Raw genomic sequence first — 144,179 nt, forward strand, 5'->3', positions numbered from 1 at the left:
ATAGAAGTCGCCAGGTTGAAAGGAGTGCCGTAAAGCTCGCGAAAGGTTTTTTTTCTAATTGGCTGATGTCAACGTCATGTTAGTCATTTTAGTCGTTGGTCAAATTTCGCGAAAGCTCGTCCTGACGTGACCCGTAATGTGATGTCCTCAGGTCTTTGTTTAGAACTGATATCTGATTTTAATGAGATTGCCATCGTAATGTTCTTCTCCTCAGAAACCACGTGATCAATGTAGCTGAAACTTCACTTTTTCTCCCAGCAATGATGACACCTGAATGTGTTCAAGAGGTTTGAATCCGATTTATTTTCGATATGGGGATATAACAGAAGGTCTACAATACCATTCGTTTATCATAATAATGCGGTTTTTTTATCACTTCTGATTCAATATCTGATTCAATATCTGGGACTCAACCCAAACAAGTACTAGAATCTGTACTTTACTAAGAAAGTCTTATCCCAAATATACCATTTGTTACATTTGACCACTTTCTAAATGGCATTGTGTATTCATAGCTTTCGGCCATGGGAGCCGTGACAATATACACTTGTCAGGGGGTACTCAAAGTACGTGATCTACCAGTTGTCGGGCTTTCATTTTGGAAGCCTCGGTGGCTGAGTGTGTTAGATTGTTGACTGGCGATTAGGTGCCTCACCCTGGCAGGTGTGGGTACGAATCCCGGACGGGACTCAACCCAACGAAGTACTAGAATATGTACTTTACTAAGAAAATGTTATCCCAAATATAACATTTGTTACATTAATATTTGACCACTTTCTAAATGGCATTGTGTATTCATATCTGTACACCAATATTTCGTACTCAACTTACTTTGAAGAGCGAATAATTTTGTTCAAACTTATTGTTGTTGGTTATTCCATAGAATATAATGTAAAGTGTCGCTAGGGCAACAGATATGCGATACGTGTGAGCGACAGTAACCAACTTACCCTGGCTGCAGCACGAGTGACAAATCAGCAGGAGAAGCAGCAGTATTACCGGATCCTTGAACAATCAACATTTGGAACAACTGAAAGTCTGCTTCCAAAACTAAAGTTGTGAGATTTGTTTTCTATCAATTCTCAGCTGCAGTATCATATGAAAATACGAACAAAAAATATATATAACACATCAACTGAGGGGCAAAAGAAAGTTTGTTTTTTATATAATTGATTTTTTTCAAATTTGATTATGTCTATTTAACCAACAGTTTGTAAAAGGTAATCTGTGGCTGAGTAATTTTGTGTAAAAATAAAGACTGGGATACGAACTGAATTTGCAACCACTTGACCACTACCATGTTTGAAGTGTTGTACATCTGAGCGAAAAATCTGAACATATTTATTTGATACTCATCATCATTGTTTTGTATAAGTTTTCAAAGTTATATATTAAGTTATATTTGATAATACAACCAAGTATTCGGTCAGCTCTGATAAAGCGTAAGTAACTTCCTTTTTTTATAACATCGCTCACTTAAGATATTATCAATTATAAATCAACCATAAAAAGAAAACAGCTGAGGGCCACAGTTACCAAAGAGCCAAAAGATAATAACCTAGAAATTAATCTCCATTTCACAATGGAAGAAATACTCCACATCCTACAAAATAGGAAAAAGGGCACAGCCCAAGGCTTAGACCTTACTTCATACCAGATAATTAAACAACTAACACCCTAACTACTCAAAACTCTACTAAAACTCTGTAACCTCATATATCTAAACGGAGAGGTCCCATCACCTTGGAAACAAGCCCTGGTCATACCAATCCCCAAACCCAATAAACCAGCTGACCAGGCTAATTCATACAGACCAATCTCCCTAACTTATAACTTGTGCAAAGTAATGGAATCAATGGCAAAAAGCAGGTTACAACGCTACTTAGAACAAAACAACATAATAAATCCAGACCAAAGCGCTTTCACTCCTGGACGCTCAACCTTAGATAACCTCGGCTGACTAGAGCAGGATATTAAAACAGGCTAACTTAACAAACAATATACTAAAAGCATCTTTCTAGACTTCTCCAAAGCATTCGACATGGTTTGGCATAACGGGCTAATACAAAAACTAATAGGTCTTAAAGGTCAAATAATTAACTACATCCAAAGTTTCCTAACAAACCGCAAAATCATCGTGAGCATAGACCAAACGCTATCGGACCAATGCCCCCTAGAAAATGTCACTCCCCAGGGCAGCCCAACACTCTTCAATATTATGATTAACGATCTATTCGAGGGACTATCCCCCAAAGTAAACACATCAAAATTCGCGGATGATGGAGCCCTCTGGATCCGCACAAAAAAACATTAAAATGGCCTAAAAAAACTACAAAAATCTCTAAATAAAATACAAAAATGGGCTGACAAATGGGGCTTCTCCCTAAACTCAGAAAAAAACCACAGGAATAGTATTTAAACACAAAAATATGCAAACCGCCTCCCTAAATCTCCAACTAAACAACAAACCAATAAAATTCCAAAAACAAACCAAATTATTAGGATTAAGTTTCGATGAACATATCACCTGGAATGCTCACATTACAAACCTAGTAACCAGATGCAGCAAAGACCTAAACACGTCGCACAACCAACCAAAAACACACAATCTTACCGACTCCCAAACAACAAATCCATATTCACGGCCGAACTAATGGGCATGGCCTCAACACAATTAGCAATATAAAAGCACCAAAAATCCTCATCCTAACCGACTCCCTGAGTGGACTTCAAACCCTCAAAAATAAAAAAACAACACTAAAAAACACCCCAAATTATTAAATCAAATACTCAATAGCTCAAACAACATAACTAAGGCAGGTGAACAAATAGAGTTCATTTGGATCCCCGCCCACGTAGGTATCTTTGGAAATGAAAATTATCGCTTAAACTCCCAGAAATAAGCTTAAACTTACCCAGCTCAAAATCAGAAATCAAAAGTGTCACTAAACAAAAAATCAACAAAAAATGGCAAATTATATACCAAAACTCAAATAGACAAATCAGGAAAGTACTAAAAAAAAAACCCTAAATAAACCAAATATACTACACCCATCCCAAAAAAATCTACAGAATAATTACTAAACTACAAACAGACCACACCGAACTAGATAATCACCGTAAAATAGCTAATTTACACACAACAGAAAATTGCCCACATTGCAAACAACAAGAAACACCAGGACACACTACTAAACACACTGAACAACACTACAGACCTAAATCTTAAAACCAGACTTACACTAGAATCAATCCTAAACCCACAAAATAAATTAGAAAAATTCAAAGCCTTAGGCAAATACTAATTAAAACAGGACTAATTAGTTGCATTTAAACCCCAAATAAAATATTAAAACCAAAACTACCTTATCTAACAACCACCCAACACACAAAGCTCCCTTAGTTCGTCCCCCACCGACTCTTGGCATTCTTTCCAAATCTCAAAATTTCAAACTTACTATATAAGCAACCCCTTAAGCTCCCCTCCTAGGTTGCACAAACTCATTTTTCCCCTTTTTTGGAAACACTTAAATTGCCTGGCCGTGTGCTTGCAGTCGGGAAGCGCATGTTAAATCTCCAATATAAGTAAGGAAGTCCTCATTCAGTCTTGCTTAACAACGATATAAGGATCTGTACTTAAACGTCGCTTTTACAGAATTAAAGAAAATGTTATCCATAAACTGAGTCTACTTTGAGATATAGATATAGAGCATATTTCCCCCACAACTGTTGAGTAGTATATTATGAACTAGTTACTGCGGACCTTATGTATCATAACAGAGAGACAAACATGGGAATCAGACAACAGGAGGATGAAGATTCCAACAAGTAGGTATAAATTCCAACAAGTAAGTATAAATTCCAACAAGTAGGTATATTTTCCAACAAGTATGTGTGCATTTCAACAAAAAGGTATATATTCCAACAAGTAGGTGTATATTTCAACAAGTAGGTATATATTTCAACAAGTAGGTGTACAATTCAACAAGCAGGTATATATTCCAACAAGTAGGTGTATATTTCAACAAGTAGGTATGTATTTCAACAAGTAGGTATATATTTCAACAAGTAGGTGTTTATTTCAACAAGTAGGTATATATTCGAACAAGTAAGTGTATATTCCATCATATTGTGTGTATTTCAACATGTAGGTATATATTCCAAAAATCAGGTGTATATTTTAACAAGTAGGTATATATTCCAACAAGTAGGTGTATCTTTCAACAAGTAGGTATATATCCCAACAAGTAGGTATATATTTCAACAGGTAGGTATATATTCCAACAAGTAGGTGTATATTCCTACAGGTGCGTATATATTCCACCTAGTAGGTATATATTCCAACAAGTAGGTATATATTTCAACAAGTAGGTGTTTATTTCAACAAACAGGTATATAATCCAACAAGTAGGTGTGTATTTCAACAAGTAGGTGTGTATTTCAACAAGTAGGTATATATTTCAAAAAGCATGTGTTTATTTCAACAAGTAGGCATATATTCCAACAAGTAGGTGTATATTTCAACAAGTAGGTATATAATTCAACAAGTAGGTTTATATTCCAAAAAGCAGGTGTATATTTCAACAAGAAGGTGTTTATTTCAACGAGTATGTATATATCCCAACAAGTAGGTATATATTTCAACAAGTAGGTATACATTCCAACAAGTAGGTATATATTCCAACAAGTTCGTATATATTCCAACAAGTAGGTAAATATTCCAACAAGTAGATATATATTCCAACAAGCAGGTATATATTCCAACAAGTAGGTATATATTTCAACAAGTAGGTTTATATTTCAACAAGCAGGTATATATTCCAACAAGTAGGTGTGTATTTCAACAAGTAGGTATGTATTTCAACGAGTAGGTATATATTTAAACAAGTATGTGTTTATTTCAACAAGTAGGTATATATTCCAACAAGTAGGTGTATATTTCAACAAGTAGGTATATAGTTCAACAAGTAGGTGTATATTTCAACAAGTAGGTATATATTCTAACAAGTCGGTCTATATTTAATAAGAAGGTGTTTATTTCAACGAGTATGTATATATCCCAACAAGTAAGTATATATTTCAACAAGTAGGTATATATTCAAACAAGTATGTATATATTCCAACAAGTAGATATATATTCCAACAAGCAGGTATATTTTCCAACACGTAGGTATATATTTCAGCAAGTAGGTGTATATTTCAACAAGCAGGTATATATTCCAACAAGTAGGTGTTTATTTCAACAAGTACGTATATATTCCAACAAGTATGTGTATATTTCAACAAGTAGGTATATAGTTCAACAAGTATGTGTATATTTCAACAAGTAGGTATATATTCTAACAAGTCGGTCTATATTTCAACAAGTAGGTGTTTATTTCAACAAGAAGGTCTTTATTTCAACAAGTATGTATATATCCCAACAAGTAGGTGTATATTTCAACAAGTAGGTATATATTCCAACAAGTAGATATATATTCCAACAAGTACGTATATATTCCAACAAGTAGGTATATATTCCAACAAGTATGTATATATTCCAACAAGTACGTATATATTCCAACAAGTAGGTATATATTCCAACAAGTAGGTATATATTCCAACAAGTACGTATATATTCCAACAAGTACGTATATATTCCAACAAGTACGTATATATTCCAACAAGCAGGTATATATTCCAACAAGTAGGTATATACTTCAACAAGTACGTATATATTCCAACAAGTAGGTATATATTCCAACAAGCAGGTATATATTCCAACAAGTAGGTATATACTTCAACAACCATGCATATATTCCTACAAGTAGGTATATGTTTCAACAAGTAGGTATATATTCCAACAAGCAGGTATATATTCCAACAAGTACGTATATATTCAAAACAAGTAGGTATACATTTCAAACAAGTAGGTATATATTTCAACAACCATGTATTTATCATCCAAAACTGGCTCCCACAGGAAATATCGCTTGGATGAGATCAAGCGATATCTACACTGTAGATATCGCAGCAATGAAATTACATCACAATGCTTTGCAGACTATAGTGACGTCACTGTTACCATGACGTCACTATCAAATGACATCACTACTGGCTCTGCTACTGAAGCTGTTAGCAGTACATTTTTCAATAAAGACACTGCTAATTACTGCCTACAAATTGAAAAAGTTGGAAGAATGATGTTGGATGATAAATAAAATCTCACCCTCGTGTCTTTTGATATCAAATATATCAACACTCGTTGATAAAAGTGTTGATATATTTGATATCAAAAGACACTTGGGTGAGAGTCTCTATATATTCCTACAAGCAGGTATATATTTCAACAAGTAGGTAAATAACCAACAAGCAGGTATGTATTCCAACAAGCAGGTGGAAATAAAACAAACTGGAGTATATGTGGTTTGGCAAAGAGTTATTTTCCTCTGTGAGTCATTAACCGTAATATAATGTTACATTTGGGTCTCGGCAACTGTCGGCTTCAATCTAAGTGGAAGAACAGCCTACCGGATGCGCGTCGAAGATCTTTAAACATCAATTCCGAATTTGAGAGTGATAATACACTGTTCAATAATTTCAATCAGTAATTCAGAGTAAAGGAAGTCCGCGTCAGACAGTTACTGATCGATGAAGATAAACTACCCGGGAAAAGGAGGCAACACTAAAAATTGGATTTGCCCCAAAATTACAAACGTTTTCAATACGTTACTTGGAAGAAAAAAGTTGTCGAAACACTGAAGACTTAAGTCCCGAAACACAACTATGTTACCTGTATCAAACACTCCCAATCGAATATATCCATATCTTGTTTGTTTCATTGAAGTCACAAAAACGTGGGTGTATCCTTTCTACTGCCCGGCAGTTTAGTTTATATAGTAGGGATACGGATTTATTATAGTCCGGTTTAGACAGATTCAAATGAACTAATTTGAGCATATAGACACCTGGGTCAAATAAAATCTGCAATGTTAATAAGAAACTCTTAACGAGTTGAGTGGGGAAAGGAGATTCGACATTGAAGCCAAATTATTAACTTGAAGCAGGTGGGTAACGGTAAACATTGTGGCTCCTACATATCCCAAAACATATATTTAATAAAATATTCACCTCCATTCCACTATTAACCTTTCTCAGCTGTAGTAGCCTATACTCATCCCCTTTCCAATTCTAGGCTCAGGGTGTCCTTAAATACTCGCACATAGTGTAGGTTCCCCTGCAGAATGTATTTTAGTGAGCCTTACATAGAACTTTATAACATACAGAAAACAACTTACCTTCTCCATTGTCAAGATTTGTACCAAGTGTGGTGCTGCTGCGAGTGACGGACTGGTTTTATAAGGTTGATGTGTAACATGTGTAGCCTCTAGAATAGCTTGGCTGGCCAATAGTCCGCCCAGCCCTTATAGAAATAAAATGTACCTAGATAAAGCAAGTCTAGATTTTTCAAAAGTCTGAATCTCCCATCTCACTGGGGCTCCTTTCCAATTTAAATGCAGTTGTTTGTTTCAGTAACTAAGTGTTAGACAACCTGGGTATCACGCAAATATTGATCTGACTGTGGCCTTTTAAAGAGTGTAAATATAAAATTCCCGAGTTCTGTCAGAAGCTGTTTGTAAGATTGATGGCACATGTATTATATTGTCAATAGTCAGGAACATGCTACTCAATTGACTTTGTGGATGTGTTAATACCCAACACATTTGCAAACTGTAACTGTTTGTACCTGGTTTAATCAGCAAAATGAATATGATTATGGAAATTTTGATTTATAAGATAGCTATGGTTTACATAAAGCTGAAGCGATTATGTCATCAACTTATATTTGTGCATCAAAGGCAATTAGGATTAACATTCAATTCACCATACAAGTAAGCGTTGTTTACGCCACAGTCAGACAAAGACCAACGCTGTCCAGATTGATGACATTTTAGGCCCCACGTGAATATTCCCGCCGACGAAAAGTCCCCGTTCCTGGGAATCTCGTTGATACGTTTATCCCCGGCATTTGGCAACCCTACGAAACGCCACTGATAGCCTCTGGTCAGCTCCGCGCGCTATCGCAGAATGTTTCTCCAACTTGGCAGGGGATGTTCGCAGTGGCACGCCACGGCATTGTCTTCGCCGTACATCCAAGATGGCGGACAAGTGAAATTGTGTGTTATGTGTCAATTTTAGGTCGCTATCTCTATTAATTACCCACTAAAGTCCTTAGTTAGTAGGTTGAGTAGAAAATCTGCTAACTTTACAACACATATGTGATTAAATATTGATATTTTTATCTAATAACGAACTATAAGTCTCTGAATGTTAACGTTTGTGAAACCTAATTAGGGACTTTTTTCATAACAACCCAAGTTAGGCCTCTTAAACCTCATACATATTTTATTTTCTAAACAGTTGAGAAATCTAAAACTTTTAATACCAATATCCACGCGCATGCATTGTTTTCTTTATGAAGAAAATGTAGTTAAATAATGTGTTATTGATACTCCAAAGATAATTTAGCATAAAATATAAGGTAATCAACAGTATACTAGTAATTCCAATTTTTCTAGAGTATTTTTCTACACAAATAAACAGCTGTAAATTGAGGATGAGTATAATACACGCCACAATGGGTTTTCATCTTTTTTTTCAAAACGCAAAGAAATTCCCATGCTCACATAACACCTGAAATACCATGCCAACAAATCTATACTAAAGTACGCAAAATAATCCTCAGCTGATGTAACACTATCTGGTTATGAAATGTCTCCATTGTATATCTAATCTATTTTATTAATTTCATTGAAAATTGCATTTAATACTGTTTACATTAATGTAGGCGATATATATATTTGAACTGATCGGCGTGGCTATGATCGCCATGAAACGAACCTTACTTGACAGTGAATGAATACGTATTTCATAAATGTCATACTTGGACTTGTAAAAACAGAAAGTGTTCCTCATCTAACCATGAGCAAGGAGAAGACGTCGGACAGAAAACGTCAAACGTCTGATGAGGTCACGTGGCAAGTGGTTCCATTCGTCCTGTAGAGCTTGTATCAACTCTTGTCTGTTTGCCGCAGGGTCTGGTCAGACTCTAGCTCGCCTCTCAATGACGTTCCAGAGGTGTTCTGTGGGTGATAAGTTAGGAGAACATGCCAGTCATGGTAAGAAGTTGACGTTGGCAAGGAAGTCCACAACGATACGAGCTGTGTGGGGCCTGGCATGTCATGTTTGTACAGAACAACCGGGGTTGGGGGTGGAGGAGGATGCAATTTCTAAAGTGTTGTGCATTGAGGTTTTCATTGATGAAGATGAGTGGCGTTGTCTGGTTTCGAAAAATTCCGTCCCACACCTTAATGTCCACTTCCTCGGTAAGGAACGAATACTTGAACGCAGCAAGCAGATGTTCATTTACCTCTGTGACGGTAAACCACTGTCTGTGCATCAAGTCTGAACAAACAGAACCCGATATCTTCAGTAAAGACCACACGTTGCAAATCCCGACTCTGCCATCGTCACACTGTATAAGCCCATCGTAATCGTCTGCGTCGAAGTTCAGCGGTTCAACATCTGTCTTCTGAACGGTCGGTAGGCCCTGATCCCTGCTGCCCGAGGTCTTCAGGTCACTGTGTGTGCTCACCCGCTGACCCAAAAAATTCACTGCTGATGACGTTACTGTGAGGAGGTGGTTGCGTGGGTGCAACGTTTGCAGATAGCGAACTTCCTGTGGCGTAGTGAACTGTAGTCACCCTGTCCGATGTCCTTCCTGTCTGTCTGAAACGCTGCAACAGGTTTCCAAAGACAACACGGGAAAAGCCCAAGGTCCTTGCAACCTGGGCCTGCATGCCCCCAATCAGTTGATCGCTTACGTTGTTCTGATGTTAGTTTCGGTATTTCAAATGTGTTCTTTTTTCACAATGTTGATGTTTGACATTGCTACTGTGTAGATTTTATAACCATATGGCACGTGCATTTCTACTAGCAAAGACATCACGTGATTTTACATGTTTCGCATTTCTGAAAACACGTGAGCATTGCCGGTACAAATTACACGTACAACAACGATGCTTTTGGGCTATGTGTTTGTGCCTATTTGGGTTTGAACCAATACAATATAAAATTACATTATCTTCAAATATGCATTTGCAGGTCAGTTTAGTTCAACGCACCATATGAATAAAATTGGACATGTAATATGGTGTCCCCAAAGTTATAATTGAGGATAAATGACGTCACTGGTTACCATAACGTCACAATCAAATGACATCACTGGTGGCTCTGCTACTGCAAATAATTTCAAGAGTATAAAGTTTAGAAGGTTCAGTGCAGTATTAAGATTGATATTTTAAAACGTATGACCGTACAGGTGCCATGTATTGTGATTGAAATATAAGCAACAAAACCCTTTCCAATTATAAAAAAAATCTCTGCCAGTACTGGAGTCGATTATCTGCCTTCATCATGAACATTTGTTTGATTGGATACAAAGTGTTCATTACTTGGATTGAATGTTCTAGCTCTATACCTGGAGTGTATAAATAAGTATGAAAGGTTTCATTGTGTCGACACCAAATATATATAAAACATCAATGTCAGGGATTAACGAGTTTCGATTATCCGATATATACGTATTTTGATATGTGTTTGTTACAAATCAAACTAATCTTAAAGTGGCAATGAGGAGTGACACAAAGCCGATTCCAGCCATCCCAACATCTACAAGTATGTAGACATCAGGACTGAACAGACCAATGTTGAGACCTTCAACAGAGAACAGAACACCGCAACCTCGACAAGTATTCTCAGTGTGAAGGTGAAACATTTGACCAGCAGAAAAAACTCCAATTGAGTATACCGATGCTGTTTTCCCTTTTTTGTGGGTAAAGACGGTTTTACATGTAAATCATTAAATATATCAACCATACATTACAAACCATTTCATATAATTCATTTACAGTATGTTTCAGAATATGTGTCGTATTTGTTTGAAGATGCATGTTGACATTAACCATTAAAAATGTTATCTAAATCAATAACCATATTCATATAATTGATTTTAATTGAATAAGTGTCGTAATATGTATCTTGCAATGTATCTTATCCTGCATTTTACCTGAACCCTTGTAATGAGCATTTGTATAGATAAATATATGTGTACCTGTTACCTGTAGAAAGGTACTACAGTTCCCCCTCTTGTCTCCCTATTTACCATGACACTGCACTGAACAAGAGGTGAGGGCACAGTGAGGTGTACCCGCCAGTGTAGCTGGCTCGAATTATTCCCTTATAGATTCCCCCTAGAGTGATTTCAGCAGAGGTTCAGTTCATTCCGTTCTACTCGGCCCATAACTCTCACTCCAGGCTTAGTAAGACTCAGATGTGACAATCAACCGTTACAATTCCGAAAAGATGTTTTATACTAAAAATTGCCAGATCTCTCAAATAACTTAAGCTCACTTAGATTCAACCTTAATCTTTTGTTTAATCATAATAAGCATACGAGGATTATGTCAATATTCGACACATGAAAATAATAAGAACAGTTGATACAAGTGGGTACAGCCGTACATAACATACATGTTAGAGAGAGAGGGGGATATTTTTTTATTTCCTCCTGTGGTCATTCAGAAGATCACAAGGAAAGTGTATTCAGTTCCACGTGGCTAACACAATATACTAAATAGGCATAACATATTTACAATGTCACACAACTTATCAAATTCAAATACTGATACGGAGACAAGTATACACTAAAAGATATCTATCAAAAGATGCTTTAGTTGAACAGATAAGAGGCGTATTCCCTGATGTGTTGATCCCGATTGTGAGTAAATTCTGTTTTTGTTCAAAATAAATATGATAGCATATCTGTTTCGTCTTGCGTTTCGAAATCAACATATTGTAACGTCAACTGAAGCAATAAGAAAAGAGAATAACGCATTTCTTTCTGATATAAGTGTTTAATAATGGTAAATAATGTGGTTGTCATAGTCGATCATACGCCAAATTCGGTGCTGGCATTCTTTCGAAAGCTTTCAGCATGATGAGACTTTCACACAAAGTTGTTAGGCAGGTCTGTATTCCGTGTATAGAAAAAACGAATTGCGAAAGTACATGATGTTAATTTGGTTTGACTTATCTTGGAACGGGACATGCCAGAGTTGTCTTTATACATTTGTAAGCCTTAATTGTTGTTTTCTTATGCATATAGTTTCATTAAAAATAGTTCTCCGTCTATATTTTGGAGGGAGAGTACTGTATTGAACTTATGTACAAAGGAAGCTTTCCAAATTGTATTTGTCAAGTGTTGGTTTCGTGTCTTTACAAATTGTATTTGTCAAGTGTCGGTTTAATGTCTTTACAGATTGTCTTTGTCAAGTGTCGGTTTAGTGTCTTTACATATTGTATTTGTCAAGTGTTGATTAGTGTATTTACAGATTGTATTTGTCAAGTGTTGATTTAGTGTCTTTACAGATTGTCTTTGTCAAGTGTTGGTTTAGTGTCTTTACAGATTGCATTTGTCAAGTGTTGGTTCAGTGTCTTTACAGATTGTATTTGTCAAGTGTTGGTTCAGTGTCTTTACAGATTGTATTTGTCAAGTGTTGGTTTAGTGTCTTTACAGATTGTCTTTGTCAAGTGTTTGTTTAGTGTCTTTACAGATTGTATTTGTCAAGTGTTGTTTTAGTGTCTTTACAGATTGTATTTGTCAAGTGTTGGTTTAGTGTCTTTACAGATTGTCTTGGTTGTGATAGAGCTGGCAATGGACTCACATGGACGCAGGTGTTGCAAAGTTATTACATTTCAGGTTTCAGAAACGACCAAGAAGTAAAGGTTTGCATTTATCAGTATATGCAGTAATTGTCCAAAGTACAAGGTTCGCAAAAGTGGATTCTGAAGGAGATCTTTTATCAAGATTCTGTACACTGCGTGCACAATATCTTTGTGTGCCTTCAAACAGATCGTTATGTTGACCCTTGATGTCAAAGGTCATTCACATCCATTAAAGCTGGTTTTGTGTATTATTCTGAGCCATACTATCACGCTTGAAATTGGATGAAAATCATAACTATTTATTTTATATTTATATAAAGATATTAGGTTTCAGTATTTTGCCTTGCTTTATGACTGCCCTTTTCAAATCTTGTTTTACAAGAGAGATTATACGTTAAGGGTAATCCACCATATACCATAGAACCAAGACTCAGTTGTAGTAATGTGTGTATTACCAACTTTACAGTGCAAGTTATGCCCATTGCCTTTCGCTTTGTTGAACACAACTATTGCATTGATACTAGGCGCCACCTCGGGGCATATGTATTTACAATATCAAGGGATGTTTGTAAGCCCCTCGGTGGTACGCCGACAAGTGTAGTATCGTCGGCAAGAAAGTCTTTTGGAATATCCTTACCGTATGCACGAATGTCATTTTGTGCGTGTCTAAAGAAGATCTTCAACACCTTACATTACATATTTTTTTTAAATGTTTTACCCGATGAACACGTTCATTATTCATATATCACATTTAATTCCACACAGTATTGCACATAACACTTATCTATGCAACACGTATATGTATTTAAAACCCATTGCTCACAAGGCATGTATAATGGTAACTTTTGTTTGCTAAGCATTTGTGTTTGTCAAAACACTTGTTATTTTAAAGGGACATATAAATATTTAGTCGTCTGTTCAGGTTACTAATTGTAACTATTGTTTCCTGAATTAAAATTATTTAAACAACATTAGCTTACCTCCAGCTGAAATGTGTGGTCCAGGCAATGTCAAATTGTCATGTCAAAGTAACCCAGACATTAGAGTCATACAACTATTATTTCGTGCTATGTGACACCAGATGTTGTAATCAACTAATACCCATGTCGTAAAGAACCATTGTTGTAGAAAAATGAAACGCCAATGCTAGAGAATAACTGTCCCGATTTTCCAACAAAACAGATTCCATTTGGCGTAATAGGTAATCAAATTATATAAATGGATTGCTGAAATTCAATGATGATGCCAGGTGTTCGCACAAAGGGTAAGTCTTTGCTTCAGATGAAGTTATGACACACCCATAAGCTCTTAGAATTCTTGATTGCAAGTTGGGAACTTGTCAATATATAATTTGTAAATTGTATGGACATGTAGAACGCATTTACAGAAAGTATTGAACCGTTTCTTCACATAAAGTCATTTTAATTGGCGACTTTAATGCCCGGACATATAATCTATGCGAGTACGAAATTCTTGATGAATACATAATTGAAGTATTTCATTTGGGTATTGATGAAATGAGATCAGAACTCAACCCTGAATCTGTGTTCCATGAGCTTGGGTTACCATGCGTGAGAGCAGGACAAAACACAGGACAAAACAAGAATAAAAAACCTTTGGCTTCAAACTTATTAGAATCTGTAAAAAATTAAATCTGTTTATTGGTAATGGCAGGCTAGGAAATGATAAAATGATAGGTAAAACTGCTTGCAAAGATAAAGGTGTCTGACTCTAATATAATTGACTCCTAAACTATCTATTCAGACGTGCACCGCCCACTCACCCGTGCACCGCCCACTCACCCGTGCACTGACCACTCACCCGTGAACTGCCCACTCACCCGTGCACTGCCCACTCACCCATGCACTGCCCACTCACCTTTACATTTCGTGCAGTCAAAACTTCGAGTCTGGACCAGACAATCCAGTGATTGACATCATGAACATCGATCAACGGAATTGAGATACGATGCGAGAATCAACCAAGTAAGCGAGTCTGACCACCCGATCCCGTTAGTCGCATCCTACGACAAGCATGTTATGTTAGTTATTCCTTCAAAATCAGGACGGACGCAGGAGTGTTTGAGACAAGTTTATTCGTGAGGGCTACATCATGACAACTGTGGTTGTCTCCCTTTGTGCATACCACTACAAAGCAGAGTCGCCTTTTACGGCAAGCATTGGTTGCTGAAGACCTGTTCTGCCCCGGATCTTTATGGTTCAATACATGAAAAGGCCTAACGTGCATCTATATAAATGCCACTTACAAACTTAAACATGACAACCTTGATAAATCGGATATTTACGTAAGAATATAAATGTTGAACAAACAAATAAACTGATGAAGTCTGTGATCGAAGCATGGTAAAACAGATTCTAAGGGATTTATTTGATTGAATATCAAGAATTGACATCACAGTGTGGTTGCACATTTTAGTATTACTCTAAGTCTAATTTAGCGATCCCCAATGTGGATTACAAACAAACATAAGATTCCTTTAATCAATATGTTCCCTCTTTCTTCCAATCTGCTGATCTACTAGATGTACATCTAGAACTAGAACGAACCGGCCATTTCTCTACTCAGTCCATACATCATTGCGCCGAGATAAGCTGTTTGCACATATGTACATTAACGATCAATGAAAAACGTTGATCACTATGAAGTTATAACATGTATCTAATAGTAATTTTGTTGGTTTAGAAATATACGCTTCCGACATTGCTAGTTTTACTTTTCTTTGGGAAAGAGAAGTAGTGGCAGAAGTGACTGGCATCTGGTGGTGGTAAACAGGTGTGGAGTCACTGTCTCGGATGGCTTGATTTGCTAAGACCTAAATATTTAGACGGCAAAAAACCCTCGTCCTGCTTGTCTGTCTCACAGTCCCTGGACCATACTATCTTCACTTCCGCCCAGCCCTGACTGTAATGGTATTGCCCTATATGAAGCAAGCCCAAATTTCCATTTCCCATGTTTGGGATAGAAATGTCCATCGCACTAGGGCTCGCTTTCAAAATGAATGCATTTGCTTGTTTCCATCGAAATATCATTTTCAGAGACTAAGCGTTAATCAACCTTGAAGCACAACGATCTAAAAAATCCCATGCAAGTCTATAATTGTTTTGCAAGTCCAGATTTCTCCTGACCGGTGCCACCAGACGCAATGAGGTGCACAGGCAGACTCTCTACATGTCCCTTCCGATCATGTGTCGAAAGCCAGTCAACTTCTTTTATGAAATAATTTCAATTCATAGAGTCTACGTTAATTTAGAGTCTTGCTGAACAGATCTACAGATCATCATTTTCTCCTGTGTTTTTTTCAACACGGGTGGATAGGTTGTATCTGCATGCATATCCTTTGATATCCTTTTGCAAAAATACATGTAATGATTAATCAAAATAGGAAACTACACATACAAAAGAGGTTCAGCTTTATTCACTGTAACAAATAACTAACTTCATGTGGTTCATTATTCAGCCATTTTCATTTTTCATGTCCATATTTTTACATTAGTTTGTTTACGTATAAAGGATCTCCCCGCAATCTATATTCGGGCTCTTGCTTCTTTTTCTACTTGGCGTCATGGAGTATATCATTGTGGTTATATCACATCAGAGAGCCCAGCCCCTGTGTGGAACCAATATGGCTGGATATAGCTAAACGTGGTAGTAACCACATTACTCAAACACGTATTAATTTTTCGCTAGCTCTATTGGCATCCTAATGACTACAACCCGACAGTTAGTCTACCAAAACCCCTTACAGCTTTGGGAGAGAAGGCTTTTATTGGAGGGATCGACTTTGATTGATTCATTGCTCAGAATTCCTCTAAGCGGTTACAGGAAAAAAAGAAAACTGAAGAAACTTATGAACAATAAATGAACATTTACTAGTGGTGTATTTGATAATACATGTTTACATGTATATACGTAATGATAAAATGACAATACAAGTCTATAATAGAACTTGGAGTACTAAGTACCATGTAACTGTGGCAAAATTAATCTTGCAGAATATTTTGCACATATATGTACTTCAAACTAATTACTTTGGTTGCAGTTTGTGGACCCTGTCGGGTAATTATATTATAACTGTCACTGGAATGTAAGGTTGTTGCTGGATATAGTTTGAATATTGTTGAACCGTCCATATCACCCCACTCGCTGTCTCACTATTGCAAATTCACTTCTTAATATATCTTCTGAAGCAAAACATAAGAAATTTAGCAATCCAATATAAATGTATTGTCAAACATATGCCATGGACCACCTTGAAGGGTTATGTTTGGTTACGGGAGCGTGTAGGAATCATTCTATTACCAAACGGCAGAACGTGAGTATAATAACAAAAATAACAATAAGGGACTAGTCATACATTGTGTGGGGGGAGGGGAATGGGAGGAAAGATTTAGGGTGGATCGGAAATGAAAAATGACTTCTATTCATTTTTAAGTTTATAGATTTTCAAATAATTTTGATATAAATCGAAATCTCTTTGATTCAAGTCCAAAGAACAAATGTTACATGTATTTGATATGGTTGGGTGCATGAAAAAAGTTACATTTAATGGGGTATCAGTTTGTAAGGTTAAAAGGGAATTGCATCCGATAATTAATTACTTGGGAGTGACAAAATGTACATATCCTTTGCTCACGTGGGTTTTTCCCCACCGTCCTGTTTGTTTTGTTAGTTTATGATTACTAATTTCTGTAGGTGATATAGAAACGGACAATGTCCGCCCATCACTTTTTAGGTACTTACCCTATACACCATAAGGACGATCGTTTTTGGAGCATACCTCATATAAACTGTTTACCAAAGGCACATGTCTAGAATCAGGTAAGTCTTTGATTGGCATTTAGAAGAACATAAGTCTTGCAAATCCCTTACCTCTATTACACCATAGCCATAAATTCCCATTTTGGCAATAATCAAATCTTTAGAATTTTCAACAGTCGTCCTCGTCACTGCCAATTATCCCATGGTTTTGTGATAAACCCTATCCCTCGTCAAACTGCACCTGTGCATGCGCAAGGCGTGAAAACATCACTTCTTTCCCCTGTGTGTTGGATCAACAAGCAAAAAGTTTTGCTCATCAATCCAAACACATACTGGATAAAAAATCACAGCCAGTATAAGATCTAAAAGTTGACAAAGGTCAACCTACGGTCGTCATTGGATAATAGCAGACAACCTACGACAGTCAAGCTTGCTGGGAACGTTGGTATAAGAAGCAAGATCGTTGACGTGAGTAGGTAGATTTAGGTTACGTATTGCGTGGTATGGATGCCTCCCCACTGCCTTCATCGGAGTCTGCTAAGGGTGTGGAATTCATCAAGCGATCGGGGATCCGCACCCTAGATGTAGTACTTGTAAGAAGAGCACATGCACTAAAGATGCACGTTCGGTAGAGACGTATCAAGGGAAGACCTTGACAAGCTCTGTGAGCCCTAAATTATTCTAAGCCTAAATCCAGGCGGAAGACGAGATCATCAGACAAAAGTCTACATCGATCTTTCCCAAAACCAAAACTAAACTTAAATCAAATGTAGAAAAGTGTTCTCTCTCTGGTAAACTGACTTCCTCAGAGAATCACATGGACACTAAAGTGGTTTAAAGAGTTATAAAGAAAACCTTTTTTTCCTTGGGAAAAATCACTTTGCTCAACCCACCCGCCCAAAACTAAGGAGCAGGCATCCAACTCTGGTTTTGGGACCACAGCCTTATGCCCGTGTGTAAAGGGTAGTTTAGTCACTTATGGTTTTAACAAAACATTGGAGCCCAAATCTATTCCTAGAATATGAGTGAATGAACTAAATTGCTGACAACAACCATGTCCGAAATGTTTGGCAAACGTTTCCAAGCTATATCACAGGATATAAACAAGCTAAAACAACATGCTTCTCTGAAGGATACGACAAGATCTGGATCACATGATTTAGATACCAAACAAAGGTCCAATTTACATACAGATCACAGATCAGAAAGTTCACGGGACAAAAGACGCGTTGTATCTGGGGAGAGTGGTCACTACAGCCCTACCTGCCCCGTGCTACTCGGGAAAAGAAACATGTATCACGAGAACACAAAATAAACACCAGATGGGCATATCAACCTTACACGCCTTTTAGTGAGGAAAATCGTGCTAACGTTTCCAATTACAAAAAGTGTGCACTTTCAGCCACAATCACACGTGAGAATCGCGCCTATCGCTGGGACAGTTATATATCTCTTAGCTATTACAGTTATGCAGCAAAATCCTCGTGCAGCTCGAGCCAGGAGTCCAGCAGAGAGATAACCATATACCACATGATACAGTCTCACCCCAGTGGCAAGAGCCCGGGGTACGACTGAGAGGATTTTACGGGCGCTTCTCAGGAGGATGCTAATAATACTCTCACTTTCAAACCAAACGACTAATCTTTTAGAGATATTATCTATGAAATCCATCATTTGATCCCATCTGTCAAGCCACCAAGCAATGAAACAGATGATCCTGTGTTTATTGAACGGACTGGTTTTGAAAATCCTGTAGAAAAGAGGGAAGGTTTTCATATAGTTCCGTATGCATAATTCACGGAAAATGTGGTCACAAAAATGAATGAAGAGTTAAAGGTCTCTACCAGTAGACACCCTAATACCAGGATGAATTTTGAGATGAGCCAATTCAAAGAGTTTGACAATGTTAATAAGCAGATGATAAACATTAGCACGTATATGAACTGGTTTGCAGCAGGCATCAGACATGTACTTCCCCCTAATAATTGTGACGAAGTTACTGACCAACCTTGTGACACAAAAGTTGAGATGAATTTAGAACAAGTTGGTTTCATTCATAGTGCGCTTGATAACATATTGAAGTTGCACGAACATCTTCAAACTGCACAGTTATGAATGTCCACACAATTCCTGCTTAATCATCTTATTCAACAGGTGAGATACAATATCTCGAATTCACAAAGACGAAGTTTGATGTCTCATTCGATATTGGCACCCCAATTCTTCAATGGCAGACTAAACTCTGTGATTGATGAGATTTCACGCACCACCAATCAGAGATTCCAAAGAGATTAATGAAAAGCAGTCGGCCGATTCCCAGAGTCACAAGGATCCATGTAAGCGCAGACATGTTATGTCGGGACGTGAGTCTTTTCGTGCCTCCCTTGGAAGAGTTCATCCCGTTCCAGACCCTAAGAATTGGAGTCCCAAAGAAGCAGAGGTCGTGGTCAGTCCTATAAGCACCAGTTGTGACTCTCTACATCCAAGAATCTCTCAGCCAAATACTGTTGATCTTGCTATGTTAATGGGCCTCCATTACCAGTTACCAAAGTTCATCTTAACACCTACCGCAGGACCAGTCGGCCGTCGTCTGTCACTATATGCAGAAAATTGGAAGTCCATTACGGACGACCCTAGGCTGATCACAGTGGTAAAAAGAGGGTACAAACTATTTCCAACAGTGCACAGGCTTGTAGTCTCCCCCCCCCCCCCCCCCCCCCCCCCCTACCCCTCTCCCATAGGATGTCGTTTTCTTCTAGTAGGAGCCAAGTTCGCTATAGGCGCCATCAGCACCTTACAAAAGTCAGACACTACAAGAGGTTTTTAATCTTCAGTTTTTCAGGTCCCCAAAAAGAACTCTACAATGATGCGCATGATAATACTCAACAGAGACTACCTAGTACGTCCCCCAAAGTTTCAAATGGAATCATTAAAAAGTTACGCAATTCCCTAAAACTAGGAGATTGGTTTGTCAGTCTGGACCTACAGAATGCCTACCTGCATGTGCCTATTCACCTGAGTTGTTGACCCTTTGTACGCTTTGCAGTAAACGGTCTAAGGTTCGAATTCAACATGCTTCCATTTCATGTATATCAATAGCAACACTGCTCTTTACACGGAACATCACCCCTATTATTGGCTTCTCTCATCTAAATCTTGTAAGGCTCCACGGCTATAGAGACGACTTCAAGTTAGACGAGGTAAGTTAGCCTTCACACTAATTCAGCTAGGTTGGACGAATCATTGGCTGACATCTGGGATCATAGATCACAAGGCGATAGTGTTATTACATTGTTAGTTGCTCGGTGTAACATGTATAACTACCGGAGGTTTCGTTGTGGAAGACTTCAGAACCGGAATTGAATTTACTTTCAACCGGCCTACAGTCGGCCCGGGAGCAACAAATTTTATATTTAAGAGGTAAACTCCCAGTGGCGTTTCCGGGACTAGGAATCATTCATGGCAAGTGAAACCAGAACAAAGAAGTACCACTCATCAATTGTGTTCCATCTAAACACGCTTAGGTCAAAACACACAAAAATAGTGCATACCATCAGGGTACGCCAATAATCTCGGCTGATGGCTACACAAAATTCAAGTCAAATCGAAAATCATAATAGATGGTATGTGTACCCAATTCACACACGAGTTCCATGGACAGATTAACCAGAATTGCTGTTTCAGAAGTCGACCTCCCATACACATAAAACAACAAAACCAAGTGAGGTGGTCTCAGTTTTAGACAAACTTGGGTTAGACAAGGTACTCTGGGGCCCCGACACCACCACTAGTACCAGTATGTGCTGACCTGGCGCATAGTGCTTCTTGTATACATGTGGAGAAGTACCCCATTTAAAGCCTGTGTACAGTGTTAGTAACGGGTTCGGATTATAATACAGACAGAGATATAAAAAATATATATATATATATAAATGTTCATTATTATCGTTATTGCAACTTTTTGTTGACAAATATGTTTACTGTGTTGGCATCGTGGGAATGAACCTTATTGGCTGGACACACTGTATATATTGTTAACATAAGTTGTTATAGCCTGCATATTTTAGTATATTTCAATTGAAGTGTAATAAATCGTATTTATTTATTATATTTGAAAGATAATCATTTATCAGTCACTAGATTGTATGAAATTCAAAATATCAAAGTATATGTATGTCTTATTCTCAGACCTTTTCTAAGTCTGGACGTTTTCCAATGATTTTAACTAAAGGTAATGCAAATGGTGTACCCTGCTATCTTATACGCAAGGGAAATATTCAATAATTGAGTTTGACATTATGCCAGTTCAACTTTATGTTTCAAATTGCCAAATATTTTCTTTAATGAAGCAAGTTGATTGTCAGTTTCATCCTCACTGCTCTCAGTATTCTCAATAAGAGCATTAAATAAATTCTCAACTCCAGTAAATGCAACTTGACTACCTGCTCCTTCCTTTGTTACTGTACTTTCACGATGGACATCATCTTCATCTAAGATGACATTAGGAAGTCTTTCCCTCCTGGACATTGAAACTGTTCTATCTTCAGAACTCATCTTGATAGTATTTCTTGTACTTTATGTGGGTGGTAAATTCTTCATTACATATTCTGTACACAGTTGAACCTGTACACGCTAAAATAAATAAAAAAACTCTCATAAGTAAAAAATGTAAACAAACAAAACCATCAAAAATAAATAAAATTAACAAACAATTAATTTACCTTTAAATTGAATGTAACAGTGAAAATGCACCCTAAAACTACGCTTAAATTAATTCAAAAATATGATACCTTGTACCTTTAAATAAACAAACACGCTTTTGTTTATATTTTATAAATACTGAAATGTTATGATGAAATAATCAATTTTGAAATAAATAAATTACAACATAACAAAATAAAATAAATAGAGTGGACTTCCCACTCCCATTAGTAATAAATCCTTTGTTATTCCTTTTAAAATCTTCAATGATTTCCTTTGAATCTTTTAGCTTTCTTCTGTCTTGGGAGAACTTGCGGTATTGAATGACAGGAAGTAACTTCTAAATCAGAAAGATACCCTGGGCATTTTGACAGGCAGTTTTAACAAGGAAAAAACAATAGTACCGAAAATGTAGTGAAAAGAACAAAGTTAAAGATATAAATCTTAACTGAATGAACACACACACACTCAGAGAGAGAGAGAGAGAGAGAGAGAGAGAGAGACACACACACACACACACATTCAGAGAGAGAGAGACACACACACACACAAACACACACACACACACACACACACACACACACACACACACACACACACACACCTTTCAAACTTACATAAAGGATAGAGTCTATTTATAACAGGAATATTTTGCCAGCGTCCTGTTTCTATTGGGAGTCTATTTTTTGTAATTCTTTTTTTTGTTAACCACCTTCGTAGATGAAAGGATAAATTCAACAGACATTGTTTTGCTTTCAAGTTTACTTGACATTTTAGTATTTTCCTTTTAAAGAAATTTGAATGGAGTTTACCCATCAATTGATCAATTAATACAAGGTTTACATTGTTTTTAAGTCAGTTTGCATTTGGAAAACGTTGATTTGGCCAGATATAGAAGAAGCCAGGGCCACTCTAAAATATGTTTTGAAGGGAAACATTGTCAGTTATCGAGAGAGCACAGTCATGATGTGTCCAGCAGGTGCAGCACATACAGGGGGTGTGGCAATCACACTTGCGGGATGTGTCATACATTAAGTTGTTCCAGGACTTCTTTGTCCTTAAATAATGTAGAAACAATGGTGGTGTGTGATAAAATTGGTATATCTTGATTTTGATAATATGAGGGAATGGTATTTGAAACTATTTTTTTAAAGCCATGCCCCTTTTGGCAAAATGTCATATGTATATATATAGCTTCTGTTAATGTTATCTTCATTTGATTCAGCATATTGTTTGTTTAAGTGCCATTTATCCATATTAAGCATTATTGTCCGACAACGATACACTTTGGTTTGTTATAAGACAGCGTATTTTATTTTCGAACAATGATTGTGACTGTGTTGCATTGTTTCTGTTGTGATTCGGTGGACGCTCATTGCACTGTGTTTAGGCAGAGATTGGTCGTCAGGAATATGGTGCTATTTAATATAGGCAGTCATCAGGAAGTTACTATATTTAGATTATGTTTAGATAACACGCAACAGGTTTCAGAATCATATGTTTTTTTTCCATTTTGAATAATAATTTTGGAGCCTCTAATTTTCAAGACGCTTAGTTGAACTTAATTGTGTTTGTCTTTCTAGAAGAAATACAAATTGAAGATAGCGCTTCTTTAGAGGTTCCAAAACATCAAATCCTAGTTAAAGAATAACTGAGTTACAAATCAATTATTGTATCTTTGGAATATTATTGCATCAGAATTTCCTCTCGAGCCCTACACAGCAAACATTAGAGTTAGCTTGGCGACAATATTCAATGAAAGTATGTATCACAGAGCCTGGACAAAATTACAAAGAATGTATCTCAACCTCAAGAACCAAGGAACAGATTGCTCACTTGTGACAATATTTCTAATAATACTGTTTGTGAATCTGAAGTTCTTATATCGCGCTGGCAACTGAATACCATCATGAACCATAGCGTTGTAATATTGTACTTGTTTCTGTGTAGGATGTTTGTATTTTAATATAAGAAATGCACAGTCAAGTAAATGTCGTGTCTCTTAATTGGCTTGTGGTAGGGAAACAGATACGTTTTCCTTTACTTTATAGCTTCTTAAATGCTGTTGTCAAGTCAAGGTGATATGGCCAAAACTATTTTGGAAATGAAATATAAAGATGACCTTGTACACGAATGTATTTTGTAGTGACAGTTCTTTATTCGTGCTGGCAAAGATTGTTCATTTTTGTGATAATTTCTAATAATACTGTTGAGGAATCTGATGTTCTTCATTTGCTCTGTCACTGATTGCTCACTTGTGACGACAGTTTCCAATATTACCGTTTAGGAATGCGAAATATCTGTTCAAGAAAGAAAATGCATCACTTGATGTTTCCTTCCACGTTTAGCCGACACTCGTGATATAACTGAAATAAGTAAACTCAACTGACTCACACTCATCCTTATCTTCTGTACAAATTTTGAGCACCCGCATAAGGCAACCCGTGAAAATCAGGGTTAAAAATGGTATCAGACAGCCATCATATAGCTGATTATGGTTTGAGACGATTTGATTCATTGTGGGGACTTTATTTAATGATCATGATTTCGAATCCCAACCATGATAAGGGTTTCAACAAAGAGGTAAACAGGGGTGCATCCCTACGTGTTTTCCTTCCACATGTAGCGGACGCCTTGTGATGTAACGGAAATAAGTAAACCCCACCTGTCTCACACTCATCCTTGTCTTATGTAAAAATACTGAGCACCCGCATGAGGCACGCTGTCGTGGGACCCGTGAAGATCAGGGTTAAAACTGGTCTCAGACTGCCATCATATGGCTGGAATATTGCAATTGGAATATTGTTAAAAAAACAAACATACAAACCAACACGTTTGTGGAGTAACGTATACAGTAAATACACGGTTCTTACCATCAGTAGATGTCCAGTGTTACAACATTTACCAAATGCACACACTCGTAGAGTAACTTACAGGTAACGCATTCTTATTATTAAACATAGACGTCTGAATGACCAGGTTACAACATTTACATATTACATATATGTGAAATTCGGGGATAGAACATATAGACAATAAGTGGGCATCTATGGTGAAATAGAAAAGAAATTTGAACAGATGAAGAAAATACGATGACAAATGTTTGGGGTTTACAACTTATTATTGATCCTTACAGGGGAGTAGCACTTAGTTTACTAACAACAATAAACTAAATGTACATAGATTTAAAAACAGAAGTGGAAATTATGTTGTTTGATGTAACCTTTGGCGACATTAAGATAACACTGGCGCTGTCAGCCTGCAGTTTGTAATTCAATTAAATAGAGCTTTTTTTAAATTAGTCTATTGCCATTTGTTGAGACTGGAATTTAGATCTTAATTCATCTGTAGACTTAGAAACACTAACTATTTAAGCTCAAATCAAGAAACATAGTTACATATTACATAGAAAGGCATGATTTAATTGGTATTTGGAAACCCGAGATAGCAGAATATTCCCATAGTGGAAGAAACACTTATGGCAGCGTCCAAGATTGGATGTTTTCTTCATTCCAAAAAATGCAAATTTCGACAGGCTAATCAATTAGTATGATATTAAGTTAATACAAATAAGCCCGTTGTCCGTTTACGGTCATAGTCGGTTTCACACGTATAGCTTCAAGTAAGCTCAACATTGCAAATGTACAAATGTCATTACTTTAGGGCATACTTAATCACAAATTCCTGACCAAAATTAAAATTTGAAAAACGAAAATAGTGTAAAAGAGACGATATCTTAATGGGCAATGTTGGGGTTTTCCTCTCCAGTTAGGGTTGATGGTGGTGTAGGTGATGGGAACGTTTAATGTTAGTGGTGTAGGTGATGGGAATGTTGGGACCGTGGTGTAGGTAATTGGAATGTTGGGTTGGTGGTGTAGGTAATTGGAATGTTGGGTTGACGGTGGTGATGTAGGTGATGGGAATGTTGGATTGATGGTGGTGATGTAGGTGATGGGAATGTTGGATTGATGGTGGTGTAGGTGATGGGAATGTTGGGTTGATGTTGGTGATGTAGGTGATGGGAATGTTGGGTTGATGGTGGTGTAGGTGATGGGGACGTTGGGATGGTGGTGTAGGTGATGGGACTGTTGGGTTGATGGTGATGTAGGTGATGGAAATGTTGGGTTGATGGTGATGTAGGTGATGGGAATGTTGGATTGATGGTGGTGATGTAGGTGATGGAAATGTTTGGTTGATAGTGGTGTAGGTGATGGGGACGTTGGGTTGATGGTGATGTAGGTGATGGAAATGTTCGGTTGATGGTGATGTAGGTGATGGGAATGTTGGGTTGATGATTGTGTAGGTGATGGGGACGTTTGGATGGTTGTGTAGGTGATGGAAATGTTGGGTTGATGGTGGTGTAGGTGATGGGAATGTTGGGTTGATGGTGATGTAGGTGATGGGAATGTTGGGTTGATGGTGGTGTAGGTGATGAGAATGTTGGGTTGATGGTGATGTAGGTGATGGGATTGTTGGGTTGATGGTGATGTAGGTGATGGGAACGTTTTATGTTAGTGGTGTAGGTGATGGGAATGTTGAGAAGGTGGTGTAGGTAATTGGAATGTTGGGTTGGTGGTGTAGGTAATTGGAATGTTGGACTGACGGTGGTGATGTAGGTGATGGGAATGTTGGATTGATGGTGGTGATGTAGGTGATGGGAATGTTGGGTTGATGGTGGTGTAGGTAATGGGAATGTTGGGTTGATGGTGGTGATGTAGGTGATGGGAATGTTGGGTTGATGGTGGTGTAGGTGATGGGGACGTTGGGATGGTGGTGTAGGTGATGGGACTGTTGGGTTGATGGTGATGTAGGTGATGGAAATGTTGGGTTGATGGTGATGTAGGTGATGGGAATGTTGGATTGATGGTGGTGATGTAGGTGATGGGAATGTTGGGTTGATGGTGGTGTAGGTGATGGGGACGTTGGGTTGATGGTGATGTAGGTGATGGAAATGTTCGGTTGATGAAGATGTAGGTGATGGGAATGTTGGGTTGATGGTTGTGTAGGTGATGGGGACGTTTGGATGGTTGTGTAGGTGATGGAAATGTTGGGTTGATGGTGGTGTAGGTGATGGGAATGTTGGGGTGATGGTGGTGTAGGTGATGGGAATGTTGGGTTGATGGTGGTGTAGGTGATGGGAATGTTGGGTTGATGGTGATGTAGGTGATGGGATTGTTGGGTTGATGGTGATGTAGGTGATGGGAACGTTTAATGTTAGTGGTGTAGGTGATGGGAATGTTGGGATGGTGGTGTAGGTGATGGGAATGTTGGATTGATGGTGGTGTAGATGATGGGAATGTTGGGTTGATGGTGGTGTAGGTGATGGGAATGTTGGGTTGATGGTGGTGTAGGTGATGGGAATGTTAGGTTGATGGTGGTGTAGGTGATGAGAATGTTGGGTTGATGGTGATGTAGGTGATGGAAATGTTGGGTTGATGGTGATGTAGGTGATGGGAATGTTGGATTGATGGTGGTGATGTAGGTTATGGGAATGTTGGGTTGATGGTGGTGTAGGTGATGGGAATGTTGGGTTGATTGTGGTGTAGGTGATGGGAATGTTGGGTTGATTGTGGTGTAGGTGATGGGAATGTTGGGTTGGTGGTTGTGTAAGTGATGGAAATGTTGGGTTGATGGTGATGTAGGTGATGGGAATGTTGGATTGATGGTGGTGGTGTAGGTTATGGGAATGTTGGGTTGACGGTGATGTAGGTGATGGAAATGTTGGGGTGATGGTGGTGTAGGTGATGAGAATGTTGGGTTGATGGTGGTGTAGGTGATGGAAATGTTGGGTTGATGGTGGTGTAGGTGATGGTAATGTTGGGTTGATGGTGGTGTAGGTGATGGTAATGTTGGGTTGATGGTGATGTAGGTGATGGGAATGTTGGGTTGATGGTGGTGATGTAGGTGATGGGAATGTTGGGTTGATGGTGGTGTAGGTGATGGGGACGTTGGGATGGTTGTGTAGGTGATGGAAATGTTCGGTTGATGGTGGTGTAGGTGATGGGAATGTTGGGTTGATGGTGATGTAGGTGATGGGAATGTTGGGTTGATGGTGGTGTAGGTGATGGGAATGTTGGGTTGATGGTGGTGTAGGTGATGGGAATGTTGGGTTGATGGTGATGGAGGTGATGGGAACGTTTAATGTTAGTGGTGTAGGTGATGGGAATGTTGGGATGGTGGTGTAGGTGATGGGAATGTTGGATTGATGGTGGTGTAGATGATGGGAATGTTGGGTTGATGGTGATGTAGGTGATGGGAATGTTGGATTGATGGTGGTGTAGGTGATGGGAATGTTGGGTTGATGGTGGTGTAGGTGATGAGAATGTTGGGTTGATGGTGATGTAGGTGATGGAAATGTTGGGTTGATGGTGATGTAGGTGATGGGAATGTTGGATTGATGGTGGTGATGTAGGTGTTGGGAATGTTGGGTTGATGGTGGTGTAGGTGATGGGGACGTTGGGTTGATGGTGATATAGGTGATGGAAATGTTCGGTTGATGGTGATGTAGGTGATGGGAATGTTGGGTTGATGGTTGTGTAGGTGATGGGGACGTTGGGATGGTTGTGTAGGTGATGGAAATGTTGGGTTGATGGTGGTGTAGGTGATGGGAATGTTGGGTTGATGGTGATGTAGGTGATGGGAATGTTGGGTTGATGGTGGTGTAGGTGATGGGAATGTTAGGTTGATGGTGGTGTAGGTGATGGGAATGTTGGGTTGGTGGTGGTGTAGGTGATAGGAATGTTGGGTTGATGGTGGTGTAGGTGATGGGGACGTTGGGATGGTTGTGTAGGTGATGGAAATGTTGGGTTGATGGTGGTGTAGGTGATGGGAATGTTGGGTTGATGGTGATGTAGGTGATGGGAATGTTAGGTTGATGGTGGTGTAGGTGATGGGAATGTTAGGTTGATGGTGGTGTAGGTGATGGGAATGTTGGGTTGGTGGTGGTGTAGGTGATGGGAATGTTGGGTTGATGGTGGTGTAGGTGATGGGAATGTTAGGTTGATGGTGGTGTAGGTGATGGGAATGTTGGGTTGGTGGTGGTGTAGGTGATAGGAATGTTGGGTTGATGGTGGTGTAGGTGATGGAAATGTTGGGTTGATGGTGGTGTAGGTGATGGGAATGTTGGGTTGATGGTGATGTAGGTGATGGGAATGTTGGGTTGATGGTTGTGTAGGTGATGGGGACGTTGGGATGGTTGTGTAGGTGATGGAAATGTTGGGTTGATGGTGGTGTAGGTGATGGGAATGTTGGGTTGATGGTGATGTAGGTGATGGGAATGTTAGGTTGATGGTGGTGTAGGTGATGGGAATGTTGGGTTGGTGGTGGTGTAGGTGATAGGAATGTTGGGTTGATGGTGGTGTAGGTGATGGAAATGTTGGGTTGATGGTGGTGTAGGTGATGGAAATGTTGGGTTGATGGTGGTGTATGTGATGGGGACGTTGGGATGGTGGTGTAGGTGATGGGAATGTTGGGTTGATGGTGGTGTAGGTGATGGGGATGTTGGGATTGTGGTGTAGGTGATGGGAATGTAATTAGCGTAGGTGACGGGGATGTTTACGATGATGGTGTAGGTGTACCTGATGGGATTGTTGGGTAGGTCGTGGTGTAGGTAGTGGGAATGTTGAGTAGATGGTGGTGGTGGTGATTGGAATGATGGTTGTGAATCTGATGGCAATTTTGGGTTGATGTAGATGATGGGAATGTTGGGTTGATGTAGATACGGCCTATCCAACACATTAAGAGCATGTTTATGATCAGCATCACTTATTGTAGATTCTGATTCGAAACTATAAGATGATTCAACGGGTGTTAATTTAGTTTCGTGAAAACTAGACACATCATCCACATGTTCGTAATGATATATACCCTTCCTCAGTTAACTGATCAGTGTATTGGTTTGTTACAGCGAAGTCATCCAAATTGCTAACACTGGCTAAACTGTCTAGAAAGATAACAGAAACTGTACACTGTCAATGAATCTAGGTCCATTATTTTCTTTCGTTCTCGCTTCCCATCCTTGTATGTACAATGTGCACTTTTAGTCAAAGAAAATGATATAATTTTCCATAATATTGGGAATGCATGTTAAACCACCATCAGTCTTTGAGATGAGACAACTTTCCCCTTAGACTGGGAATTGGTATTGTCTGGTGACTTATTTTAAGTTTTAAGTTACTCTCGTAGTGCGCGGTTCTTCCATATTTACGGTCTTCTATAGTGACAATTCCCTTTCAGGGGTTTATTACAAACATGACACCTTCTTCTTATAGACTCTACAATCTCCCTTGGTCATACACATGGAGTTCTAATGCGATACATGTTCACTTTATCTATAGCTGTACATATGCATCAAGCTACCCTGTCGTACATTACCTGTCTATAGCTCCACATGTGTACCAAGATGACATGGTGTAAATACCCTGTATATAGCTCTACACATGTGCACAGGTCACTTGATGTACATTATCTATCTACAGCTCTACACATGCATCAAGTTCAGTCTTTAGCCCCACATATGTACCAAGATGACATTGTCTACATTACCTGTCTTTAGCTCCACATATGTACCAAGATGACATGGTGTATATTACCTGTCTTTATCTCCACATATATACAAAGATGACATGGTGTATATTACCTGTCTTTAGCTCCACATATGTACCAAGATGACATCGTGTATATTACATGTCTTTATCTCCACATATATACCAAGATGACATCGTGTATATTACATGTCTTTATCTCCACATATGTACCAAGATGACATGGTGTATATTACCTGTCTTTAGCTCCACATATGTACCAAGATGACATGGTGTATATTACCTGTCTTTAGCTCTACATATGTGCCTAGCTATTGGAGAATTACGAAAGTTATGAAAATCATAGGTAGGCGGGAGGGTGTACCTGGTACCTTTAGATTTTGTCCCTAAAAGCTAAAACTATTACTGGAGATGAGTAACATGTCTTTGTTAGTATGCCAAACTGATGATGTTTTAAGACAAACATATGTTCCCAACAATAACAATAAAATGTTTATTCCCTCAGAACTTTACTACAAATTTCAAACATTGAAACCTTGTTATTATTTGCTAAATACGCTAAAGATATCCTTTATTTACGTTCGTCATTATTATAATGTTAATTTGTACTTTATTTGCACTGGCTACTTCTTGATGTTGCACAACCACTTTGTATAAAACACACACACACACACACACACACACACACACACACACACACACACACACACACACACACACACACACACACACACACACACACACACACACAAATATATATATACATATATATATATATATATATATATATATATATATATATATATATATATATATATATATATATATATATGTATGTATGTATGTATGTATGTATGTGTGTATATATATATATATATATATATATATATATATATATATATATATATATATATATATATATATATATATATATATATATACTGTACTTGGGCCTGTTGCCTTTGTAGTGAAATAAGCTTCTTCTTTTTTAGGTATGTACCTAGCTGAAGTGGTGTACCTGTATATGCTCGAGAGATTCTACAAGAGCCAGTGCCAGCATATGCTGTGTAAGTACGTTGTTGTATTGATCTCTTCACGCCAGAAACGTGTGGCATCACGTGACGTATCAAACCGCTTAAAAGCAGTGTTCAACCTACCTGTGGTACTTTGGAAACATTCATGTAGATAGTCTTGCCATCTGCATCTACGAAGTGACAGTCGCTCTTACCGCGTGTGGTGAATTATAGTATCCTCTGTGAACACTTTAAGATGACGCCGATGTGGTCAAGCGGCGCTGGAAACCTGTGCCTGGCATTTTATTTTATGTCAGTTTGTTCTACATGCAGCACGGAACAATGTGAACTTCAGAAGGTAGACACATTGACGCCTTGTTCTGCCACTAGCAGGAACATCAGCATCAAACTGTGCCAAGTAAGATGTAATGAAAAGGATGGATGTTTGATTTTGGAATACAATCATGAAACTTTAACTTGTCGACTGTCTGGTGATGAAGCAAAGAAAATTAAGAAGAGGGAAGGATACATCGTACAATCTAAGGGTCATTCTTATGTAAGTTAAAGATACAGCTAGCTAAATAAAATCTAAATTCATATAATTTTCATGGTGTATTGTCAATTATCATAGAACGCGATCTGTAAAATTGATTTAAGGTATAAAATACTCAGGTATAAAACATAACTAATATGATAACTCATAATATCTTCATATCATGTAAATATCGTAATAAGATAATCAGTTAAAATGGTAACAAGGCCATATAACCTTACTACTTTCTAATAATTCTGAATTAAAAGTTATGTACATAATTGAGCCTGCCACACTCATTAGAAGGCAGACGTTCTATCTTTGAGTTTCTTCAAGTGCAGAATAATGTATTGTGTGATTTATAACATTACAAATATTTGGCAGATCTGAAACAACAAAACAAATCACGAAAAGCGAAAACGATTCAGCTGCTATTTTACTATTACATCCGATCTGACCGTTTCACTCATAATCCTGGCATATAGACGCTTCACAGTAAAGGCCACACATATACATATGGTCCCTTTCGTTTGTGTTTAAAGGTTCAGACTGGGCCCTGTGCATCCAAGACCTGCAGCCTGAATTCTCGATGTTTGGCGACTAGATCTGGGAAAGCTGTCTGTATAGATGGTAAGCGCCCAGAAATTTCTACCATATTTACATTTCAACTGAGTGTTTTCAACTGCTTTCTGGAGTTTTTCAGCAATACACATTAATCTTTTTAGGTATATTTCTATTTCTTAATAGACATAATATGCTTGTATCTAAAAGTTGATTTCATCCTAAATCAAAGGTATATCTGCAAATAAATTTAATGAACTATGTATTTCGAGTCGAATGCCTACAAGAAATCATCCGTTTCCTTGCCTGTCTGGTAGAATAATACTGTTCTGATTATGTTTTTTTTAGAATGACCATTCCTGTCAACTGCATTTTGTACGGCATAAAGTTTGCTTTGGGCAAAATTAATAATATAACCATTGTGAAAATGTCCCGGGTCAGTCTTCATCTACAGTTTGAAAAGTTGTAAGTTGCTGGTAGTTTACACTATTGAAATCCTCCAATATAACAATATCTTCTCTACTGTATAAACATTGCCTTCCACATGTCTATATACTTGCCAGTCAGATTCTGTATATCACCTGCTTGATAACGGTCTAAGAACCTACACTGAAACATCGCTCTTAATTGTAACCCAATCAGTGTTTAAGTTGACAGTACTCTGTCAGACCAACAAGTACTATCTACACAGAAAGCCTAGTGTAGTAGGTACTGATCATGAAGTGTAAAACGTCATATATCTATCCATGGTGACCTTATTTTGCAGTTCAGTATATTAGGACTCGTTAGTCCAGCCAAAATATAACGCAGAACTTACAGCCAGGTTCCGCAAGAGATCTGGACTTTTACACTTAACTCCCTTGCCTCGGGAAGATGTTCTTCGACGACAGAACGTGGAGCCGTGCAACCAGTGTAAACAAAAAATAAATACGCAAACGAAAATATATTTAACGCTTTAGGATATTTTGTCAGTGAACGTTACCATTTTATGACATATATTCAAGCAAATGTGTGGATTTGAAAAGAAATGGTTGATCAACACGTTTAAGTTGTTGACTGGTCTGGGAAAGATGTGACGAATCATCAAATCTCTCTGGCCTGTGGGAGATGTACTTGGCTGACCGCAAGGACCTACGAGAAGGCATTGTCTGGTTGCCAGCCTTTACTAGTAAATGTGCACATGTGCAGCAAGTAAATTTATCTACGCATGCGCCGAAATGGTCATACTCATTTGCCAGTGGGCTTTATTTAGCTCCAAAGGTACCAATGGCAATAAGAGGTTTTTTCTGACAATATATACTTAACCAAATACAAAACGTCACAATCCTAAAATTTTAACATTTTGACCAGTTATCATTGTGGGCCCTTGTTTTGTATTGAAACAGTAATGGCCACGTATTGTCTTCAGATAACACCCGTTTTTGTGCACGTGAATCGATCAAAATCATGCGCACAGCACTGTTGTGGCAAAAGTGTTTATTTACGTGCAACTGGTCACGTGGCCATAATACCGCACGTGTTGTAAGCCATACTTGTTAGCAGTCATTAAAAAAACAAAAAAAACACACAAGAAAACAAATGTCTTTACGGCCATTTGTCATGCAGCCTTTCAAATGTGCAACGTGAACGTGCCATCGGCATGTTGCAGACGGGTACGTCCGTAGCTGAAGTCGCAAGGATGATGATATGTCGACGCACTGTTTATGATTTACAGACGCGTCTACAGCAAACGGGTACCACCGCTGATCGCCCTCGGCCAGTTCGACCACATGTGACGTCATATGCAGAGAATCGTCAGATTGTCTTACGTCACCTCCGTAACCGATTTTTGACGGCTACATCAACCAGAAATGAACTGTTTAGGGCTAGACTGAGTAAACAAACTGTTTGAAACCGCCTGAGAACTGCTCACCTTCAAGCACGAAGACCATACTGTGGGCTGATTCTGACTCAATTGCACAGACGTCAACGTCAATTGTGGGCACAGGACACTTACGATGGACTCAGAGGAATTGGAATCAAGTGGTCTTCAGTGATGAATCCCAAGGTAGGATAGGGCGAGGGTGTGGAGGCGCCGTCATGAACGTTACGCCTAGTGTTGACAGATTTCGAGGCGGAAGAGTCATGGTGTGGGGTGCTTTCTGAGGCAATGCACATTCCAGGCTTCTTGTCATCCGTGGCAACCTCAACGCTGCTGCTTATCGCGACCAGGTAATGGCACCAGAACTTCTGCCTTTTATGGCAGCTCATGGACCCGGTTTGATCATGGACTGGCCGTCGAGGTCTCCTGACCTCAATCCCATCGAACACGTCTGGGTTGCTCTTGGCAGAAGTCCGCGCACACTCCAGAAGAAAACAAAGACTTTGCAAGATCTTGGCACCATTTTGCAGCAACAATGGCGTCGTCTTCCCAATCATGTGTTCACTAGCATCACAAGGTCCATGCGGAGGAGTTGTGTGTCAGTTGTCAACGCACATGGTGGCCATACACGTTACTGAACTTGTGTGCCATCAGATTCACCGTTGATTAAAATCCTTCTTTGGACATTAATTACCTTCTCTAATACATTTGTCCGTTGTATATCATATATGTGATTACTTTTTCAAAAGTGAAGTTTTTAACCTGACTCAGTATATATTGTATGTCATATATTTCATTTATCGCTATTGTCAATGTCGATTGTTTTATAATCGAATTTGTTTTCACAACAAGAAACACATCAGTTGCATTTCCATTAAATTCATTTGCGGTCTCCAACAAGTTTTAAAATTGATTTTAAGAGTTGCGTCCCCTAGGTGTGCAACAAAACTAGTCATTAGTTTCATTCCTAATAACATACACATATACAACTTCACACATCAGCGTCGGATGCCGTGATATGACTGAAATACTGTTTCACTCCTTCACCCTGCGAAACTCTCACGGCCATGCGAGTGATGTCTTACACTGATCATGGCGACACGGAACAGCAATAGGAATAGGCCATAACGTACTGTGATTGTGCAGGTCACACCATTCCATTGATGATGGTTTGAACTTTATAGTTGTTCACTGGAGGAGCCTGATTTACTGGTGCATTGTCATCCTGGAAAAAGCTTACATCATTTCCATACATCAACGGCCAAAGCACCTACACCGGGCCATGTACTGCAGACCCACACCATGAAACAAACACGGGGCTTATGACTGGGACACAAACACCGGGGGCATTATTCTTCGTGGGTCAGCTTCAGACATAGACACGATTGATATTGGGCAGACTAATCATTACTTTTTTACAGAGATTATCTACAGTCCCAGAACGCTTCCTTCTTGTCCGTGCCAATCAATTTCTGACAAAACTACGGATTCTAACGTTCGTCCTCACATCATGTGGATGGAAGTTATTCCCATATTGATCTACCCTACGTTCTATAGTTCTCCGAGACAAAGAGCATATTAAAGATGGACCAGAGCATGCAATATGTGACGACACAACGAATTTACTCCCTACGATCCATCCTAGCGAACAAAATGAAGAAATGCACATCCAAACAATGGTAGTATCGACTCGATCCCGTACTAGAAAAATATACCGAGTTGCAATCCTGATGTAATTTTCTGTTTTTGAAGGGTATATTATGCTCCCTCAACATATGCGCCAAATAATGTTTTTTTGTTGTAAGGTATGAGCATAACAAAAGTACCAGTTTAAGGCACGTACATAAAATATGGGCTTCGTGTTATGTGAAGGTATAAGGAGGATAAAACCATCCGCACCCATTTCACTTTCTTCAAAATGTCCAATTGACTCTCAGAGTTTCTCTGTCAGTTGAATATGTTGTGTTGTAAAATGCCATTTCTCCACAACTGATGTTGATATTGAGCCAAGTCGGGAGAGGCCGTGTGATTCCCACAGATATAATACATTACGGTGTTCGTAATAGGCTTAATATTACAGCCAGCCCATGGTATGTTATCAAATAAGGCAATTATTGAAACACCGCAGGGACAGATGTGAGCATGTCACCAGCAATACTAAGTCAAGTTGGCCCCATTGTACCAGACACAGAAAGAAAATAAAGACTGATTTGAACTATACACATGGATATTTGTTAATCAGCACCTAAATCATAGACCTATAATTCTGTGAAAACAGCTAGTGTCTGGTTGATCTGGTTGATCATTGTGACATGTTGCATCTTGCTGTAGAGCATGATTTTTTTCTGGATACATGTAATGCACGTGCAATGCGACGCAAGGCACGGGCAATGTCAAACCAACAACATTGTTGAAGTCAAGTTTGAGACCATTACACGCCACACTGTCTCCTTTCAATTGGTAGCGCTTATTCACGAACCAAATAGTCATGATACACAGTCAGTTGTCAGAGGGAACAAGATGGGAACTTAGTGGCATGAGCAATGCAGGAGTGTCCTTCAGACAAATTGGACGTCAACTTGGGTGCAATCATGACATCATTTTAAGACCCAGGGCTACCAATAGTGTGAATGATCGTCTAAGACCTGGCAGACCCCGTAAGACAACAAGAAGAGAGGATAGAGTATTGTTGAGTCTTGTTAGGCGCCGTCCATGGGGCTTCAGCACATCTTTAAAGCAACAGTGGTACCAGAGCCGCCAGAAATCGTCGGAAAGGATACAGGTCCAGAAGACCCATACAGTGTATTCAACTGTCTCCTGATCACAAATTATTACGACTTGCCTTGATAATCAAAGTGTTCACAAGAACATTGCTTCATGGTGGAGGATTCACATACGTACACAATATAATTTTGGTGATGTTTGTGAATCCATCCAGGAACTATTTTACGAACGTCATACTTTTCAACAGCATTCACGATGAATTTGAAATCAGTCCCAAACGACTGTTCATTTTTCAACGTATTTGGGGCCCCCTCTTAAATATTCTTTAGGGGAAATATTGTGTAGTTATTGGGAGATCACCAGTTATGATATGACCAGCAGGTGTATGGGAAAAACGGTATGTTTGGGAATGACACTTGGTGGATATGGTGGAATTTGATTAAACTGGTGAATCGTGATTTTGAAAATATGATGGAATGGTATTTGAAGCAATATGTATTAATGTCATGCCTTTTTTTTTTTGTGTGTGTGTGTGTGTGGGGGGGGGGGGGGGGGGGAGGAGGTCGGGTAGCCTAGTGGTTAAAGCGTTCGCTCGTCACGCCGAAGTCCCGGGTTCGATTCCCGACATGGGTACAATGTGTGAAGCCCATTTCTGGTGTCCCCCGCCATGATATTGCTGGAATATTGCTAAAAGCGGCGCAAAACCATACTCCCTCACTCATTTTTGTGTGGAAAATTTCAATTGTTTTCACATTTCTTTCATTAATGTTATCATCAGTTGATTCACCATGTTGTTTGTTTAAGTGCCAAAAGGCCAAATCATCTATGATGTTCTGACATCGATTGTCTTTGGTTTCTTTGGTTTGTTTTTCCATTTTGAATAACATTGTCCTGGAGACTCTACATTTCATGAAACGTAATGGAAATTAGCTCTGTGCAGATTTCAATGGAGGTAGAAACTGAAGATAAGGTTACCACAAAATCCTGTTGAAAGATCAAACTTTCCTTTAGAAAACTGCACATGAAAATAAGTATCACGGAAACGTGACAAAATTACAATGTATCTATTTCTCCCCAAGAAAACAATGAACAAATGACTCAGTTGGTGGTGAAATAGATACGTTTTCTTTTTCTTCATGGTTTCTATAAATGTTGATGTCAAGTCAAGGTGATATGGCCACAACTGTTTTGGATTTAAAATATTCAGATGACTTTACACACAAATGTACTTGGAGTTACAGTCTTCGTTCAGGCTGACAAAGGTTGTTAATATGTGACAGAATTTCTAAAATTAGTGCATAGGAATCTGAAGTTGTTGAGTCGCTCTGGCACTGACTGCTCACTTGTGACGACAGTTTCTAATATTACCTTTCAGGAATGTGAATGGGCAGGTTGCCCAATTGTGATATATCTGTTTACGAATTTGACAGTTTAAATGGTGAAAACCTGAATTTGCAGCAGTGCAATTTTAGATTTTGAGTTCACAAATTGTCAGATCATGTAAGAAGCCTTGATTCGTTGGGAGGAGTTAATCTAATGCTTGAGTTTACAGGTCTTCAAATCCTATGAACATTATTTTGACTGCAAAGTTCGCACTGAATATTATCAGCACCCTAGTCAGTGCCAACCGTGACTTGGGTTTCAACAAAGCGAGACACATCTAAGATCTGCATCACTTTGTGCTTTCCTTCCACTTTTAGCAAACACCTCGTGATATAACTGACACAAGTAAACCACAACTGATTCATACTCCTCATCTTACACAACTCAGCATACACATAATGCATGCAGTCGTGGGACCCGTGAAGATCCGGATTGGAAATATTTCGAACCAAATATTAATTCAACATTTTGTGGAAAACCTTACAAAATTTACTTAATCAAAAATGCTTGACCAAAAGTAAATTGAAAAATGTAAATAGTGTAAAAGAGGAATGGAAATGACCTGCAAAATCGTCCAAAACGAAACATAGCCTCCCATGAGGAATCCAGTGATTGATGTTCAGAACTATGTAAAAAAATTGTCCAGAGCCCAGTCTTTTGCCTTGGAGGTTTGAATGGCTTCACTGGAGTTTTTCTGTCTGTTGATCCGTTTTATTTCTGATATCATTAAACAGTGTTCATAACTGTTGTCAACTTATGCCATATCAGTGAAACTATTGAAGATGCCATTCATTGTCTACTCAAGGGATTAAGCCCTTGCAGACATTCATTGTGTTGAACAGGACCGAGGGCAGCAGTTGATTAATTGCAGCCAAACAGGGATGTTAGTCTTAAACCGCTGATAATTGATATCAATTTTTCTTTTAATTATTCAAAGAGTCAAGAGCAATGGTTGTTTCACACACTATGCAATGTTTGCAATATTATTTTTGTAGGATTAACAGAACTAGCAAGGCTTCCTGATGTATAGCTTCTTAGCATCACAAGATATGTTACATACTAGATAGACAGTGCAATCAAGTCTTGGAATCTAATTACGTAGCGTGTAATTTAATCACTTTCACTTGGGCATTGAAGTACTTTCTACGAATATGTTGACTTTTTCTCATTCGGGAATTTACTAACTGTATCCAGGAAAATTAATATTTGCATCAAAGTGACATGATATAAAACTTGCAAATGCATATTCGTGCACGACAGACTTGTTGGATGTTTCTGTGTTTGTTCGGAGCATGATACTAACACTTAATGTTTTTAATGTGAACACTGCACACTGTTTGTTTAATTATCAGGAGTTAAAAAGAATAAATCACCCTTTTTAAACCGCAGATAAGGGTAAACTGACATTGATATCAACAGCTTGGACAATTCCTGCGTTGAGGCCAATTAGTAGCAGAATCGTACGCAACCTGGTTGAGGGAGCATTCCTGCAGGCCCGACGGCCAGTGATACCCGCAATTTTGATTCCAAGTCACAGTCAGGCACACCTAGCTTGATGAAGACAGCATCATGGGAAGTGAAGACTAGGAAAGTATATTGTTCACAGATGACTCCAGGTTTTATTTGGACAGCTCAGATGGTGTTGCAAGGATGGAAGTGCAATGGTATGGGGTGGCATCACAACCCATGGGTACATACAACTTTACAAAATTCATTGTTAATGGGAATTTGGAATGATGTAGGCTACCGGAACGACATCGTATGATATCTTGTTCTACCTTTTGTGCAAATGCAGGGACATACCTTCAGCTTGCAGCAGGATAATGCCCACCCAAACGTTGCACGTTTTATAATAAAAACGACACAACCCTTTCCATATTCATAAGACATCTCTGAAAATGCTAAATTTCAATTATATCACAAGCAGATATTTACGAATCACTATTACATCGTAATGAAACCTGGTGCCCATTCCTTCGATCTTCGATCTACGAGTATCGTAAGCCAATGTTAAAGTAAGGGAGTTGAGATCGTCTCAGCACAATGATCACTTTATGGAACGGGGCCAAGGTGTTTGAAACAAAGGTGAGCATATCCTGCCCCAAAGGTGGCAACCATCACCAACACATGCAAATGCAAGTCATTTGTTCCCCTGGAAAAAGTCCACTGAAACATACAAGTCAAAATTGGGAATTACAATGGGCATCTTTTTTCTTACTCATACGTCAGATGTGGAATTGCCCTCCATGTTTCTACCCTAAAACTCTTTGAGAGCTTCATTGAGGCCTTGAATTTTGTATCCTTGACATAATCTTGAATTATAGCTAAAATGGATAGAATTACCATTAAACCACCCGCACGTTATCAGAAATGAGCGGGCCACTGTAACTTGATACTGACCTTATATTGCTTGACGACGGGCCATTATCAAGCCCGTTGTTAAGTGACGTCATAGGGTAGAGAAAATGACGTCACGTATTATAGTATCACGTAGATAAGGGTAGCGTTACCCTTAAAATATACATATTCTTTTAAAAGGCAGTACAACATTGTTGTTCTGCCATGGCCGGCTGTTTCTCTAGACCTCTCCCAAATAGACATATCTGGATTGACAGGACCAGAACCAGCCAGTGAAACCAATTTTTGGTTGACATTCGGAACAACCCCAAACGTTTTAACATGTGCAAGTGCTTCACGTGATGCAAAATGTGCGCCCGTATGAAATTATGAAATTATGAAAAACATGAGCAGGATTGTACTCTCTCATCACATGAAACCATCTAAACAACGATCATGCCTCGACTAACCGAGATATATTCCAGCAGCCTTTGGAGTCTAAATTTCACAATCTTTGAGGTACACTCAAGCATGTTCTTTCTACGAATATTTCAAACAGCGGCTCACTATCCTTGCTGTAATGTCGATTAAGCTAGTTGACATTCCCCTCTTTATAACCTCTCTTGACTGATTTCCAATCTACCCCGACCCCATATGGTCACAGCTGGACAGAGTAGCTCCGAAAGAGAGTTTGTGACCTTGCTGATTGTGTATCCTCACGTTCTCTGTAATAAAACAAACGCATTGCATAGTCTCAAACACCGGATTAGCATCCATATATTTTCTATGTTCTCTGATCTGTTATGTTGGTAAGTGTGATCACTGTGTACTTCCTTATTAAAGCTATATGTTAGCTTCACCTTCTCTGTCTTTAAGAAAAATATTCACGTCATAAATTTTCTTTATTTGACATTTTTCGACTTTTGGAAACTGTGTGAAGTTATGATATCGAATTTCGTTGGTATTTAGGATAACATGTTTTGTCCTTCTTGTCATGGATAAGTGTCTGTTTTTGTTTTCTTTTGTAAGTATAAGTTTTATGTCTTTACCAAGTTAAAGTATACATTGAAGTCATAAATACCAGTTACTTCAGGATATGTAGGTCTTCAGCAACCCATGCTTGCCGTAAAAGGCGACTATGCTTGTCTTAAAAAGCAACTAATGGGATCGGGTGGTCAGGCTCGCTGACTTGGTTGATGCATGTCATCGATCCCAATTGCGCGGGTTGATGCTCATGATATCAATCACTGGATTGTCTGGTCCAGACTCGATTAGTTACAGACCACCGTCATATAGCTGGAATATTGCTGAGTGTGGCGTTAAACAAAAAAATAACCAACCAACCAACTTCAGGATATGGCTTACTTGAATTATTATAATTGATCTTTTGTTTTGTTGGGATGGTGTAGGTGTAGCTGATGAGAATGTTGGGATGGTGTAGGTGTAGGTGATGAGAATGTTGGGATGGTGCAGGTTTAGGTGATGAGAATGTTGGTGATGGTGTAGGTTTAGGTGATGAGAATGTTGGTGATGATATAGGTGTAGGTGATGAGAATGTTTGGATGGTGTAGGTATAGGTGATGAGAATGTTGGGATGGTGCAGGTGTAGGTGATGAGAATGTTGGGATGGTGTAGGTTTAGGTGATGAGAATGTTGGGATGGTGCAGGTTTAGGTGATGAGAATGTTGGTGATGGTGTAGGTTTAGGTGATGAGAATGTTGGTGATGATATAGGTGTAGGTGATGAGAATGTTTGGATGGTGTAGGTATAGGTGATGAGAATGTTGGGATGGTGTAGGTGTAGGTGATGAGAATGTTGGGATGGTGTAGGTGTAGGTAATGAGAATGTTGGGATGGTGTAGGTATAGGTGATGAGAATGTTGGGATGGTGTAGGTTTAGGTGATGAGAATGTTTGTGATGGTGTAGGTGTAGGTGATGAGAATGTTTGTGATGGTGTAGGTATAGGTAATGAGAATGTTGTGATGGAGTAGGTTTAGGTGATGGTGATGTTGGGATGGTGTAGGTGTAGGTGATGAGAATGTTGGGATGGTGCAGGTGTAGGTGATGAGAATGTTGGGATGGTGTAGGTGTAGGTGATGGTGATGTTGGGATGGTGTAGGTGTAGGTGATGAGAATGTTGGGATGGTGTAGGTGTAGGTGATGAGAATGTTGGGATGGTGCAGGTGTAGGTGATGAGAATGTTGGGATGGTGTAGGTGTAGGTGTTGAGAATGTTGGGATGGTGTAGGTGTAGGTGATGGTGATGTTGCGATGGTGCAAGTGTAGGTGATGAGAATGTTGGGATGGTGTAGGTGTAGGTGATGAGAATGTTGGGATGGTGTAGGTGTAGGTGATGAGAATGTTGGGATGGTGCAGGTGTAGGTGATGAGAATGTTGGGATGGTGTAGGTGTAGGTGATGAGAATGTTAGTATGGTGTAGGTGTAGGTGATGGTGATGTTGGGATGGTGTAGGTGTAGGTGATGAGATTGTTGGGATGGTGTAGGTGTAGGTGATGAGAATGTTGGGATGGTGTGGATGTAGGTGATGAGAATTTTGGGTTGGTGTAGGTGTAGGTGATGAGAATGTTGGGATGGTGCAGGTGTAGGTGATGAGAATGTTGGGATGGTGAAGGTGTAGGTGATGAGAATGTCGGGATGGTGTAGGTGTATGTGATGAGAATGTTGGGATGGTGTAGGTATAAGCTGGGGGATGAATGGGGTGATGGTGATGTTGGGATGGTGCAGGTGTAGATGACTGGACGGTTGGGATAATGATTGGGTAAGTGATGAGATAGTTAGGTTGATGGTGGTGTAGGTGATGAGACAGTTAAGTTGATGGTGGTGTAGTTGATGGGACTGTTTGGAAGATGGCTGTAAACTAACTAAATATATTGAATATCAAATACAATTTACAAACACACAAACATATGTGACTGGAAAAATTGCTAAAAACGGCGTAAAATCCTCCTCGTTCACTCACTTACCCAGCAAACAATTCTACGTTGTGACAACGTTGTGACAACGTTGACTTTTCGTTGCTATAACGTTGTGATGTTACGTTGTCACAACGTAAATCTGTAGACTCCCAGATTGGTTGCTACAACGTTGTGAGTAAACCAAAATACAACCAAATCAAGACGTTGTCACAACGTCCATTTTTTATGCTGCTACAACGTTTAACCAAAACGTCACGACAACGTAGGTATCGCATACATATGGCGACACAACAGCCATTTTAGCACGTTGTTGCAGTGTCCATATAGATTAACGCCTGTATTATTCCTCAATACCTCCCAGGCAGCCTCAAAAGTTTGTACCAATCTAGTTAAGACATCAGGTACCAATTAAGCAATACATTCTGCAAGCTGAATTCACTTTAACCCTATCCATGAAACAGCAAGTCAATGAAATGCACTCTCCTTTGGCAGAGTTTGAAATACGGCCAAGATAAAAATCTAAATGTTGTTGTTACGTTGTGGAATAACGTTGTCATAGAGATACGTAATTACGTTCTTGAAATTTTAGTATTAAGAGATGAAAATACAAATGCCGAATATATAGAAAGGTAATGCATTACTGCCTTGGTATTCTGACAAATTCATGTTGATTTTGATAAAGCAGTTCTATTCTTTTATGACTATCGAGAAGCAAACTCAATAACGTTTCACCGACGTTTCAGAAACGTTGTGTGATGTCCAATGCACAACGTTTCCACAACGTGAATGTGCAACGTTGTTATAACGTTATGAAATAACGTTGCAGGTTGACGTTATAATAACGTTGTGACAACGTTATAACACGACGTTACCAATCCACAACTTTTCCACAACGTTGTGACAACGTCGAGTGTTAGCTGGGTACTCACAAACTCGTAGTGATTGACCTTTAAGTAGTGACGGGCAAGTATATTTTACATCTATAGTTTGCATCAATTGACTGTTTCTAGATGTCTATTAAAAGTGTCAGCAAATGTTTAAACATGTATGCTATATTGATCCCTTCAGCTCGTGAATGTTCCGAAAACAACTGCTTAAATTATGCATTATGGGACGTCAGGAGAGTCATGAGTCTACCTGGCCTCCCAACAGTGGTGTTACAGTCTACCTGGTGGTGATCTCTTAACAGCTGTGTTACAGTCTACCTAGTATCTTAACAGCTGTGTTACTGTCTCTCTGGTGGTGATCTCTTAACAGCTGTGTTACAGTCTACCTGGTACCTTAACCGTTGTGTTACAGTCTACCTGGTGGTGATCTCTTAACAGTTGTGTTACAGTCTACCTGGTATCTTAACAGCCGTGTTAAAGTCTACCTGGTCTCTTAACAGCTGTGTTACAGTTTACCTGGTAGTTAACCGTTGTGTTACAATCTATCTGGTAGTCCTCCAACCAGTTTGTGTAACCAGCACTCCTCCGTAAACAGCTGAAGATGATGCCACTGTGTTCAAGTAACAGTTTGCAGATGGCTTTAACAGCAACTGTTTACATCATATGTGTATTTTCCACATGCAGCACAAAGGAATGCAGAATTCAAATGACGGAGAAAATGAAGGACATATCTACCACTTTAAGAAATATTGATATCAAGTTTTGCCAACTTTACTGCCAAGAGAGCTTCATTTTTGCATCCTGTCGTAAATCAAAGAATAATGAGACGGGCGTATTCAGTGTCCGTCCTCAAAATCATCCCCTTGTAAGTTATGTTCATGTCAAGTGTGTGTAGATTTTAGAAGGTGTGTTGATCTTAGCTAGGATCACAGGATCCACACTAAATGTCACTCAAATCCAACTTATGGAATAAAGTAGTTTTGGTTGAAACCAAAGCCTACAAGATAAAATGTTTTTAGTAAAATTTGTCCTTGAGCAAAACAGTTATGAATTTTAAAAACGTGTTTTAACTTTATGTCATTTATGATAGTGCTGAATACGCAAGCTTAATGTATTCATGAACAAACATAAGGATAAGGCTCTTTTTCAGGGGATTATAATTGACAGAAACTCGCTGTCTACCGAAGACAGCAACTCAACAGACAGATGGCTTCTGCAAATGAAAGTGCTCTTAAAAATACATTGCCTTTGTAATAGCTAAATTGGATAGAAGTTATATTTAGCATCCGAATATCCCTCAAACAATCAAACAACAGTTTGCCAAATTTTGAGAGAGACAATTTTGTGACCTGGTCGAATTTGCGGATTTGTCGCAGTGATTGACAGATAAAACAGATAATATATGCATCTCTTTAGGCAAGTATTGATATATCTAATATCAAGAAGATGAGGATGAGATTCCATTTTACCATTAAAATCATCAACTAACAGAAACAACCAGTGTCTTGAGTGAAAAGGTAATATTACGTCATGTGACAAGAGTGATTGACACAGACCCATCGTTAGGCAAAATATAACTATTATTAACTCACACTTACCAGCACATTGCTTGACAACTTGATTTCATGGTATTTATATCAATGGTAGCTATTATAAGTAATAACGAATTCTTTTCTATTACTTCATTGGTCACTGGCCGAATACTGCTAATGAAATAGTCGGAATGGTATAATGGCCTCTTCTTATCATTATGGAAAAGAATTGATCGCTTTTATTTTACTCCCTACTTCATAGTCAATGAAGGATGTTGACCAGTAAAGCATGAATAATTGTTTCCATGAAGCTGTTTCCAGGGGCATTACGTTGCATCTTTGGTTTAATGACACAAGGTCTACATTACTCAAGATCTCGCATACAAAGTTTGGAATATTATATCGACCACACCACTTCATATTGATAGAAATCACAGATATACACTTTGTCTGACAAGGTTCTTTTTATTGCTGTCTGAAGGTCCTGACCAAACCCTCTGCATCCAAGGTCTACACTCTGACCTCCGCAGGTCTGGAGAGTGGATCTGGAAAAGCCATTGGTGTGCAAGGTTTGTGGTGTGTCACGCAGAGAGGTGTACGGTGTTCAGTTCAATCCACAGCTATCTGAGATAAGACCTTGTCTGCTTATTTTGGACTCTATTGCTGCATTGATTACGAGGGATGTTCATTAAAGATTTCCCTGACCCACTTCCGATGGACCTAGTGGAATGAGTCTTTCTCCACATAGGAACCACCACACTTCTCCCCTCGTTTTATTCAACTTTGGAGACCTTGCTTGTAAAAGCCCTCCTTTTGCGTCTCAAACCAAGCCTTGACTTCGGAAATCAGTGTTTCATCATCTGTGAAACGTTTACCCTTCCAAAAAGACTTCATGGTTGGAAAGAGGTGGACGTCAGATGGTGCAAGGTAAGGAGAGTAAGGAGGATGTGGAAGGATTTCATAGCCCAAGGACTGCGCTTCTGTCTGGGCAACATGAGAGTTGTGTACTGGAGCATTGTCTTGCAGGAGACGAACACCCTTGGTCAGCATGCCACGCCTCTTAAGCTTGATAGCGTCCCGCAATTTCCGCAGCAATGAAGCATAATAATAAGGTCATGTACATAAGATCCTGTACATAAGCTCCTGTAATCGTGGTACCCTCTGCCATAGACCCTCTGTGTGATAGGTCTGTCAAAAAGGTTTGCCTGGTGTTTTTGGCACATGTCCAAAAGATCATTTGAGCAATTGACTCGTTCCTGCTTTTGGAAAGGTGTGAGCAACCTGGGAATCCATCGTGCAGACACCTTATGCATGTTCAAATTGTCATTGAGGATGACATAACCCATAGATACATGTATCATTACACATGTGAAATTTCAACCAAATATGATAACCCTAAGTGGTTTAAGGGAAATCTTTAATGAACACCCCTCGTACCAAGATTACAGAACAGGTTGACGTTTCTGTCCTTGATTCCTTACTGCATGATTACTACGAAGAAAGTCTGCCCACTTCTCAAAAGGAACAAATTCTCTCAAAAACTTTTTAAGGTTAGGGAATAGATATTTTACGCACTGATGTTTCTGGCATCGACCTCAAATGAGTTCGAAAAAATGGTTTTGTAAAATTATTTTTTAAAGAGTAATATCCCTTGATCTGTGCTTTTGAAGGTGGTAAATACAGTGAGAAATCGAAACGGCCTCAGTTACCTGAATGTAAGTTTGCATGGGTATCAAGACTGTGTTCAAACAGAGTTATGGCCCGTGCTCTGTGCTTTTCGGTGCAAACTAGGGACAAGTTTTCTCAGACTGAAATGAATGTAAGTTTGCATGCTTCCAGAGAAGGCATTTTGTCTGTAATAATTTAACATTTCATAATATTTTTTTCTGATAACGTTGTTTTCTTGTTTGTTAATCTATTACACTTAGCATGAGCAAGTAAGTATCTGTACCAGTAAGTGAACGAACAATTTATCACCAAATCAACTGTATTGAGGCTATCTCCTTGTGCCCGACAATAATCGAATCGGGATCAACCATACTACATATACAGGTCATGTATGACCATTGCTGTTGAAAACCAACCCTTGTCGTATGAGTCGGGTAACACAATCAACTTGGGAACTCATTGCGTCAAGCCGAATCGCGACGGGTCAGATTCCTAAAACGAACAATTCAAAGAATATTTTCCTCTCATTCCCGCTGAATATGACAAATTTCTTGCAAACGTTTCCACCATTTCTTTCATATGAGGTCAATAGCTTTGAAAATGTAGTAGGCTTCAATTTAGACTGTAGCATGCAATTTGTATCGAAACAAGGTCGGTTTCCATTAAACCGTCAGGAAATGACGTTCCTGTAATGTACACATAATACAACTTAGAATATTTCTGAGTCATTTTCACTTAATTATTATTCCTAGTGATATTTAAATTTAAAGATTCAATCTCATTATTTTTCAACCAGTGTGGCATTCATTGCGAAAAAAGATATACTGTAATATTTGACATTAATAAACAATTGCAAAGTGGACACATAATGAAAACATACATTTATTAGTCAGAATTATAGTACATCACGCACACCACATTGCATTTATCTTAGAGCGGCGACTGGATGTGTGGATGGCAAGGTTTAGGCTACAGTAGCTCTGCAGTAACATCTCTAGTAGTTTATTGGTTATACGCAGTCAAGCACCAAATTATGCCAGGCTCCTGACATGTTACAGTGACGTCATAGCTCGCACCTTCGCGGTCGTAGTGTCGACAGTCAAGGTATTTCATGACTCACAGTGAGGTGTGTCGCTCGTGTTGGGACGTAATCAGTTACTTTCTATTTTCAGAATCATTTAGGAAATTGTGGATATAGTAGGATTGGTGTACAGAATGAATGTTAAAGGAATCAGGTGCTTGCTTCACACAATGTTTACACCAAGACGTTTGTTTAGCCTGTCACCGGGAATGATCATTCTTCTGGATGCAAACATTTCAACAGGGCCTTTCAACCGATAGGCTTTTTCTGTTTTACCACCATATTGCAAAATGTATGCTTGAAAGTTTCATCTTTCGAACGGATAAGAATTTATACCTGAGACGGAATATTCTAAATCTGTCCAATCGGATGTACATCTTCACTATGAATACATATACACTATAATGTTAAAACTACTGGATGTAACAGAAATGTTAACCATTAAATACATAATCCTTACTTACATGAACCAGCTGTCGTCAGTCCCTTAATAGTTGTATCCTTTTCAGCCATGTTGGAAGTGTTTTATGACATATAAATGTTCATGTCACAGTGTTGTTGTAAGGCAAAGATGTCTGGAAGTGTACAGAATTTACTATGCATTACAGCAACTCCATCACCAGCAGACTGTCACGATCTCTTTGTCGCCAGCAGGGATGGGAAAATGACGGATGTAAGACGGATCCTGTCTACAGGAAATGTCAACATCAACTGTAGATTTGGAAGGTACAGCAGGACACCGGTGATGTGGGCAGCATACGGCGGACACAGAGAAGTGTTGGAGCTCCTTCTGAAAAATTGCGCGGATGTGTCAATGGTTGACTCTACAGGTAGCAACCTCCTTTTCTGGGCCTGTCAAGGAGGACACGTGGAGACGGTGAAGTTTATCCTGTCTCTGAACGTGGTGGACATTAACGCAAGGAACAAGGCCGGATGGAAAGCGGTGGGCCGGGCGAGACATCAGGGACATCAGCGAGTGGTGGATCTCATGATGTCCCGCGGTCCTCATTGACGTCAGTGTAGTGGACAGTGACTGAGGACTGTGTCACTGACAGTGACGTGGTGTGCCGTTTACGTCGTCGTGGTTTCCATGCCAGTTTTAAAATAAAAATTATTGTTGTTTTTTGAAAAAAATCTTTGGATTTTGTGATTTGTTGTGTTTGTAACTTCTCATGATCAGGAAAAACAACTGTTAACCGAGTGTAATTATAGATTACATATCGTCGTGGTTTATATTTCATTTTTAAGATGAACATGTTTGTTGATTAAATATAAATGTTTTTTGGAAATTTTGTCATCTTTTGTGTTTGTAACTTCTCATGATCAGGTAAGACAATCGTTTACTGAGTGTAATTAGAGTGGGTGCGTGCGATTGGTATGTAGACATCGCATCTCGTGATTATTATTCTGTGTTTTACTTTTCTGTCATAAGTTTACGATTTATCGTGAAAAAGACAACAACAGTTGGTTAACATCTCGATGCACTCTGTGACCTCTGAGTGAGCAGCGGTTCGCCCAGCAGGTGTGGCGGCAAATGTACAATGGCAGTGACGTCACGAGTATTGCTATGCAGCCAAGGCCTTATTACACCAAAGTGAGCGGCTGTTTTCTCAGCCGATATTGGTAGTTCACAAGGCGGGGCAATGTAAGATCTATGACAGATCACCTGCTCACATTTCCTTAGTGCCAGGGGACCATATATGGTCCTTTAAAAATGTCCCTTTTCAACAGTGACATATACGTAACTATTTTGGTATCGGACAACCAATTTGAAAAGAAAATCTGATCAGACTGGTTAGAAAGATTTACTTTAACCACTGTACAGGTATTGGTGTAAGACAACTCATGTTTAGTCAGGATGTTTTTAACTCAAGAATTACATGTATTCATCGACTGTGTCATGGCGAATTAGCACGGAACTTAAGAAGAAACGACAGTGTCGACTGTGTTTCTGTTTATAATGCCAATTAACAGACATATTCGAATCTAAGATATAGAATGACAGTCTGAGCGTTAATATTACCTTGATACAAGTCAGAGGCAGGAAGTTCTACGCGTAAACAATAAATGGTCCAGCACAAAGTGATCGACATTGCACGTTCACAACACATTATAGCTGTATATAGATGTGTCTCGTGAAATATCATGTTTCTCTCATGTAAATATGCGCCACTTATAAAAATATCCAGTACTCGATGAGGGAAACATGATATTTCATGAGACACATCTATATATACATCATGGCTGTCTTCCAATCTTCATATTTCACCGATGTTTTGCATTCATGCTGGCTAGACACTGAGAAAGGACTAACATTGTAGGTTATATATATTACGCTGCACAACTAAGCCTTTTCTGAATACATGTGACACATCCTCAGATACAAAATCTTGCTGCAATCTGGCGGACTTGCTGTTACAGAAATTCATTCTGGGTAGCGTTAAATAAATCAGGTTGTGTATCCATTTTCCACAATATCAATGACATTGTGTGAACATCCGATACGACGCCAAAAAGCAATGTTTTGTTATTCTATCCTTCAGAATGATTCTATTTGTGCTCAAAATAATCATCGGTCAGTGACGTATGATTTTGCCCATGACCTAAGTTATACTCATCTTGACAGTCAGTTACGTTCCTGACGGATTGATCCTCCTCCTCGTCCCTTTATCTGAGCGGTTTGTTATTCATTGGAGATCCGACATTGACGTTTGAAAAGGATACTCCACTTGAGCAGCACGCCCCACTTGATGTGTTCTGCCGAAAGGGCTGATTCAACATGCAGAAGCTGTTGAAGGCAGCTGGCTCTGCAGAAGAGACACTACTAGGAGCACGACCACCACAGACTGCGTACAGAGCGCCCCATTGTGGACTATTTAGTTTTCTTGACAGCTTTATTTTCTGATGGTCTAATTATCTGGTCGTCACGTCATGCAACATATATGGAACAAAGTGTTCCCGTGACATTGAATAAGATTTAATGCAAACTTATGTTTTTTACCAAATCTGAAACATATAGAATACAGAGCCATCTGCCAACATTGTTGATGTGCTTGCCAGCAACCATGCTCCCCTCCCCTCCCCCGACTTACCTGCTCAAATAAAATGGTCAACAAACGTGCCAACATTACTGGTGTGCCTGCCAACCACCCGTCACACAGAACAACCATCACACGAAACCCAACAAACCGCATTCCACGTTTGTGATAATATGACTTAAAATCTAAAATCTAGCTTTACCTCATCCTTGTAGTGAGCGTTCACAACACTGGGACAGGGAGCAATTAGATTGTCATTACTTAATCTTGCCGTTCGTTTCTCATATCAGTCACTGCATTGTCTTGTCCTGACTCGAGAATATACACGCCGCCGCCATAGGGCTGGATTATTGGTGAGTTACACAACAAACAAACAAACAAACAAAACAAATAATCTAGACATCTTGCAGCAAACAGGTCTATGAGTTACAGTACATGCTTATCAGCAAAGACTGAGTATGTATGTTTTTACGTCGGTTTTTATCTGCAGTATTCCACCAATTTCACGGAGGAGGAAACCACAAAAATATGTTTCACACATTGTTTCCATCCGGGGAATCAAATTCTGGCCCTTGGCGAGATGAACAAACACTCTATTCGGCTACAGCACGACCACAATGAGCAAAGACAGCCGCACGAGTCTGACTCCTGCATTTATACCATCGGAACCTATACTTGTATTGCCTTACGTTTTACTTGACGTTTATCTTTGGATCATATTGTATTCTTGCTGTATTTGAAATATTCCTGGACGCCGGAATTTCTTTTTCAAAATATTGAAAAGGGAGAGAACATATACCTTGCTGATCAGAAATATGTCTTTGTAGTTAAAATTTCGTTGTGTTGATTGTAATCCCTGCAGTATGGTAGCTGAATAGGTAACGTGCTATTGCATTCATTCCCCAATCAATGTAAGAAATGAAGCGATGTACTTTTATTACTGCCGGGAATTCCACTATAACAGTTAAGGGAATTGCCTTTCTGCTCACGTGTATCGTCATGCACATGACATTTATCGAAATTCATGAATATTCTTTGCATGTCCAAACTAACCTTTGCGTCCGAGTGGGCATGGGCGTCCCAGTCATCTAAGGCGCCGCGATTCGCTGTGCAGAGTTGCGTCTTTTTGGCATGCCAGAAACCTATGCTTGTGGGTTCGAATCCCGGTTCGCCCTGATTATGTTTCTAGGTTTGTCAGCACCATACCCATGCACGTGGATTTCACCGAAGTGGTAAACGTCTGAGACTTTGGGTTTTCCTCCCACATTAAGCTGACACGCCGTGATATAACTGGAGTAGCGGCGTTAAACCAAACTCACTCACCCACACACTTTGCGACCGAAGGCCGAGAAGGAATGAAACAGTAAACGTGCAGTTTTGCTCTACAGAATTTTTCCCGCACCCCTGGGTTCCACCAATTTCATTTCTTGGGTTTCATTTCTAACCCGAATTTTTCCGACTGTGTCTTCCCGTTTACAGGGAACTAATGTTTGAGTTTTGCGGGAACTGACCATGCCATTTGTAAGAGTCGCCTTCCCCAGGACATATTTGTTCCAGTTTGGTTCGTTACAGTCTGACAGTCATTCACAGGTCTATGAACTTCGATTTGATGCTTCTCTCTATTGACTGGCCACTGACTACTGTGGGTGTGCATAAATTACATGATCACCTGATTCATGTCACGCGACAGTATGTATAGGGCTCGTAAGTAGGTGACGGGACTACGCGATCCCTTACGTTATTTTAGTACTTCCGGTGACAAGCATCTTTTCACGGCAATGGCAATAGCACTGTTACGTCGGACAGATCCCGGCTAATCATATTCGCTACACGCTTGTGTAACTTAGAAAACCAATGACATGTCACACACATTAAAACACTCGAGTTAGGTAGCATAATTAGAAAGTGCATGCTTGTCAAAGCAGTCACAGTGTTGTCAAGACGTCCTGTGATCGAAGTCAAACTGGCCGCTACACATTCATAAATTGAGGTAAGTTTTCACTTTACACCTACATCTCATTGGCTGGTATAATAATCAGTGTTCATAAATCAATACTGATCGGTTAATCATCTCACGCATAGTGATATTGGCGTTCAAATATGAACAAAAACAGTCGTTTTGTGACTCGTTTGATTTAATTTGGTGTCATTTATTTTCCAAAAGAAAGGAGGTTTTTCTAATTGTTAATTAACTCATGCTGTCTGTGTATGCACCATACAATGCTATGACACAATTCCATCACATCTCTATCCTGACCCTGATAAGAAACTTCACATAATCATATGTGTTGGTCCAGGGGAGATGACTTTATGAAGGCCTATTATGAGCATGTCAATATCTGTAATATACTTGAGTAACGATGTTGTGCAAATTGACTTATAGGGAAGCTTGAGTTAATGAAAAAAGATATTTGCCAATATCATGATGAAAATGTTACAAGGTGCACTGACAAATCAGGTTTTATTAACAAAATCACCTGACTATTTATTTGAGATGTAAATAATGATGATCAAATCCTTGCTATGTTTGTATGTAGGATCTCTGAAAAGTGACCTCACTTAAATGTAATCTGCATGATGTATGATGTGAATAGACGTGATCATTAGAACCCTATTTCTCTTTTGAGGTTGGACCAGATTTCCACGTTTGAGGGGAGAAAGATTTCCTATCTTACTCACAAGTAGATGCACCAGAATTACCTGTGATGCCGAGCATAACTGCACCTCAAGAGCAACATGGACTGAAACAGATCTTCAGATTTCTTTGAATATTTTGTTGTCAAACAATACATTGTGTTAACTCGTGTTATGTATACATATTAAAGTCCTATCTGAAGTACTGGCTCTGTAAAGGATGTCTGTGCCAATCAGAATACAACCTGTAAACTGGATACTTCCTGATATAGGACATACTCCTTGTCATCAACCTGGTGTTGCAGAACGTCTTTAGACTCTCACATGAAGTCCTGTGTGAATCTAGATACTGACACAAGTAACTGTGTATGCTGTTGAAAATACTCCAGTTCACACTGGCACATGTTTGTTCAGCCTTGGCATTTTGGAATGTTTGCCAATAATGTTGACAGTTTATGGGTCAAAATTTTCTAAGAAAACACAACAGATGCTTACCTATGAAAAAATAATCTAAACCAATGCCGGCAATGGCATACCGTTCTTGTTTTATGAAATTAATTCTTTGTTGAAATGTCAGCATGTCTTGTTTTTGCATCAGCCATATAAGGGTTCAGCATGCAAATACACTGAGTCATAGATCCATATCCAATAAACATTATTCTTGACCAGTAATCTGAAAACAGATTGATCAAAATGGAAAATGGAATATAATAAATGCCAGTTACCTCATTTGTTGAACTTGGCTAATTGGCAGGAAGAATATTTGAAATGCATAAGTATATGAAAAATAGGTGCAATTCTTTCTATCTATGAATCAAGTCAATATTGTTGTACTAAATGTACATCAATGTTCACTAAGTGACTCATAAGTGCAATGTATTAAGTTTTTGGCATTTTTTAAAAAGTTCGATCGGTTGAGCCTCACAATACTAATATTAAAAAAACAACACTACCGTTCATCACAACAAATCTTGCCCATGCTGTCAATCACAATATGACAATTATATTGCTGACGATGTGTAAGACACTTTTTAAAAAAAAATTCTCAGAAAAACACTTCATTTACTGGACACTATCTTTCTTTGGGTTGTACAGCAGACATTCACTCATGCATAGCCAAGAAACAAAACCATTCATCTTCTGAATGTAGTTCACAGGGTAACAACATGGAACAAGACATCAAGTACAAACACAATGTCAACTTACGCCCGTTTTATATTCATCACTTTACTTAATAAATAACATTTACACAAATTCACTGTGAGTTTTCGGAAGGAAAACTAACAGCTGTTTGAGGTTACGCCCTCTGATGTATGTTAATATTCATGACATAGACATTATTTTGCACAAACCTGAAACCTAAGGGGTAAGTGTGTTTAGCATGTTAGGGTTATATTGATATATTTATTCAAAATACATTAATCACTGTCATATATTTGTGCTTTGTTTTGTGTTTTCTATTCACTTTTAACACTGCAAAACAAATCCATATATACAAGCTTGTATATCCTTTGGAAAGATGATATTTCCAAAGGATATACAAGATTGGAATGATGATATATACAAAAATATACAAGTTTGTATATATGACATATACAAAAATATACAAATTTGTATATATGGTGTATCCAAATTTGTTTTGTTTGTATATATTGGTAAAGGGAGATAATTATTATGTATTTGTGTATAATTATTATATATGTGCAAATTGAAGTGTTGAGCACTGTGTTTCTTTGTATATGTTGGTAAAGGAGGATAATTGCTATGTATTGCTCTATAATTGTTTTGTATGTGCAAAATAGTATCAGAAGTTACAAAAAAATGATATAGTGGCGGGAAACATTACTGGAATGTTTAATTAGTACTCCACACTGTTAGCGGGAGTACATACTGTCCTTGCAATGATATTGACGGGTGGGCGGTTGAGGCGTCTGGTACTTTTCCTGGCGCGGTGCTTGGTATGTGAGTAGACTTTATGGTCAAATGCACAGAGAGGATTAGCTATCGGGCGCGATTGCATTGGCGGAAACTTCTGTATTGAAAGTGTTTGAGCTTGGATTCGTTTTACGGGGAGGCCGCGATTTGTTTTGTAACATGCTCTCGTGCACATATGCCAACAGAGTGGATTGCACAGAGGATGAAAACTATTTTATCACTACTTAAAAGTGTTGCATTTTGTTTGTTCTGAGCTGTCGGTTTCATTGTAGATATACATTGTTATTTTGTGAAATCTCGGCGGAAACGCGGAAAATCGCGTTTTGTAAAACGGTAGTCCTTGGGGAAAATTGTATTATGAGCAACCAGATGCGTAAATAACGTGTGTAATATATTCCCGTATTATATTTTATAATACTTGTTCTTTTAATATTGTTATAAATGCGAGAACGAAGATTACTTTGAAAAAACACAACAGCATGGATATGTTCTAGCAAAAGGAAACTTGATATATATTCATTTGGCTTAATTTCTACTTTGGAAAACTTAGTTGGCGCTCTAAAAGCTTGACGCTGTATAATTTGGCACGCGCATGGTTGGGTGCAAACCATATGTACATCAATAATAATAATAAAAATAATAATAATAATAATAATACATCATGATGGCAGTTTCAATGTAAAGATTAAGTATTTCTAAAGATATGGAAAATAAATCTTGGTAACTGCTTTAATCTTTGATCTTTGGGAAAATAATAATGGAATTGGTTGAGTGACTAACGTATTCTACATTAAAAGTGACAGGAACGTGATTTACATAATTAAAATATAGAATAATATACAAATTATAAGAGAGGGTTTGTGATTTATTTTGGGATGAAGTCAGTATTTAACTTGCGCTTTCCGACATTATGCGTATTTCGCACACGGTTAAGAAAAAAATTGCAATTCATTTATTTATAAAAAGTACGAATGCATCAATCCTACATCACAGGACCATGTACATAATTTGTTGAATGTTATTTCGTGAATACACAAATTGCATAACACATGTTGAAGTACATATATGTGCAAAATATTCTGCAAGATTAATTTTGCCACAGTTACATGGTACTTAGTACTCCAAGTTCTATTATAGACTTGTATTGTCATTTTATCATTACGTATATACATGTAAACATGTATTATCAAATACACCACTAGTATATATAGAGGCTACTTCATGCTTTTTGTCGAATACGATTTATATTTCGTCTCGTGAAGCCTCAAACCCCATATTGTTTCAAGATCAAAGATCACTCGACGAAATATAAATCGTATTCGACAAAAGAGCATGAAGTAGTCTATTTATTATATACATCTCCCATTTTTACATATTTTAAATTGAAATTTAGTCATATCTTTCAACTACGAGAACGACGATATTTCCCGCGGCTCGACCTGCTCACAAACGACCTGTCGCTTTTACTACGATGAAGTAAATAGTTAGCTCAATTTATACTCATTTCAAATTGTCAAAGAAAACAAAATACAAATGTGAATCAAAAACATTTATTCAAATTGGCATTTTATCAATTTCTTAATGTATTATTGTATACAACTCGTTGTCCAAACAATGTTTCGCACTAACGTCAATGCGTAGGAATACATAATAATCCATAGTCAGCTGATTGTGTTCAGAGAAAAACAACGTCGCACACTCGCTTCGTTTCGAAAGTTTGAACTTTTGTCAACAAAGTCAACAACGTAAAAGGATATAACAAACACTGAATATGAACGTGAAAAGGTAAGTCCAAATATATTTTGTTGTCAATATTTTATGACGAACATTATTTATGCCATATTTCAAGATGATCTTGTCATTCTATTGCAAGCATGGTCTTTTCAATGGTGGTAACTCGTCTTCACGTGTGTTCGATGTTGTCGCATTTGCAGTGTTTTTTTCTGAGGACATTGATACATTGAACATGTCAGGCGATAGACATATGTTAACATTTCCTTTGATGGTATTTCCAGACAACAAGCTTGTCAGAAAATGTTGATTCTGAAGGCGGTTGGACACCGATTGCATCGCAAATCCACCCTGCATTGGTGCCGAGTCCGGATTTCGATCAGCTGTTGTGACTGTGCTGCTGGCGGTGTTACTGTTTGACAGAATGCGAGATATTCCCTTCTGCTTTTCAGTATTCATACTTGAGTAATTATTTATCGAATTCACGTTTTTGTGGCCCGAAATTTGTAAAACAAAATAATTCAAAAGAACAGTTTATCCATATTTTGAAAGATGAATGAATGATATTTGTATTTCTCTAAAGAGTATTTTATTTTGTATTTGGTATTTCATTACTTTAATGTCTTAAAACAACAAGTTTATAGGATGAGGCCAAATGTTTAATTATTTACCAATATATGTTCTCATAATATTCAAAATACCAACAAAATGAATATTACTAACTTATACAAATACATTTTAACCATTGATATTTAAAAAGGAAACTAAATTTGTTATTGTCCCCAGACTTATTAAATAAGTGTAGATATATTTAATGTATATTTTAACTTCAGTGGAATACCAACCCTCAAAATCTATTTCTAAATATGTTTTTTCCATATAATTTTATTGTTTTAATATATGTAGTATAAATATTTCATAAATTCATTTTTTTATGTTTACAGCTGTCATCTCACCAGATATCTGAATGATGTCATTGGGAGAAACGCCACTGTCTGTCAACTTCTGGACCAGGTGTTTCCTCATACCGAAAAAAACCCAAATGATTCAGGTATATTCAATATCATGCCATTTATTTTATATTTATTACCTAATTTATTTTGACTTACTTTATGGCTGATTGTCATTGTATTTCTCAATATTATACTGAAGTGTTTATCCAAAACTAATATAGATAATGAATATGTACCTGTATGGTGTCAATCTTTTGGCATCAGCTATGTCAGCACCTTCTGTCATAGCCTTCATAATTCCATATAGCTTGTTGACACCCAGTGGGGCATTTTTGTACCAGTACGACTGTTCCTTCCTGTTGTTATTGACTGCTAGAAAAAATGGACTGTCTGGTGTACAAGAGGCTGGTGGTCGTCTTTGTCTGTACAATTTATATGCATTGACAGGGCATTTTTCCAGGTCTTCTTGTGTTGCATAGGCTCTTGGTTTTATTTGCCGTATGTTTTTAGGATTATCCCCAGATCTTGTTTTTGTTTGTCGCTCACTTATAAAGATAAGATACTCGGATCCATCATCATCATTTCTAATGTCAATGTCTCCCCATTGTAAATTTCTGGTTTCCTTTCCAGTTCTCATGCCGAAGTTCAGACAACAAATCATCCACATGGTGTGAAGGAGGCTGTATGGGTTATCACTTCCGAGGGTCTTGGCATTGTACTTGGCATCAATATCCATACCTGACAGCTCTTCAGCAGCCTTGGGTTTGTTGCCTTTACCCATTGATTTAAGTTCTTTTTGTTTGCATTTGAGTGTTTCTCTAGATCTTGCAAATGTGATATCAGAAATGATGTTAAATGTAGAACCCATTTGTTTCAAGTATCTTTGTAGGGAAGTTTGGTAGCTTTTTAGACTGACTGGTTCATATTCTGATCCATCATTCTTTTTTATTGACAGAAAAAATCTTGACAAATAGGAATCTAAAGATACTGCATCGATTTCTTCAATTTTTCTAGTTTCCCCCTCAACCATCACTAGGTACTCACTGATAATTCTAATGTCTCTATCTGTCTTCTTTCTTGTGTTTTCATTTTCCAGATCTCGAAGAAACCTTGACACATCATCATCACTGATAGATGGATACTTTTTATCACCAAGTATGCTGTAATCTATTGCAGATAATAAATTATCCACATCACCTCTCTCAATGTTGTTGCTCATTTTGGCTAGCAGACGACCCAAGGGAGGTAATCATGAAATTATGCCTTTGTATCAAGGGGACGTAACTCGAGATGAAAGTAGTTCCGGTTCAAACCTTATATTTTCACTGCAGTGAAATATCATTTTTCAAATTTATTTCACAATACCATTTATATTTTCACTATATATCTATATATTTCATACTTATGTATATAATAAGTTCATTTATTGTTCATAAGTTTCTTCAGTTTTCATTTTTTTCCTGTAACCGCGTAGAGGAATTCTGTGCAATGAATCAATCAAAGTCGATCCCTCCAATAAAAGCCTTCTCTCCCAAAGCTGTAAGGGTTTTGGTAGACTAACTGTCGGGTTGTAGCCATTAGGATGCCAATAGAGATGGCGAAAATTTAATACGTGTTTGAGTAATGTGGTTATTACCATGTTTAGCTATATCCAGCCATATTGGTTCCACACAGGGGCTGGGCTCTCTGATGTGATATAACCACAATGATATACTCCATGACGCCATGTAGAAAAAGAGGCAAGAGCACGAATATAGATTGCGGGGAGATCCTTTATATGTAAACAAACTCATGTAAAAATATGGACATGAAAAATGAAAATGGCCGAATAATGAACCACATGAAGTTAGTTATTTGTTACAGGGAATAAAACCGAACCTCTATTGTATGTGTAGTTTTTCTATTTTGATTAATCATTACATGTGTTTTCGCAAAAGGATATCAAAGGATATTCATGCAAATATAACCTTTGCACCCGTGTTGAACAAACACAGGACAGAAAGATGATCTGTTGATCTGTTCAGCAAGCCTCTAAATTAACGTAGACTCTATGAATTGAAATTATTTCATAAAAGAAGTTAACTGGCTTTCGACACATGATCGGAAGGGACATGTAGAGGGCACAGTCTTCATCAGTTTATTTGTCTGTTCAACATTTATATTCTTATGTATATATCCGATTTATCATGGTTGTTATGCACGGGTTAGTGGGCGCTGCACGGGTGAGTGGGCAGTGCACGGGTGAGTGGGCAGTGCACGGGTGAGTGGGCAGTGCACGGGTGAGTTGGCGGTGCACGTCTGAATAGAGATATTAGTAGTCAATTAGACACCTTTATCTTTACAAGCAGTTTTACCTATTATTTTATCATTTCCTAGCCTGCCATTACCAATTAACAGATTTATTTTTTTACTGATTTTAATAGGTTTAAAGCTTAAGTTATTTATTTTGTTTTGTCCTGTGTTTTGTCCTGCTTTCACGTGGCAACCCCAATTCTGATCTGATTTCATCAATATTCAAATGAAATTCTTAATATATGTATTCGTGAAGAATTAGACTATATGTCTGGACATTAAAGTCCCCAATTGAAATAACTTTGTGCGAAGAAACTTTTCAATACTCTCCTTCTGTAAATGCGTCCATACAATTGACACATGAAATACTGACAATGTCCCAGCTTGCAATCAATAATTCTAAGAGCTTACGAATGCATAACTCATAACTTCATCTGCGGCAAAGACGTACCCTTTGTGCGAACACCTGGCATCATCATTAAAAGTTATATATTTATATCATTTTATTACCTATTACGCCAAATGGAATCTGTTTCGTTTGAAAATCGAAACAGTTATTTTCAAGCAAAGGCGTTTCATATTTCTACAACAATAGAGTCTAGTTGATTACAACATCTGGTGTCACATAGCACAAAATAATAGTTGTATGCCTGTAATGTCTGGGTTACTTTGACATGACAATTTGGCATTGCCTGGACAACATATTTCAGCTGGAGGAAAGCTAATGTTTAAATAAAAGTGTATTCAGCAAACAATAGTTACAATTAGTTACCTGAACAGACGACTAAATAGTTATATATCCCTTTAAAATAACAAGTGTTTTGACACTCACAGATCCTTAACAAACAAAAGTTACCATTATACATATCTTGAGAGCAATGGGTTTTAAATACATATACATGTTGCATAGATAAGTGTTATGTGCAATACTGTGTGGAATTAAATGTGGTATATAAAAAATGAACTTGTTCATCGGGTAAAACATTTGTTTTTTAAATATGCAATATAACGTGTTGAAGATGTTCTTTAGTTTACTACAAAATACAGTTTTTATACGTGCACACACCATTAGCTGTAAATTCTACATATAATTATTATTTTGTTATCTTAAAATACACATTTCGAAAACATATCAACGGACACATTAAAAACATGCTAATCTCCACATAAGGAACATCTCAAGAGATAAGAGGGACCGTCAAATCCCAGAGCAAAAGCAAATCTTCAGGTCTGGATAAGATTACAAGTGAACATGTTATTAATTCGTTATGTAGAACATCAGGTGAACATCTTCTTTACTTGTTGTGTATAGTTTTTAAGTATACGATAAAACTACAATATGTATGACTATAGCTTTGGCATGGTTATATCAATATATAAAGGGAAGAATGAGAAATTTGATTCCCGAAAGTATAGAAGTATTACTCTTACATCATGTCTCTGTGCGAAAATTACTGTTCCAAAGTATTGAAGACAAACTGTGTAGATTTAATCAAGACTTTCCTGATATTTTACTGTTTGGTTAATAGAACATGGAACTAGTCAGGATTACTTTCATAGAAGGCATTCAGTACTACATACAAAGAAACCTTGGAGTTTAAGCTGTTTTTTTTTAATAATGAAAAAGCATTTGAAAGAAAATGGCATGGAGAAGAATTGTTCAACCCACATGAACTGGACATTAGAGGTAATACATGGGAATTACTACATCTGTGTTCATGCTAATAGTTGTGCTTCTTTTCCTACCAAGGTGAACAATCAGGCTAGGTGTTGGCTGAGGCAGAGTAATCTCTGGATGTATTTTTGTTTGTTTTGATAAATGATCTCATTACAGCCCTTAGACACGCACAATATGACATTCGTGCATATGGTAAGGATATTCCAAAAGACTTGCTTGCCGACGATACTACACTTGTTAGTGTACTACCGACGGCCTTCAATCCTCCCTTGATATTGTACATACATATGCTCCAGGGTGGCGCCTATCATATAATTCATCAAAAGTGCAATAATTGTGTTCAACAAAGCAAAACGCAAGAGCGTATCTTTCTCTGTAAACTTAGTGATGCACACATAACTACAACTGAGTCTTGGTTCTATGGTATATGGTGGAATACTCTTAACGTATAATCTCTCTTGTAAAACAAGAATTGAAAAGGGCAGTCATAAAGCAAGGCAAAATACTGAAACCTAATATCTTTAAGAATAAATAGTTATGAACTTTATCCAATTTCAAGCGTGATAGTATGGCTCAGAATAATACACAAAACCAGCTTTTATGGATGTGAATGACCTTTGACATCAGGGGTCATCATAACGATCTGTTTGAAGGCACACACATATAATTTGCATGCAGTGTACAAGATTTTGATAAAAGATCTCCTTCAGAATCCACTTTTGCGAACCTTGTACTTTCGACAATTACTGCATATACTGATAAATGCAGACCTTTATTTCTTGGTCGTTTATGAAACCTGAACTGTAATAACTTTGCAACACTTGCGTCCATGTGAGTCCATTGTCAGCTGTGTCACAACAAAGACAATCTGTAAAGACACTAAGCCAACACTTGACAAATACAATCTGTAAAGACACTAAACCAACACTTGACAAATACAATCTGTAAAGACACTAAACCAACACTTGACAAATACAATATGTACAGACACTAAATCAACACTTGACAAATACAATATGTAAAGACACTAAATCAACACTTGACAAATACAATCTGTAAAGACACTAAACCAACACTTGACAAATACAATCTGTAAAGACACTAAAACAACACTTGACAAATACAATCTGTAAAGACACTAAACCAACACTTGACAAAGACCTTCTGTAAAGACACTAAACCAACACTTGACAAATACAATCTGTAAAGACACGAAACCAACACTTGACAAATACAATTTAGAAAGCTTCCTTTGTACATAAGTTCAATACAGTACTCTCCCTCCAAAATATAGATGGAGAACTATTTTTAATGAAACTATATGCATAAAAGAACACCAATTAAGGCTCACAAGTGTATAAAAACAACTCTGGCATGTCCCGTTCTAAGATAAGTCAAACGAAATTAACTTATCGTGTACTTGGGTAATATGTTTTTCTGTACCCAGAATACAGACCTGCCTAACAACTTTGTGTGAAAGTCTCATCATGCTGAAAACTTTCGAAAGAACGCCAGCACCGAATTTGGCATATGATCGACTATGACAACCACATTATTTACCATTGTTAAACACTTATATCAGAAAGAAATGCGTTTTCTCTTTTCTTATTGACTCAGTTGACGTTAAAATATGTGGATTGAAACGCAAGACGAAACAGATATGCCTTCATAATATTTTTGGACAAAAACAGAATTTACTCACAATCGGGATCAACACATTAGGGAATACGCCACCTATCTGTTCAACTAAAGCATCTTTTGATAGATATCTTTCAGAGTATACTTGTCTCCGTATCGGTATTCGAATTTGATAGGTTGTGTGACATGGTAAATATGTTATGCCTATTTATTGTATTGTGTTAGCCACGTGTAACTGAATACACTTTCATTGTGATCTTCAGAATGACCACAGGAGGAAATACAAAATATCTTCCTCTCTCTCTCTAACATGTATTTTATGTATGGGTGTACCCACTTGTATCGACGCTTCTTATTATTTTCATGTGTCGACTATTGACATAACCCTCGTATGCTTATTATGATTAAACAAAAAAATAAGGTTGAATCTAAGTGAGTTTAAGTTATTTGAGAGATCTGGCACTTTTTAGTGTACAACATCTTTTCAGAATTGTAACGGTCGATTGATGTCACATCTGAGTCTAACACTAATACGCCGAGTTATCTTAGCCTGGAGTGAGTGTTATGGGCCGAGTAGAACGGGGGTACACCTCAATGTATCCTCACCTTTTGTTCAGTGCACTCAGTCACGGTAAATAGGGAGACAAGCGGGGGAACTGTAGCACCTTTCTACAGGTAACAGGTATACATTTATTTATCTACACAAATGCTCATTACAAAGATTCAGGTAAAATGCAGGATAAGATACATTGCAAGATACATATTACGACACTTATTTAATTAAAATCAATTATATGAATATGGTTATTGATTTAGGTAACATTTTAAATGGTTAATATCTACATGCATCTTCAAAGAAATACGACACATATTCTGAAACATACTGGAAATGAATTATGAAATGGTTTGTAATGTATGGTTGACATACTTAATGATTTACATGTAAAACTGTCTTTACCCACAAAAAAGGGGAATCCAGCATCGGTATACTCAATTGGAGTTTTTTCTGCTGGTCAAATGTTTCACCTTCACACTGAGAATACTTGTCAGGGTTGCGGTGTTCTGTTCTCTGTTGAAGGTCTCAACATTGGTCTGTTCAGTCCTGATGTCTACATACTTGTAGATGTTGGGATGGCTGAATCGACTTTTTCTCGCTCCGAACTTTTCAGGTCAGGGAGAACACTTTGAATGACAATACCCTCGATATTTGCACAAGCACATGTCCACTTTATTCAGACAGACTATCACTGAAAATCCAGTGAGCTGTTGTTCTTAATCTCCGATACACCCAGGGACAGGGCACAGTGAGGTTAAACCACACCAGCCGTGCTAATTAAGCCACGCCTCCTCATTGCCACTTTGAGATAAGTTTGGTTTGTAACAAACACGTATCAAAATATGTATATATCGGATAATCGAAACTCGTTAATCTCTGACACTGACGTTTTATATATATTTGGTATCGATACAATGAAACTGTTCATACTTATATATATATACACTCTAGGTGTAGAGTAAGAACATTTAAACCAAGTAGTTAACACTTTGTATCCAATCAAGCCAATTTTCATGGTGTAGTCGGAATCGGACAATCGACGCCACTATTGGCAGAGATCTGTTATAATTGGAAAGGGTTTTGTCGCTTATATTTCAATCACAATACAGGGCACATGTACGGTCATATGTATTAAATATCAATCTCAATACTGCACTGAACCTTCTAAACTTTAAAATGTTTAGTTTAAATTATTGCAGTAGCAGAGCCACCGGTGATATCATTTGATTGTGACGTCATGGTAACAAGTGACGTCACTTATCCTCAATAATCACTATTGGGACACCAGATTACATGTTCAACTAAATTGACCTGCAAATGCACATTTGAAGATAATGGGATTTCAAATTGTATCGTTTCAAACCCAATGGGCACAAACACATAGCCCAAACGCATCGTTGTTGTACGTGTAATTTGTACAGGCAATGCTCACGTGTTTTTCAGAAATGCGAAAAATATAAAATCACGTGATGTCTTTGCTAGTAGAAATTGACGTGCCACATGGTTATTAAATCTACACAGTAGCGATCAACTGATTGGGGCCGAGCACGCCCAGGTTGCAAGAACCTTTGGCTTTTCCCGTTTTGCCTTTGGAAACTTTTTGCAGCTTTTCAGACAGACAGGAAGGACATCAGACAGAGAGACTACAGTTCACTACACCACAGGAAATTCGGTGTCTGCGAACGTTGCACCCAGGTAGTCACCTCCTCACAGTGACGTCATCGGCAGTAAATGCTTTGGGTCGGCGGGTGAGCACACACACACTGACCATAGACCTCGGGCAGCAGGTGTCAGGGCCTACCGACCGTTCAGAGGACAGATGTAGACCGCTGAACTTCGACGCAGACGACTACGATGGGCTTATACAGTGTGACGATGATTTGCAACGCGTGGTCTTTACGGACGAAAGCAGGTTCTGTTTGTTCAGAGTTGATGCACAGACAGCGTGTTTACCGTCGCAGAGTTGAATGAACGTCTGCTTGCTGCGTTCAAGAATTCGTTGCTTACCGAGGAGGTGGCGTTAAGGTGTGGGTGGGAATTTGTGGAAACGCCACTCGTCGTCATCAATGAAAACCTCAATGCACAACGCTATAGAGATGACATCATCCTCCACCACCAACCCCGGTTGTTCTGTACAAACACGACTTGCCAGGCCCCACACAGCTCGTATCCTTGTGGACTTTCTTGCCAGCAGTAACGTCAACTTCCTACCGTGACTGGCATGTTCTCCTAACTTGTCACCCATAGAACACCCCTGGAACGTCATGGACAGGCGAGCTAGAGTCTGACCAGACCCCCGGCAAACAGACAAGAGTTGATACAAGCTCTACAGGATGAATGGAACCACTTGCCACTGATCTCATCAGACGTTTGACGTTTTCAGTCCGACGCAGAGTCTTTACATGTATGGAATCACGAGTCGGCCACATTCGGTGACAATTTGTGTTTTAATAAATTGCAGCAAAAATCGGGACTACTGTATATTTAACCTCCATTGATTGATTGTCAGGTGTCCGCTATTTAACCACAAAATGTCAAGTATGAGTTGTTCAGTACTTTATGGAAATGTTGGATTATTAAATATACTTTACTTCAAACTTTTGTTATTTCAAGTTTTTTGACTGCAGTCACTTCAATCTAACGGAAACTTTCTTTCAACGTTCAGTTTAAGTCTTCGGTCTGACAGGATAAAGTATCAACTACTAGAGTTTTTCCCATATGTTTATAACGGTGTTGTAAGACATTATTAGAAAAAAAAAATGTAACTCATTTAATTCGAACTCTTTGCAAATTATGTTCAAGGCTAGTGTGCTTCTGAAATAGAATTGATGTGACGTTTAAGAGGCTCTGATCTCTGACAATTCATTGGGGCAGGATGTTGCCTTTGTTATTTTCCCCGTTGATACCCAGAAGATATCCTTAAAATCCTACAGCACATTTGTCGCTTTTTTGTAAATTTTAAGTGTTTGACATTAACAGAGATATGAAAAACAGTTTGGTCATTGATGGAAATGTAGGAATCCTTAGGCTACGTATTGGTAATCCAATATGTTTTGCATCAAAAAATATTTAAATAAATTGAACTAATTGATTTTGATGGGATTCTAGCAGATCTCAATGGTAATGACTGGAACGAGTAATTTTATAGCAATTGCGTTGATATATATACAATCATTACTGTAAGAAGAAAGGAAAATGATATCAATCATTAAAGAATTGATTGTGTATTTTTTTTCGGTTCATCGCTAAATGCCCTGTGCATGGTGATACACGTGAGCAGATTCCCTCGCATGTAATATTGGGATTCCCCTAAATGTAGTAATAAAAGTAGTCCGCGTTGGTGGGCGTGGCTTAAGTTTAGGAAATGAATGCAACAACACGTGACCAAATCAATTAATCAAAATGCAGGAATGTCAATGACCACAAGGAAAATTTAATTATTTATTGCGTAAACGTAAGCGTAAACAAAAACTTGCAAAAAAGGGAATCTAACGCTCGGATTGGATTTAGACAATTTTGAAGTCAAGTCACCTCTGTTAGAAAGAATTGCAAACCAAAAATACTGCATAAAAAGAAAGATAATTCCCGAGCTCCTGGGTTAGGAGAAGCACTTAAAAAATATTAATCCGGCTACTATGTTTCCAGCTATTATATGAAATACAAACTTTTGTAAAATGTATCTCCGTCCTATTATCTATAACATTTCACATGACACTTCAATATTGTTTTTTTCATCAAATGGAAATGGTAAGTAACATTAAATCCAGACAGAACTGAAACCGAGAGTGAAAACTGACCCAACCCAAAAATCTGAAAGGTACTCAAATAACAGACGGATCAAACAAACTCCTTGGTCTAAACTTACAGCAAGATGGCTACTTGTCAAATCATATGCAGATAAGAATTATATAGATAATATTGTACAGAAAGTAAGTCCCGTGATTATTGCTCCAGGACGTTCAAGTTCTGCCTGTCAAGAAAAACGTTAGAGGATATCTATTTAATATTTTTCTTTACCAGTATATCCGACTGTTATGAGGAGGAATGGACTAATTCTGCGCCATTCTGTTTGTAACACGTTGGCTAATTGTGGGAGTGCCTGTGGTGATATGACTTTCACATCGATCAAATTCTTCCCAGAGGTGTTGGAATGGGATGAGGTCTGGAGATCCCGACGGCCAGGGCAAAACGTTGATGTTGACATCATGAGGGTAGTCTACCGTGACAAGAGCGGTGTGCGTTGGAGCGTTGTCCTGTTGAAACAGCTCCCTCTGGCGGTCAATGATTGGAAGAAGGTGATGTTGAAGAATTTGATTCATGTAGCGATTTGCTGTCAAATTTCCCTGAACCACAACCAAGTCAGATCTCGTGGTGAAGGATATGGCTCCCCACAATACCACTACCCTACCGAATTTGTCTCTTTCCGACGACGATAAACACGTTGTCTTCCATCTCAGCGCCGAAGAAGAACTCATGGTTCATACCTAAATCGTCTTCAGTTTTTCAAACTTCAAGGTTGTAAGGTATGGCACCAGCGCAAAGCGTCGCTGCCGATGGTTCTGTTGCAAAAACAGGGACGACATCTAGTCTTCTGGGTCGGATTCCAGCCTCGCAAAGATGGTTCCTGACAGTCTGGTCCATTATCCTCCTGAAACCAGGGATGCGCCCTGCAATCTCCGTAGCTGTGGCATTGCGATGACGTAGGTATAATAGTCAAATGTAGCAATCCTGTGCAGGGGTGGTAATTCTTGTTTGGCCGATCCTCGGACGGTCTGCAGTGGAATTGAACTGTGTGTAAGTTCTAAAATAACAACTGTTGAACAGAGATTGTTTTATGGTAAAAAAAACATTGACTATTGATTTCCTCTGAAAGTTCACTTCAAATTTCTTTTTTTTTATAATTTGTTAAGAAAAACGTTAACATGGTCACAAGGTAATGAGCCTTTGAAGTTTACGCTGTGAGGTCTATAACTTCTATCACGGATTTGATGCTTTCTACAGAGTCAGCTATTGCCATTGGAAACTTTTAGGATATTATTTCGTTTCTCCCTTAATCCAATCTTTCATGCATGCATTATGTTAAACATTTACTTAATGAGACCTGTACTTGATTCATACACTAAACTAATGTTCATTCATTAAGTTATTGATGGATGTAGGGGACAGTCCCTATCTATGATTTAAAATACAGTATATGTATAATTTGACGGATTATAATGATATGAATATCAAAATTCATCACCACTTGCCAAGTTCACTGAAATGTCACCAGTTGGAAGTTGTCACAGATGAACACAAATTCTAACCAAGTCGGATCTTCTTTTACATAGAATGCATGGACTGGAGGAGCGACTTCTATCCATCAGGATTACACACCGAGGAAGGAAAGGCGAAAATCCGGGACGAACCGTTGCATGGGACGTTCCGTTGTGCTACATATTTATGTATACAGTACATATATGTTAAAATCAGTATGATGAATACGTATAGGTACATATATTAACGCTGGTCGGTTTAGTATTATTTCCTTGGTTAATTATAAGTTGCCATGTTTTAAACATTTTTATGAGATGAAAGGAGTGATTGTGTAGAAAAAGACTTGCAATTAACACTATTATCGTGATGCAATCGTGTTGCTCAACACAATCCACAAAGAGCAATATATAGGGCATCTTTTCACAATTTTTTTCTTAATATATATCAATAATTCATTTATGCATAACAAAGAAAGAATTCATATCACACAAACATGAAATGTTTATTGGTGTCGCAAATCGATTTTTAGATACCAGTAACTGAATTTGATCATATCAACTAATGTACACTAGTATCCGAAACATCAACCACGTTTAGAGCAGCTGCTAATTATCAGTGACGGTGTGACTGGATGGATCGGAGGGAGCCTTCTCCTTGCTCATGGTTAGATGAGGAACACTTTCTGTTGAAATGCCATCTCTACAAAGATCTGAGGATGAAACTAATATCACCACACGCCTTCGCTATACACCAAATATCACTTAAAATCCTACTAGATCCACAAATGATCTTTTTCATTTATAAAATGTTCATGCAATGAAAATCTGCATCTAGGCCTTAATAATAGCAATATTCGTATTACATGGTGTATATCAATCCGTTTTACCTACCCTGTCCATGACGTGTACCCTTCGCCCTGTGGGTGTCTGTGTACATCTTCATCTTGCTACATAGGGGACATTGTGAGGACAACCTTGGCACGGATGGTCAGAGAACCGAAGAGTGCTGAGGGCTGTTAAGTTGGTAGCACAGACAGATAAGAGAGATCAGTTTGCAATTGTAAACCCTTATTCCACAGAGTTTAAAGACTCCATTTACAAATACTAAAGGATTACGTTGACATGTAATAGTCACGCTACAATAAATATGACTTTCGACAAGTCCAAGTATGGCATTTATGAAATACGTATTCATTCTCTGTCAACTAAGGTTCGTTTCATGGTGATCATAGCCACGCCGATCAATTCACATATATATATATATATATATTGCCTACATTAATGTAAACAATATTGAATACAATTTTCACTGAAATTAATAAAATAGATTAGATATACAATGGAGACAGTTCATAACCAGATAGCGTTACATCAGCTGAGGAATATTTTGCGTACTTTAGAAAAGATTTGTTGACATGGTATTTCAGATGTGATGTGCACTCGGGAATGTCTATGCGTTTGGAAAAAAAGATTAAAACTCATCGTGGCGTGTATTATATTCACCCCAAATACACAGCTCTATATTTGTGTAGAAAACTTAGAATTACTAGTATACTGTTGCTTTCCTTATATTTTATGCTAAATTATCTTTGGAGTATCAATAACACATTATATAACTACATTTTCTTCATAAAGAAAACCATGCATACGCGGGGATATTGGTATTAAAAGTTTTAGATTCCTCAACTGTTTAGAAAAAAAATATGTATGAGTTTTTAGAGGCCTAACGTGGGTTGTTATGAAAAAGTCACAAATTAGGTTTCACAAACATTAACATTCAGATACTTATAACTCGTTATTAGATAAGAATATCAATAATGTTTTATCACATACGTGTTGTAAAATTAGCAGATTTTCTTCTCAACCTGCTCACTAAGGACTTTAGTGGGTAATTAATAGAGATAGCGACCTAAAATTGGCAAATAACACACGATATCACTTGTCCGCCATCTTGGATGTAGGGCGCAGACAATGCTGCGGTGTGCCACTGCGAAGATCCCCTGCCAAGTTGGAGAAACATTCTGCTTTTCGTCGAGGAGAATATTCAGGTGGGCCTAAAATGTCATCAATCTGGACAGCGTTGGTCTTTGTCTGACTGTGGCGTAAACAAGGCTTACTTGTATGGTGAATTGAATGTTAATCCTAATTGCCTTTGATGCACAAATATAAGACGATGACATAATAGCTACAGCTCTATGTAAACCATAGCTATCTTAGAAATCAAAATTTCCATAATCATACTCATTTTGCTGATTAAACCAGGTACAAAAAGTTACAGTTTGCAGATGTGTTGGGTTTTAACATATCCACAAAATCAATTGAGGCTGAAGAGTGGCATGTTCCTGACTATTGACAATATAATACATATGCCATCAATCTTACAAACAGCTTCTGACAAAACTCGGGACTTTTATCTATACACTCTTTAAAAGGCCAGAGTCAGATCAATATTTGCGTACTACCCAGGTTGTGAGCTAGATTAACATTTAGTTACTGAAATACATTGGTGATAGAAACAAACGATTGCATTTAAATTGGAAAGGAGACCTGAGATGGGAGATTCAGACTTTTGAAAAATCTAGACTTGCTTCATCGAGGGAACTTTAATTTCTATAAGGGCTGGGAGGACGTTTAGTAAACTATTGGTACTAGGACAAACTGGTTCTGAGCATATATCTTCAGAACTCGTGAACGTTATTATCCTGTCTCCCTTAAGGCGAACCGTTCCAAAAAATATAGATGTTACTATTATGAGCATCTGCCGTTACCATTTGTGAAAACACATTTATTTTGTAGGCTAAAAGTTCGGATATTGACATTGATAAAACTAACAGATATGGTGATTATTGCCAATGATTATGACAATGTCATTCGAAAGACCTAAGACCTCGTTGCTATTTTGCATGATAAATGTTTTTTGGTTTTGGTTTTATCAATCTTTAGAGGTTTTACGTAATCCCATTCAATCACCTTACAAAGCAGCAACCGACATAGCAGCAAATCCCTTGTGCTAAAACTGTCCTGGTTACGTTATTTAATGCACGTTACAGCTTCCAGCAGTTGCGACATTACATCAAATATGTGCTGTAAACAACTCACGAAATCGGGAATGCACAGAACGGAAACGTTGAGTAAGGTATTGTATACTCCGTCCTGTAACATAACAGGCAAGACCTGATCAATGAAAGCCGAGGACGAGCTTTACCGGTATACGCCTTTGAAAAGGGAGGAGCTTAATAAAATCCTTCATTCGCAGAAAATTCCGTTATTTGGACAGAAAACCGATTTTGAGAAAGCGTCCAAAGAGCGTAATTTCCTAATGGCCATATACGGCAAATCACGTTTTAGTATTTGCAGTGGGGCCAGCCAAGCTATTCTAGAGGCTACACATGTTACACATCAACCTTATAAAACCATTCCGTCACTTGCAGCAGCACCACACAGGGTACAACTCTTGAAAATGGAGAAGGTAAGTTGTTTTCTGTATGTTATAAAACCCTGAACCAAGAGCTGTAAAGGGGATGAATATAGGCAACTACAGCTGAGAAAGGTTGATAGTGGAATGGAGGTGAATGTTTTATTAAATATGTGTTTTTGGATCTGTACGAGACACAATGTTTACCGTTACCAACATGCTTCAAATTTATACTTTGACTTCAATGTCGAATCTCCTTTCCCCACTCACCTCATTAAGAGTTTCTTATAAACATTGCAGATTTTATTTTGACCTAGGTGTCTATCTGCTGAAATTAGTTCAGTGGAATCTGTCTAAACCGGACTTTAATTAAACCGTTTCCCTACTCAATAAACTAAACTGCTGGGCAAAAGAAAGTATACACCCACGTTTGTGTGACTTCAATGAAACAAACAAGATATGGATATATATTCGATGGGGTGTGTTTTATACGGGTAACATAGTTGTGTTTCGGGACTTAAGTCTTCAGTGTTTCGACAACTTTTTTCTTCAAAGTAACATATTGAAAACGTTTGTAATTTTGGGGCAAATCCAATTTTTAGTGTTGCCTCCTTTTCCCGGGTAGTTTATCTTCATCGATCAGTAACTGTCTGACGCGGACTTCCTTTACAATGAATTACTGATTGAAATTATGGAACAGTGTATTATCATTCTCAAATTCGGAATTGATGTTTAAACATCTTCGACGCGCATCCGGCAGGCTGTTCTTCTATTTAGATTGTCTAGGCAACGGTTAATGACTAATAGAGGAAATTAACTCTTTGCTAAACCACATATACTCCAGTATGTTTTATTTCCAACTGCTTGTTGGAATATATACCTACTTGTTGGAATATGTACCTACTTGTTGGAATATGTACCTACTTGTTGAAATATATACCTGCCTGTAGGAATATATACATGGTTGTTGAAATATATACCTACTTGTTGAAATATATACCTACGTATATATTGGAATATATACCTGCTTGGTGGGATACATACCTGCTTGTTGGAATATTTTTCTACTTGTTGGAATATATACATGGTTGTTGGAATATATACCTACTTGTTGGAATATATACCTCCTTGTTGGAATATGTACCTACTTGTTGGAATATACATGATTGTTGGAATATATACCTACTTGTTGGAATATACCTGCTTGTTGGAATATACACCTACTTGTTGGAATATATACCTACTTGTTGGAATATATACCTACTTGTTGGAATATGTACCTACTTGTTGGAATATACATGATTGTTGGAATATATACCTACTTGTTGGAATATACCTGCTTGTTGGAATATACACCTACTTGTTGGAATATATACCTACTTGTTGGAATATATACCTACTTGTTGGAATATATACCTACTTGTTGGAATATATACCTACTTGTTGGAATATACATCTACATGTTGGAATATACACCTACTTGTTGAAATATACACCTACTTGTTGGAAGATATACCTTCTTGTACGAATTATACCCACTTGTTGGAATATATACCTACTTGTTGAAATATACACCTACTTGTTGAAATATACACTTACTTGTTGGAATATATACGTACTTGTTAAAATATACATCTTCTTGTTGAAGTATAGACCGACTTGTTAGAATATATACCTACTTGTTGAAATATACACCTAGTTGTTGAAATATACACATACTTGTTGGAATATATACCATCTTGTTGAAATATACACGTACTTGTTGGAATCTTCATCCCCCTGTTGTCCGAATCCCATGTTTGTATCTCTGTTATGATACATAAGGTCCGCAGTAACTAATTCATAATATACTTCTCAACAGTTGTGAGGGAAATATGCTGTCTCAAAGTAGACACAATTTATGGATAACAACTTCTTTAATACTGTAAAAGCGACGTTTCGGTACAGATCCTTATACCGTTGTCAAGCAAGACTGAATAAGGAACATAGTACAGAATATATATATTAGGTGGAGGATTAACATTAGAGGATTAACAGTATCAACAATTGCCTACATGAGTGGGATAACATGAGTAAGTGTTGACAACAGAAGGATAATACTGTCACAACATGATGGACAGAGAACACATAGGTGGAAGCCAACGGGACAGCAAACCAATTAATCAGGATAAGTTTGTATGGGTGTAGTGTTTTATTGTTCACAGTAGGCGGACGGAGAAAGCTATGTTATCTGTCCATGATGCTCAAAACTGATTGTCCTCATGAACTGTGGGGCAAAGGAAACTGTGGCCCTCAGCTGATTTCTTCTTATGGTTGATTTATAATTGATAATATCTTAAGTGAGCGATGTTATATAAAAAAGGAACTTACTTACGCTTTATCAGCGCTGAAAGAATACTTTGAGATGGTTGTATTATCAAATATAACTTAATATATAACTTTGAAAACTTAGAAAAAACAATGATGATGAGTATCAAATAAATATATTAAGATTTTTCGCTCAGATGTACAACACTTCAAACAAGGTAGAGGTCAAGTGGTTGCAAATTCATTTCGTATCCCAGTCTTCAATTTATTTTTACACAAAATAACTTAGCCACAGATTACTTTTTACAAATTGTTGGTTAAATAGACATAATCAAATTTAAAAAAAAAAATTATATAAAAAACAAACTTTCTTTTGCCCCTCAGTTGATATATTATATATATTTTTTGTTCGTATTTTTATATGATACTGCAGCTGAGAATTGATAGAAAACAAATCTCACCACTTTATTTTTGAAGCAGACTTTCAGTTGTTCCAAATGTTGATTGTTCAAGGATCCGGTAATACTGCTGCTTCTCCTGCTGATTTGTCACTCGTGCTGCAGCCAGGGTAAGTTGGTTATTGTCGCTCACACGTATCGCATATCTGCCCTAGCGACACTTTACATTTTATTCTATGGAATAACCAACAACAATAAGTTTGAACAAAATTATTAGCTCTTCAAAGTAAGTTGAGTTCGAAATATTGATGTACAGATATTGAATCAGAAGTGATGAAAGATCCGCATTATTATGATAAACGAATGGTATCATAGACCTTCTGTTATATACCCATATCGAAAATAAATTGGATTCAAACCTCTTGAATACATTCAGGTGTCATCATTGCTGGGAGGACAAATGTGAAGTTTCAGCTACATTGATCACGTGGTTTCTGAGGAGAAGAACATTACGATGGCAATCTCATTAAAATCAGATCTCAGTTCTAAACAAAGATCTGAGGACATCCCATTACGGGTCACGTCAGGACGAGCTTTCGCGAAATTTGACCAACGACTAAAATGACTAACATGACGTCGACATCAGCCAATTAAAAAAAAACCTTTCGCGAGCTTTCCGGCACTCCTTTCAACCTGGCGACTTCCATTTCTGTCTACGCTTGAAAAAAAAATATTGACATAGTTCTCGAATAAAATTTCGAAAACCGATCAAGCGAACATTTCAGAATGTCTAATATATGGTTGATAGTGTATGACAGTGCTTCCTACGTACTGCGTAACGCCTCCTCCGTTCAAATGTTTATCTCACGGAAGCGAGAGATAGACGATCATTTTTACGGAATCAGTCGTACGGACCGTAACTGTCGTTCAGATTACCCTGTGTTAACGTTTACGAAGTTGCATGATTACAAAATACATTTCGATTATCACTTTCAAGATCTGGTAAGCGACGCTTTGATTGCTCAGAAGAAAGGTCGTTCTGGCATGACCCGCGATGGGATGTCATCAGATCCTCTGTTTAGCAATAGCGAGAACTATGATCTTATTTTAGTGAGATTGATTACGATGGATGATGTTTTGTACTTTCCAGTATGGCGACTGGCAGCCATATTGTATTTTTGATTATCTTGAACTAACTTGGTACTTCATAAAGTGACTATCTCACCCACCACGTTTCAGACCAGTGGTCATATAATGGTTTGAGGAGATTTTATACTAAAAGAAATATCAAAGATGGCTGGCTGCACTTGAAACCCTTTACAGCAGCAGACACCCAGTGACTCCATGAAGCCAACCAGCACCTGAAGTTCACAAGATCGGTTCGACAATTGTACAGTTTGTGTATCGTAGTTGTTCCTCCAGACACATGTCCTGCCGTCGTTGACGTCCAGACGGTATCTGGATTCACCTGTGAAAAGGGACATGTCGTAAGAGGCGACTAAAGGGATCGGGTGGTCAGCTGACTTAGTTGGCGCATGCCATCTTACCCAATAGCACAGACAGATGATGTCAGTCACTGGTACAAACAAACAAACAAGCACACCAACAAACACACACAGATTTCTGGGCACATCACTCATTTTAAAGCAGTAAACAGAACTGACTGATACTGACTTGAGCTGTGCCCTGTCTGATTCAGATCCATGTGAAAACTTCACAGAACTTGACAACATCGAGTCTCGACAACCCACAACGACAGGAAGTTCACTCACCATCGATGACGGCAAGCTGTCCCCAGTGTGGTATGCAGCCCCAGCGAAATGGAAGCTGCTCAGCCGGGCCCCTGGCAGTGGAAGTAAATGTGGAAATGCATTCCCGCTATACAGAGCGTGTAAGCCAAGTGGTTGCATTTTGTGACGGTGTGTGACAGCATGGTGGTGTGGTTACATGATGTGGTGGTGTGTGGTAGCACAGAGTGACATGGTGTGATGATGTGTGACAGCAGAGTGATGTGGTTACATGATGTGATGGTGTGTGGTAGCACAGAGTGACATGGTGTGACGGTGTGTGACAGCATAGTGGTGTGGTTACATGATGTGATGGTGTGTGGTAGCACAGAGTGCCATGGTGTGACGGTGTGTGACAGCATAGCGGTGTGGTTACATGATGTGGTGGTGTGTGGTAGCACAGAGTGACATGGTGTGACGGTGTGTGACAGCAGAGTGATGTGGTTACATGATGTGGTGGTGTGTGGTAGAATATAGTGCCATGGTGTGACGGTGTGTGACAACATAGTGGTGTGGTTACATGATGTGGAGGTGTGTGGTAGAATGAAGTGGCATGGTGTGATGGTGTGTGACAGCATAATGGTGTAGTACCATCTTTTAACGTCCTTTGGTATGGTTTTACTGTGAGGTGTTTTGTGTTATCTGCCCTCACTGTGGTTATATTATCAGGACACCATTACAGGGCGCTCTGTATTGCATCAATATATTTAGTATACCGTATTTACTACAGTACAGAAAGTCATAACTGAGTGTGTTATTTTAATTGAGAATGATGGCTGTTTTACTGACATCACATGCAGTTAAATTGCAGTTAGTTCTAAAATATATTGACCAACTCTAATTGTGTATGTTTCCAGCTAAAACTGGGGACACGTCTGAGGTGTGTCTTAGGGATCGTCGCGGTTGTTTAACCAGACATAACATCGAGACGAGGATGTGTGGGGATAGAGAAATATATCGTCTCGCCGGGCATTATGATCGGACAGCTTATTGCTTTGGTAAGCCTTCGAGTACTACTTTACTTTGAATTGTCACCTATACTTGTTGGATATTGCATAAATGATGTCAGCAGAGTCGTTAAACAAGAATACAGAAACAGAAATGCCATAAATTCATCATACATCCTGTGCGCCACACCCTGATTCTCACCTCATCTGCACTGTTATGGCAATGACACCCTGATTCTCACCTCATCTGCACTGTTAGGGCAATGACACCCTGATTCTCACCCCATCTGCACTGTTATGGCCATGACGCCCTGATTCTCACCTCATCTGCACTGTTAGGGCAATGACACCCTGATTCTCACCTCATCTGCACTGTTAGGGCAATGACACCCTGATTCTCACCCCATCTGCACTCTTATGGCCATGACGCCCTGATTCTCACCCCATCTGCATTGTTATGGCAATTCCGCCCTGATTCTCACCTCATCTGCATTGTAATGGCAATGACGCCCTGATTCTCACATCAACTGCACTGTTATGGCAATCACACCCTGATTCTCACCCCATCTGCACTGGTATGGCCATGACGCCCTGATTCTCACCTCATATGCACTGTTATGGCAATAACACCCTGATTCTCACCTCATGTGCACTGGTATGGCAATCACACCCTGATACTCACCTCATCTGCACTGTTTTGGCAATAACACCCTGTTTCTCACCTCATGTGCTCTGTTATGGCAATCACGCCCTGAGTCTCACCTCATCTGCACTGTTATGGCAATGACGCCCTGATTCTCACCCCATCTGCACTGTTATGGCAATGACGCCCTGATTCTCACCCCATCTGCATTGTTATGGCAATTCCGCCCTGATTCTCACCTCATCTGCATTGTAATGGCAATGACGTTCTGATTCTCACCTCATGTGCACTGTTATGGCAATGACGCCCTGATTCTCACCCCATCTGCACTGTTATGGCATTCACACCCTGATTTTCACCCCATCTGCACTGGTATGGAAATTCCACCCTGATTCTCACCTCATCTGCACTGTTACGACAATCCCACCCCGATTCTCACCTCATCTGCACTGTTATGGCAATGACGCCCTGATTCTCGCCCAATCTGCACTGTTATGGCAATGACACCCTGATGCTCACCCCATCTGCATTGTTATGGCAATTCCGCCCTGATTCTCACCCCATCTGCATTTTAATGGCAATGACGCCCTGATTTTCACCCCATCTGCACTGTTATGGCAATCCCGCCCTGATTCTCACCTCATCTGCATTGTAATGGCAATGACGTTCTGATTCTCACCTCATGTGCACTGTTATGGCAATGACGCCCTGATTCTCACCCCATCTGCACTGTTATGGCATTCACACCCTGATTTTCACCCCATCTGCACTGGTATGGAAATTCCGCCCTGATTCTCACCTCATCTGCACTGTTACGACAATCCCACCCCGATTCTCACCTCATCTGCACTGTTATGGCAATGACGCCCTGATTCTCACCCCATCTGCACTGTTATGGCAATGACGCCCTGATTCTCACCCAGTCTGCATTGTTATGGCAAACCTGCCCTGATTCACACCCCATCTGCTGTGTTATGGCCATGACGCCCTGATTCTCACCTCCTCTGAACTGTCATGACCATGACGCCCCGATTCTCACCTCAGTTGCACTGTAATGGCAATGAAGCCCTGATTCTCACCTCATCTGCACTGTTATGGCAATAACACCCTGATTTTCACCCCATCTGCACTGGTATGGAAATTTCGACCAGATTCTCACTCCATCTGCACTGTTATGGCAATCACACCCTGATTCTCACCTCTCTGCGCTGTTATGGTAATCACACCCTGATTTTCACCTCATCTGCACTATTATAGCAATGACGCCTTGATTCTCACCCTATCTGCACTGTTATGGCAATGATGCCCTGATTCTCACCCCGTCTGCACTGTTATGGCAAGACGCCCTGATTCTCACCCCATCTGCACTGTTATGGCAAGACGTCCTGATTCTCACCCCATCTGCACTGTTATGGTAATGACACACTGATGCTCACCTCATCTGCACTGTTATGGCAATGACACCCTGATGCTCATCCCGTCTGCACTGTTAATGCAATTCCGCCCTGATTCTCACCCCATCTGCATTGTTATGGCAAAGACGCCCTGAATCTCACCCCATCTGCACTGTTATGGCAATTCCGCCCTGATTCTCACCCCATCTGCATTGTTATGGCAATGACGCCCTCATTCTCACCCCATCTGCATTGTTATGGCAAAGACGCCCTGATTCTCACCCCATCTGCACTGTTATGGCAATGACGCCCTAACTCTCACCCCATCTGCACTGTTATGGCAGTGACGCCCTGATTCTCATAGCATCTGCATTGTTATGGCAATGACGCTCAGACTCTCACCCAATCTGCACTGTTATGGCAATCCCGCCCTGACTCTCACCCCATCTGCACTGTTATGGCAATGACGCCCAGACTCTCACCCCATCTGCACTGTTATGGCAATGACGATCTGATTCTCACCCCATCTGCACTGTTATGGCATAAAGCCCTGATTCTCACCCCCATCTGCATTGTTATGGCAATGACACCCTGATGCTCACCCCATCTGCACTGTTATGGCAATGAAGCCCTGTTTCTCATCCCATCTGCACTGTTATGGCAATCCCGCCCTGACTCTCACCCCATCTGCACTGTTATGGCAATCACACCCTGATTCTCACCCCATCGCATTGTTATGGCAATGACACCCGTTTCTCACCCCATCTGCACTGTTATGGCAATGACACCCGTTTCTCACCCCATCTGCACTGTTATGGCAATGACGCCCAGACTCTCACCCCATCTGCACTGTTATGGCAATCACACCCTGATTCTCACCCCATCGCATTGTTATGGCAATGACACCCGTTTCTCACCCCATCTGCACTGTTATGGCAATGACACCCGTTTCTCACCCCATCTGCACTGTTATGGCAATGTCGCCCTGATTATCACCCCATCTGCATTGTTATGGCAATCACAACCTGATTCTCACCCCATCTGCATTGTTATGGCAATGACGTCCAGACTCTCACCCCATCTGCACTGTTATGGCAATGACGCCCTGATTCCCACCCCATCTGCACTGTTATGGCAATGACAACCTGTTTCTCACCCCATCTGCATTGTTATGGCAATCACACCCTGAATCTCACCCCATCTGCACTGTTATGGCCATGACGCCCTGATGCTCACCTCATATGCACCGTTATCGCAATGACGCCCTGTTTCTCACCTCATCTGCATTGTTATGGCCATGACGCCCTGATGCTCACCCCATCTGCACTGTTATCGCAATGATGCCCTGTTTCTCACCCCATCTGCACTGTTATGGCAATCACACCCTGAATCTCACCTCATCTGCATTGTTATGGCCATGACGCCCTGATGCTCACCCCATCTGCACCGTTATCGCAATGACGCCCTGTTTCTCACCTCATCTGCATTGTTATGGCCATGACGCCCTGATGCTCACCCCATCTGCACTGTTATCGCAATGATGCCCTGTTTCTCACCCCATCTGCACTGTCATGGCAATCACACCCTGAATCTCACCTCATCTGCATTGTTATGGCCATGACGCCCTGATGCTCACCCCATCTGCACTGTTATGGCAATGACGCCCTGTTTCTCACCCCATCTGCACTGTTATGGCAATCACACCCTGAATCTCACTCCATCTGCACTGTTATGGCCATGACGCCCTGATCCTCGCCCCATCTGCACTGTTATCGCAATGACGCCCTGTTTCTCACCTCATCTGCATTGTTATGGCCATGACGCCCTGATGCTCACTCCATCTGCACTGTTATGGCAATGACGCCCTGTTTCTCACCCCATCTGCACTGTTATAGCAATGACGCCCCGTTTCTCACTCCATCTGCACTGTTATGGCAATGTCGCCCTGATTATCACCCCATCTGCATTGTTATGGCAATCACAACCTAATTTTCACCCCATCTGCATTGTTATGTCAATGACGCCCAGACTCTCGCCCCATCTGCACTGTTATGGCAATCACACCCTGATTCTCACACCATCTGTACTGTTATGGCAATGAAGCCCTGATTCTCACCCCATCTGCACTGTTATGGCAATGACACTCTGATTCTCACCCCATCTGCATTGTTATGGCAATGACGCCCTGATTCTCACCCCATCTGCACTGTTATGGCAATGACGCCCTGATTCTCACCCCATCTGCACTGTTAATGCAATTCCGCCCTGATTCTCACCCCATCTGCACTGTTATGGCAATGACGCCCTGATTCTCACCCCATCTGCACTGTTATGGCATAAAGCCCTGATTCTCACCCCATCTGCACTGTTATGGCAATGAAGCCCTGATTCTCACTCCGTCTGCACTGTTATGGCAATGACGCCCTGATTCTCACCCCATCTGCACTGTTATGGCAATGAAGCCCTGATTCTCACCCCATCTGCACTGTTATGGCAACGACGCCCTGATTCTCACCCCATCTGCACTCTCATAGCGACAACACCCTGATTCGCACCCCCTTCAACCTGTCATCGTGACCACACCTTAATTCTCACCCAATCTTCACTGTCATAGCTAACCACATCCTGATTTTCACATGACCAAACTGACATAGTGACCACACCTTGCTTCCCAGCATTCTTAACTGTCACATGATTTCCACACCTTTGAAACTGTAATGTCAAATACATCATGATTCTAACCCTTCCGAACCACACCCGTATCTTCATCCCTGCGGAGCCACCACACGCTGATGGTCAACCCTTTAACTGTCATGCTGTCCACACACTGATGGTCAACCCTTCAACTGTCATGCTGTCAACACACTGATGTTCAACCCTTCAACTGTCATGCTGCCCAGACACTGATAGTCAACCCTTCAACTGTCATGCTTTCAACACACTGATGTTTAACCCTTCAACTGTCATGCTGCCCAGACACTGATAGTCAACCCTTCAACTGGCATGATGTCCACATACTGATGTTCAACCCTTCAACTGTCATGCTGTTGAAACACTGATGTTTTACCCTTCAACTACCATGCTGCCCAGACACTGATATTCAACCCTTCAACTGTCATGCTGTCCAAATACTTATAGTCAACCCTTCAACTGGCATGCTGTCCACACACTGATGTTCAACCCTTTAACTGTCATGCTGTCCACACACTGATGGTCAACCCTTCAACTGTCATGCTGTCAACAAACTAATGTTCAACCCTTCAACTGTCATGCTGCCCAGACACTGATAGTAAACCCTTCAATTGTCATGCTTTCAAAACACTGATGTTTAACCCTTCAACTGTCATGCTGCCCAGACACTGATAGTCAACCCTTCAACTGTCATGCTGTCCACACACTGATAGTCAACCCTTCAACTGTCATGCTGTCCAGACACTGATGTTCAACCCTTCAACTGTCATGCTCTCCAAACACTGATGTTCAACCCTTCAACTGTCATGCTGCCCAGACACTGATAGTCAACCCTTCAACTATCATGCTGTCCAGACACTGATGTTCAACCCTTCAACTGTCATGCTCTCCAAACACTGATGTTCAACCCTTCAACTGTCATGCTGCCCAGACACTGATAGTCAACCCTTCAACTGTCATGCTTTCAACACACTGATGTTTAACCCTTCAACTGTCAAGCTGCCCAGACACTGATAGTAAACCCTTCAACTGTCATGCTGTCCACACACTGATGTTCAACCCTTCAACTGTCATGCTGTCCACACACTGATGTTCAACCCTTCAACTGTCATGCTGGTGAGACATTGATAGTCAATTCTTCAACTGTCATGCTGTCCACACACTGATGATCAACCCTTCAACTGTCATGCTGTCCACACACTGATGTTCAACCCTTCAACTGTCATGCTGGTGAGACATTGATAGTCAGTCCTTCAACTGTCATGCTGTCCACACACTGATGTTCAACCCTTCAACTGTCATGCTGTCCAGACACTGATAGTCAACCCTTCAACTGTCATGCTTTCAACACACTGATGTTTAACCCTTCAACTGTCAAGCTGCCCTGACACTGATAGTAAACCCTTCAACTGTCATGCTGTCCACACACTGATGTTCAACCCTTCAACTGTCATGCTGTCCACACACTGATGTTCAACTCTTCAACTGTCATGCTGGTGAGACATTGATAGTCAATTCTTCAACTGTCATGCTGTCCACACACTGATGATCAACCCTTCAACTGTCATGCTGTCCACACACTGATGTTCAACCCTTCAACTGTCATGCTCGTGAGACATTGATAGTCAATCCTTCAACTGTCATGCTGTCCACACACTGATGTTCAACCCTTCATTTGTCATGCTGTCCACACACTGATGGTCAATCCTTCAACTGTCATGCTGCCCAGACATTGATGGTCAACTCTTCAACTGTCATGCTGTCCAGACACTGATAATCAACCCTTCAACTGTCATGCTGTCAACACACTGATGTTTAACCCTTCAACTGTCATGCTGCCCAGACACTGATAGTCAACCCTTCAACTGGCATGCTGTATACACACTGATGGTCAATCCTTCAACTGTCATGCTGTCCAGACATTGATGGTCAACCCTTCAACTGTCATGTTTTCCTGACACTGATAGTCAACCCTTCAACTGTCATGCTGTCCAGACACTGATAGTCAACCCTTCAACTGTCATGCTGTTCAGAAACTGATAGTCAACCCTTCAACTGTCATGCTGTCCAGACACTGATTTCTTAACCTTCATTGCCAGCTCACCCTGACTTACGCCCCCTTAAAACAGTATTTGCGACCATACCAAGATTTGCACGCATTTGATACTGTCACACCGACCATGTCCTGATTCGCACCTACTCGAAACTGCATAGAGACAATACTCTGATTCTGTCCCCTTCAAAACTTCATGGCAACCACAACCTGATTTGCACCCCTTCAAAGCTGTTATGGAAACCACATTCTGATTTTCGAACCTTTGAAATTGATTTCCCCCCTGCTAAATTGTTTTAGCGTCCATACCTTGGTTTACACCTATCCAAAACTTTCACAGCGACCACACCCTGAATTTCACCCCCTTTAAAAAACATATCCTGATTTGCACCTATTCCAAACATTCATAGCAACCATAACCTGATTTGCATCTATTGCAAACATTCATGGTAATAATATCCTGATTTGCAGCTATTCGAAACATTCATAGCAACCATAACCTGATTAGCAGCTATTACAAACATTCATAGCGACCATATCCTAATTTGCAGCTATTGCAAACATTCATAGCAACCACATTTTGATTTGCAGCTATTGCAAACATTCATAACAACCATATGCTGATTTCCACCTATTCAAACATTCACAGCCACCATATCCTGATTTCCACATAGTCCAAACATTCATAACGACCATATCCTGATTTCCACCTATTCCAAACATTCATAGCGACCATATCCTGATTTCCACCTATTCCAAACAATCATAACGACCACATCCTGATCTGCAAATATTCGAAACATTCATAGCAACCATAACCTGATTTGCAGCTATTCCAAACATTCATAGCAACCATATCCTGATTTGCAGCTATTCGAAACATTCATGGCAACCATAACCTGATTTGCAGCTATTCGAAACATTCATAGCAACCATATTCTGATTTGCACATATTCCAAACATTCATAGCGACCCTATCCTGATGTGCAGCTATTGCAAACATTCATAGCAACCATATCCTGATTTGCATCTATTGCAAACATTCATAGCAACCATATCTTGATTTGCAGCTATTGCAAACATTCATGGTAACCATATCCTGATTTGCAGCTATTCGAAACATTCATAGCAACCATAACCTGATTTGCAGCTATTACAAACATTCATAGCAACCATATCCTAATTTGCAGCTATTGCAAACATTCATAGCAACCACATTCTGATTTGCAGCTATTGCAAACATTCATAACAACCACATGCTGATTTGCATCTATTCCAAACATTCACACTGACCACATACTTATTTGCACCTATTCCAAACATTCATAGCAACCATATCCTGATTTGCACCTATTTCAAACATTCATAACTACCATATCCTGATTTCCACCTATTCAAACATTCACAGCCACCATATCCTGATTTCCACATAGTCCAAACATTCATAACGACCATATCCTGATTTCCACGTATTCCAAACATTCATAGCGACCATATCCTGATTTCTACCTATTCCAAACAATCATTATGCCCACATCCTGATCTGCAACTGTTCGAAATATTCATAGCAACCATATCCTGATTAGCACCTACTCCAAACATTCATAGCGACCATACCCTGATTTCCACCTATTCCAAACATGCAAAAAGACCACATCATGATTTCAACCTATTAAAGACCTTCATAGCGACCATATCCAGATTTCCACCTACTCCAAACATTCATAGCGACCATATCCTGATTTCCACATATTCCAAACATTCATAGAGACCATATCCTGATTTCCATGTATTCCAAACATTCATAACGACCACATCCTGACTTGCAACTATTCAAAACATTCACAGCGACCATATCCTGACTTCCACCTATTCCAAACATTCATAACGACCATATCCTGATTTTATGTATTCCAAACATTCATAGCGACCATATCCTGATTTCCACCTTTTCGAAACATTCATAACGACCATATACTGATTTGCATCTATTTCAAACATTCACAGGGACCATATCCTGATTTCAACCTATTCCAAACAATCATAACGACCACATCCTGATTTGCAACTATTCGAAACATTCATAGCGACCATATCCTGTTTTGTATCTATTGCAAACATTCACAGCGACCATATCCTAATTAGCACCTATTTCAAACATGCATCACGACCACATCCTGATTTCCACCTATTCGAGATATTCATAACGACCATATCCTGATTTGCACCTATTCCAAACATGCATAGCAACCATATCCTGATTTCCACCTATGCCAAACATTCATAGCGACCATATCCTGATTTGCACCTATTCCAAACATTTATAGCAAACATATGCTGATTTGCACCTATTCCAAACATGCATAGCGACCATATCCTGATTTGCACCTATTCCAAACATTCATAGCGACCATATCCTGATTTCCATGTATTCCAAACATTCATAACGACCACAACCTGATTTCCACCTATTCCCAACATTCATAGCGACCATATCCTGATATGCAACTATTCGAATCATTCATAGCGACCATATCCTGATTTGCACCTATTCCAAACATTCATAGCGATCGCATCCTGACTTCCATCTATTCCAAACATTCACAGGGACCATATCCAGATTTCAACCTATTCCAAACAATCATAACGACTACATCCTGATTTGCCACTATTCGAAGCATTCATAGCGACCATATCCTGATTTACACCTATTCCAAACATTCACAGCGACCATATCCTGATTTCCACCTGATCCAACTATTCATAGCGACCATATCCTGATTTCCACCTATACCAACTATTCATAGCGACCATATCCTGATTTCCATATATTCCAAACATTCATAACGACCACATCCTGATTTCCACCTATTCGAAACATTCATAGTGACCATATTCTGATTTGCACATATTCCAAACATTCATAGTGACCGTATCCTGATTTCCACCTATTCCAAACATGCAAAACGACAACATCATGATTTCTCCCTATTAGAGACCTTCGTAGCGACCATATCCTGATTTCCACCTATTACAAACATGCATAAAGACCATATCCTGATTTCCACCTATTCCAAACATACATAGCGACCATATCCTGATTTCCACCAATTCCAAACATTCACAGCGACCATATCCTGATTTCCATCTATTCCAAACATTCATAGCGACCATATCCTCATTTCCACCTATTCCAAAAATTCATAGCGACCATATCTTGATTTGCACCTAATACAGACATTCATAGCGACCACATCCTGATTTCCACCTATTCCAAACATACATAGCGACCATATACTGATTTCCACCTATTCCTAACATTCTTAGCGACCATATTCTCATTTCCACTTATTCAAAACATTCATAACGACCATATACTGATTTCCACCTATTCCAAACATTCATAGCGACCACATCCTGATTTGCACCTATTCGTAACATTCACAGCGACCATATCCTGATTTCCACTTATTCCAAACATTCACAGCGACCATATCCTTATTTCCACTTATTCCAAACATTCACAGCGACCATATCCTGATTTCCATGTATTCCAAACTTTCATTGCGACCATATCCTGATTTCCATTTCGTCCAAACAGTCATAGCGACCATATCCTGATTTGCATCTATTCCAAACATTAATAACAACCATATCCTGATTTCCACCTATTCCAAACATTCATAACGACCACATCCTGATTTGCCACTATTCCAAACATTCATAATGACCACATCCTGATTTGCAAATATTTGAATCATTCATAGCGACCATATCCGGATTTGCACCTATTCCAAACAATCACAACGACCACATCCTGATTTCCACGTATTCGAAACATTCATAGCGACCATATCCTCATTTCCACTTATAAGAAACATTCATAGCGACCATATCCTGATTTCCACCTATTCCAAACATTCACAGCGACCATATCCTGATTTCCACTTATTCCAAACATTCATAACGACCATATCCTGATTTCCACTTATTCCAAACATTCACAGCGACCATATCCTGATTTCCATCTATTCCAAACATTCATAGCGACCATATCCTGATTTCCATGTATTCCAAATATGCAAAACGACCACATCATAATTTCCACCTATTAGAGACCTTCATGGCGACCATATCCTGATTTCCACCTATTACAAACATGCATAGCGACCATATCTTGAATTCCACCTATTCCAAACATTCATAGCCACCATATCCTGATTTCCATGTATTCCAAACTTTCACAGCCACCATATCATGATTTCCACCTATTCCAAACATTCATAGCGACAATATCCTGATTTCCACTTATTCCAAACATTCATAACGACCACATCCTGATTTCCAACTATTAGAAACATTCACAGCGACCATATCCTGATTTCCACATATTCCAAACATTCATAACGACCATATACTGATTTTATGTATTCCAAACATTCATAGCAACCATAACCTGATTTGCATCTATTGCAAACATTCATGGTAATAATATCCTGATTTGCAGCTATTCGAAACATTCATAGCAACCATAACCTGATTAGCAGCTATTACAAACATTCATAGCGACCATATCCTTATTTGCAGCTATTGCAAACATTCATAGCAACCACATTCTGATTTGCAGCTATTGCAAACATTCATAACAACCATATGCTGATTTCCACCTATTCAAACATTCACAGCCACCATATCCTGATTTCCACATAGTCCAAACATTCATAACGACCAAATCCTGATTTCCACCTATTCCAAACATTCATAGCGACCATATCCTGATTTCCACCTATTCCAAACAATCATAACGACCACATCCTGATCTGCAAATATTCGAAACATTCATAGCAACCATAACCTGATTTGCAGCTATTCCAAACATTCATAGCAACCATATCCTGATTTGCAGCTATTCGAAACATTCATGGCAACCATAACCTGATTTGCAGCTATTCGAAACATTCATAGCAACCATATTCTGATTTGCACATATTCCAAACATTCATAGCGACCCTATCCTGATTAGCAGCTACACCAAACATTCATAGCGACCATACCCTGATTTCCACCTATTCCAAACATGCAAAAAGACCACATCATGATTTCAACCTATTAAAGACCTTCATAGCGACCATATCCAGATTTCCACCTATTCCAAACATTCATAGCGACCATACCATAATTTCCACCTATTCCAAACATTCATAGAGACCATATCCTGATTTCCATGTATTCCAAACATTCATAGCGACCACATCCTGACTTGCAACTATTCGAAACATTCACAGCGACCATATCCTGATTTCCACCTATTCCAAACATTCATAACGACCATATCCTGATATTATGTATTCCAAACATTCATAGCGACCATATCCTGATTTCCACCTTTTCGAAACATTCATAACGACCATATACTGATTTGCATCTATTTCAAACATTCACAGGGACCATATCCTGATTTCAACCTATTCCAAACAATCATAACGACCACATCCTGATTTGCAACTATTCGAAACATTCATAGCGACCATATACTGATTTGTATCTATTGCAAACATTCACAGCGACCATATCCTAATTAGCACCTTTTTCAAACATGCATCACGACCACATCCTGATTTCCACCTATTCGAGATATTCATAACGACCATATCCTGATTTGCACCTATTCCAAACATGCATAGCAACCATATCCTGATTTCCACCTATGCCAAACATTCATAGCGACCATATCCTGATTTGCACCTATTCCAAACATTCATAGCAACCATATGCTGATTTGCACCTATTCCAAACATGCATAGCGACCATATCCTGATTTGCACCTATTCCAAACATTCATGGCAACCATATCCTGATTTCCATGTATTCCAAACATTCATAACGACCACAACCTGATTTCCACCTATTCCCAACATTCATAGCGACCATATCCTGATGTGCAACTATTCGAATCATTCATAGAGACCATATCCTGATTTGCACCTATTCCAAACATTCATAGCGATCACATCCTGATTTCCATCTATTCCAAACATTCACAGGGACCATATCCAGATTTCAACCTATTCCAAACAATCATAACGACTACATCCTGATTTGCCACTATTCGAAGCATTCATAGCGACCATATCCTGATTTACACCTATTCCAAACATTCACAGCGACCATATCCTGATTTCCACCTGATCCAACTATTCATAGCGACCATATCCTGATTTCCACCTATACCAACTATTCATAGCGACAATATATCCTGATTTCCATGTATTGCAAACATTCATAACGACCACATCCTGATTTCCACCTATTCGAAACATTCATAGCGACCATATTCTGATTTGCACATATTCCAAACATTCATAGTGACCGTATCCTGATTTCCACCTATTCCAAACATGCAAAACGACCACATCATGATTTCTACCTATTAGAGACCTTCGTAGCGACCATATCCTGATTTCCACCTATTACAAACATGCATAAAGACCATATTCTGATTTCCACTTAGTCCAAACATTCATAGCGACCATATCCTGATTTCCACCTATTCCAATCATTCACAACGACCATATCCTGATTTGCATCTAATCCAAACATTTATAGCGACCATATCCTGATTTTCACCTATTCCAAAAATTCATAACGACCATATCTTGACTTGCACCTAATAGAGACATTCATAGCGACCATATCCTGATTTCCACCTATTCCAAACATACATAGCGACCATATCCTGATTTCCACCTATTCCAAACATTCACAGCGACCATATCCACATTTCCATCTATTCCAAACATTCATAGCGACCATATCCTGATTTCCACCTATTCCAAAAATTCATAGCAACCATATCCTGATTTGCACCTAATACAGACATTCATAGCGACCACATCCTGATTTCCACCTATTCCAAACATACATAGCGACCATATCCTGATTTCCACCTATTCTTAACATTCTTAGCGACCATATTCTCATTTCCACTTATTCCAAACATTCATAACGACCATATCCTGATTTCCACCTATTCCAAACATTCATAGCGACCACATCCTGATTTGCACCTATTCGTAATATTCACAGCGACCATATCCTGATTTCCACTTATTCCAAACATTCACAGCGACCATATCCTTATTTCCACTTATTCCAAACATTCACAGCGACCATATCCTGATTTCCATGTATTCCAAACTTTCATTGCGACCATATCCTTATTTCCATTTAGTCCAAACAGTCATAGCGACCATATCCTGATTTGCAACTATTCCAAACATTAATAACAACCATATCCTGATTTCCACCTATTCGAAACATTCATAACGACCACATCCTGATTTCCACCTATTCCAAACATTCATAATGACCACATCCTGATTTGCAAATATTCGAATCATTCATAGCGAACATATCCGGATTTCCACCTATTCCAAACAATCACAACGACCACATCCTGATTTCCACCTAATCGAAACATTCATAGCGACCATATCCTCATTTCCACTTATTAGAAACATTCATAGCGACCATATCCTCATTTCCACCTATTCCAAACATTCACAGCGACCATATCCTGATTTCCACTTATTCCAAACATGCATAACGACCATATCCTGATTTCCACTTATTCCAAACATTCACAGCGACCATATCCTGATTTCCATCTATTCCAAACATTCATAGCGACCATATCCTGATTTCCACCTATTCCAAATATGCAAAACGACCACATCATAATTTCCACCTATTAGAGACCTTCATGGCGACCATATCCTGATTTCCACCTATTACAAACATGCATAGCGACCATATCTTGAATTCCACCTATTCCAAACATTCATAGCCACCATATCCTGATTTCCATGTATTCCAAACATTCACAGCCACCATATCATGACTTCCACCTATTCCAAACATTCATAGCGACAATATCCTGATTTCCACTTATTCCAAACATTCATAACGACCACATCCTGATTTCCAACTATTAGAAACATTCACAGCGACCATATCCTGATTTCCACCTATTCCAAACATTCATAACGACCATATACTGAATTTATGTATTCCAAACATTCATAGCGACCATATCCTGATTTCCACTTATTCCAAATCTTCATAGCGACCGTATCCTGATTTCCACCTATTCGAAACATTCATAGCGACCATATCCTGATTTGAATCTATTCCAAACATTCATAACGACCATATCCTAGTTTGCATCTATTCCAAGACTTCATTGCGACCAGATCCTGATTTGCATCTATTCGAAACATTCATAACGACCATATCCTGATTTGCATCTATTCCAAACATTCACAGCGACCATATCCTAATTAGCACATATTTCAAACATGCATCACGACCACATCCTGATTTCCACCTATTCGAGATGATCATAACGACCATATCCTGATTTGCACCTATTCCAAACATGCATAGCAACCATATCCTGATTTCCATGTATTCCAAACATTCATAACGAGCACAACCTGATTTCCACCTATTCCAAACATTCATAGCGACCATATCCTGATTTCCACCTATTCCAAACATTCACAGCGAACATATCCTGATTTCCATCTATTCCAAACAATCATAGCGACCATATCCTGATTTCCATGTATTCCAAACATTCACAGCCACCATATCATGATTTCCACCTATTTAAAACATTCATAGCGACAATATCCTGATTTCCACTTATTCCAAACATTCATAGCGACCACATCCTAATTTCCAACTATCAAAAACATTCACAGCGACCATATCCTGATTTCCACCTATTCCAAACATTCATAACGACCATATACTGATTTTATGTATTCCAAACATTCATAGCGACCATATCCTGATTTCAACTTATTCCAAATCTTCATAGCGACCGTATCCTGATTTCCACCTATTCGAAACATTCATAGCGACCATATCCTTATTTGAATCTATTCCAAACATTCATTGCGACCATATCCTTATTTGCATCTATTCGAAACATTCATAACGACCATATCCTAATTTGCAACTATTCGAGACATTAATAGCGACCATATCCTGATTTGCATCTATTCCAAACATTCACAGCGACCATATCCTAATTAGCACATATTTCAAACATGCATCATGACCACATCCTGATTTCCACCTATTCGAGATGATCATAACGACCATATCCTGATTTGCACCTATTCCAAACATGCATAGCAACCATATCCTGATTTCCATGTATTCCAAACATTCATAACGAGCACAACCTGATTTCCACCTATTCCAAACATTCATAGCGACCATATCCTGATTTCCACCTATTCCAAACATTCACAGCGAACATATCCTGATTTCCATCTATTCCAAACAATCATAGCGACCATATCCTGATTTCCATGTATTCCAAACATTCACAGCCACCATATCATGATTTCCACCTATTCCAAACATTCATAGCGACAATATCCTGATTTCCACTTATTCCAAACATTCATAACGACCACATCCTAATTTCCAACTATCAAAAACATTCACAGCGACCATATCCTGATTTCCACCTATTCCAAACATTCATAACGACCATATACTGATTTTATGTATTCCAAACATTCATAGCGACCATATCCTGATTTCCACTTATTCCAAATCTTCATAGCGACCGTATCCTGATTTCCACCTATTCGAAACATTCATAGCGACCATATCCTTATTTGAATCTATTCCAAACATTCATTGCGACCATATCCTTATTTGCATCTATTCGAAACATTCATAACGACCATATCCTAATTTGCAACTATTCGAGACTTTAATAGCGACCATATCCTGATTTGCATCTATTCCAAACATTCACAGCGACCATATCCTAATTAGCACATATTTCAAACATGCATCACGACCACATCCTGATTTCCACCTGTTCAAGATGATCATAACGACCATATCCTGATTTGCATCTATTCCAAACATGCATAGCAACCATATCCTGATTTCCATGTATTCCAAACATTCATAACGAGCACAACCTGATTTCCACCTATTCCAAACATTCATAGCGACCATATCCTGATTTCCACCTATTCCAAACAATCATAACGACCACATCCTGATTTGCCACTATTCAAAACATTCATAGCGACCTCATCCTGATTTGCACCTATTCCAAACATTCACAGCAACCATATCCTGATTTCCACCTATTCCAACTATTCATAGCGACCATATCCTGATTTCCATGTATTCCAAACATTCATAACGACCACATCCTGATTTCCACCTATTCCAAACATTCATAGTTACCGTATCCTGATTTCCACCTATTCCAAACATGCAAAAAGACCACATCATGATTTCCACCTATTAAAGACCTTCATAGCGACCATATCCAGATTTTCACCTATTACAAACATGCATAGCGACCATATCCTGATTTCCACCTATTCCAAACATTCATAGCGACCATATCCTCATTTCCACTTATTCCAAATATTCATAACGACCATATCATGATTTCCACCTATTCCAAACATTCACAGCGACCATATCCTGATTTCCATCTATTCCAACATTCATAGCGACCATATCCTGATTTCCACCTATTCCAAAAATTCATAGCCACCATATCCTGATTTGCACCTATTAGAGACATTCATAGCGACGATATCCTGATTTCCACCTATTCCAAACATTCATAATGACCATATCCTGATTTTATGTATTCCAAACATTCATAGCGACCATATCCTCATTTCCACCTATTCCAAAACTTCATTGCAACCGTATCCTGATTTCAACCTGTTCGAAACATTCATAGCGACCATATCCTGATTTGCATCTATTCGAAACATTCATAGCAACCATATCCTGATTTGCACCTATTGCAAACATTCATAGCAACCATATCCTGATTTGCACCTATTGCAAACATTCATAGAAACCATATCCTGATTTGCATCTATTCCAAACATTCATACTGACAACATACTGATATGCACCTATTCCAAACATTCATAGTGACCATACCCTGATTTGCATCTGCTGGAAGCATTCATAGCAATCATATCGTGATTTGCATCTATTCAAAACATTTATAACGACCTCATCCTGATTTGCACCTAGTCCAAACATTCATAGCGACCATATCCTGATTTGCATCTATTCCAAACATTCATAACGACCATATCCTGACTTGCACCCATTCCAAATATTCATAGCGACCATATGCTGATTTGCACCTATTCCAAACATCCATAGCGACCATATCCTGATTTGGACCTATTCCAAACATTCATAGCGACCATATCCTGATTTCCATGCATTCCAAACATTCATAACGACCACAACCTGATTTCCACCTATTCCCAACATTCACCGCGACCATATCCTGATGTGCAACTATTCGAATCATTCATAGCGACCATATCCTGATTTGCACCTATTCCAAACATTCATAGCGACCACATCTTGATTTCCATCTATTCCAAACATTCACAGGGACCATATCCTGATTTCAACCTATTCCAAAGAATCATAACGACCACATCCTGATTTGCCACTATTCGAAGCATTCATAGCGACCATATCCTGATTTCCACCTATTCCAAACATGCAAAAAGACCACATCATGATTTCCACCTATTAAAGACCTTCATAGCGACCATATCCAGATTTCCACCTATTACAAACATGCGTAGCGACAATATCCTGATTTCCACCTATTCCAAACATTCATAGCGACCATATCCTCATTTCCACTTATTCCAAATATTCATAACGACCATATCCTGATTTGCACCTATTCCAAACATTCACAGCGACCATATCCTGATTTCCATCTAATCCAAACATTCATAGCGACCATATCCTGATTTCCACCTATTCCAAATATGCAAAACGACCACATCATGATTTCCACCTATTAGAGACCTTCATGGCGACCATATCCTGATTTCTACCTATTACAAACATGCATAGCGACCATATCTTGATTTCCACCTATTCCAAACATTCATAACGACCATATCCACATTTCCACTTATTAGAAACATTCAAAGCGACCATATCCTCATTTCCACCTATTCGAAACATTCATAGCGACCATATCCTGATTTGCATCTATTCCAAACATTCACAGCGACCATATCCTAATTAGCACATATTTCAAACATGCATCACGACCACATCCTGATTTCCACCTATTCGAGATGATCATAACGACCATATCCTGATTTGCACCTATTCCAAACATGCATAGCAACCATATCCTGATTTCAATGTATTCCAAACATTCATAACGAGCACAACCTGATTTCCACCTATTCCAAACATTCATAGCGACAATATCCTGATTTCCACCTATTCCAAACAATCATAACGACCACATCCTGATTTGCCACTATTCAAAACATTCATAGCGACCTCATCCTGATTTGCACCTATTCCAAACATTCACAGCGACCATATCCTAAATTCCACCTATTCCAACTATTCATAGCGACCATATCCTGATTTCCATGTATTCCAAACATTCATAACGACCACATCCTGATTTCCACCTATTCCAAACATTCATACTGACAACATACTGATATGCACCTATTCCAAACATTCATAGTGACCATATCCTGATTTACATTTGCTGGAAGCATTCATAGCAATCATATCGTGATTTGCATCTATTCAAAACATTCATAACGACCTCATCCTGATTTGCACCTATTCCAAACATTCATAGCGACCATATCCTGATTTGCATCTATTCCAAACATTCATAACGACCATATCCTGACTTGCACCCATTACAAATATTCATAGCGACCATATGCTGATTTGCACCTATTCCAAACATCCATAGCGACCATATCCTGATTTGGACCTATTCCAAACATTCATAGCGACCATATCCTGATTTCCATGCATTCCAAACATTCATAACGACCACAACCTGATTTCCACCTATTCCCAACATTCACCGCGACCATATCCTGATGTGCAACTATTCGAATCATTCATAGCGACCATATCCTGATTTGCACCTATTCCAAACATTCATAGCGACCACATCCTGATTTCCATCTATTCCAAACATTCACAGGGACCATATCCTGATTTCAACCTATTCCAAAGAATCATAACGACCACATCCTGATTTGCCACTATTCGAAGCATTCATAGCGACCATATCCTGATTTCCACCTATTCCAAACATGCAAAAAGACCACATCATGATTTCCACCTATTAAAGACCTTCATAGCGACCATATCCAGATTTCCACCTATTACAAACATGCGTAGCGACAATATCCTGATTTCCACCTATTCCAAACATTCATAGCGACCATATCCTCATTTCCACTTATTCCAAATATTCATAACGACCATATCCTGATTTGCACCTATTCCAAACATTCACAGCGACCATATCCTGATTTCCATCTATTCCAAACATTCATAGCGACCATATCCTGATTTCCACCTATTCCAAATATGCAAAACGACCACATCATGATTTCCACCTATTAGAGACCTTCATGGCGACCATATCCTGATTTCCATGTATTCCAAACATTCATAACGACCACATCCTGATTTCCACCTATTCCAAACATTCATAGTTACCGTATCCTGATTTCCACCTATTCCAAACATGCAAAAAGACCACATCATGATTTCCACCTATTAAAGACCTTCATAGCGACCATATCCAGATTTTCACCTATTACAAACATGCATAGCGACCATATCCTGATTTCCACCTATTCCAAACATTCATAGCGACCATATCCTCATTTCCACTTATTCCAAATATTCATAACGACCATATCATGATTTCCACCTATTCCAAACATTCACAGCGACCATATCCTGATTTCCATCTATTCCAACATTCATAGCGACCATATCCTGATTTCCACCTATTCCAAAAATTCATAGCCACCATATCCTGATTTGCACCTATTAGAGACATTCATAGCGACGATATCCTGATTTCCACCTATTCCAAACATTCATAATGACCATATCCTGATTTTATGTATTCCAAACATTCATAGCGACCATATCCTGATTTCCACCTATTCCAAAACTTCATTGCAACCGTATCCTGATTTCCACCTGTTCGAAACATTCATAGCGACCATATCCTGATTTGCATCTATTCGAAACATTCATAGCAACCATATCCTGATTTGCACCTATTGCAAACATTCATAGCAACCATATCCTGATTTGCACCTATTGCAAACATTCATAGCAACCATATCCTGATTTGCATCTATTCCAAACATTCATACTGACAACATACTGATATGCACCTATTCCAAACATTCATAGTGACCATATCCTGATTTGCATCTGCTGGAAGCATTCATAGCAATCATATCGTGATTTGCATCTATTCAAAACATTCATAACGACCTCATCCTGATTTGCACCTAGTCCAAACATTCATAGCGACCATATCCTGATTTGCATCTATTCCAAACATTCATAACGACCATATCCTGACTTGCACCCATTCCAAATATTCATAGCGACCATATGCTGATTTGCACCTATTCCAAACATCCATAGCGACCATATCCTGATTTGGACCTATTCCAAACATTCATAGCGACCATATCCTGATTTCCATGCATTCCAAACATTCATAACGACCACAACCTGATTTCCACCTATTCCCAACATTCACCGCGACCATATCCTGATGTGCAACTATTCGAATCATTCATAGCGACCATATCCTGATTTGCACCTATTCCAAACATTCATAGCGACCACATCCTGATTTCCATCTATTCCAAACATTCACAGGGACCATATCCTGATTTCAACCTATTCCAAAGAATCATAACGACCACATCCTGATTTGCCACTATTCGAAGCATTCATAGCGACCATATCCTGATTTCCACCTATTCCAAACATGCAAAAAGACCACATCATGATTTCCACCTATTAAAGACCTTCATAGCGACCATATCCAGATTTCCACCTATTACAAACATGCGTAGCGACAATATCCTGATTTCCACCTATTCCAAACATTCATAGCGACCATATCCTCATTTCCACTTATTCCAAATATTCATAACGACCATATCCTGATTTGCACCTATTCCAAACATTCACAGCGACCATATCCTGATTTCCATCTATTCCAAACATTCATAGCGACCATATCCTGATTTCCACCTATTCCAAATATGCAAAACGACCACATCATGATTTCCACCTATTAGAGACCTTCATGGCGACCATATCCTGATTTCTACCTATTACAAACATGCATAGCGACCATATCTTGATTTCCACCTATTCCAAACATTCATAACGACCATATCCACATTTCCACTTATTAGAAACATTCAAAGCGACCATATCCTCATTTCCACCTATTCGAAACATTCATAGCGACCATATCCTGATTTGCATCTATTCCAAACATTCACAGCGACCATATCCTAATTAGCACATATTTCAAACATGCATCACGACCACATCCTGATTTCCACCTATTCGAGATGATCATAACGACCATATCCTGATTTGCACCTATTCCAAACATGCATAGCAACCATATCCTGATTTGCATGTATTCCAAACATTCATAACGAGCACAACCTGATTTCCACCTATTCCAAACATTCATAGCGACAATATCCTGATTTCCACCTATTCCAAACAATCATAACGACCACATCCTGATTTGCCACTATTCAAAACATTCATAGCGACCTCATCCTGATTTGCACCTATTCCAAACATTCACAGCGACCATATCCTGATTTCCACCTATTCCAACTATTCATAGCGACCATATCCTGATTTCCATGTATTCCAAACATTCATAACGACCACATCCTGATTTCCACCTATTCCAAACATTCATACTGACAACATACTGATATGCACCTATTCCAAACATTCATGGTGACCATATCCTGATTTGCATCTGCTGGAAGCATTCATAGCAATCATATCGTGATTTGCATCTATTCAAAACATTCATAACGACCTCATCCTGATTTGCACCTAGTCCAAACATTCATAGCGACCATATCCTGATTTGCATCTATTCCAAACATTCATAACGACCATATCCTGACTTGCACCCATTCCAAATATTCATAGCGACCATATGCTGATTTGCACCTATTCCAAACATCCATAGCGACCATATCCTGATTTGGACCTATTCCAAACATTCATAGCGACCATATCCTGATTTCCATGCATTCCAAACATTCATAACGACCACAACCTGATTTCCACCTATTCCCAACATTCACCGCGACCATATCCTGATGTGCAACTATTCGAATCATTCATAGCGACCATATCCTGATTTGCACCTATTCCAAACATTCATAGCGACCACATCCTGATTTCCATCTATTCCAAACATTCACAGGGACCATATCCTGATTTCCACCTATTCCAAACATGCAAAACGACCACATCATGATTTCCACCTATCAGAGACCTTCATGGCGACCATATACTGATTTCTACCTATTACAAACATGCATAGCGACCATATCTTGATTTCCACCTATTCCAAACATTCATAACGACCATATCCACATTTCCACTTATTAGAAACATTCAAAGCAACCATATCCTCATTTCCACCTATTCGAAACATTCATAGCGACCATATCCTGATTTGCATCTATTCCAAACACTCACAGCGACCATATCCTAATTAGCACATATTTCAAACATGCATCACGACCACATCCTGATTTCCACCTATTCGAGATGATCATAACGACCATATCCTGATTTGCACCTATTCCAAACATGCATAGCAACCATATCCTGATTTGCATGTATTCCAAACATTCATAACGAGCACAACCTGATTTCCACCTATTCCAAACATTCATAGCGACAATATCCTGATTTCCACTTATTCCAAACAATCATAACGACCATATCCTGATTTGCCACTATTCAAAACATTCATAGCGACCTCATCCTGATTTGCACCTATTCCAAACATTCACAGCGACCATATCCTGATTTCCACCTATTCCAACTATTCATAGCGACCATATCCTGATTTCCATGTATTCCAAACATTCATAACGACCACATCCTGATTTCCACCTATTCCAAACATTCATAGTTACCGTATCCTGATTTCCACCTATTCCAAACATTCATAGTTACCGTATCCTGATTTCCACCTATTCCAAACATGCAAAAAGACCACATCATGATTTCCACCTATTAAAGACCTTCATAGCGACCATATCCAGATTTCCACCTATCACAAACATGCGTAGCGACAATATCCTGATTTCCACCTATTCCAAACATTCATAGCGACCATATCCTCATTTCCACTTATTCCAAATATTCATAACGACCATATCCTGATTTGCACCTATTCCAAACATGCATAGCGACCTCATCTTGATTTCCACCTATTCCAAACATTCATAACGACCATATCCACATTTCCACTTATTAGAAACATTCAAAGCGACCATATCCTCATTTCCACCTATTCGAAACATTCATAGCGACCATATTCTCATTTCCATCTATTCCAAACATTCACAGCGAACATATCCTGATTTCCATCTATTCCAAACATTCATAGCGACAATATCCTGATTTCCACTTATTCCAAACATTCATAACGACCACATCCTGATTTCCAACTATTAGAAACATTCACAGCGACCATATTCTGATTTCCACCTATTCCAAACATTCATAACGACCATATACTGATTTTATGTATTCCAAACATTCATAGCCACCATATCCTGATTTCCACTTATTCCAAATCTTCATAGCGACCGTATCCTTATTTGCATCTATTCGAAACATTCATAGCGACCATATCCTGATTTGCATCTATTCCAAACATTCACAGCGACCATATCCTAATTAGCACATATTTCAAACATGCATCACGACCACATCCTGATTTCCACCTATTCGAGATCATAACGACCATATCCTGATTTGCACCTATTCGAAACATGCATAGCAACCATATCCTGATTTGCATGTATTCCAAACATTCATAACGAGCACAACCTGATTTCCACCTATTCCAAACATTCATAGCGACAATATCCTGATTTCCACCTATTCCAAACAATCATAACGACCACATCCTGATTTGCCACTATTCAAAACATTCATAGCGACCTCATCCTGATTTGCACCTATTCCAAACATTCACAGCGACCATATCCTGATTTCCACCTATTCCAACTATTCATAGCGACCATATCCTGATTTCCATGTATTCCAAACATTCATAACGACCACATCCTGATTTCCACCTATTCCAAACATTCATAGTTACCGTATCCTGATTTCCACCTATTCCAAACATGCAAAAAGACCACATCATGATTTCCACCTATTAAAGACCTTCATAGGGACCATATCCAGATTTCCACCTATTACAAACATGCATAGCGACCATATCCTGATTTCCACCTATTCCAAACATTCATAGCGACCATATCCTCATTTCCACTTATTCCAAATATTCATAACAACCATATCATGATTTCCACCTATTCCAAACATTCACAGCGACCATATCCTGATTTCCATCTATTCCAAACATTCATAGCGACCATATCCTGATTTCCACCTATTCCAAAAATTCATAGCGACCATATCCTGATTTGCACCTATTAGAGACATTTATAGCGACCATATCCTGATTTCCACCTATTCCAAACATTCATAATGACCATATCCTGATTTTATGTATTCCAAACATTCATAGCGACCATATCCTGATTTCCACCTATTCCAAGACTTCATTGCATCCGTATCCTGATTTCCACCTGTTCGAAACATTCATAGCGACCATATCCTGATTTGCATCTATTCGAAACATTCATAGCAACCATATCCTGATTTGCACCTATTGCAAACATTCATAGCAACCATATCCTGATTTGCACCTATTGCAAACATTTATAGCAACCATATCCTGATTTTCATCTATTCCAAACATTCATACTGACAACATACTGATATGCACCTATTCCAAACATTCATAGTGACCATATCCTGATTTGCATCTGCTGGAAGCATTCATAGCAATCATATCGTGATTTGCATCTATTCAAAACATTCATAACGACCTCATCCTGATTTGCACCTATTCCAAACATTCATAGCGACCATATCCTGATTTGCATCTATTCCAAACATTCATAGCGACCATATCCTGACTTGCACCCATTCCAAACATTCATAACGACCATATCCTGATTTTCCCCCATCTGGAACTATTATGGCGAAAACAACCTGATATATACCACTTCGAAACTGTCATGGTGACCCAACCCGATTATCTCCCTTTACAAAGTGTCATGTCGTTTACACACTGATTACCATCTTTATAAACTGTCATGATGACCCAACCTGCTCATCGACCACACCTGCTTACTACCCTTACAGACTGTTAACACACTGATTACAAGCCTTAAACAACTGTCATGGCGTCCACACACTAATTACCATCTTCAAACACTGGTATAGTGATCTGACCTGATTATCACTCTTTAAAAAACTGTCATGGCGACCACACTTGCTTATCATCCAAAACTGGCTCCCACAGGAAAAATTGCTTGGGTGAGATTAAGCGATATCTACACTGTAGATATCGCTGCAATGAAATTACATCACAGCGCTTTGCAGACGCATTGCAGACGCATTGCGTCACAATCATATGACATTACTACTGGCTCTGCTACTGAAGCTGTAAGCAGTACTTTTACACTTAAGACACTGCTAATTACTGTCTATAAACTGAAAAAGTTGGAAGATGATGTTGGATGATAAATAAAATCTTGCCCTTGTGTCCTTTGATATCAAATATATCAACACTCGTTGATAAAAGTGGAAAAAGTCCTCGGCAAGCCTCGGAGTATTCCCACTTTTATCAACTCATGTTGGTATATTTGATATAAAAAGACACTCGGGTGAGATCCTCTATTTATCACCCTTTACAAACTGTCATTTTGTTAAACATTTTGTTTACCATCTTTAAAAACTGTCATGGCGTCCGCACCTGCTTATCACCCTTACAAACTGTTAACACTGATTACCAACCTTCAACAACTGCCATGGCGTTCACGCACTAATTACCATCTTAAAAAACTGGCATAATGATCTGACCTGATTATCACTCTTTAAAAAACTGTCATGGCGACCACACTTGCTTATCACTCTTTAAAAATCAGAAATGGCGACCACATCCTTCTTATTATCCTTTACAAACTGGCATGGCGTTCACACACTAATCACCATCTTTAAAAACTGTCATGGTGACCCAAACTGATTATCACTCTTTAAAAAACTGGCATGGCGTCCACATCCTTCTTATTATCCTTTACAAACTGTCATGGCGTTCACACACTAATCACCATCTTTAAAAACTGTCATGGTGACCCAAACTGATTATCACTCTTTAAAAAACTGGCATGACGTCCACACCTGCTTATTACCCTTTACAAACTGTCATGTCATTTACACACTGACTACCATCTTTAAAAACTGTCATGATGACCCAAACTGATTATCGAGCTTTAAAAACTAGTATGGCGACCAAACCTTGATTATAAGATAAAAACCCTGTCATGGCATTGAGATACTGATTAGCAACCTTCAAACACTCTTATCTATTTGCATATAGGCTGTAGCGCTTTTATTCTTATTTCAAAACACTTTTTGGAAACTAATTAAGCTTTATATTTCAATTTGCAGAGGAATACGTCTGTGATAAACAGAAACCTTGTGCTAATGGTGGCACGTGCACAGAGATATGGAACGGCTACAGCTGCGCCTGTCTTCCTGGTTTTTCGGGTGTTAACTGTACAGGTAGGTTTCAGACTGGCTATGATGGAATGAGTTCGCTTCGACGCACCTTTAAAACTTTTTCAGCTATATGACGGCGTGTCAGATTGTTTTGTTTGTTTGTTTGCTGTATGACACCACACTCAGCAATATTCCAGCTTGATTATCACCATTTAAAAACTGTCATGGCGTTCACACAATAATTATCACCAGCCTAACCTATTTGCTACTGCTCCTCACTTCTTCTTTTTCGAAATTATCACCACTGAGGTCCACGCACTTTGTCCAGCGATGTGTTAGAGCTAAAAGCCCGTTGTGATAGAAACCATGGGGTTGTTCGTGTAAACACCCCTCCACTGCTGTCGGGAATTCATCATCGGACCGGAAATCGCGTTTACACACTGATTACCATCTGTCCTAGTGATCTAACCTGATTATCACCCTTTAAAAACAGAAATGGCGACCACACCTGCTTTTCCCCCTTTACAAACTGTCATGGCGTTTAAACACTAATTACCAGCCTTTAACAACTGTCATGGCATTCACACTCTAATTACCATCTTCAAAAACGTTTAAGGCGACCACATTCTGATGATCGCGCTTTAAAAACTAGTATGGCGACCAAACCTTGATTATAAGAATAAAAAAGCCTGTCATGGCACTGGGATACTGATTAGCAACCTTCAAAAACTCTTATCTATTTGCATATAGGCTGTAGCTCTTTTATTCTTATTTCAAAACACTTTTTGGAAACTAATTAAGCTTCATATTTCAAATTGCAGATGAAAACGTCTGTTTTACACAGAAACCTTGTGCTAATGGGGGCACGTGCACGGAGACATCGAACGGCTACAGCTGCGCCTGTCTGCCTGGTTTTTTGGGCGTGAACTGTACAGGTAGGTTTCAGAGTGGCCATGATGGAATGAGTTCGCTTCAACGCACCTTTAAGACTTTTTCAGCTATATTACGGCGTGTCAGCAATATTTCAGCTTGATTATCACCATTTAAAAACTGTTATGGCGTTCACACAATAATTATCACCACTTCGAAACTGTCATACCAGCCACAGCCTGATTCTCACCGCCTGCGGACTTCTCACAGCAACCGGACACTTATTTTCATCCTTTCAAAACTGTTTTGGCGTCCAAATCTTGATTTTCAAGAACTCGATACTGTCATAGAGACAATAACCTGATTCAGACCCCTTCAGAATTTCGCACCTTTGAAATTGTTATGCGACCACTTCCTGATTTTCAATCCTTCGAAAGGATTGTCCACACACTGATTTTCGCCCCCTGAAAACTGCTTTAGAGTCCATACTTAGATGTGCACCCATTCAAAACTCTACACAGATGTCAACCCCTTCGGAACTGTCATGATTGTCCACACCCAGATCCTCCCCTACCCCACCCTCCACAAAACTGTTTTGGCGTCCATACCTTGATGTTTACAGTGACCACACTCTGATTTTCATACATGAAGAACTATCATGGCGGATATACCCTGATGTTCAACCCATTGAAACTGTCATGGCGACGATGGCAATATTTTCCCTCATTCAGAACTGTTATGGAAACCATATTCTGATTATCACCCTTTTGAAACTGTCATAGCGACCACTACCTGATTATCACCTTTTACATCCCGTCTTGGTGTTCGCACACTAATAACCACCCTTTACAAACAGCCATTGCGTCCAAACACTGATTAACAACCTTCAAAACCATTCACGGTATTCACACACTGATTATGACACTTTAAAAACTGTCATGGCGTGCAGACACTGATTTCCACCCTTCTGAAATTGTCATGAAGACCATGCCCTGATTATCACAATTAAAAACAACTTTCACAATTGTCGCCTCTATGAACAGTTTTTCAGTAACACTAGTCATAGGAATTGCACTCTTCACGATTGAGAACATATTTTGGTAGCAGAAGTAGTGGTAGTTGCAGCAGCTGCATATGTCGAAGATGCTCAATACATTTACTGTCAATAACAATTTTAAACTCCAAAATGCCCATATCAAGGAAAACCTTCAGTCAGAATATAAATGTAGACAAAACAAAATCTGGAGTTAAGAGCTGAATGCTCGCCATAAAGTTAAAGCCACAAATACTTATGCTGTACCTATCCTTTCGTATTCTGTTGGTGTTATTGTTTGAACGAAACAAGAAATTCACTGCATTGACGCCCTCACACGGAGAATCATGTCAGACAATAGAGCCAACCATCCTCGTTCTCCTTAATCGACTATATTTACAAATCGATCTATCTATTTATCTTGTCTTATGTGTAACATTGTAACAAAGAACAAAGTCCCTTCATCTACAAACTAGGAACAATCTTTACATATTGTACGTTTATTTTCCAGTTTCCAGTGACAGGAAGCTAGATATCCTGATTGTAGAAGATGTATCGCGCTCCATCGGCAAACCTAACTTTGACGAAATGAAACAATTCCAAGAGAGTATGGTAAACTCTACCACCATAGGCCGGGATGCTGTTAACGTTGCTTTGATAGCATTCTCTTCAAACGCTAGAGTGGTATTCAGATTCACTGAATATAGCAACAACAAGTCTGGTGTTCTGTCAGCTCTCCAGCAGCAGACATACGAAGAGGGTCCCTCTACGAACATTGGAGATGCCATCAAGCTGGCTACAAGTACAATTTTCAATGGCGACCGCAATGACGCTGACAACAAGGTGATCATGTTTACCGATGGGTACACCACAATGGAGGACCGGGAGGCCATTGCTGCCAGTATTGGTTCTCTGAAAGCCAAAGCTGAGGTATTTGTTGTTGCTATCTCGGAAGTAGATGCGAATTCCACAATCCACCTAATTGCTTCGAGACCTTCAAACATCTTCCAGGTTGGCTCCCCTGATACAGTCAGTGCTATCCTACAGAAGCTGATGGCTGGTCCCGTTCTGTTACAGAACAGCTACGCCCAGCCGCCCAGAAATGCAAGACGGGGATGAAATAGCTGCACTAAATGTTATTTCGTAACCAATAAATGGTCTGCATATGCTGCGAGTTTGTTGTTTCGAGGACGATAAGGGGGCGCGGGCGTATGTGCGTGCGTGCGTGCGTGCGTGCGTGCGTGCGTGCGTGCGTGCGTGCGTGCGTGCGTGCGTGCGTGCGTGCGTGCGTGCGTGCGTGCGTGCGTGCGTGCGTGCGTGCGTGCGTGCGTGCGTGCGTGCGTGCGTGCGTGCGTGCGTGCCTGCGTGCGTGCCTGCGTGCGTGCGTGCGTGCGTGCGTGCGTGCGTGTGTGTGTGTGTGGCAACTGCATTGCCTCTACTGACTCTTCACTAAAGCACAGCCAACAGCCATTGCTGACTGTTTGGTAAAGCAAAGCCAACAGCAGTGGCATTGATAAATCTTTAATGCATTACTGACTTTATAGTCAAGCCATACCAAGAGCAGAGCCATTGCTGCCTGTTTAGTGCAGCAAAGCAAACAGAGGCTCTGCTGACTGTTTCGTGAAGTAAAATCAACTGCATTAGCTCTACTGACTGTATAGTAATAGCAGTGGCTTAATTGATTGTTTAGTGAAGAACAGCCATCGGCAGGGGCATTACTGACTGTTTCGTAAAGCAATACCAATAGCAGGGGCATTGATGATTGCTTAGTGAAGCCATACCAACAACAGGGGCATTACTGACTGTTTAGTAAAGCCATACCAACAGCAGGGGCATTACTGACTGTTTAGTGAAGCAATGCCAACAGCAGGGGCATTACTGACTGTTTAGTGAAGCAATACCAACAAAAGGGGATTAATGATTCCTTACTGAAGCACAGCCAACACCTGGGGCATCACTGACTGTTAAGTAAAGCCATACCAACAGCAGGGACATTACTGACTGTTTAGTAAAGAAATACCAACAAAAGGGGCATTACTGACTGTATAGTGAAGCAATACCAAGAGCAGACGCATTTATGACTGTTTATTGAAGAAATACCAAGGGCAGGGGCATTACTGACTGTTTAGTGAAGCAATACCAACAGCAGAGGCAATAATGACTGTTAAGTAAAGCAATACCAACATCAGGGGCATTACTGACTGTTAAGTAAAGCCATACCAACAGCAGCGGCATTACTGACTGTTTAGTAAAGAAATACCAACAGCAGTGGCATGATTGACTGTTTATTGAAGTAATACCAACATCAGGGGCATTACTGACTGTTAAGTAAAGCCATACCAACAGAAGGGGCATTACTGACTGTTTAGTAAAGCAATACCAACACCACGGGCATTACTGACTGTTTAATGAAGCAATACCTACCGCAGGGGCATTACTGACTGCTTAGTAAAGCAATACCAACATCAGGGGCATTACTGACTGCTTAGTAAAGCAATACCAACATCAGGGGCATTACTGACTGTTAAGTAAATCAATACCGACATCAGGGGCATTACTGACTGTTTAGTAAAGCAATACCAACACCAGGGACATTGCTGACTGTTTAATGAAGCAATACCAACACCAGGGGCATTACTATGTGTAGAGTAAAGCAATACCAACACCAGGGCCATTGCTGACTCTTTAATGAAGCAATACCTACCGCAGGGGCATTACTAAGTGTATAGTAAAGCAATACCAACAGCAGGGGCATTACTGACTGTTAAGTAAAGCAATACCAACATCAGCGGCATTACTGACTGTTTAGTGAAGCAATACCAACAGCAGTGGCATTATTGACTGTTTATTGAAGCAATCCCAACACCAGGGGCATAACTGACAGTTGAATGAAGCAATACCAACATCAGGGGCATTACTGACTGTTTAGTAAAGAAATACCAACAGCTGGGGCATTACTGACTGTTTAGTGAAGCAATACCAACATCAGGGGCATTACTGACTGTTTAGTGAAACAATACCAACATCAGGCGCATTACTGACTGCTTAGTAAAGCAATACCAACACCAGGGGCATTACTGACTGTTTAGTTAAGCAATACCAACAGCAGAGGCAATGATGACTGTTAAGTAAAGGAATACCAACAAAAGGGGCATTGATGATTCCTTACTGAAGCACAGCCAACATCTGGGGCATTACTGGCTGTTAAGTAAAGCAATATCAGTAGCAGGAGATTGATGACTGTTTAGTAAAGCAATACCAACATCAGAGGCATTACTGATTCTTTAGTAAAGAAATACCAACAGCAGGGGCATTACCGACTGTTTCGTGAAGCAATACCAACAAAAGGGGCATTGATGATTCCTTACTGAAGCACAGCCAACACCTGGGGCATTACTGACTATTAAGTAAAGAAATACCACCAGCAGGGGCATTACTGACTGTATAGTGGAGCAAAACCAACAGCAGGGGCATTGCTGACTGTTAAGTAAAGAAATACCAACAGCAGGGGCATGATTGACTGTTTATTGAAGCAATACCAACATCAGGGTCATTACTGACTGTATAGTGAAGCAATACCAACAGCAGGGGCATTACTGACTGTTTAGTAAAGAAATACCAAGAGCAGGAGCATGATTCACTGTTTATTGAAGCAATACCAACATCAGGGGTATTACTGACTGCTTAGTAAAGCAATACCAACACCAGGGGCATTACTGACTGTTTAATGAAGCAATACCAACACCAGGGGCATTACTGACTGTTTAGTAAAGCAATACGAACAGCAGTGGCATTATTGACTGTTTATTGAAGCAATACCAACACCAGGGGCATTACTGACTGTTGAGTGAAGCAATACCAACATCAGGGGCATTACTGACTGTTTAGTAAAGAAATACCAATAGCAGAGGCATTTCTGACTGTTTAGTGAAGCAATACCAACAGCAGGGGCATCATTGACTGTTTAGTGAAGCAATACCAACAAAAGGGGCATTGATGATTCCTTACTGAAGCACAGCCAACACCTGGGGCATTACTGACTGTTAAGTAAAGAAATACCACCAGCAGGGGCATTGCTGACTTTTAAGTAAAGAAATACCAACATCAGGGTCATTATTGACTGTTTATTGAAGCAATGCAAAGACCAGGGGCATTACTGACTGCTTAGTAAAGCCATACCAACAGCAGGGGCATTACTGACTGTTAAGTAAGGCCATACCAACAGCAGGGGCATTACTGACTGTTTAGTAAGGCCATACCAACAGCAGGGGCATTACTGACTGTTAAGTAAAGAAATACCACCAGCAGGGGCATTGCTGACTTTTAAGTAAAGAAATACCAACATCAGGGTCATTATTGACTGTTTATTGAAGCAATGCAAAGACCAGGGGCATTACTGACTGTTAAGTAAAGGAATACCAACAACAGGGGCATTACTGACTGCTTAGTAAAGCCATACCAACAGCAGGGGCATTACTGACTGTTAAGTAAGGCCATACCAACAGCAGGGGAATTACTGACTGTTTAGTAAAGCAATACCAACAGCAGAGGCATTACTGACTGTTTAGTAAAGCAATACCAACAGCAGAGGCAATGATGACTGTTAAGTAAAGGAATACCAACAAAAGGGGCATTGATGATTCCTTACTGAAGCACAGCCAACATCTGGGGCATTACTGGCTGTTAAGTAAAGAAATATCAGTAGCAGGGTATTGATGACTGTTTAGTAAAGCAATACCAACAGCAGATGCATTACTGATTCTTTAGTGAAGCAATACCAACAGCAGAGGCATTACTGACTCTTAAGTGAAGCAATACCAACAAAAGGGGCATTGACGATTCCTTACTGAAGCACAGCCAACACCTGGGGCATTACTGACTGTATAGTGAAGCAAAACCAACAGCAGGGGCATTGCTGACTGTTAAGTAAAGAAATTACACCAGCAGTGGCATGATTGACTGTTTATTGAAGCAATACCAACAGCAGGGGCATTACTGACTGTTTAGTAAAGACATACCAACAGCAGGGGCATTACCGACTGTTTAGTGAAGCAATACCAACAGCAGAGGCATTACTGACTCTTAAGTGAAGCAATACCAACAAAAGGGGCATTGACGATTCCTTACTGAAGCACAGCCAACACATGGGGCATTACTGACTGTATAGTGAAGCAAAACCAACAGCAGGGGCATTGCTGACTGTTAAGTAAAGAAATACCAACAGCAGTGGCATGATTGACTGTTTATTGAAGCAATACCAACAGCAGGGGCATTACTGACTGTTTAGTAAAGACATACCAACAGCAGGGGCATTACCGACTGTTTAGTGAAGCAATACCAACAGCAGAGGCATTACTGACTCTTAAGTGAAGCAATACCAACAAAAGGGGCATTGACGATTCCTTACTGAAGCACAGCCAACACATGGGGCATTACTGACTGTATAGTGAAGCAAAACCAACAGCAGGGGCATTGCTGACTGTTAAGTAAAGAAATACCAACAGCAGTGGCATGATTGACTGTTTATTGAAGCAATACCAACAGCAGGGGCATTACTGACTGTTTAGTAAAGACATACCAACAGCAGGGGCATAACCGACTGTTTAGTGAAGCAAAACCAACAGCTGGGGCATTACTGACTGTTTATTGAAGCAATACCAACAAAAGGGGCATTGATGATTCCTTACTGAAGCACAGCCAACACCTGGGGCATTACTGACTGTTAAGTAAAGAAATACCACCAGCAGGGGCATTGCTGACTGTTAAGAAAATAAATACAAACAGCAGTGGCATGATTGACTGTTTATTGAAGCAATACCAACATCAGGGGCATTACTGACTGTTTAGTAAAGAAATACCAACAGCAGAGGCAATAATGAATGTTAAGTAATGCAATACCAACATCAGGGGCATAACTGAATGCTTAGTAAAGCCATACCAACAGCAGGGGCATTACTGACTGTTAAGTAAAGCCATACCAACAGCAGCGGCATGATTGACTGTTTATTGAAGCAATATCAACATCAGGGGCATTACTGACTGCTTAGTAAAGCCATACCAACAGCAGGGGCATTACTGACTGTTTAAGGAAGCAATACCAACACCAGGGGCATTACTGACTGTTTAATGAAGCAATACCAACACCAGGGCCATTAGTGACTGTTTAGTAAAGCAATACCAACAGCAGAGGCAATGATGACTGTTAAGTGAAGCAATACCAACAAAAGGGGCATTGATGATTCCTTACTGAAGCACAGCCAACATCTGGGGCATTACTGGCTGTTAAGTAAAGCCATACCAACACCAGGGGCATTACTGACTGTTTAGTAAAGCAATACCAACAGCAGTGGCATTATTGACTGTTTATTGAAGCAATGCCAACACCAGGGACATTACTGACTGTTTAGTAAAGAAATACCAACAGCAGGGACATTACTGACTGTTTAGTAAAGCAATACCAACAAAAGGGGCATTGATGATTCCTTACTGAAGCACAGCCAACACCTGGGGTATTACTGACTGTTACGTAAAGAAATACCAACAGCAGTGGCATTATTGACTGTTTATTGATGCAATACCAACATCAGGGGCATTACTGACTGTTGAGTGAAGCAATACCAACAGCAGTGGCTCTTCTGACTGTTTAGTAAAGCAATACCAAAAGCAGTGGATCTTCTGACTGCTTAGTAAGGCAATATCAATAGCAGGGGATTGATGACTGTTTAGTAAAGCAATACCAACAGCAGGGACATTACTAACTGTTTCGTACAGAACAGTCAACGCCAGGGGCTTTGATGACTCTTTAGTGAAGGACTGGCAAAAGCAGGGCAATTGATGACTGTTTAGTAAAGCAATACCAACACTAGGGGCATTGATGACTCATCAAAGAAGCACATCCATCAGCAAGGGCATTACTGACTGTTTAGTAAACCAAAGCCAAAACCAGGGGCATTACTTACTGTTTCGTAAAGCAATACCAAGAGCAGGGGCATAACTTACTGCTTAGTAAAGCCATACCAACAGCAATGGCATTACTGACTGTTGAGTAAAGCAATACCTACAGCAGTGGCTCTTCTGACTGTTTAGTAAAGCAATACCAAAAGCAGTGGATCTTCTGACTGTTTAGTAAGGCAATATCAATAGCAGGGGATTGATGACTGTTTAGTAAAGCAACACCAACAGCAGGGACATTGCTAACTGTTTCGTACAGAACAGTCAACGCCAGGGGCTTTGATGACTCTTTAGTGAAGGACTGACAAAAGCAGGGCCATTGATGACTGTTTAGTAAAGCAATACCAACATCAGGAGCATAACTCTATGTTTAGTGAAGCAATATCAATAGCAGGGGTTTGATGGCTGTATAGTAAAGAAATATCAAAAGCAGGGGTTTGTTGACTGTTTAGTAAAGCAATACCAAAAACAGGGGCATTACTGACTGCTTTGTACAGAACAGCCAACGCAAGGGGCTTTGATGACTCTTTAGTGAAGCAATACCAAAAGCAGAGGCATTGATGACTGTTTAGTAAAGCACGGCGAACAGGGGCGTTACTTATCTTTAGTGAAGCAATAACAACAGCAGCGGCATTATTGACTGTTTAGTAAAGCAACACGTACAGAAGGGGCATTACTGACTGTTTAGTGAAGCAAGACAAACAGCAGTTGCTCTATTGACTGTTTAGTGACGCAATACCAGCAATAATAGCAGGGGCATTGCTGACTGTTAAGTGAAGCAACATCAGAAGTGACTTTGCTGAATGTTTAGTAAAGCAATACCAACAGCAGGGGCATTGCTGACTGTCTAGTGAAACAATACCAACAGCAGGGGCATTGCTGACTGTCTAGTGAAACAATACCAACAGCAGGGGCATTGCTGACTGTCTAGTGAAACAATAGCAACAGCAGGGGTGTTGCTGACTGTCTAGTGAAACAACACCAACAGCAGGGGCATTGCTGACTCTCTAGTGAAACAATACCAACAGCAGGGGCATTGATGACTGTCTAGTGAAACAATACCAACAGCAGGGGCATTGCTGACTCTCTAGTGAAACAATACCAACAGCAGGGGCATTGCTGACTCTCTAGTGAAACAAGACCAAAAGCAGTGGCTCTTCTGACTGTTTAGTTAAGCAATATCAATAGCAGGGGCATTGATGATTCCTTACTGAAGCACAGCCAACACCTGGGGCATTACTGACTGTTTCGTAAAGCAATACCAACAACAAGGGCATTACTGACTGTTAAGTGAAGCAATACCAACAGCAGTGGAATTGGCGACTGTTTAGTGAAGTACATCCAACAGCACTGGAATTGATCACCGTTTGGTGAAGCAGAGCCAACAGGGGCACTACTGACTGTTTAGTGAAGCAAAACCAACACTGGTATTGCTGACTAATTAATGAAGCAATACCAACAGTGACATCTCTGACTGTTTAGTAAAGCATTACCAACAGCATGGGGCATTACTGACTGCTTAGTCAAGCACACTTAACAGTGGTATTGCTGACTGTTTACTGAAGAAAACCAACAGTGGCATTTCTGATCAGTTTGTGAAGCACTACCAACAGTGACATTGCTGATTGTTTAGTAAAGCAAGGTGATGGTTCTGTTGGTTTGATTTCTGGTGTAGGTGATGGGACTGTTTGGTTTTTGGTGGTGTATATGATGGGAATGTATGGGTGATGTCGGTGTTGGTGATTGTTCTGTTGGTTTGAATATGGTGTAGGTGATGGGAGTGTTGGGGTGATGTCGGTGTAGGTGATGGGAGTGTTGGTTTGATTGTGGTGTAGGTGATGGTTCTGTTGGTTTCATTGTGGTGTAGGTGATGGGACTGTTCTGTTGGTTGTGGTGTACTTGATGGGACTGTTGGGGTGATGTCGGTGTAGGTTATGGGACTTTGGTTGGTGGTGGTGTATATGATGGGACTGCTTGGGTGATGTCGGTGTAGGTCATGGTTCTGTTGGTTGGTTGGTCTGATAATGATTCAGATGATGCCTCTGTGCTCAAGTAACAGTCTGCAGATGGCGTTAATAGCAACTTTTTACTTCATGTTTGTACTTTCCACATGCCACACAGGATTGTGGACTTCAAATGACAGAGGAAATGAAGAATAGGTCTGTCATTTTGGGGAATATTGACAACAAGTTGTGCCAACCTTACTGCCAGATAACTTATTTTTTGCATCCTGTCGAACATCCAGTGTCCGTCCTCAGAATCATCCAAATGTAAGATATGTTTATGTCATATGGATGTGTGTAGATGTGTGTAGATGTGTGACGGCGTGTTAATCACAGCTAGGATCACAAATCCAACTTATTGAATAAAGCACTTTGGGGTTAAACCAAAGCCTACAAGATGAAAGGTGATCAGCAAGCTTTATGCTTTAGCAACACAATGATGAATGTTATAAACATGTGTGCCAACTTTATATCATTGATGATAAAGCTGAATAAGCAAGCTTAATGCATTAGTCGACACATACATATACAACACAATATGGTTAAGGCTATTTTTCAGGGGATTATTAGTTGCAGAAGACCGAGGTGTGCCGAGCTCAGCGATTGAACAGACAGGGGGCCCTGCAAATGAAAATGGCCTGACAGATAGCATGACCTTAATAATAACTATAATAGAACTTGTCCTTGGCATCATAATACCCCCAAACAACACAGAGAAATCAAACAACCTGAAGTTCTACCATGGCCTTATATTTCGCCAATATTTGAGGGAGACAACTTTGTGAGCTATTCAAACCTTCGGATGGTTTGCAATTATTGGGAATGAACGTAGGGCCATGCTTGTTCCCATTATACAGGGATTCTAAGCTTAATGTAAAACATCAAATTCTCTATCATCCGTGGAATTGACCCACAGGCGAGAATATTTTCTTGTGCTTAAAACTCATGTTTTTGTTTTGCAAATACATGAGTAGTGCCTACAAGCATCAGGACACATGATGCAACTCATTTTAACCCATTTCAACTTGTGGAAATATTTCGCCCATGGGCAGGCCCATGATTGGTCTTTAATATTATAGTCAAATGTTAACGGCCTATGTTTTTAAGTGGGTTTTGCTTTTCATTCACATACCAGTGATCACACTGGGCAAATACGTGACACATTATGGGCGATATACAGGTGCACGTGCGCAGGTGAGGTCAAATTGGGTTTACGTCGGGTCCAAGATTATTGCACTAATACAGCGACTGCATGCACGTGTGTGTGTTTGGCTGCTGGTACTAGTATGGACTGATGCCGATTCATAGTGCTAGCTCATTGAGATACCATGCCGCAGTTTAACATGAATACCCCACTCAGATACAGAAAACTGACTCCAAGCCGACCAGTCCTTGTTTTAGCCCCATAGTGCCGAGCGCCAGATAGGGTCACAACAAGTACCATCTTTAAACGTATTTTGGTATGACGCAGCCGGGGATCGAACCCCAGACCTTCCGCTCTCCGGGCGGACGCTCTATCATTACACCATGGAGGCGGTTTGCGCGCATTGTAATGAAGAAGACCGATTCGTCTTTCATTGCATAACGTCTAGCTGAATATCTCATCTTCTAACGAAATCTCGAAATACTTGTTTTATTATATGAGGTGTCGAACTGACCAATGGGAATTGTATCGTTAGCTGATTGAGGAAAACTTGAGTGAATATTGTGACACGAAAGCAACTTTTAAATGTATTGACAGTTTTGGCATGAAAAATGGTAACAGTTGAACCAAAAACAGCCTTCTTATGATAATTCCCATACTCTCACTAGTACTTGTATATAATTACGGTGTCGGCCTTATGTACAGGTGAGTCGATAATACCTGCTATCGTTCAATAACAAGCTGCCACACCACCCGTGAATAAACAGTTATGTAGGTATTGCTGTGGGCAAATACCTAGCCTGTATACATACTGAACTAAATTAAAAACTTCACAATCCCAAAATTTTAACATTTTGACCAGTTATCGTTGTGGGCCCTTATTGTGTTTTTAAACAGTAATGGCCACGTATTGTCTTCATATAACACCCGTTTTTTGGCAGGTGAATCGATCAAAAGTGGAAAAATATGACTTGGACAATTTGATGTGTCGCCAGTCCTGACTGATGATGTTTTTAAATGGACTGAGGTGGTGATGGTGTTATCTGTAAAAATAGCTAGCATCAGTAGCAATTGATGTTCAAGGGACGAATGTCTTCCTTCGGATGCCTCACAAAATGGGACATTTGACAGGGTTCACGTCTCACCAAATTATGTGGGGCGACAAAGAAAACAAATATCTTTAAGAACATGTTTTGGGACAGAGAACGTTTAACTAACTTACAGTTTTGGTAAGGATGTACACAATGATCCTTCTCACCAGCTAAACAGATAAGAGAACATACAAAACTATTTTAATACAAATGTTTGTGGCTATGCAACGAGTTCTTTTATTAAATTTTTCATCAAAGACCAAGTTCTTTTCGGCACGTGCTAACATACTTCCCCTCACAGCAAAGATGTGCCTCGTATTTGTTTTTCAGGGTGAAGTGATGTGCGTGTTCCTGTTGTATTACACGACAATCAATACTATTATGAACATGCCGTCAGGGCATGAAGATACACAATCAATACTAAATAACATGCTGTCAGGGCATGAAGATACACAATCAATACTAAAGAACATGCCGTCGGGGCAGGAAGATACACAATCAATACTAAAGAACATGCTGTCAGGGCATAAAGATACACAATCAATTCTAAAGAACATGCCGTCAGGGCATGAAGGTACACAATCAATACTAAAGAACATGCCATCAGGGTATGAAGATACACAATCAATACTAAAGAACATGCCGTCAGGGCAGGAAGATACACATTCAATACTAAAGAACATGCCGTCAGGGCATGAAGATACACAATCAATACTAAAAAACATGCCGTCAGGGCATGAAAATACACAATCAATACTAAAGAACCTGACGTCAGGGCATGAAGATACACAATCAATACTATTATCAACATGCCGTCAGGGCATGAAGATACACAATCAATACTAAAGAACATGTCGTCAGGGCATGAAGATACACAATCAATACTAAAGGACATGCCATCAGGGCATTAAGATACACAATCAATACTAAAGAACATGCCGTCAGGGCATGAAGATACACAATCAATACTAAAGAACATGTCGTCAGGGCATGAAGATACACAATCAATACTAAAGAACATGTCGTCAGGGCATGAAGATACACAATCAATACTAAAGAACATGCTGTCAGGGCATGAAGATACACAATCAATACTAAAGAACATGCCGTCAGGGCATGAAGATACACAACCAATACTAAAGAACATGCCGTCAGGGCATGAAGATACACAATCAATACTAAAGAACATGCCATCAAGGCATGAAGATACACAATCAATACTAAAGAACATGCTGTCAGGTCATGAAGATACACAATCAATACTATTATGAACATGCCGTCAGGGCATGAAGATACTTAATCAATACTATTATGAACATGCCATCAGGGCATGAAGATACACAATCAATACTAAAGAACATGCCATCAGGGCATGAAGATACACAATCAATACTAAAGAACATGCCGTCAGGGCATGAAGATACACAACCAATACTATTATGAACATGCCGTCAGGGCATGAAGATACACAACCAATACTAAAGAACATGCCGTCAGGGCATGAAGATACACAATCAATACTAAAGAACATGCCATCAAGGCATGAAGATACACAATCAATACTAAAGAACATGCCGTCAGGTCATGAAGATACACAATCAATACTATTATGAACATGCCGTCAGGGCATGAAGATACTTAATCAATACTATTATGAACATGCCATCAGGGCATGAAGATACACAATCAATACTAAAGAACATGCCATCAGGGCATGAAGATACACAATCAATACTAAAGAACATGCCGTCAGGGCATGAAGATACACAACCAATACTAAAGAACATGCCGTCAGGGCATGAAGATACACAATCAATACTAATGAACATGCCGTCAGGGCATGAAGATACACAATCAATACTAAAGAACATGCCGGCAGGGCATGAAGATACACAATAAATACTAAAGGACATGTCGTCAGGGCATGAAGATACACAATCAATACTAAAGAACATGCTGTCAGGGCATAAAGATACACTATCACTACTAAAGAACATGCCGTCAGGGCATGAAGATACACAATCAATACTAAAGAACATGCCATCAGGGCATGAAGATACACATTCAATACTAAATAACATGCCATCAGGGTATGAAGATACACAATCAATACTATTATGAACATGCCGTCAGGGCATGAAGATACACAATCAATACTAAAGAACATGCCATCAGGTCATGAAGATACACAATCAATACTAAAGAACATGCCGTCAGGACATGAAGATACACAATCAATACCAAAGAACATGCCGTCATCGCATGAAGATACACAATCAATACTAAAGAACATGCCGTCAGGACATGAAGATACACAATCAATACCAAAGAACATGCTGTCAGGGCATGAAGATACACAATCAATACTAAAGAACATGCCGTCAGGGCATGAAGATACACAATCAGGAGGTCACACATGGATACAATACTAATGAACATGCCGTCAGGGCATGAAGATACACAATCAATACTAAAGAACATGCCGTCAGGGCATGAAGATACACAATCAGGAGGTCACACATTGATACACTCTGATTCTCATATGGAGCTATTCGGTTCAACGGTGTCCATATGGAGTGCCAGGGTAGGTTGGAAATCAGCCTACGAAAGTTATGTAGGTGGGAATGTCGGCCAGCTCACCTTGGTGAACATATCCAAAAGGCAAACACATGCAAAGGTAAAGCCAGTTTTCACCTGAACAAGGTCCCATGAACAACCCAAAATAGTGGAATTGCATCATGTTAATATCATGTTAATCTCTGCTTGTTTACAATTATTATCAAACCATGGTTTACCTTCATGAGGGTTTGCAGAGGATTTAGGAATGCTTTCGTCTTCCATAGCATAGGTCATCACGGACCGACCATTCGAATTCATTTAGAATCTTTGAATCTGTCAGTGAAAGGTCTTGGGCAGAGTATGTACCAGTGGCAGGATGGAGATGTGTTATTACCATCATTGAAGATGCGAAAAAAACTTATTCATAAATGTTGATGTACTATTCTATAGTATTTATTGAGAATATTACACTCAATCTCGTGAAATACCATTTTTACGAAACGAGTGGACTTTCTCTGGTATTTGACCGAGCGAAAGTTCAAATAATATATGCCCAAACATGGGCATTGTTTACATTTCTATGCTTATGCATTAACAACATGTTCCTTCTGTTGTGTGAACACACATGAAAGCACCTAAGCTCAAAATCTTTATTTTAGAATTTCTGCAACTTTTGGTAATCCAGGGGCATTGTTGTTCGTACGCAGGACAACTGTAAGTAGACTTTAAAAGTCAAACAGCACGGCCCTTTGAATCGTGGACCAACAATCAGTCACTCGCACCGCCGGGATCCTGGCTGCTCATTTAGAATGGGGCGGTTTCCTTGATCTTTCAGCTGAATTTTTAATCTGTACGTATCGCTTTGGTAGAGGGAAACCTGAGTGCTCGCCAAAGACGCTTATGTTAACTGTACGACTCTGAACTGAAGACGTGGAAACCAACGAAATCACCACAAAAACAGAAGTCAGGCACACTTCCACGGAGTTTTCGAATGATTTGTATTGTTCACTTTGAGTGATCTGAAATTGCAGTCGTGCATGTTCATTCATAAGGAATTAACGCCTTCGGAAGTAATGTCACAAAATATGCTTCTATGATGCACACCCGGAGCATCACATGTAAGTCTAGGTTTCTGTAGAGATAGTTGAAACTGTCTTCATTTCACCACGCGTAACCTTTTACCTTAAATCAAATTTGCGAAAGTGGTCGGGTGCGTAACGCTCAAAAGGGATCTATCGGTAATCGTACCTTACAAATTGTTATAACTCGATTATATAATGTCTGTAGTAGCTCTATTCATAACTTATATAAACTGCAAAACAACTTTGATGCCTGTGACTACCTTGTTTCGTTTAATAAAGTGTTGTAAATATCTCGTCATGAGATTCCTTCAATTCTGTCTCCTAACGTTTTGTGAAAGTGAAGATTTGTTTATGAATGAAAAAAGTAGTTCTTGTGTGACAGAGGTCACTGTTATCCAATCAAGCGAATAAAACGAGGTCAACCTCGTACGACACACGTGTGACGTACCGATTTTGTATCTCACCATCTGTATCTTCACCACGTGGGTAATACTATTCTATACGTATGCAGGAAGCAAAGGTACTCTAAGTCCCCATGGTCCCTAGTGTGGTCACGTCGCTATATAAGTGCAATAATCTTGGACGCGACGTTAAACCCCAATTTCACCTCACCCTAGTGTGGTGGTCTCCGTTCAGTTACTGGCGATTTGTTGCCCATTTTTATTTTGTGTTGTTGACTAAGGCTGAAACATTGCCGATATGACGTTAAATGCTCACTCACTCATTTGAGTTAACATTTGAAATTGTTTTGACTGTTAACAATCCAAAGATTGTAAGATAAGTCCCTTGATGATAAAACATTTTGCATTTTGAAAAGCAATCAGCCCTCTTATGAGCGACCAGTTTCGTCGCCTGTGCCACTAAAATCAATGATTGGCAACCTAAAGGTACCTATTGCTCGCTGCTTGGCTGCCTACAAGTAAACTTAACTGTCAACAATCCCCGTTGTAGAAATGAATAGACGGTTATTGGAAATGTTGTTAACCAAATCATGTTTGCAAACAGTCTGTCCGATACATAATTAATTAAAAGATTTTATGTCATATTGACATGATGTTTATTTATTTACAGTTAATACGGGGTATTATTAATAGCTATATAAGTGATATTGTACCAAAAGAAAATACTTACATTATAATTTGATGTACTTGTCTATTGGATCTAATTACACATTGTCCAGTCGCCTATAACAAATAGCACAGTTTGAGTAGCACAGATAATGATGTTCATTCAAGCATTGTCATCGTTCATCAGCCTTTCTACAATTAATTGTCTTATCTTGAATATTTAGCTTATTTTCGAAATGCTGCTGTTTAACTAATGTAAAGACATCTAATGTCAAGTGAAATGTGCGTCGACGTAAAACCAGCCCTCTTACCATATGCTATCTCGTCGCCGCCCATTAATGTATTATTGATGGAACTGTATATCTAGTTCACGTGAAGAAAGGTATTGTTTCATACTGTATATACTAGTCTCTGGCTGTGTGCATTGTATACATTATATCCTGTGTGTTATGTAGCTGTGCCTAACGTTGACATTATAGAAACTTTTCGTTTTTCTGCCAAAACTACAGCTGTAAACAATAAAATGGCCCAGTACACAGCTAATCCTTTGCCACTTCTACTCCATGTATTTTTCAATGGATTTTTTTTATCTTAATACCTTAACTATGTTTTGTTTATACTAGATAATCGATACACATAAACGTTTCGATGTTCCAACTTCCAGTTGCCTCTCAGAGACATATACCTGTTTGATCACATGTAATTAATATGTAATGTAATCGTCCTATTATCTACCGACCTGTGTAGTATGTATCACACGTAAGTATGAACCGCTTAATATAGGGGTGCCCCTTACCAGGCTACACACAGTGTACAACCCTGCTCACTCACACGCAGTGGTTAAGTGTCGATTCCCAAACTGAAACAATATGTCCCCCCAGAAATCTGTACGTAAAAGAAGTTTGTGTGAAACAAACAACCAAGAAATGATATACAATCAACAAGTGTACTGTCATAGCGACTGATTTACGACATCCATTGTTTGAAGAACATTGTATTGCAAAGGCTCAATACCCTGGAGCCATGACATCTATTTGCCTTGAAACACTTAATTGCTGTTATTTATAAGATGCTAATCCTATTTGTTAATCCTAATTTTTGTGTACATCGACCGTCTGCCATCCTGAACAGGATGTGCAAGTATGTCACTGATGATTTACTGTTTAAATTTATATTTATTACTAACTAAATGTCAGGTGACCTTGGCTATTTAAGCCTTGGTCCAGAGAGATTGAAAGAGGAGAAAAAGAAAGGTCTTACCCTTAGCCTAGCTAGGGTTAGGCTGGGTGCTCCGGGGCACCTAGAAAACAACCACTACCACCATGTGCTGACCTGGCACATAGTGTCTTCTGTGTGTATATATCTACATGTATAAAGAAAAACTGTATATACTGCAAACCATCGTCTCTAAGTTGACACTTCTTACCGAGAACCATATGTCGGCCCCTTGCATATACGTATTCAGCGTCGGAGAGCCACGCGTTGTTAATTCCCGGAGCACCTGTTCAGGATGGCAGACGGTCAATGTACACAAAAATTAGGATTAACAAATAGGATTAGCATCTTATAAATAACAGCAATTAAGTGTTTCAAGGCATTTAGATGTCATGGCTCCAGGGTATTGAGCCTTTGCAATAAAATGTTCTTCAAACAATGGATGTCGTAAATCAGTCGCTATGACAGTACTACAAAATTAACTAGGTTTACAAATCAATACGAATTACTGCATAGAAATTACAATGTCAGTACACAATAGAGTGGTTGTACAATATTCAACGGCAGCATAAAGTGTGAGAGCAGGGGAAATGACAATGACAAGATAGTAACACCTCACTGCAACAGTCGTCAAGGTTCTGAGATAGGTCTAGGCTGAACTCCAGGGTGAAAAGCTGGTCTGGATGATAATGTGAGAGATGATACGAGTACGCGCTCGCTCCACTTATATAGTCTAACTTGTTTCCTTCACAGTACTAGACCAGCCCAGTGTCACCAGAACACCACAGAGTATTCCCTATGTTTCTATAATGGTAGACATCAATCCGTGCTATTCCGGAAGTTTACAGATAATTCGAGCATCTACATATAATACCTTCCTCACCACTTCTTACATTTAATAGTACTACATTCCTAAGAACTCATCAGTGTTCAAATATAATGCAATAAATTTCTACTGAATCTCAACGGAGACAATTTGCAATAAAGTTACAATCATTGTTTCACAAATAAATTACACTGACCCATAACATTATCACACATAAGTATGTAAAGTTTTATATAGGGGTGCCCCAAGCCATGCTAAACACAGTGGAGAAGCCTACTCACTCACACGCAGCGTACATCTAACTCACTCACTGGTAGTGGTAGACATTTATCACACATAAGTAGGTAAAAACAAGCCATGCTAAACGCAGTGTACCTCCCACTCACTCGCAGCGTTAGACATTTATGGTAAACAAACAATTATTCTACGTCAACAGTTTGAACCAATGAACGTTATCCACATGTCTGTTGTGAGTCATGTTTTAATATTGATCTCTTCTTAGCCTTCAAGACGGGGAACGTGAAATTGTTAGGCGATACTCTACCAACAGTCGTGTCTTGTATTCATCGTTTGCTAGGTGGCAGCCTTGGGGACCTGGTGCCGGTAGTCGTCTAGCACATCTCTGTCTGTTTCCTGTACTCCTCTGTGAACAAGATGCTGCCGCTGTGTCCGCGCACCTGCTGCAGTTGGCAGCTGGCATTAACAGCAACTGTTTTCATCTTGTTTGGAATGTCCACGTGCTGCTCCAAGAAATGCGGTTTTCAGATGACAGAGCAAATGACGTACACGTCTTTCACCATCAGGAACATTGGCATCAAGTTATGCCAAGTAAGATGTGTTGAAAATTGCTTCAGTTCAAATTTCGAATACGTTAATGAAACGTTAAACTGTCCAAGTTATGATCCAAAGAAGATTGAGAAGACGAGTGGATTGAATGTTCATCCTAAGAATCATCCCAATGTAAGTTATGTTTATTCTGATGTGTATTGATCTTACCTAGATCCACTGTTAATATTTTTCGAATATTTGTGGATTTGGAGATGTGTGGAAGGTGCCATGTAAGTATGTTTTACCAACATTGGCAGAATTGTAATCAGTAATTGCTTTATGTAAAAATGTATGAATCATCAAAGGGATTGTTGTGAAAGCCATTGTTATGTGGTACAGAATTGTATGTAACATGCATTAGAAACAGATAACTTAGATGCTTTCCAAGCTTATTAAGGATATGTGATTTGTCCATTCATAGTACCTTATGATTTTGATCCTCGTGTAATATGTCATTCTTGTTGCATTGAAGATGAAATACATTTCTTATTCGTGTTTCCTGCATATTTTGATTTGAGACAAATGTGCATCCCTGATATATATCAAACAGTGGGAATGTCAGTTCTTCAAAAAAGCAATTAAAGTGTAATAATTATTTTGTACTTATAAATGCAGCCACATTTATGCTTATCAAAATCATCATTGTCATCAAACGAATAAATGCCATTTAAAGATTTCAATAAATATCACAAATGTGTTTTTCTTCCTGCTATTATTACTTATGTCCTTCATATGTACAAGTGCCTGTGACCTCAAGTACAGAAGAAAATCTAAACGTGTAAATATATTATCATGATTATTATGACGTCACAAAGTTAGATTGCACTATGACGTCATACTATGTTAGAATGCACTGTGACGTCAAAACAGCGTAACGGTATAACAGTACTTTTGAAAATCACATCCGTAAACCGGTTGAGTAAATTATACAGCTCAACTTTAGACTTTTGTGTTTTCTATACTTGTTATAAACTTCCTATTGTTTACTACAAAGATAAATATGCAAGCTTAATTGAATCATGAATTAATATTTATCAATTATTTCCTTTGTATTGATTTCATGGTCACAGTCCGATTACTGTCAACGCTTTCCCTACATTATTCAGAAGAATTGACCGATTTATTGTGTAATGACAGAAGGCCCAAGATACAGTGATAAAAAAAACCTCTCAAATATATCGACCCCTGCACTAAGGATAATGGGACATATACATAGAGTATCACAAGGTTCTTTTATTGCTGTCTGAAGGTTCCTGTTCAACCCTGTTCATCTCAGGCCTGCAATCCGCCTTCCCGATGTTCGGAGACTGGATCTGGAAAAGCTGTCTGTGAACAAGGTATGTGTCTCATGCAGAGAAGTGTACTGTGTTTAGCTCAATCTTGTTTCACTCAGTTTCATCACCCCAGTACTGGAGTGAAGGATCAACATCTCGAACATAAGCCAGTCACGCTATATTTAATACGACGTACTCGGTCCATGATAGCCCACTTTCTCTAAACTGTTGTTTTAGAGGCTTTGATAAATGGATATTGGGATTTCTGTTTCTTGTCTGAAATGAAGATATTTTGTGGTCGTCTAAGGTCTAATCGTCTAAGGCGCAGCGATTCATTGTGCAGAGTTGCGCCCCTTGCGCACGCCAGAAACCTATGATTGTGGGTTCGAATCCTGGTTCGCCCCGATTATGTTTCTGGGTTTGTCAGCTCCATACCCGTGCTTATGGGTTTCACAGAAGTAGTAAACCTCAGAGACCTGCATCACTTCGAGCTTTCCTCCAACATTAAGCTGACACGCCGCGATATAACTCGAATACTGTTAAAAGTGGCGTTAAGCCCAACTCACTCACTCACTCACGAGACAGACGGTCAGTGAGAGATATAATTAGGTTTGTAATTAGTGTATTATGTACATCAATTGTCGTCAGTGCATCTACGTCAGTGCCCCATGTACGTAACAGGACATTCAAGTAATGCTTTCCTGAATGTGTGGGGCGGTAGTTGAAGCATTATTTTGTCACGCTAAAATTCGATTTGATGTCCAATATGAAAACAACGTGAACCCTGTAAGTTAGTTCATCTACATGTTTGTTTGTTTTGTTTATTTATTGTTTAACGCCGCACTCAGCAATATTCGAGCTATATGACCGGTCTGTAAATGATTCAGTCTTGACCAGATAATCCAGTGATTGACAACATGAGCATCGATCCATGCATCAACCAAGTCATCGACCCTGACCACCCGATCCGGTTAGTCCCCTTACGACAAGCATAGTCGCCTTTTATGGCAATCATGGGTTGCTGAAGACCTATTCTACCCCGGATCTGCACGGGTCGCATCTACATGTATATGTATGCCGTCGATATATTGCTGGACTATATAATACCTGGTGTATGTCGGGGGCCATTTCATTGTCATACTAAAATATCAATCATACCATAATTGGGAATTATGAGTGATGCCCCCATAGCCTCATTGGCCGTTCCAATATAACAAATGCACATGTTCTGTGTTTCAGTTTATTTAAGATTTGGTCTTTCCTCTGTGTACAGCAATATTAACTAACATGGCCCAGAGTTCGTTTACAGGAATAATATATGCAATGCACATGCACACATTTTTTTACAACAAACGTTCATCTTTTTTGACATTTGTATTTACATAGGTAAATGTCTTTTTAAATATATGGACAGAACTTTAATAACTCAATCATTTCTGGTAGATAGAAGACTGATAACTGTTGGGACAGATGGTTGCACATGGTAACATCATGGTAAGTTTTCTCTACTGCTTTTATAAAAGGGACAAATTAACAAAAAATGGTATTCATTTTCTTTTACATAGCGGTTACATTTCATACATAAACTAAACGATGACTCTGTGGTTGTATTAAATCGAGTTTTCTGGACATTTGGATTATGGCATAAACAACGGAACTTACACAGACAGACAGACGGACAGGTTTATTCAGTATTACGACCATATGGCCTAAAGTGCAATTGATACTAACTCATAATATGATGTCACGTGCATATACAGAAATTACATCTTCTTGAATCTGATAGAAAAAAACATGCTTTATATAAGAAGCCACTAAAAAGATAACATGTTTATTTTGTGATCTGATAATATTGATCATTGACATTTCAGATTAATAGTCGTTATTCAAGAAGGGGAGATCTGTAGATCTTAACTTGGAATTCTTGTTACACTTAAATAAGACATGGAATTCATCTTCAATTTCACATCTGTCACAGTTGGTACAAACACTGTAAACAGCATCAATATCTTACGATTTTCGACACATGTTTTCATCAAAATTATGTAAATGAGATTTTATATTTACAAAACGATGTTATTGATGACTTGTCTGGTAAGACAGACAAATATGTTTCCTTTTGAAGATGTGTCTTTAGTTTACTACACTTGCTAAGATAATGCGAAGATGAAACAGTTTCGTTCCAGTTCTGGGCAAAAAGATCTTTCACTTGCTGCTTAAATATTCCCATAAATACTTGAATGTTCAGATACCCAGTTTTGTTTACTTTTATCATCCAACTGCTTTAACAATTTAAAACATTGAAGAGGATATCTACATTCTTCCATTCTTTGTAACTTTATCCAGTATTTAACTACTCTTACTTGGCTATGCACAAACATATTGCAGCATCCAGTTTCACCAAGAATTGCTTTATTTGAGGCATATTTACCAATACCCAGAAAACTTTGATGTATTAGGTATGTACTTTTTCGATGGCAACATCATATTTTCTTCCCCATATTTCCGAACCATATAGTAATATAGGTGCAATTCTACAATAAGAAATATTGCATGCTGTTGAAAATGATATATACGTATTTTGTTTAAACAATTTATACACAGGCATACATGCTTTTGAAGCTTGAATAGCACGTTGTTTACCTGCTACTGCCCACATTAATTTAGAAGAAAACATATTACCCAATATTTATAGTAAGTTTCAACCTTGACCGAAGCATTTCCATATGTCCACTTTTCCCTATTAGCAACAATACCAACATTTCTAAAGACCATTATGTTTGTTTTATTTAAATTTACCTCCAGTCCCCGTTTAAAAAAAAAATGATTGTAGTACATTTAATTGTTTTGTAAACCACTTACTGAAAATGAAAACATTCCAATATCATCAGCAAACAATAGCATCATAATGTCAACAATATCTTCATGGACAAATATACCATAATTACATTGTATATGAATTTCAATAACAAGTTCATTGATAATGAAATGAACAAAACAGGACTCAAAATACACCCCTGTGTCACAACTCGGGACATTGAAAAACAATCTGTTTTACCCTTGTCAGTCATTATACATGCTTTTACTGACGAATACTTACTTTGCAAGACATTAAACATTTCCCATGACAACCCTTGATTACAAGTAGATACAGTAACTTTGGCCTATCCACAAAATTGAAGGCTTAAAATCAACGAAAACACAATAAAAACGTCCCTTCGGTTTCAAGCGAAAACCAGCTTGAGATTCTGATTTATAATCGTTAATTTCCATCCAACACAAAAGTGAATAACTTTCCAGTAACATTTAACAGAGAAATACCTCTGCAATTACTTCCAGATTTGTATAACGGGATAATCATACCTAAGTTTCACGAAGAAGGGAAAAACCTGTATCTAATACTTTGTTAAATAGTCATTTCAAAAAGGGAATGAGAACCGGTCCTGCACACTAAAAAACTCTGAAGGTAATCTGTCCTCTCCAGGTGCTTTGCCGAGTTTTAGATTGGAATTGGCTTCTTCTATCTCGTATGCTGTGATTTCGTCGTATAATTCATTACTAAAATATTTTTCTACAATTTTTATGGTTATCAAGGAATTGGGAAACCTAATGATCAAATTCAGAACAATCGTCTGTAGTTGCAGGGGTCAATATGTTTTTAAAATAGGATGCCCAAACGTCAGGTGATATTGTATTACTGGAGTTCTTGTTTTGTAGGGCACGTTTAAGTGTATCCCAGAATCTCTTGCAGTCATTGTCCTTTGCTGCATTCATCCCATCACTCATTTTCATATTATAGATTTTCTTTTTTCTTTCACAGCACATATTAAAATCTGCCTTTGCATCAATGTATATTTGCAAATTTAGCGCACAGTTATATTTTCTGAACTTGTTCTGTAGTCTATATTTCTCTGATTTGAATTGAACACAATCCTCATCAAACCAAGGAGGTTGTGATCTTCTAGTTTGCTTAGATGCTGTGTCATAAGCTCCTTCATTTAGAGCACTGTGAACATAATTTCAGATAGTTTGTCAATGGCTTTGTAAATGTTGTCATCTAATATCACTGAGAATTGTTCATACATAATCCGACATTGTAAATATGACCGAAAGTTTTCAACTGGTAGAATATATCTAGGAACAGTCTCCACTATACCATCTGTGGTTTCTGGTGATTCTAGTACTTGATTGTATATTACATTTAGTATTGTGCATTTGACGGGCTTATGATCTGAATCTGTACGCTGGATAACTGAAATATCAATAACATTTTGGAAAAGATCACTGGAAACTATGAAATAATCTACAGTACTGCATATATCTTGTAAGTGACAAAAGCTACCTGGGATATCCAATGGGGCTCTGCCATATACATTATGTATGCCGATTAATTAACACAAGTCCAGTAAAGCTCTACCAGACTTATTCGTTTTATATTGTTCGAGAACACTTCTTGTAACTGAAATAGTATCTCTAACATAATGTGGATCAATTGGTAAATAGTTCACATCATCATCAATGATACAATCACGGTCACATCCCGTCCTTGCATTAAAATCACCACATAAGATGAATTTACAGGACTCATCATAATCATGTTTGATATGTACTAACTGATTTTCCAATCTATCTACACCATTTTCTTCACACTTATTGTAGAACGGAAATGATTCAGATGAATTTACATAAAACTCTAAGAAGATCTCTTTCAAATGCTAAAGTAGACAGATATTTTTCTTGTTCAAGTAGTGAATTATAAGATGAATAAACATCAAGGAAAGAAGAATTTGTGATTTTGTAAATTTTGGAATTCTATATCTTTACACCGTTGTTTGAATATAACCATGAAGCATTTCTTATCGCTGCAATCCTGAGACAACCACACATATCAAAAACCGAGTTTGAAACAATAATTGTCTTACATCAGAAACCCAGTTAGTTTGACCATTTTCGTCAAATGTTTTAATATATGGTAACAGGCATACGGATATCTTATCTAAGTAGTCGACATCAGTACTTAATACAACGACTGTAAAAGTGTACACACAGTGATGTTCTTCCCAGCTATCCTAGAACTGCATTTGTTGATGTTCTTTTTCCAACAGAAAGAACACTTTTAAAGAAATTACTCTGAACCTTCTCAATGCTTTTTCTATAGGCACATCCCCAAATATCTGACCCATATAAAAGAACAGGCGCAATCAAATATTTAGCAGCAGTAGAAATGGGCGAGATGGGAATTTCTTTGTCATATTTAACAAAGAAAAAATCGCTATCCTTGCTTGAATAGCTAGTGTATCACATGCTTTAGTCAAAACAAGCCTTGAAGAGAAAAGTAGACCAAGGTATTTGAAATATGATATAACTTCAATTTGCAAACCTTTATAAAGCCACTTAAATTCTTCTCAGACAACCATCCTTTCTAAAAACTATGACCTTTCTCTTATCTAAATTAACTCAAGGCCCCTTTTGTCACAATAAGAGTCTAAAGCATCTAGTTTTCTCTGCAGTCCAAATACATTATCGTCAATAAGAGTGACATCATCAGCAAATAATAATAACATGATTTCATCAAAATTATCTTTCACAAATATTCCTCATCCCAACAATCTCCACTTCACAGACAAACTCGTTTATAAAAAATATAAAAAGAACTGGACTTAATATGCATCCTTGTCTAACACTACTTGTTGTGTTAAAAAAGACTTGTTTTCATATCTTCAACCCTTACACATGCTGTTATATTTTCTTAAATATTTCTAAGGATAATAAACATTTTACCATGAACAACTCTATTAAATAACCTCATATAACAACTTATTGCTATCTACATAGTCGAAGGCTTTTCTAAAGTCTATGAAACAGGCATAACATCTGTGGTTTGGTTTTCTAAGATTTTTCTGACATAGGGATTGTAGAACAAAAATTTGATCACTAGTGGAAAAATCATTTTTAAATCCCGCTTGTGCTGTGTGTAGCATATCATTAACTTCAACCCAGTTTCGTATTCTCAGTTTCAGTACTGTAGTGAAAATTTTACCAACAATATTTAAAAACGAAAGTCCCCTGTAATTATCCGGATTTCGGGCGTCACCTTTTTTATACAATGGGATAATCATTCCTTCATTTCAATCATCTTGAAATTCGCCATGATCAAACACAAAATTATAAAATATATTTAAATATGACACAATGGAAAGAGCATTTTTATAAAGTTCAGAAGGAACACCGTCAATACCAGGTGCTTTACCAGACTTTAAACTTCTAATAGCTGCCCTTTTTTCATCGGCAGTAATGGCTTCGGACAGTATGTCTGTAGTATTACAATAGTCACAGTAATCATAATCATGTTTGATAATAAACTCTTTGACATTTATATCAAAATCACTATGCGGGTTTGTATCTTTGATATTTAGCAATTTTTGAAGTAATGGTACCAATCAGAACTTACTACACTGTTGTGAAAACTGTAAGAACGCAGCGAAGATTTGATCTTTCTCCAGAACATTTTACAATCGTTTGACTGTGCAGCAGATTCAATCTCGTGAACGACAGACATTTTAAATAACGTTTTCACAACACAATTTACGGTATATCTTCTTTGCTACCAGGTAATTTTCTAAATTTTCTCCAGATCTGTAGTTCCTTAGAAAAACTAAACATATAAACTGACGTCCAAAATAAACTTTATCAGAATTTGAAATCACTCTTGCTCAAAAACAACAAAACATACATGCATGAAGGAAAGTCTATTAAGAAGACCAATATATCAACATAAGCAACACTGAAAATAACAATCATACCGCAACCGAGGATGACGCCAGAGCCCCCTAAAGTTGGGTGTGGTACGAAACTCGAGCTTTCAGAATCATGGGAATTAGGCAGAGTACATATCAAACACACACGTTCAATAACAAGTCATTAGTAGCGTGTGTGACCACCAAAAGCCTCAATACATGCAAAACCCTTCGACGCACAGAAAAAATCAGTCGTCTGATGAGGTCACGTGGGATTTGACGCCATTCTTCTTGGAGGGCCAAGATCAGTTCTTGCCGGTTTGCTGGAGAGTGTAGTCGTTGTCGAACACGACGATCCATCAAGTCCCAGAGGTGTTCTATTGGGGACATGTCTGGTGAGCGTGCAGGCCACGGCAGGAGGTTGACGTCGTTGGCTGCGAGGATGTTAGTGACAATTCTGGCTGTATGGGCTCTAGCGTTGTCATGCTGATAAATGACACCACGTGGCTGCTGTTAGAGAAATGGTAGGACAACTGGACGAAGAATGTTATCGATGTACCGCTGAGCTGTCAAGTCTTCGTCAATGTTGACCAGCGGTGGCCTCTCCTGCCCACAGATCCCTCCCCACAACATGACACTCCCTCCACCATATGGTACGACCTCCTGCACGCAACACGCAGCCGTCCGTTCACCCCTTCGGGGGTAAACACGTTGTCTTCCAAACATACAGAATCGACTTTCGTCAGTGAAGACAACCCTCTGCCAGTCACGTCGTTGCCAACGTCGTACAGTCCGGGTCCATCTCAATCGCAGACGACGATGTTGCGCTGTCAATAGCTGTCCTCTGTATGGTCTAAAAGCCCTGATTCCATGAGCCCTGAGTCTCCTGGCCACTGTCTGTCGACTAACCCTGTGACCTAAGGCATTTGTCGCCGATGACGTCACTGTCAGGAAGCGATTTCGGAGGTGCAAGGTACGCAAGTACCGGTCATCATGGGGCGTGGTCACCCTGGGTCTGCCTGTTATTGGCCTGTCAGCGGTCCGCCCCGTCTGTCTGTTGCTTCAAGTTGGTAACGGCAACACGGGAGCAACCGAAGGTTCGTGCCATATGGGCATGGGTGGCTCCCATCTGTAGCATACCCAAGGCTCGTTCACGTTGTTCGACTGTGAGTCGTGGCATTTCTTTTGTGTCTTTTTTATCACTGTGGATGTCTGACTTGTCGTTGCAATCGTTTTATACCCTTACCCGTACGTGCATTTGCAGTTGTCCGTGGTGCACGTGTTTTTCACGTGTTTTTCACTTTTTCGCAGTTCTCCGTGGTGCACGTGTTTTTCACGTGTTTTTCACTTTTTCGCGTGTTATCTCGCAAACAAGTAACAGCCGATTAATATTTTCTGTATACGATATTGCTGTATTTAGGTTATGTGTTTTAGATAGACTTCATCGGAAAACAATGTATACTTTGTCTGAAATTTATATTTTCAGTTGGTAAAGTTTCTTTTGGACGTCAGTTTATATTTCTTTCTTTCTCGTGGCAAATAAACATTCAGAGTCAAACCATGGAGGTTGTCTTACTCTATCATTTGATCTATTTCTATTGATAACTTTAAAGAGATCGCCAGCATATTGGAGTAATTCGACAATTTTAGCAGTCGCTGCATTTACATTCGTATGTAGAACATTTAGAAAATCCTTAACTATATGGCTGCCCATGTCAGAGTTTAATCGACTTTTAAACTCTTCATTACCGTAATCATGCCATTTGATCTTCAGTATTATTTCGGAATCCAGATCGGTCTGCCTGAGACATGGCGTACTATAGGAAATACATGGAAGCTTTTTAAACTCTTCATTACCGTAATCATGCCATTTGATCTTCAGTATTATTTCGGAATCCAGATCGGTCTGCCTGAGACATGGCGTACTATAGGAAATACATGGAAGCTTTAGCTGACATGAAACTGGTAGATGATCAGAATCCAGTCTAGAGTGAACAGCTAGGTCTATTATATACGTATTGGAACATGTTTGATGATGTGATAAAGACGTCTACCAAGCTGGTGTCCCTATAACTGACACGTGTAAAACTTCCCTCTTTGTGACTAACTGATCTCCCATTGACAATATGTATACAGAAGCTTCTACATAATTCGAGAAGTAACAACCCTTAGCTGTTTACAGTACTGTCTTACGTAGACTTTGTTGACAAAAGTCTTCGCATATACATGCATCACCAAGTGGAATATAGTCCGAGTCGGTTTCGTCCTCCACTATGAAACCATCGTTATCTCCTACTCTGGCATTAAAGTCTCCACACAGCAGTATATCAAATTTTCGTCATATTCTGATTTCAAGATGGCTAACTTTAAGTCCAAGTCATCATACCATTATTATCAGTATCCGCATAAAGCGGGGATGGCCTGGGAGGACATATTCAGAGCCTAAAAGTAACCTTTTACTGGGTGTGTTTATGCATAGACAGACCCAGTCTGGATGAATTTGTTTAACATAATTTAACAGTGCGTTCCTCCCTACACAGCCACTCCGCCTGAACATCTTCCAGAGTTCTTCAGTCTCCTTGCAGGTGATGCAAAACAAATAAAGCCTGGTAAAATATTTCTAATCCTGTCAGTGACAGGTTGCATGGTCTCTATCAGGCCAAATATTTCATATTTTGACAAAAGTTAAAAAAGTCTGTGTCTTGAATGTGTGAATGAATGCCTTGCACGTTCCAAGCGCAGACATTTATGTAAAATGTCGAGCTGAGAGGCGTTGTCTGTTGACGGGGCAGTTGACGTGACTCGGGATGGTACTTCAGTGGGCCACGGCCGTCTTCCTCGACTCAAGGAGAAGAAAGAGAAGCGCGGGAAGAAGAGCCTTCGGCGCGTCTCCCTTCACACCTCCCCTGGGGACCGGTGGGCTATGCGCCCTGTCGGCAGGAGAATGGTGCCCCATTACTGTCATATACAAAAGTGTTCACTCCACAAAATTCATACGAACAGTCTCTACAATAACAAGCTGATAAATGGAAACTCTTATTATCCTATTAATTTGAAACAAGTCAACAATTGTATTGACAGTACCGCAATAAGGCTGAATCCAACAGGCGTGTACAGACACGCGGCTCAGATGAACAGCAATCTCAATGTTTGTGTTGTATATTAATATAGTCGTTTGAGTGATTTGTTAGTCGCAATATATGTATACCTCTACTACGATAAACGTATTTAAAATTCTATTCATCAGTAAAACATTCAAATACATAAAATTTGTAGAATGGCCATATTTTGTATGTATAATGCTTATGTGGTTTGTATAGTTTTCTGAACAGCATGTTCTGTGTTTCAGCCTCGAGTGGTCCGAGTCGGACCGAGGGGATACCAGTGGCCACAAAAAAGCCTCCGACACATGGTAGGTGGGAGAACCCAGCAGGCAGAAAGATTTCACTTTAATCCCTCCAACAATAAACGAGCTGCACAGAGTCGTGTCATCGTCATCGTATTTCAGATTGGTGCTCATGTTGTCAACCACTGGACTGTCTGTCTGTACCAGACTCCGCCATCTTATTGCTGGACTACTGCTGAGTGCGGCGTAAAACAACAAACAAACAGACTGACATACTTCAATGTCATGTCTTATTATCCTAATATAACAGCAACTGTACTGACAGTATCATCTTATAAAGCTCAGTTTATCAAACGTTAAAACACTCCACGCATACATAGAATATTGTTACAACTACTTTATGTAACAGAAAGATTCTCAAACATTAAATACATAATCCTTGATTACATGAACCAGCTGTTGTCCTTTCCCTTGATCGATGTATTGTCAGCCATGTTGGAAGTGTTCGATGACGTATCGTGTCATTGTCAACACGTTGAGGTGTGAACAATGTAGATGTATGACGAAGACGTCGAGATGTGTACAGAGTTTACTTTGTGTTACAGCGACTTCATCACCAGCAGACTGTCGCCGCCTCGGTGTCGCCAGCGTGGCCGGGAACCTGGAGGAGGTGAAGCGGCTCCTGTCTCTGAACGTCGACGCCAGCTGTAGATGGTTGAGCCTGACACCGTTGATTAGGGCAGCACGGCATGGACACAGAGACGTGGTGGAGCTCCTGGTGAGTAAAGGAGCTGATGTGTCACAGGTGGACTATGTCGGTGACAACGCCCTTCACCGCGCCTGTTTTGGAGGAGACATGGAGACGGTGAAGTTTGTGCTGTCTCTGAATGTGGTGGACATCAACTGTAGAGGAAGGAGGAGCTGGACACCGGTGATGCAGGCAGCACGGTGGAAACACAGGGAGGTGGTGGAGCTCCTGGTGGGTAAAGGAGCCGATGTGTCACTGGTGAATGGGAGAGGTAACAACATCCTTCACCTCGCCTGTGCTGGAGGACACTTGGAGACGGTGGAGTTTGTGCTGTCACTGAACGTGGTGGACATCAACGCCAGGAACAACGACGGGGAGACAGCGGCCGACGTGGCGAGACGCAAGGGACATACGCGACTGGTGGATCTCCTCGTGTCCCGCGGCGCTCAATGACGTCAGTGTCGTGTTTGTGTAAACGGAGGAGGAGGCGTGACAGTGACGTGGGTGACGTTCACGTCGTCGTGTGTACATATGTCATGATTTAGGTGAAACTCTGTGTTGTTTTTGGAGATAAATAAAAAAATTAAAAACTATTTTAGACATTTTGTCATTTGTTGTGTTTGGAACTACGCATGAATAGGTAATTAGTAAATTGTTAACTGTGTGTAAATAGAGATTATTTGTGATTGGTATGTAAGCACCGCACCTCGTGATATATGTATGCATGTCGTTATATATTTCTTCGTTAATTGTACGTCATAAGTTTGTAATTAATCTTGAAAAACACAAAAAAACTGTTTGTTTACATCTCGCTGCACTCGGAGACCTCAGACCGAGCCGAGGTTCGCCCAACTGACGTGGCGTCAAATGTACAATGACAGTGAATTCACACTGTCGATGGCGTCGCGGCATTCCAGCTTAGGTCTAAACACTATAAGCTGGTTCCCGGCTCCCTATGCGCGTCGTCAACTTGCGCCATTAGATATTACACCAGCTTATAAACACCAAAGCTGTCGGCTGTTTTCTCTGCCAAATGCGACATCAGTAATTCACAGGGCGGCGCAAAGCTGGCTTCACGACAAATGCAAGTACAGCACAGGCATCAAGTGGGCGATATAGTTTAACAAAGGCAGAATATACATCTGTTTCTATGGTGATGCATATTATTGCTGCTGAAATTGAAAAGAAATATTTCTGATTGGCGAGATATTTATTAACAATTTCAATGAAGTTACCTCCCAGCGCGTAACACCTTCTTTACACTCGGACGTTCATACAGTTTGGCCCTCACTCTATGAAGGTTCATACTCCCATGAACTCACACAAAGTGAAGGTAAGTTCTTAATTCCCTATCCACAAGTGTTAAGATACAATATCTATAATGTATATTGACAAGACACGATGTGCTTTTCATTTGGCATCTATCAGTGTGTTTGTCCTAAAAGCTTTTCCGAATGTAACTGACGTTGTGAATTTGGCGATGGCTAATAAACAATCATGTTATCTAACAGTTGTTACATATACAATCGTTTTATCTAATAGTTATAATAGCATAAACAAATAAAGCATACATTATATTTCAAGAACGTATTCATAGTTTTTATTGCATATTTGATACGCTAAGATTTGATTTGTCTGTGTATTTCAGTTTATGTGATGCGTATTTTACGCAAATACTCAGCTCATCTCGAGCTCTGGAATTTACCTTTTAATTTGTTTAATCAGATTGCTTCGAGATTGTAAACAAACTTAAATCACTATCGCGCTGAGCTTGCGTGGCGCACCAACAGTGGAACCAGCTTAATAAAATCACCCAACTTCCCCCTTACATTCCTACTGTACCATTTATATGATAGTGGATACGAAATAGAATTCAGAGTGATAAAGAAAACAATTTGTATTCGGCGTCACGGAAGTCATCATTTGTTTGTAAACAAAATGGTCAGTCGGTTGCGAGTTGAACTCCAAGCATGGTTGTGGTCACTTATCATAGTGGGGAGCTTTGACTGGTGGCAGGGATAGCAAAGAGAAATCGCATTCCAATAAAAAAACAAATACTGACTCAAATTCTGCCGTATAGAAAAGTTTCTAATTAAAATAAAGCAGCAACACTTCGCGATTCAAAGATAAACGTCAAGCAAAACGTAGAAATAAGTTGATCTATAACTATATTCTCATATATATATTTTTTTCAAAAAGGACACTTCGAATCTGATGCGTACGGTTGTCTTGAGAAGGTGTGATAGCGACGAGGAAACAGCATTTGCTCGTCTCGCCGACGGCCCGAATTCGATTCCAAACATATGTACAATGTGTGAGACGTATCACTCCGCCGTGCTTTTGCTTGAATATTGCAAATACAAATCCGGCATCAAACCATACTCATACTTTGCTCATAAGCTGGCATACGTTGTAACTCGTACACCTGTTTAAAAGTTTCACACTACTAGTGCACATCCTTGTTATTCCCTGCCAGGCTCAACACCTGATGTATAACAGCTACAGAACATACACATCCACGACTAGTGCACATCCTTGTTATTCCCTGTCAGTCTCCACACCTGATGTACAACAGCTACAGAACATACACATCCACTACTGGTGCACATCCGTGTTATTCCCTGTCAGTGTCAACACCTGATGTATAACAGCTACAGAACATACACATCCACTACTGGTGCACATCCTTGTTATTCCCTGTCAGTCTCAGCACCTGATGTATAACAGCTACAGAACATACACATCCACTACTGGTGCACATCCTTGTTATTCCCTGCCAGGCTCAACACCTGATGTATAACAGCTACAGAACATACACATCCACGACTAGTGCACATCCTTGTTATTCCCTGTCAGTCTCCACACCTGATGTACAACAGCTACAGAACATACACATCCACTACTGGTGCACATCCGTGTTATTCCCTGTCAGTGTCAACACCTGATGTATAACAGCTACAGAACATACACATCCACTACTGGTGCACATCCTTGTTATTCCCTGTCAGTCTCAACACCTGATGTATAACAGCTACAGAACATACACATCCACTACTGGTGCACATCCTTGTTATTCCCTGTCAGTCTCAACACCTGATGTATAACAGCTACAGAACATATACATCCACGACTGGTGCACATCCTTGTTATTCCCTGTCAGTCTCAACACCTGATGTATAACATCTACAGAACATACACATCCACTACTGATGCACATCCTTGTTATTCCCTGTCAGTCTCAACACCTGATGTATAACAGCTACAGAACATACACATCCACTACTGGTGCACATCCTTGTTATTCCCTGTCAGTCTCAACACCTGATGTATAACAGCTACAGAACATACACATCCACTACTGATGCACATCCTTGTTATTCCCTGTCAGTCTCAACACCTGATGTATAACAGCTACAGAACATACACATCCACGACTGGTGCACATCCTTGTTATTCCCTGTCAGTCAGAACATGCACCATATGCCATGTTGAGCATACTAAAGATAATTGCATGTGTATCTGGTGATATTCTGTTCAAAAGAAAGCAATAATCTTGATGTTACATACATATCAAACTTGACAGATGAACAGACGGGGGATAATTAATAAAATAAACATGTAGATTCCTTATGATTGACTGTATTACAAAGGTGTCACTGGCATTTCTTCCCAGTTCGACTGCAGACTGGCTCTGTTTTAAATGCAATGTCCAGATGTGAGTGAGTGAGTGAGTGAGTGAGTGAGTTTTGGGTGGGTGGGTGGGTGGGTGGGTGCGTGTGTGGTGATTTGGGTGCGTGCGTGCGTGCGTGCGTGCGTGCGTGAGTGCGTGAGTGAGTGAGTGAGTGAGTGAGTGAGTGAGTGATCGAGTGAGTGAGTGAGTGAGTGAGTGAGTGAGTGAGTGAGTGAGTGAGTGAGTGAGTGAGTGAGTTGCCCCCGGATGTGATACAGAACATCTCGGAATG

The 144,179-nt window shown here is 39.3% G+C and overlaps 5 protein-coding genes across 5 annotated transcripts in view; 3 read left to right on the forward strand and 2 right to left on the reverse strand.

Moving 5' to 3' along the window:
* Positions 1–7,372, reverse strand: part of LOC139477202 (matrilin-2-like) — a 25,579-nt gene extending 18,207 nt beyond the window's left edge. The window contains exons 1-2 of the mRNA XM_071259759.1: positions 7,278–7,372; positions 951–1,005 (exon numbers count right to left, since the gene is read on the reverse strand). Coding sequence (XP_071115860.1) covers positions 951–1,005; positions 7,278–7,286 — 64 coding nt within the window. The 5' untranslated portion in view covers positions 7,287–7,372. The remainder of the gene's footprint in view (positions 1–950; positions 1,006–7,277) is intronic.
* Positions 7,373–49,873: 42,501 nt separating this feature from the next.
* Positions 49,874–50,314, forward strand: LOC139477246 (ankyrin repeat domain-containing protein 29-like). Its single transcript, XM_071259797.1, has one exon. The coding sequence runs from the start codon at positions 49,874–49,876 to the stop codon at positions 50,312–50,314; it is 441 nt and encodes a 146-aa protein (XP_071115898.1).
* Positions 50,315–58,772: 8,458 nt separating this feature from the next.
* On the reverse strand, positions 58,773–60,461 carry LOC139477281 (uncharacterized protein KIAA1958-like). The gene is made up of 3 exons (XM_071259829.1): positions 59,831–60,461; positions 59,592–59,668; positions 58,773–59,132 (listed from the first exon to the last, which is right to left on the reverse strand). The coding sequence occupies exons 1-3, from the start codon at positions 60,459–60,461 to the stop codon at positions 58,773–58,775; spliced, it is 1,068 nt and encodes a 355-aa protein (XP_071115930.1).
* Positions 60,462–72,999: 12,538 nt separating this feature from the next.
* LOC139477285 (matrilin-2-like) lies at positions 73,000–110,513 on the forward strand. Its single transcript, XM_071259832.1, has 8 exons — positions 73,000–73,060; positions 74,444–74,481; positions 77,248–77,302; positions 78,832–79,023; positions 79,777–79,917; positions 107,393–107,506; positions 108,265–108,378; positions 109,858–110,513. Exons 2-8 carry the CDS (start codon positions 74,473–74,475, stop codon positions 110,463–110,465), a joined length of 1,233 nt encoding a protein of 410 aa, XP_071115933.1. The 5' UTR covers positions 73,000–73,060; positions 74,444–74,472; the 3' UTR covers positions 110,466–110,513.
* Positions 110,514–138,930: 28,417 nt separating this feature from the next.
* Positions 138,931–140,670, forward strand: LOC139477247 (histone-lysine N-methyltransferase EHMT1-like). The gene is made up of 3 exons (XM_071259799.1): positions 138,931–139,039; positions 139,473–139,535; positions 140,075–140,670. Exons 1-3 carry the CDS (start codon positions 138,931–138,933, stop codon positions 140,668–140,670), a joined length of 768 nt encoding a protein of 255 aa, XP_071115900.1.
* Positions 140,671–144,179: the final 3,509 nt, after the last annotated feature.

The sequence above is a fragment of the Haliotis cracherodii genome, unplaced genomic scaffold (assembly GCF_022045235.1).
Source record: "Haliotis cracherodii isolate W230 unplaced genomic scaffold, xgHalCrac1.p SCAF_32, whole genome shotgun sequence".
NCBI classification, from domain to species: domain Eukaryota; kingdom Metazoa; phylum Mollusca; class Gastropoda; order Lepetellida; family Haliotidae; genus Haliotis; species Haliotis cracherodii.

Coding starts and splice junctions, on each gene's coding strand:
- LOC139477246 (XM_071259797.1), top strand. CDS start 49,874: ATGTCTGGAAGTGTACAGAATTTACTATGCATTACAGCAACTCCATCA.
- LOC139477281 (XM_071259829.1), bottom strand. CDS start 60,461: ATGGGTTCTACATTTAACATCATTTCTGATATCACATTTGCAAGATCT. Junction 59,669..59,830: donor CAAAAGATTGACACCATACA/GGTACATATTCA, acceptor GGGTTTTTTTCG/GTATGAGGAAACACCTGGTC. Junction 59,133..59,591: donor TCATTCAGATATCTGGTGAG/ATGACAGCTGTA, acceptor ATTTCGGGCCAC/AAAAACGTGAATTCGATAAA.
- LOC139477285 (XM_071259832.1), top strand. Junction 79,918..107,392: donor TCGGACAGCTTATTGCTTTG/GTAAGCCTTCGA, acceptor TTCAATTTGCAG/AGGAATACGTCTGTGATAAA. Junction 107,507..108,264: donor TTCGGGTGTTAACTGTACAG/GTAGGTTTCAGA, acceptor TTCAAATTGCAG/ATGAAAACGTCTGTTTTACA.
- LOC139477247 (XM_071259799.1), top strand. CDS start 138,931: ATGGTACTTCAGTGGGCCACGGCCGTCTTCCTCGACTCAAGGAGAAGA. Junction 139,040..139,472: donor CACACCTCCCCTGGGGACCG/GTGGGCTATGCG, acceptor TCTGTGTTTCAG/CCTCGAGTGGTCCGAGTCGG. Junction 139,536..140,074: donor AAAAAAGCCTCCGACACATG/GTAGGTGGGAGA, acceptor TTTGTGTTACAG/CGACTTCATCACCAGCAGAC.